The sequence below is a fragment of the Larimichthys crocea genome, chromosome XXIII (assembly GCF_000972845.2).
Source record: "Larimichthys crocea isolate SSNF chromosome XXIII, L_crocea_2.0, whole genome shotgun sequence".
NCBI lineage: Eukaryota > Metazoa > Chordata > Actinopteri > Sciaenidae > Larimichthys > Larimichthys crocea.
The window spans coordinates 8,705,262-8,827,157 of record NC_040033.1 but is presented as its reverse complement, the minus strand read 5'-3'; the positions used below and the strand labels follow the sequence as shown (position 1 = coordinate 8,827,157).

The 121,896-nt window shown below is 41.8% G+C and overlaps 4 protein-coding genes across 5 annotated transcripts; 3 read left to right on the top strand and 1 right to left on the bottom strand.

Moving 5' to 3' along the window:
* The first annotated feature begins 1,250 nt into the window (after window positions 1–1,250).
* On the top strand, window positions 1,251–6,235 carry tgif1 (TGFB-induced factor homeobox 1). The gene is made up of 3 exons (XM_010740876.3): window positions 1,251–1,677; window positions 3,522–3,751; window positions 4,537–6,235. The coding sequence occupies exons 1-3, from the start codon at window positions 1,662–1,664 to the stop codon at window positions 5,200–5,202; spliced, it is 912 nt and encodes a 303-aa protein (XP_010739178.1). The 5' UTR covers window positions 1,251–1,661; the 3' UTR covers window positions 5,203–6,235.
* A 1,916-nt stretch (window positions 6,236–8,151) lies between these two features.
* On the bottom strand, window positions 8,152–95,701 carry dlgap1b (discs, large (Drosophila) homolog-associated protein 1b). Of its 2 annotated transcripts, XM_027274127.1 has the most exons (12): window positions 95,387–95,697; window positions 64,193–64,278; window positions 49,020–50,158; window positions 46,762–46,976; window positions 42,107–42,284; window positions 39,784–40,039; window positions 16,993–17,378; window positions 16,815–16,894; window positions 12,908–13,323; window positions 11,578–11,669; window positions 10,632–10,784; window positions 8,152–10,098 (listed from the first exon to the last, which is right to left on the bottom strand). In XM_027274127.1, the coding sequence occupies exons 3-12, from the start codon at window positions 50,088–50,090 to the stop codon at window positions 9,883–9,885; spliced, it is 3,063 nt and encodes a 1,020-aa protein (XP_027129928.1). In that variant the 5' UTR covers window positions 50,091–50,158; window positions 64,193–64,278; window positions 95,387–95,697; the 3' UTR covers window positions 8,152–9,882. The 2 variants fall into 2 exon arrangements, with proteins under 2 accessions (XP_027129928.1, XP_010739179.2); XM_010740877.3 differs by lacking the exon at window positions 64,193–64,278 and having other exon boundaries at window positions 9,883–10,098; window positions 49,020–50,157; window positions 95,387–95,701.
* Window positions 95,702–108,983: 13,282 nt separating this feature from the next.
* LOC104926917 (uncharacterized) lies at window positions 108,984–112,974 on the top strand. The gene is made up of 8 exons (XM_010740878.3): window positions 108,984–109,041; window positions 109,153–109,267; window positions 109,357–109,501; window positions 109,794–109,907; window positions 110,076–110,220; window positions 112,258–112,406; window positions 112,528–112,661; window positions 112,758–112,974. Exons 2-8 carry the CDS (start codon window positions 109,162–109,164, stop codon window positions 112,904–112,906), a joined length of 942 nt encoding a protein of 313 aa, XP_010739180.2. The 5' UTR covers window positions 108,984–109,041; window positions 109,153–109,161; the 3' UTR covers window positions 112,907–112,974.
* Window positions 112,975–114,140: 1,166 nt separating this feature from the next.
* LOC109141416 (uncharacterized) lies at window positions 114,141–116,811 on the top strand. The gene is made up of 7 exons (XM_019271630.2): window positions 114,141–114,297; window positions 114,886–115,030; window positions 115,222–115,335; window positions 115,470–115,611; window positions 115,724–115,872; window positions 115,964–116,103; window positions 116,187–116,811. Exons 1-7 carry the CDS (start codon window positions 114,159–114,161, stop codon window positions 116,345–116,347), a joined length of 990 nt encoding a protein of 329 aa, XP_019127175.2. The 5' UTR covers window positions 114,141–114,158; the 3' UTR covers window positions 116,348–116,811.
* Window positions 116,812–121,896: the final 5,085 nt, after the last annotated feature.

Here is a 121,896-nt window from a genome sequence, read left to right as displayed (position 1 = left end):
GCAGCAGCAGCAGCAGGCTGTTGCATGCCTAACCTGCTCATATCTCTATTTTTAACACATTGACTGTTTCAGCATGTCCGCTTGTAACAGAGTCACACTACTTACTGACGATAACTGATTACTGAAGATAGAAACTATGTCAGAGAAGGCTGTTACAACTGCATCTGTAAAGCAAACATATAGTTTTAAAAAATATATTGAAATTATACACATTATTAACTAAAACTGTCTGTGGCGGGGTGGCTATTTCTAATTATTGTTCATCCATGTTTGAATTAGAAATAATCATCATATTATCATATCATATCATCATATCATATTACAACACAGGGCGTTCATGAGATATTTCAAAACAATTGACCAAATACTAATTAATTCTTCTAATGAGATGCTTCATTTGGACACCAGAGGGAGCTCGAGGATCTCGTAGTGTGCCAAGCGATGTTGCGTTCAAGGTGCAGCTCCACAAACGCGCACACGGTGGCGACATTTATCTTAGCGCGGTGAGAAATAAACGCCTGTCTGGAACAAATGCATGCAACAAAAAGAGAGAGAGAGAGAGACCATGCCACAGCAGCTGTCGCAAGGTTGTGCGCGGCATACAAATGAGGGCATTGATCGTATCCCTTCGCTTGGTACTGTTGTCTTTAGTAACCTCAACTGATGCACCAACCTCCAGCTGGAATAAGGGTTGTTTTTAACATCCCCCTTCTGGTTGTATATTAGAATGAACACGTCCTTATTTATCCCCTGCGAGAAATGCAACAGTATAAATTGCTGGTATTACCATAAACAAAAAAAACAAAAAAATCGCTCTTTTTGCACCATAATATGCAAAAAAAAAAAAATCAGGAGTATTAAAGAAGGCGCAGACAAAGGGAGATAAAACCACAAAATGCGATAAGGTGATGGATGAGCTGATTACTGAACACCACACACCACAAGGTGATAAAAATATAGCCTGTAGCAGTAATCTGATTTTTTTTTTTTTAAATCTTGGTTATTATTTATGTAACATGTTACCACGAGGTCCGCAGTGCTCTCCATGCAGCCTGCTGCCGCTGGTTGTTGTTGTTGTTGTTGTGGCTGCCCGCCTAAATGAGCGCCTCTCTGTGGATCATGATTTAATATAAATTACTGCTGCGTCTGTTTGGCTTTTAAAAAAAATTATTATCATTATTATTTTTTAAAAAATGGGGTCTGCAGCACTTAAAAGCTTAGAGAGACTGTATCCATGTCAGTGGAACAAGCCATGCTGATGTCAGAGATTTTTTTTTTCTCCTCTGCCCTCCATAGTGGGAGGATCTCTGTGCGTTGAGTCACGCAGCTGTCAAAGATAGCTGTCACCCAGTTTCAGGATCAAACACACAGTCAATGAGAAAAGGGCTTTTGAGCCGAAGGGACGCGAGAGATCTCAGGTAAAACCCCCCTCCTCCTTTTTACTTTAAGTCTAAAAAAAACAAGAGGACGACTAGAAAAAGAAAAACACACAGAAAGAAGAAGAAGAAGGAGAAGCGAGTTTTGATGAATAAGGATTTTCGCATATTCGGATACACGCTGTGGATATCTGGAGGAAAGAAGAAAAAACCCAGCGCACTGACACAAAGACTATTTTCTTCTGCGCTCGGCACGGGAACAAAAGTGTGCATTTTCGGACGGAGATGAAGACGAAAAAGGGTGAGTTAGATGTGTTTTTTTTTTTTGTTTTTTTACGAGCGAAAATGAGTTGAGACAGCGACACAGGAACGATTAACAGAGCCATTTCTCTCATATGCAAACCATGCAGTCTATTGTTTCCTTTCCAGACATGACAGGGGGCTTTTTCTGCCATGTGCTGGCGCGATGTCAAAAGTCGATAAAGCAAAATCTTTTATTTATTTATTTGTGATTTATTAGTGTTTTCTCTCGATGTGTTTTTATTCACGTTTTGACACAATAACACACACACACACGGCTGTTTGGGCCATGTGTGTTGTTTTTCTTGTCACGGTGCAATTATCAAACTTCAGAATAAAAAAAAGACTTTAATTGGACTTTACTTTTTTTTTGTTTTTAGCGCGAATGAACTCATTTTCATTTCTTTAATTTGTGTCGAAAGTTTGACCAAAAAAAAAAAAAAAAAAAGTGAGGATGCGAGTTTGAAAGTTGGCGACTATTGTTGAGTTCAAGACTTTCCAAGTGTTGCTTCCTACAAACGCTAAACACAGACACAGTGTATCTGCCTCAGACGGAAACACCTTTATTTATTTATTTGTATTTAATTGTATCGAAATCCCAAATGCAGGCTAATGTTCATCCTGACCTCATTGTGGGAAGTTGCTTGTTACATTCACGGACCTCGTGGTGCAGCGCACACACACACAATAGAAAACCCCGTTACAAGTTGTTTAAAGTCACCAAAAACTGCGTCTTCCTGCCTTTTAAAGCGTGTTTTCTCCCCACTGTGTCAAACTGTGATGTTACAGAGGGACTTGAGTTTATGTTGAAGTCGCCGTTTGCGTGTAGAAACTTTTGAATCGCATACAAAGAAGCACGCAGCCCTGGATTCTTTTGTTTAGTCTGGAGACGCTGATTTGCAACAGGTCTCCCCTCCCCCTTCCCCTCTCGCTCCAGCCTACGTAATTACCTCATCCTGTTGGCCGCTCACACTTGGGAACTTTCTTATTCCTTTCCCACTAGTTTGCTCCAGAGCAGACTTTGAGTTTTTTTTTTTGTGTGTGTGTGTGGATTAAATATCCTCTGGATTTCTGCATTTTTCTTTTAATGGCGTCTGGCTACATAGCATCATATGCAAGTTTCTTTATATGCATGACTCACTTGGAGCTCTTTTGAAATGTAACATGCTGGAAACTTCACTGAAACAGACCTGACTTCAACTAATAAAAAATCAAAGCTGGTTTCATTTCCCCTGGCTTAAACTTCTTCACATTCAAAGTAATTCAAAAATCCTGTTTGATCATGATTGACTTTGATTACACAAAAAAAAAACTAAATCCAAAAAATCTGTAATCTTTTGCAAACACACTTCAAAACAAAATCTCCCTTTCATACACTGATTGTCCCCGTGGTGCTTTACTTATCCAAAGCATGCAAGGTGTGCTCTGGGTCTCGGTGCTATAGACCTGGCTTGTGTTTGTCGAGGCAGGTTTTATAACTGCCACAGCATCAGACCAGCCTTTGTGACGTACACCCCTCCTCCTTCCCCTCCATCCCTCCCTTCCCTTCCCTTCCCTTCCATCCTCCTCCTCCTCCTCTTTCTGCTCCTCACACCCTCCTCCCTCCCTCCCTCCTTCCTTCCTTATATGAATCACATGGCTGAACTTGACAGCTCGCTTCTGACACATCAGCTGCCTCCCAGACAGCTTGCGCTTGGTTAAAAAAACGGCTGCGGCAGAGCGGGCTGGGAGACCGACAGCTGAGCGGCTGACACATAAGAGGATACATATTCTTCTTCTTTGTCTCATACATTCTCTCTCTTTTTCTTTTTTTTTTTCTCCTTCCCTCGCGCTCGCTTTGCGCAGGTTTGATGATGCTGTCAGGGAGCGAGACGGACGACGAGGACAGCGTGGATGCCCCCCTGGATTTGTCGTCCAGCACGGGGAGCAGCGGGAAAAGAAAACGGCGGGGGAATCTGCCCAAGGAGTCGGTTCAGATCCTCCGGGACTGGTTGTACGAACACCGTTACAACGCTTACCCCTCTGAACAGGAGAAAGCCCTCCTGTCAAAGCAGACTCAGCTCTCCACACTACAGGTACGGACACAGATATGACAGATAAGATTGGCGGCAAAAGCCCTTAAGAGTGTAAACACAGCACTGTAAAAAGTCAAGAGCGAGTAAGTGACAGCTTGGCTGAATCATTTCCTGTCTGGATGGCAAACAAAACATGACACACACACACACAAACAGTGAATTGAAGGTCATCCAAATCAGCCTGATGTTGCAACATTAAAAGCCTGAGACAACGTGAGTAAACTCACTCCCTCTGTGCTGTGGGCTTGGCTGAGGCACTCGGACAGGAATTTCCCTCCCTCCAGCCCCTTTCCATCCCAGCTGTCTGGGAACAATGCAGAGTCATTTACATGGTTAGAGCTGCGAGTCTCCCTGAGCCAGTTACGACTAGCCTGGAGGACAGAGGGGGAAAAAGAGGAGAGATGACTGTGATTACGGCTATGACAAAGGAGATTACTTTGTACTGAAAACTATTTTAAATACAGGATTAAGAAGTCCGCACTAGACTTCATATGTTTAGATAGTTAGACAATCTTTTAAAGTTAATCCTAGAAGTCTGTTTTTTTTTATTTCTGCAGTGTTTACAGGAAATGCTAATGGTGTGAAATCTATAGCCTGTGGTGTGAAAGATGGGTGGTGTTTACCCTTTCAGTTAGATTTCTCCATTGAAAACACAGGTGCAAACCTGCACCTGGGGGATAAACGTACCAGCAGATTTTCTTTTTTTAAATTGCAAGGCAGAACATAAGTGAGCCATGTGATACCGCTTTCTCACAGCATGGATTTCTGTTGTTGTTCCTCTCCAGGTGTGCAACTGGTTCATTAATGCGCGGCGGCGGCTTCTACCAGAGATGCTGAGGAAAGATGGCAAAGATCCCAACCAGTTCACCATATCCAGGAAAGGTAGCAAGGCTGGCGACAGCTTCTCTGACAGCTCCCAGTCCCCGAAACACAGCAGCCCCGCAGCAGGTACGGAGGAGAGCTACGACAAACGCGTCCTCCACCCCTCCAGCTTCGAACCCGCCATGCCCAGCGTCCTGAGGAAGGCGGCGTCTCCCTCCTCACCCTCTCCAACCTCCGTGTCCCCCTCTCCGGGGGGGCTCATGCCCACCCGCCCTTCTGTCATCTGTCACACCACTGTCACCACAGCAATGCAGGCCAGTCCGACAGCCGCCCACCCCTCTGTGCCAGGAATGAACTGCGACAGGGCGGCCGAGCTGTTGCAGTCCGCTCAGGCGCTGTTCAGGTGCCGGGATGAAGGGCCGGGCGGCCAGCCGCTCCCCACCACTACCACCATCCTCAGCAGCGCCGGCATGGAGGGCAACCTGAGCCCCCGCAGCGGGCTCTTCAACACCCCTCCCCCCACCCCTCCAGACCTCACACAAGACTTCAGCGGCTTCCAGCTCCTGGTGGATGTGGCCCTCAAACGGGCTGCAGAAATGGAGCTGCAAGCCAAACAGCTGGTCTCCTAAAGGGAGAAAGTGACAGGAGAAGAAGAAGAGGAGGAAGAGGAGGAGGAGGAGGAGAGGGAATGGAGACTGACTTTGTGTCTCGACTATGGGGACTCCTCTGAGTTAAGTGACTTGTCTGCACGCGACAGAGAACAAATCCACATGAAAGCCTGATCATTTCTATTTTTGGTATACCAATCAAATTGATGAGGATGTTTTTTTATGGAGAAAAAAAAACTGTATCGAGGTGCCTTGGCTGTAAGTTGTTTATTCATTTCACATACATGCGTATGTATCTACATGTGTATCTTATTTGCACACAGGGACCAAAAATGTTATCGGAGAAATGCTGCCTGTCTTATGTCTTTTTCCATTATACATGTATATCATTTTTAGAGAACGTAGAGGAGCTTAGAAACCAGCCCTCCTTCACAGACCAGTCACACGGATTGGTGGCATCCACACACGTTTTACTGTTTCTACATTTCAGATATCAGTTCATGATTGGTCTGCCTCATTTGTTTGCACACTAAAAGGCAGAAGAAGGTCATCTCAGTGTCTTAAACATACTTTGCTCTTGGCATCTATGACAAACTTATTCACTACTGTAGTATTGTTATGTGTTATCATGAGTATAAGTATAGTTTTGATTTTGTAATTTACTTTTAGCTATTTTAAAAGAAAAAACCTCTATCCTTTTTTTTTTTTTTTTACTCCTTCTTCCCCTTCCCGAGGGATATTTCAGATGACCAATGTAGCAGGTTCTTAGTCTGAGCCTTCATCCCATCACTCAGCGAAAAAAAAAACGACGGCCAGTGGACTGGAAAATTAAACACTACAGATGTCTTTTCTGCATTTTGCTGTTTTACAAACCTGACAAAGACAGCATTTATGAAATCACCAAAAAAAAAAAAGAAGCATTTTCATGTATAATAGGACCATGTGTATAGTTAATGTGACACGACGCCCAATGATGTGATTTCTTTTCATACTGTGCAATGTTTGTGGCAAATAGGGGTCACATGGGATTCAAATAAAGTTTTGTTTTTCTACATCTCAGATTTGATCGTTTTTCCCCTGCCGCGGATCAGTCAGATCACTTAAAACTAATGCGCATTTATACGGGCCCGTATTCTTGTAAATCCCACTGAACTTTGAAGATTACCGATTCATCCCTCAAGGATAAGGAGAGTGTATTGAGTCAGACTGTTCGGTAAATAAAAAAGGAGGGAGGACAGAAATAGTATAGCACTCGTGCCTTTCCACCAGGCTACCGTTAGGCATTCAGAAGACATTCCTGTGTGTGAGAGGTTTACAACAGCTCCTGCCAATTAGCATAATCCTGCATAAATTAACACCGGCATACAGCAGACGTCAACAGTTTCTTGCCAGCGGGGCTTTATGTGTGGCTGTGTCTCAATAGAATCAATGTAAGGCAGCTTATGAGTGAGTACGCTGGCTCGTTCAAGGCGAAGAGGACAGCTGTTCCCTTCTGGTCCTGCTAAAGCTTCTCTATTGGCCTCAATAGGATTTGTTGTCTATATTTGCTTAGACAACCACCCTTTTATTTATGACATGTTCTTTTCTGTCACAATCTATTTTACTAATTTGAGAGGAAAATCTTTGACGACGTTGTCTTTTGACTCCGGGAAAAAGTCAGTAGTGCACCAATCAGCAGTGGGTTTATCGTAGTAATCTGCTGGTTGTAAACAAATGTTACTGTATTTTGAGCTCTCCACTTTTTCCCCAGGTGTCGCCTGTCTAAAGTGACAGCTCTCGTGGTGGAGGCTGGCTCCAAACTTTGGGATTTAATCACTAATAAGGGTTTAAACAGACCTCCAGGAACACAGCAGGCAGTTGTAGCCCACCATGGTGGGCTTTCTTAAAGGCATACCCAGGGCTAGGCTTTATACAAAGACTACACCCACTTCCGCAAACCCCCCCCTTAGACCTCCCGTCCCCACACACTCCTGAACTCTGGCCACTGAGGTCAGCATGCCATGCCTCAGCATGACTGATGTGTGAATGACGAATCACCAGAAGCTGCATGTACAAGGAGTGACAGGTCTAAGCCAAGGCCAAAAGTGCTATCTAATTATGGGGACCCGCCCCTGCGGAAGGGAAATGCCCTAAAAAACACACCATGCTGGCCTTGTAATCTGTTTAATTATATTCCAATTGAGAACACATGTGGAGACAGAGAAAGAAATGAACACCACAAAATTATGGCAATGATATATTTTTTTAATGCTGATAAGAGCTCATACACGTGCCATAACATCAACAGTGTAATAACATTAATTACAAAATGTATATCTGCTTAATATGTTATTTGATTGAGGGGTTTTTTTTTAGTTTACATTTACATAGGGAAACATTCATTTATGTACAAATGTTTATCTGAATGTTTATCTCATAATATAACTACATCACAAGCTTCAGAATTGCTGGAGTGTCTTTTTGAGTTAAGCGATTAACCGCAGTCCAACATTCTGGTTTCTAACTCCCTGCTATATCAGGAGTGTTATATTGATATGTTAATATAATAAACATAAATAAGAAGTCAAGTCATTTGACAGACGATTCAATTCAAATACAAGTAAAAAATACTAAAATGAGCTTCATCTACATAAAATGGCAATAAGTTTGAACTATTGTTACTTTTATGCATCCTCTCTAAACTTCATATATGACCAACTAAAGGAAATACAAATCATACTGTACGGTTACTTCGTCAACTTCACTCAGTGAAAACTTCAGGTAGGGACAATTAGAGCAGAAATATATGCTTAACTAGAATTCTTCAATGGCACAAAACTTTGTCAGATGCTATTCTGTCATCAAAACAATTATGTGATGGCTAAACCGACTCAGGATTGTCTGCACATTCGAGCAGCTGACAGAAATACCTTGTTGTGTTGAAGGGCTGAGATGTTCATTAGGAACATCATTCAAAAGATGGCATGGACACTGTTCCTTTGTTTTACATCATGGCCTATCCTTGTGGCTGGGGTTATGTACAGTAAGTGACAATGCCATGGGTCACATACAGTCACAAGTCAGTCACTCACTCTCTCACACACAGACACACTTACACACACACACTTCTTCCCCTGAGACTGCTGTTGTGCTCGACTATCATATTAGAAATTAAGGCTGATCACTGAAAAAGAAAAAAGACACACACGCACAAAAAAAAAGAAAAAAAAGTGCCTGTAATGCAAAAGAACACAAATAAAACATAAACACAGTATAAGGGCCTTGTTGTCAGTGCATAATAATAATCACAATGTCAAGAAACAGTCATTGTTCTAATCAATAAATTAAACATGAATACAAAATATTACAAATTGGATATTTTTTTTTGTGTATGGCCTTCAAATAATTGCTTCATTTGGAGGCAGAGATAGTGCACGCACAGTGAGGAGAAAATAGTCCCTTTTCAGTCCTTTAGTCTCAATACTGTCAATAAACCTCTCTTGTCTAAAAATGACATAATAAAATATAGTACAACTACCAGTATTGTACCGAATATCAGATTTTTAGCACTGTCTTTAACACGGAAGAGTTTGAACGTAACGTGAGAAAGGATTAAATCTGTTTAGAAAAGACAAAAATATCAGTTACCTGGTGTCAGCATGCATGTCGTGTCATTATCTGGTATGTTCTTTATACAAACGTGGTTTGCTTAGTTTGAAATGACGAGATGGGTGGTTTGTTTACAGTTTGTTGATACTGCTACCTTAATCTTAAATTACAGCTAGGACCACTCAGACCTAGAAAAATAGGAAGCACTTTTGAAAGGAACATCTGAATCATAAGACACACACGCACACACACACACACACACACACACACACTCTTTCTCTCACTCATGCACAGGTTAGGTTTGTGACATTATTTCGAACTCTTTCAGTAAATTGCACTCTTTGCAGAACCCCCCAAAAACTCTGCTCTTTTCCTCACCTGGAGGAGCAAAAAAATCTCACCTCTTGACCTTCTTTTAACAGGGCCGGCCTCCTGCTTTGCTAGAGAGACCCATTTTCAGAGAGAGGATGACTTATGTCACTGACCTCAATCTAAGAATAAAAAATAAAAAAAAGAAAACGTCCCAGCTTGTGGTATTTTAAGAATTAGATCACGGGATTTTATACAAATATAAAAATAAAATCCAATATGAGTCAATAGGTCTGGTACGCATTTCATCTGAGCAGGTCAGATCAAATGTTGTGTGTGTGTTCGCGTGTGCATACACACACTCCACATGGACATGCATGCTCCTTCCCTATCTTCCTCTGATTCTCGGCACCTGAAACACATTAACGTGAAGCATCACTGCTGTGCTACACCTGGCTTACTTTGTAATATTAGGCCACTTCAAAAAAGGGGATTCATAAGACAGGTCTTTCAGGGTGAGGGACGGGTGGAGGTAAAGGAAGAAGAGGGACTGCTACATCAAAGCTGGAAGAAGGAAATGAGGAGGTGGGGGTGGGGTGGGTGTGGATCAATAAATAAATAAATAAATACTGTAAATATACATTTCTGGTTCAAACAACTTCCATCGTGACTGACTCCAAAATGATCTGGGAAGTCTGCAAAAAATGTGTTACACTAGCACCCAAGCTTCAGCATTCAGTGCTATTGTATGGATGGGACAGTGTTGAGGGCGTGTGTGTGTGTGGGTACATGTGTTTGCATGTCTCATAGTCTGGTCTGAGCCTCTGGGATATAGATCTCGATACTGTCTGCGCTCTCGGTGGCAGAGCTCTGTCGAACCGACGCGGCACGTTTGGCAGCTAGCAGGCGTTTGCGAGCCTCCAGACGCTGGCGCTCAGAGCTCTCCAGTGAGCGGTCCCTAGCCAGAGGAGGGTGGCCCTTCATGGGCTTCTTTGGCACGGGAGGGGGCATCCTTCTCTCCTGGACAGGAATGACAAATAGTCTTAATGACAGACCACTGAGTCCTCATGGCGAGCTGCAGCTAAACAAAAGTAAGGAGCAACACAACTACAGCCAGCTTTTGCGTAAAAAGGTTAGACGGAGCGGCGTGGCCGTTGTCGGCGTAATGTCAGCATGCAATTTTGAATGAGGTTATGGTTCACAGTGGCAGCCATTTGTGTGGGGTAAGAGAGCACGGTGTTGGCCTTTTGCATGAGGTAAAAAAGTGACCATTGGAGGTGGAGAGGCCCCAACGGTGCATGGCAGGTAGAGTAGCTTCTCAAAAGCAGCTCACTGTCAACAAGACAGAACAAAACACAAATACAAGTGGTGACGTCAAGGCAGGCAACATGACAGTACGCAACACATATCTTGCATGCTACAACAAAGAATCAGTAGCACTCACAAATTAAAGTATACAGTAACGACAGCAGATAACGTGCAGGTTAGTGAGTGCATTCCAAGTCCAAATTTGAGGTTAGATGAATTTATTTTTTTGCCATGTGTGTCTGCACCTGAATTTCTGGTGGGGTCAGAGGTTTCCAGTTGTTGGCTTTGAGCTGGTGGAGTTCATCAAACTTCAGGCTAATGTTCTCGATAGACAGCTGGAGCATGTCCCAGAAACCTGCCAGGTCCTGGGAGATGGGCCGTGGGTGTGCATTTGGGTTCTGATGCACAAAAAATCGCATACATACACACATGTTCACATGAACACACATAATACACAAATGCTTATTGTTCATACGCTTTATCCCATATTTTCCGGAAAGATATTTGCGCTATTCGGCGATTGCATTTTTAAGGGCAACTGCACAAATCACAGATTGGAATTTATAAATCAGACACCGTGCTTAAAATACCTAGCAGGACTGGGCTTGTATCCAAAATATGCCTTCCACTCCTTTATTACTCTTTGTTTTGAATCCACTGTGGTTAACCAAAAATAGTTCTCATCTTTCATTCAATATAAGCGATCCACTGCTACATAAACACTGTAAATATAGACATTTTTCAGCTCACATGCTACATAAACACTGTAAATATAGACATTTTTCAGCTCACATATAGTGTACTTAGGGTTATTCTTTCATTCAGAGGTAGGATTTCCTTATATTTATATAACGGGTAAATTATGCAACACACGTGCCTGTAATATTTGGACATGCAAATATAAAAATAAAAGTGAATATCTTCTTCAGTGCAGAAATATATATATATTAATATATTGATATCAGCATCTAAAAATGGCTGTTTGTCAGGCTTCAGTTTTCACACGGCAGGTTCTATTTTTCGTACGTGAAAGACAGTACGGGTGTGCAGATGCACACTCTACACTGGATGCATAGTAAATGAGCTCTGGTCTGGCCTGTCAGGGTGATTTGTGCAGGATGATGTCAGTGTTGGGGGGTGGGTGTTGGGGGTGGGGGTGGGAGAGCATGCAGAGGATGAGGTGACACATACCAGATTCTCCTCACACAGCTCCCGGAACTGCTGGAACTTCTGGGACATCAACAACTGGGCACTCCCCACTGCACTGCGGATCTTCCCCAGGACTGCAGAAAGACACAGACGCACATGCATGCACACACACACAGACACGCGCACACACACACACACACACACAGTTCACAATGCAATTACTCACAGAACCGCAATACTGCAGGCATGTTGCAGCGCTTAGAGAGAGACTGCATTTGTAATGCAACAAAAGAAGGATGCTCTAGAATCCTCTTTTATCTCTGCCTCCGAGGAACAGAAGTCGTTTATGAAAGTCAAATAATTACTGAAATTTCAGATATAAATAAACGCTCTCCAAAAATAGAAACAACAAAAATCCATCCTGACGGCACACAACAGACGATTTATTTGCCGTCATTCATCAATAAGGAAACTTAGAAATCAAGCATGTACTGTTTCTGTCTCTCATGATGCCTGTTTGGCAGACTGATATATGAGATAAACAAGGTCAAACTGCATAACCTGACTCCGATGGTCAGTCTTATTGACTCACATATCCCCCATGGAGAAGGACTGGCAGTGCATACATTAGTCTTCATGAAGAAAATGGGATCAGACACTGAGAGGGGCAGTAATGAATCTGCCCAAACAGATACAATATCTTCGACTCCTTCAGCACTCCTTCACACATGCATGTGTGTGTGTGTGTGTGTGTGTGTCTGTGTGCACATGGTAGCGTGGGATCTGGGAAAACATAACCTTGAGACAGCCTCCCTGTTCTGCACGTTCTGTGAGAGAATCTCTTGCCTGGAACCATAACAGCACACACTGGCTGAATAAGCAATGACATTTTCAGTAAGACGTGAAATCAGCTGTGCAGCAAGGACAGGTCTAACTGCACTGCTCAGTGCCTGAGGCTTGTTTGTTCAGTCTGGGATGTGCATGTGAGCGTACATGCTTAAAACATACTCAGACGTGTGTGTGCAGGCGTGCACTCCTGAGTCTGTGTATATGTGTGTTACGTCAATATCGAATAGTTGCCTTGGAGGAGCACAGAGAGAGAGAAGCCCCTTCACTGTGTTTGTGTGAGAGATCATTATACAGTGTGTCTAGAGGACAGATGTGTGTCTAGGGCCGGCAGCGGCCTATTGATAAGTATGCACGGTATGTCTGTGGAGGCCAGAGGGCCTGAGAACAAGCAGCTATTGTGGTCCAAAACCATGAATACCAGCACACTCCAAATAAGAGAGGAGAGGAGAGGAGAGGAGAGGAGGAAAAAGAGATCTAATATTAGTGTACAACAGACTTCCTTGTCTTATTCAACTGAACTCACTCTCTTCGGGCAGCTCATTCTCCATCTCATCCTGCCCCATCTGTCTACACCAGCCCTCCATACGCTCTGTCTCAGCCTGCAGCAACTTGAGGAACCAGCGGCCGTCACGGGGACACACAGACCGTCCGACACCATCCAGAGCCTCCACCTCAGGCTCGACCACGCTGTCCATCCACGGGTCTGGAGGAGGCAAGATCGAAGGGTCGAACCCCACGTCCCCGTAGTCGTCACCGGCACAGGCGTGGTAGTGGTTCCCCGAGCCCTGGATGCTGACGGTAGAAGAGGCGGCATCGCGGGAGTGCTGACGCGGCATGGTGGCGAAGTGACGCGGCGGCAGCTCCGGGGCTTCTGTGGGGCCGTCGAGGTCGGCCTGCACGGCCGTGGTTACACTGTTGGAGCGGGTCATCCTGCGGTAACTAGGAAAGGAAGCAGACAAGCTTTTAAAGATCTGATTTTATTTAATTGATTACTCATTTTATAGCTATACAACATTAGTGTCTCCCTTTTAGCAGTAATTACGATAATATTGTTTACACACAGTTCTTGGAGGTGCTCCCGGTATGAAAAAAATGAAATGATCACAGCAATCTCATCACTGATAGTGATGAATAGCTTTTGTATTGTGGAACGTCTTTTGTGTGTGTGTGTGTGTGTGTGTGTGTGTGTGTGTGTCTTCTGTCACCTGGCTCATTCAGAAGCAACATAGTGTGCAATCGTCTGTCACATCACAAGCTCTGCTCTGGAGCTGATGCACATACACAAACAGTACATGTTGGCACACACACACACACACACACACACACACCTGGGACCCTCCTCTACAGCTGGGTGTGCCATGTCGTATTTGGCTCAGAGGCTTTGTGCCGCTGTCAGGCAGCTTTTGCCAAGTCCTTCCACGCTATGTACGACAACACACACACACACACACACACACACACACACACACTCGTGCAAGGATTAAATCAACACACATGCTCACATTTGGCTATGTTCTATAGAGCAGCTCACCACTCCAGTAATGAATGGGACGCCAGAGGGACGCGGGTGTCTGGGGGTGGGAGGGGGGCGGGGGGGGGGCTAAATGTGCAGTGATTGGAGGAGCCTGCAGTTTAATCACTGCAAGATTACAACTCAAAGTAGCACATCTTTTATTAACGCATAGGAAAATGTAGGAGAGCGCTGCTCATCGAGCCACTTTGAAGAGGAGACAACACAAACAGGGGCGAACAAAGAGCAAACAAAGCAGAGTGGTACACATTTAAACCTCATGCAAACTTTTAAACCGAGCATGCCTTATATCTTACTGTTTGAGTCACAACTTTGCCAAGCCAGTGAAGAGACTGAACTGCTGCACAGTCCTCTCACACATGAAACCTCAGCATGACCTGATGATCACAGCATCCGTCACATCTTCCTCTGCACATCTCCAGACGCGTACGCCATCTCGACGCAACCCATTCATCTCTCTACCTCCCCCTTTTTTTCTGTCTCTCTCTCTCTCATTCATCTCTCCTCTTCCGTGAACAGCAAAAAAAAAAAAAGAGAGAGCAAGAACAAGGGAGTGGCTTTGGGTAAGATCAAACACAGAGCGTATTTGCTTTATGTGTGCGTACCGGCAGCCCCGCGAGTGTGAGTGTGTGTGAAGAGCAGTTAAAGAGTAACTCCTCCGAGCAGGTGTTCAGTTCTAATGACCTCAGCCTGCTTTCTATCAGCCTGCTAACAACTTCCTGCAGGGGCAGAGACGGGCAAGGCCAAACACAGCCCAGACAGAAAGACAGACATATCAATAGACAGGAGGGAAAAGAACAAGGAAGGGTATTTGAAGAGAAAAGTCAATGTGAAAGAGAGAGAGAGAGAGAGAGAGAGAGATAATAAAACATGAGGAAGGCATGCAGCAGAAAAAGGAGAAAGAAAGAAGGCATGTGGAAGGCTGCAACTGAGTCAGCCTTAGAAAACCTCTTTACCTCTTTGTTTATTTGTCAGAAATCTTAATAATTTTCCTCTCATCTGCAGAGAACATGGGTCAAACCGCAAACATGAGGAAATACTGAAGCATCTATAAACAAAGAGCAGCCTGATGTCTTATTTGGATATAAAGAGAAGCACCAGAACATAGTCGGATGACAGAAAACACGGCATTACGGAGCCACTCTTGCTATTACGATATCTAAACAAACCCGATTCAAAGGTTGTACATGCACCTGAGGCCTCTTGTTTGTTTGTCTTATGCGAGTAATGACAAGCCTCCAGTCGGTCGGGGACAAAAACAAAAAGACAGGGAGGTCTAGCTGTGCCTTAAGTTGACTTTTCAAGACGCTCGTGCATATGGTTTAGTCGCTAGGAGCAATGAGCAACACTCCACTTTCCCTGTGACTGCAAAGCCATCTGGTGACCACCAAACCCCAGACCCTAAAACTGGCTCGGCCCTAAAAGTCGGAATCCATCATTAATCCATCAAAGACCATTTGCATTTATTTATGATCAACTTTCCAAACGCGCTAAACACTTTAGGAGTTTACTTGTTTTTATCTTTGAGGGAATAAATATGATACTTGAACATAAATCTGTGTTGCAACGTTGAAGCACAAAAACAAGCCTGTGTACAGACAAGCATGTTGTTTGTCGTCTTCATCTTTTTTTTCCAGCTCTCTTCCACTCCCTCTCACTTAATCCTAGTTCAAACAGAAAGGTGAGGTTATGACCTGTGACAGCTGCATATAAACACACAGACTCTCTCTCTTTCACATACACTCACACACACACACACAAATAAGGTTTGAGCGCTTGGACGGGGGCCGTAGGAGTTTGGCACTCTCACTGTCTGGGAATCTAACGCAGGGGGCATGATGCCCAGACCTCCCAGGTACACACACACACACACACGCACATATGCTTGGACCAACACACACGCACAGTTGCATGCCAACAGGTAAACAATCAGACATGCACCAACAAAAATACCCCCCCATGTACTCTAAACATTAACCGGAGAAACGCACAGTGCTGTGCTGCCTTACATCCAAGACTCAGCCGACCAGAAGGTGTCTGGATGAGTTAATATTTGGCTTGGCAACTCAGGGAACTCAGAGCTTGGTCAGTCAGCTGAGACCTCTCCCCTTTCAGAAAGCCCCTCACATTCCCGGACACTGTGTAAGCGTGTGTGTGTGTGTTTTTAAAGTGCCGGACTCAGCCCTCGCTGTGACCTTTGATTAAAAGGTGATGTCTCTTTTGAATTCCAGAAGCATGCCATGGCTACAGCACAAAACCAGTATCGTTGCTGAATTTGTCAACTTCCTTCACCAAGCAGAAGGCCGCTGTTTTGACAGCGCTGACCGTAAGCAGACAAAGAAACCATAAATTCCTGCGTGTCCCATCAGAGGCCTCGATAAGCACGGGGCGCGATGTGACCTAATGAAACAGCATGAACGCCAGGCTGCTTCTCCTCAAACTGGGAACATGTTGCAGAATGAGAGGCTGTGGCTGACAGCACAGCAGTCTCTCAGAACTAAACAAACCCAATAAAACTCCCTCCCCTTTTTTTCTCCCTCCTTCCCTCCCACACATACACAAACACACGCAACAGCCTCAAAGTAGCCTGAATCACAATGACTGGAGCAACAGATGGCTGTCAACTCACCCCCTCTACCTTCCCAGCTCCCTGCACCACATCCTCTGGCCCAGCTGTCACTTGGGGCCCATGGTTGAGGGGGGCTCTGACGCCAACCTCCCCTGAACTGGGGACAGCTGCTGTGGGGAAGCCAGTGCAGGGGGGCAAAAGCTTGCGTTGCACACTACAAACCTCTCTCTGTTTCTACAAGTCCTCTTCCTGTTCATGCTATCTCTGCCTCATCAGACTTAATCCAGTTCCACCTCTACAACCTCCTCCTCTCTTTGTTTTCCCACTCACCATCGCTCATCCTCCACCTGAATTCCTATCGACTGGAATTTGGACTGCTCCTCTGTGGGCCCTCCTTCCTCTGGGTCCACCTAAGAGGAGGAGGAGGAGGAGGAGGAACTGTCAAACTGCGTGCCAGAGTTTTACTTTATAACTTTTACAAGTTCAAGTCCCGGGCTTATCCACAAACCTGGATCCCTATGGAGAGGCACTTGCGGAGCGCTTCCCTCTGCGCCTTGGTGTCTGCGGAGACGTGAGCGACAGCGGAGGTGGTGGCCGTGGCAGTGATGGTGATGGTGCTGTTGGTGACGTGCTGGCTGGCGGGGCCGTGCACCTGAGCGTTAGCCGCCTCTATGGCTGCCGTCAGGGCCTTCATGCTGTCGATGCTCTCCGTGGAGTTGGACAGGCCCGGCTGGGAGCTGATTCCCGTCCGTGGGCCGGAGCCCCCGTCCATGTAGGCATCCTGGGCGGATTCTGTGCTGCTCTGGGCCGTGATGGATATGAAAGGTTTGGACGGGGTGGTCCGTGGTGGGACAGGGGGAGGTGTCTTCTTGTAAGTGGTGATGCATGATGACACTGCAGAGGGAAGACAAATGAAAGAATGGATTTCAGTCTCTAAAATTGAAACTTCAAAGGGACACTACACAGCCTGTAAAACATTTTTAGATTTTCTTCTGTGGTTCTGGAGGGAGCTCAGGGAATTCTGAGAAAACAACCTGGATTGTGTCCTAGTGATGTCATCAGGGTTATCTCAGCTTGAGCTTGAGACTTGAAACAGAAAAGCAGCATAACAAACTGGAGGTGTGGGCTTTGAAAGATGTGGGAGGCAGGGCTGAGTTGCATTATGGGAAATGTAGTATAGTAGTGTTTCTGAAATTGTTACAATATCTCTGCCTCTGCTGAGCATACTTCTTTTTAATATCAATAGTTTCAAGACTTTATGGTTGGAATACACCTCTAATGATCTTTATTGAAAATGATGCAGTAGCAAATAATGACATTTCAGTGTAAAAGAAATGCAATAAGCAGACCTTTGTGAATGCACATATGAAAATATGCATGTTGTGCAGCAAAGAAAGTAAGACGAATAAAATGTTTAAAATATTGGAATAAAAAAAATAACACAAGTAGCACAAAAAAATATATAAAAAAAAAATTAACTGAGAGTAAAAGAAACTTCGCTGACAGGTGACACTGAGGTTACCTAAAGGTCTTAGGTGCCTCCGTTGAAGTCAAAGTGGACAGTAGATTAGGGCCAACTTTAACAAATCATGGCCTCCTCTAGTAATAGGATTAGTATGTCAGCCACTTGACCCACTGATCTAGATGGTTAAGCCCTGTGCGCACTTACTGTACACCGGGACAATTTGATGGTGCCGAAAATAGCCCTGCATGCTTGTGTTGCCTTGCTGTTGTTTGCACGCATAATCGCGCAGAGGTTAAATGATATTTATGATGCAGGAGAAAGCTCAGTGCACTCCAAAGGCTCTGTATTAAATCCAAGCAAATAGATATATTTTTTTAAAAAGCATCATAGTGCTGCTCAGTAACACTGTCCCTCTTTCTGTCGGTGCTCTCCCCTGCTCAGGTTACAGCTACAGGCTCTGCACAGACAATGGAGCCTCTCACACACACACTGTCTCAGAAGCCTGTGTATAGAAACATGCCAACAGACAATTAAGCATTGCCTGTCTAAAGAAAGACAAAAACAGCCACCACCTAACTACATTATGCCTTGGAATCTCCTTCCTGGCCTGGTGCTATCATCAAAACTAGGTCGCTCTCTCTCTCTCTCTCTCTCTCTCTGCTCTGTAGCAAAACTAGGACAGCGGGTTTCCTGGATCCCTTTAATCCCTACAAAAGACAAACATCCTACCGTGGCGAGATCATTGCTCTGTGTGCGGCAGACAACTGTTGCCAACCACACCCAGCACGAGCAGCCACGTCTAAAACTATTAGGGCCGGATGTTGTTTGCCTTGTGTTTTGCCATCTCACTTGACAGCTACAGAGAGGCCTTTAACATACTGGAGGTGAACAAGAGGGCTGACTTCATCCTACTCGGTTTGTCAGAGTCATCCGCCGCCTTCAAACCACACACTCCCTCCTGCCTCGCCAGCAGTGATTGGATGATCCCAGACGAGATTTTCAGTCAGGTTTTGACAAGCTGGAAAGTCCTCAGACGGGATGAATGCAGCCTTGAGATTAAATCACAGTTGCTAATAAGGCTGTCTTTGATGGCGGCGTGACAAACCACAAGAAAGACAAAATAAGATGACTTGCTGTATTTCCTTCTACAGCTAAATGTCATGTGCATTTCTTTTTGAGAGATACTGTAAATGCAGGACTCGCTGCCAAAGTCATCTCAGGCGGAATGGTCTGAGCGTGCAACAATATGCAGCACTGTCTCGACTTTTTACAGATGTCTAGGGAATATGATCGACATCCAGAGCTAATCTTCGGAAAGGTCACAGAGTACAGACCCATAAGAGAACAAAAAAAAAAAGTGCAGTGAACACACACATGCACTCACACAGAGGGAGAGGGCGAGGTCCTGCCCCTATCAGCCGTGGAGGTTCAAAGGATCGGATGTCAGCCCCTTTCAGAGCTTCTATCCCCTGAAGTCATCTAAAAGTCATGTCGGATGACTGTATATATGTGTGTGTGTGTGTGTGTGTGTGTGTGTGCTCCTCCCAGGCCCAGAGAAGGGTTAAAGAACAGAGGGTTTTCATCCGCTCAATAAAGCGCTGTATGAAACAGGAGACGACACGCTGTGTCCCACCTAGCTGTCACTGGGAAAGCCAGACGCGCAGGAGAGAATGACAGGGGGTTTTGAATGCCGAGACAGGTTAAGTAAACACACTCAGGAGTCGGAACATGCCCACGCACACGCAGGCATGGAGGCACACAAATAACATTGACACAACCCAGCTTAAGGTTTCAACCTCTCCACATCAAGGGGGACCACAGGCTTCCTGCCACTGATATGCTCTCCATGCACCAAGGAGCTGTTATCCACAGCGACTCTGCCCATGACTTTTGATGTCAGTGTGTGTAAAGATGTGTCATCATGCTTTTAGCTAAATAAATGGATTTAAGCTCCTATGTTTAAAATAGATATTTCAATTCTTGTGTGACAATAGTGAAGGGAAACGCATCTGACCCAAACAACTGTCCTGATAAGACAGAGGTCAAGTTTCCAGTTCCCACAGAAGTGATAAGAAAATAGTTTGATCCTCTTTGCAGCCATGAAAACTTTAGACAGCTACGCTGCCCTGGACCTCCCACGCACACAGACAGTCAAGGACAGAGTGAAGTAGGAATGTGACGCAGGATTCCATCAGACCCTTAAGGAGGAATGTGGAAAACTCTTTCCACCAAACACAGATAAACACTGTCGAACACACACACATACACATGTGACTTCATAATATCAGGTTAGTGGAGCTTTGATGACAGAAAAAGAAAGACATCAACCACACTTAATGGACGTGGAATAGTGGAATTTCATCTCCCTTCCCTCTCACAGAGGAAAGCGCAGACCGCTGCGAGCATTGTCATCCCAAAGAGGAGAGTTTGTGAATGACAAAACTCTAGTGGCTCTCTGCCAAATCCTTCTTTTGACAAATGCTTCAAAAGTCCCATGCCGACATGTTGGTGTGAATAGCAGTTCTTCTTGGCAGAGAGCTCCCCCCCCCCTCCCCTCCCCACCTCTGGGCTTGATAATATCAAAGAAAGCCCTCTTCCCTCCCCTGAGACAAAGCAAAGTCTCCATTCATTTTCTACAGCCTCCAGAACAAAAACAGACTCGCTAGCCACCTCGTTTTTTTTTGGGCTCTGCTGATCACTGTGTCCCATTTGTGTGTGTGCGTCTGCATAGGTGTATGCTGTTTCCTTTTATTTAATCATCGTGTTCATGTTGCTGGACAGATTGAAGGCAGGCAGCTGCCTTGTAATCTCCAATCTGTGTATCTGTTGATAGGCCACTTCAAAGAGCAGACGGTTTGGTTTTTAAAAAGGGCCAGCTAACAGGAACGGGCTCCCCCGCGCGGGGGCCAAGGGCAAATCCACCACCCAACCAAACAAATACAAAGGCCCCCGGAAAGGGGGCGGTCAGTATGGGGGGGAACATTGACAGCTGAGCCCAGCTGCACTGTGTTTGGGATGAGGGTCTGCCAGAGGGGAGAGGGCAGATAATAGTGAACGGAGAAGAGGAGCAAGAACAAGAATGAGGAGCAGGAGGAGGAGGAGGAGGAGGGTGAATCAGAGAGAGTTACTGCCTGGCTCAGTCTGCTCACTCTCTGTCCATTTGTCCGTCTCTCCCTCTGTCTCTCTTGGACGAACACACACGCACAGAGAACCAGCTGGAGTCCTTTGTGATAGCGTCACCATGGCGACGCACAACAACATGAAGTTTGCCGCCAGGCTGCGCCGTTTTTAACCAGCAGCGAGCGCAGGGGAGCTTCTGTTGGCCGTTTGTTTTACCTTTGACAGGGTACACTGCAGCTGCACTGACACTCTCCTAAACACGGGCCAACAAGGAAACAAGGCGAGGAATGATGGGCCGCGGCGAGCGTAACTTAACAATCAAATAAACAGCGGGATAATAACACGGGGAGAGCAAGCGGGCGCCACTGTGTTGCAAATGAATATCTAATAATGTTTCGAGCCCTGAAGCGCTGGCTTTGTGTGGCTCAATACTAAACTCTACCAACCAGTTTGTCTTGGATGCTTGTCAAAAACACTGTCACTGGGTCGTGAGATGACAATAACCTGAACGGTTCACACCATGTGACGTGACACTGCTTCTGTAAACAACAATGGAGTAATACAATGCACAGCAAAAGTGACTCAACACAGCCACCAGTAGGCTACTATGAGTTACTGTAAAAGGATTATAAAATCCTATGACAGCAGGTTTGTTGCTCATCAGCTAATACTGCAAAGACACAACAACAAACCTTTGCATGTACAAAAGTCCTCTGACAGCCCCGGCTCACCTGAAAGCCTCGTGTCAGTCTACGACTCTTAGCCAGCAGAGGTCAGAGGTCACCAGAGAGGGTTTCTGCTCTCCAGATGCCTGAACTCTCTCGGACACAATAGCTCACTGTGTGCGCCTGTGTGTGTGTGTGTGTGTGTGTGTGAGCAAGTAAGGAAGCAGGCAGTCTGTGAGTGCCTTTTAAAAGAAGTATATTTAGCATGTGTGAGTGCTTGTCGGGCAGGGAGTTTTCAGTGCAAATGGTACAAGAGTTGTAAACATCCTGCACTAAATGCATTTAAAATGTGTTTTTTTTTTTTTTTGCCTTGTGTCAAACATAAGCATGCATATCAGGATGAAACATTTGTTAAATATGCCTCCGGTGTCTCCGGACCAACAGTGCTATCAACAAAGCCGTGTGCTCAGTGTGGCCCCTTTTTTGACAGAAACCCGCGTCAACAGTGGGTCGCTGCTCTGGCAGGCTTGTGTCTCCTGAATGACTAGATAAGAGTGTGTTTACAACTGTCAGCCACCGCTAAATCTGGCAGGCAGCTGCTCCCTGTTAGGCAATAGATTCACTTCACTTAACCCACTTTCCTGTGCGTCAAGTTCAAATAGAAAGCATGGTTTACCTGCATACCTCTTTTATGGCCTGACGCTCCCCTTTGTGCTGTCAATCAGTGACAGGCAGGGAGAGACATGCTGAGAAACTAATTGGAGGCAGGGAAATAAAAAAAATTCGAAACAGTCTATAACATGTTTCAGTGAACACATGAGATTCTTTTACTTTGTGTTTTGAAGTTCACCCATGGGGAGGAAGTGACATCACTCTGGAAACATGCACCCGGTTCGTTATATCCCTCTGAAATCTCAAAATGACTAACATTTACTCACTAACAGCAGTGTAATTGTCAGTATCAACACTCTAAATAGCAGCTAGAAGACATTTGTTGCACTGTCTGGTATAATCATCCAGGATTTGGTATAAATAAGTAATCCCAAAGTTCCTCCCTGTACAGTGCCGAAGCATGTGAACTAATCTCTTAAAGACTTTGCTTACATGAAGGGGGTTTTCTCATTAGACCTGCCCTGTGACGGCTTCAGGCCGTTTCCATTGTTCCAAGCTTCTCCTTGGCAAGGATTTTATTCTGGCTAGTCGGCAACCACATGAAGAGACACATCAGTCTTTTGTTTCTGTCCAAAAGACCTGCCTGCGGGCGGTGGAAAGAGAGAGCGCAGTCGCTGAACATAAAGACGAGAAGGAGAGAGATAAAGAAGGAGTAATAGTGAGAAAGAAAAAAAAGGAGGAGAGGAAAGAGACGGAGGAGAAGTTTGGCTTGATGTTTCCTGTACATTCCAGCTGCTTCGTGGGGCATAAACCTGAGCATTAGGCCTAACACTAAAGCTAACACACCCACACATCTCACGCATGCTTTCACTGCGCTCATTTCCCACAGCATTGCTCACCGACCCACTGAGACTTTTAAGAGTAGACTGACTCGCTGTGCGCGGTGACACATCGCATGTGCCGGCAATGACAGCATGGGCAATTGCAACAAGTCGTGGCATACCCAAAAACAGAATCATGTAGCTGCGGGTGATCAGTTAGTCATGAAATGAAAATGGCTTTGTGCTCGCGTAGTGACTAGTTGTACATAAATTTAAAGAATATGCAACTTGTTAAAAGTCAAACACAGACCGGGTGACAGAAGGAGACAGGACAGAGTCTTCATGGTGGTATTTTGCGTTGCTAAGTGAATAATAGATCCCACTTTAGGCCAGTGTCTGCGGACCTAAAAATAGCTCAACGCAACACAACAATGTTGCCACCATGCTGTCTCCAAGTGCTAAACACAGCTCCCTGATAAAACACGACTGTCCACAAGACATGAAAGTGTGTGGAGTTACCGCCGAGTACAGGAAAACATAACCGCAAGCCCGGGGAGTAATGGACTCTGGGACAAAAACAGCAAACAGGCAGCCAGGCAGACAGCACCGAAAAGACAAGAGGCTGACACACATTCACAGGCAGGAATCAGCCTTTAACTGAGGGCTGAAACACAATGCCGATGTCATGTCATTACATGAAGGATCGCCGCTTTCTGCAGCTGCTATTTACATATAAATGCGGCAGAATGTGGTCAAAAGTTCACTTCTTCTTTCTCTGGTTTGCATGCAACAAGCTCTCTGGGGATCAACTCAAAGCAGCGAGAGAGAGAAAAAAAAAAAAAGTCATAACCTGATTCATAAAATGACTGGGCACGAAAAGTAACAGGAAAGCTGGCTGGCAGTTTTTACAAGCGCTTGAGTTTACTCTTCCAGGAATGCCGTGAAACATCAGCGTCGGCTGTTGTTTCACAGTTCTGGAGGGTTCTCATTTTTTTTTTCTCTCCTCGCATTCCTTCCCCCTTTCCCCCTGTTTGATGTTCTTTGTCCTGACCACTTGCACATGGAGGCGAAAGGAGACACTGGCGGCTTAATCCACCGCCAGAGGCATGCTAAAGCCATCTGGGCCCAAAACCAAACGTAAAGGCCTTCTGCGTCTCCTATATGAGAGGAGGAACGGGGCAGGCAGGCAGGCAGGCAGGCGGGGGAGGACGGATGGAGAGAGGGAGATGGAAAGTTAAGAGCGGGAGAGAGAGAGAGAGAGGAAAATGAGAGAAAAAAGAAGGGGGAGACAGAAAGGTAGGAGGTACAAGAGGGGCTAAGGGGGAGGTTTGGAACAAGAACCAGGCTACACTGACGCATACTGTCTTTTGTGGTTTCCAGTCCTGACCCTCTGACCCTATACATCCTGTTGAAGGGGTGGAGAGGGCGGAGGGAAAGACGAGATGGCAGCTGTAGGCACTGGCTGCATGTATGTGCATCTGTGTGTGTCCAAAGTCGCGACGCGGAGAGCATGTGCGTCAGGATGAATATGAATATCTGAGTGGATGCACAAAGTCTGTCTCTCAGGTGTGACTTTTCACACCCTTCTCTCTTCCTATGCGTTTACATCCACTCCCTGCAGCATCTCGTGGGGGGAGGAACAATGGCCTCTCCAACATTCCCACTCTCCTGCCGAGAGCACTCGTTTGTCTCCTGCATTCCTTTGCCCATTCATCTCTTTCTCTCCCTCCCCTCCTGGATAGAAAAAAAAAAACTCCTGCTACTCTTTACATGGAGGAGGGGTCTGAGTGTGCGTCTTAAAAACCTCTGAGTGGAATCATTCCCCCTTGAACACAGCCTCCCCCCCCTTTCCTCCCTGTTTTACTTGGTTAGTGAAGCAGCAAAGCTCAAAGAAAGGGAGGAGAAAGAGGAGATGCATTCTTTCTCTCCCTCTCGCTGTCTCTCAGTGTGTACCGGGGGTGAGTTGTGGCTTATTTTTAATGACTGGTTAAAAAAATAAAAAGAGGGAGGGGCTGGGTCTCTTCCCCGCCGGCCGCTTGCACACAGGCTCAGTCACTCAGACACACACACACACACACACACATATACATATTACTGTAGCCGAGTCTGGGACTTTCACAGAGAAGTCTTTAATTTGCACTGGGGCCTGGCCTCCCACACTGCACAGCCCAAACCACCCACTTACAGCCATGCACCATTCCTCGGAGTCCCTCCAACATATTCCCTCCCCTCAGTGAACAGTGAAAGCAACATGAACTCTCGACCACACAATTTAGCTGTCAAGCAAAGTCTCAAAACTTCAATATTCTGTCAAGAGAACAGAGCAAAAAAAGTATGTTTGCCTTTACGTTTTTTCCCCGCCTTTAAAAAAAAAAAAACCCCAATCTCCTCGGAGGAGATTTAACTCCTCCAGTGTTTTTCATTCACCCAGGGCTTTGAGCTTGCGGGCCCTGCCTTGCCCAGCTTTAGCATGCAGGAGCCATGAGGATCATCCACAGTCAACACTGAGGAAATCCTTTCGGGGCTTTGCTTTTCCTTTGCTCCTTCTGATGCCAAAACACAGGCAGGAAGAGCAAGAAGGGAGGAGTGGGACAGCCCCTACCTGACAGAGCAGCCCCCTGTCCACTTGATCAGACACGCCAAATGTGCCGTTTACATCGCAACATTTGTGGAAATAATCCTCAAAGTAAACTACCTATTCCGTCTCTTTTAGCAGCAAACCGCTGTGTCTGTTCTTGCTGCAGAGTGGGGGGACAGCAGGGGTCCACTGCCGCAGCCATTCTTTGTGTTTGCCGTAGCCCTGTCAACTCCTCCCCGCGCCCCTCTCTCATTTTTCCCCTCTCCTCTCTGTCTTGTTTCAAACCGAGAGCAGGAGGAGAGGAATGAATGACATTCTCTTGCTTGCTCTTCCTGTGTCAAAAGATATCCAAACGCCACTCTTCCTCCCTGAATGGCTATAATCAAAGCATTCCAGGCCATAACAAAGTGGGACCAATTAAGTCGTAAGTAAACCTAAACACCTAACAGCCAGTAACCGAGGCCACGAGCCAAGCAGATTTATCCTATTGACTTTAATTCTGCTTTAGAGCATGTCCAAACAGGAAATCAGTGTTGATTCATGTCACGGAAATACACAATAATTACACATGATTGATACTATGATACAGCAATTTCTGCACAAATATTCAGCAAGTGGCTACAGGTGCAGTTCATGTGCATAGGTTACGTAGGTTCACATTGAATCAGAGCGTCATGTTACGCATTATTCGGGGCCATATTCAACATCTACAAGTTGGTCCAGACTGCATACATTTTTAACTGGCAACATGCTCCAGAGCAGCTGAGGCTACGATGACATCTAGTGAAGGATTTCAGATTGCAAGCCAAGAATTTTTTCCCTTTTCCTCGCTTACATCTGGACCACAAGGACGTGATTTACATCAAGTCAAATCTGACACCGGACGCACTAAAATTAGATTATTTTAAGTGCAAGTCCAGCATGAAGTTGAAGGCTTTAACATATAACGACATGTTAAACTCTCAACTGCACAAGCTGGAATAACAGGTAGTAAAATCCACTGCTGCAAAGCTTTTGAACTACATTCATTTTGTCTGTATCTGCTCATCTGATGACTAACACCCTTAAGCTGACATTGAGCCTTATGAAAGAGATGCTGAGTGTTTTTTCCCCCTTGTGTCAGTGAAAGAGCGACAGTGCAAGTTCCCACTGGCTTGCATTCTCAGACAGTCGTGACAGGATGAAGTAATTACTGAGTGGTTGACACACCAGCATGGCGAGGATTTATCTCCTCCAGGAAGAGAGATAGCCAAATCACAGTTTACCCACATCGAGCTCCCAGTTCGGGCTTGATCCCACAGCTGCATATACGGGGAAAGCCACACACAGACACTTTGACAGTGTACGGTTCACATGCGTGCACGCACATGCTCTAAAAGATCGAGGTATCGCTGCAAAAAAACCACTTGTACTTCCACATTTATGCCGTGCATGCGTGTGTTAGTGTGTCACCGCATGCCTCGACCAAGCCCTTGTTTCCTGTCAAACACACCTACTTGCAGCATCAAAGCGTGTGGAATGACAGCATTACGCAGGTGTGTGTGAGGGAGAGAGCGCAACAGAGAGGATCGGAGAGACAGATGACACCAGAGTGCTGTTTAATTTACATCCTCTCTTTGAATAATAATTCCACCTTAGAGGACGGCAGCTTTGATCCGCTGACACACAGGTGTATTTCAGATGCAGTAGGTTGCTAAGGCAGGGCTTTATCCTGTCCCTGTAATTAACGCCAGAGCAGGAAATAGAGAACTATCCATGTGTGTCTGTGTGCCTGAAGAACTGACATGGCAGGAGGGATTGATGGAGCATTCCTGCACAACGTTCTCACTGTTTGATCTCCACATCTCCCAGGCACATATACATCAAGCAAAAAGCATGACTGTCAGCCATGAATCAGAGGTGCAGTATCTCACACGCTGATCATTCATTTTCTCTCTTTTTTTTCCCTCCGTCTCTCTCTGTCTGACTTTTAGAAACACACTGGAAAGCGTTGATAAGACACACTATGTAAAAAAGATTATGTCTGACAGCAATAAAACTTGTGAGGCGCCCCATTTCCTGAGACACACTGCTGTGGAAAAAGCATCAGAGGACAAGCTGGATTTTATTCTAAAAGTGGGCATGAAGCGCCCTCCAGTGGCAACGAACATGAATTATTATAATTCAATAACAAAACAGCAACTATTTTCAGAGCAGACTCAGAAATCTTTGTTTAATGTGTTACATTATCTCCTTTTAATTTAATATCAACATACGCTACATTCTTTTTGGGATGAACTGGTGACCTTCTTGCTATCTGGTCTTCTACTTTAGTCATTTGTTTTGCAGTCGTCACATTTACTGTCATTAAATTCTGTGAATATCATTTACATGTTTCCTTATTTTTCCTTGAAATAGAAGAAAAACAGATTTGTCTGGATATACAAAGTGTGTTTCGCTTTGATTTCTACTGTCCTTTTTCACTGGGAAGCATGCGATATTTCAGTAAGGTAAAAACAGAAACAGATTTTCTAAATATGGATAATGAATTGGCCTTTTGTCATACAAAACACTGAAGTGAGCCAGATACTTGGAAAAAGTTTTTGAGATTATATAAATAGGACAAAACTTTCAGCATGTTTTTCTTTGTTCTGTTCAAGTGATTTTTAAAACGTACACACTTTGGAAATAAGAAGCAGTTTACGTAATATTAAATGAGCCAAATGCAAACCTTTCTACAGAATACACATTTATTATTGCACCAGAAATTGGCTAGATATAAACAGCATCTGCGTCAAACTGGCACAAATATATAAATATATACAGACTTTTGGAAAGACTTCCATCTTTCCTCCTATTGTCTGTGAATTTCTGAATCATTTCTTAATAATCAGAGTGCTTCTTCCATCCAAATAGTTTTTTTTGTAAGTGGGAAATGAGACGCTGCTTAAAGAATGCTCAGATTTATCCACAATAGTAGCTTAACTAACTCATCCAGTATTTTCATTTTGCCTTTGTTTCTTACAAATACTTCAATATTACTGAATATCTGGGGTTTGTGTACATACGGAGAGAATTTTCTAACATAAGTAAAAACATGCAATGCGTTTGTAAGGAGCTGATAAGATGACAGTCTTCTCTCTGAGGCTCCGTAGTGCTTTATAGCTTAGCGCGCAACAGTTTTAATTAACAACCATATTTTCACCTGACCTCTTTATCTCAGTTCTTCTGTCTGTTCTGTATTTTGTGTGGATTACTATAAATCTGGAATTAACTTTCCCCCACAGCACAGAGGAATTAAGAGGCTGATGAAAGAGGCGAGTTGAAGTCAGTGAGTGAGAAAAACATGCAGGAAGTTTAGTGAAAGATATCAAATCCGAAAACAGATTCCGGAGCTAAAACTAAACAAAAGACTTTGCTATAGTAGATTTTAAGTTTAATTTTATCCAACTAACAGACTGAAGTTCTACTTGAGTTGGAGATATTATTGCTGTGTAACATCTGACCCTCATCATTCCTTTGTCGTTTTGTTTTCAGCACCTCTGTGCCAGCCAGACAGTATTTATGAGTCTGCCTGTCACCACATCTCTCTCCAATGTTCCTGTACATGTGGACACCTCATACCTTCACTAGACGACTGCAGCAAAAGTGTTTCCCTTGGCAAAACACTTAAATATGATAATTGCTTCTTAAAAAGACACCGTGAAAGACAGAGGGAGGCAGCTGAAGTCTTAGCGACTGTTAAAAGTGAGCGTTGTTGTGAAACTATGACCGGATAATTGACAGAGAAGAAGGGGAGGAGAGACTAATGGGAATGTGCTTTGGCGATACTGTCTTACTCAAATAAAGCCTCACTGAACTGAACTGAGTGAAACAGACAGAGACAATGAAAGTCATAAGAAGGAGGGGAATATTGCTCGCTATGACTTACACTGCTACTCCCTAGTGTGACAGGATACAACAAACCTGAGACAACTGGATATACAAAGTGCAAACCACAACGCTAAACTACTCCAAACTCATGGACTGCAACACAATTTTCAGCTTAGAGGGTGACCAGACAGACATTACGACCTACGTAGAACATGTATTTAACAGATTTCTGGATAGCACCAGCAGAAACTTGAGGTTTCTCGATAACCATTGGAGACTCCAGAATGTTAACACGTCTACAAGAAATAGTTCAGCACATAACGGCCAAGAAATCCACAACATTTTACACTTTTTTTGTACAAATAAAGTGGAAACGCTGTGTTCGTACACAAGATATAATGTGATAATGATTATAAATCAATATTATATATTATTATTATTATAAATTAAATTTTAGAGGTGCTGCAGAGTAGGTAGATCTTTTTACCTTTGGGCAGAACCAGGCTAGCAGCTACCAGTCTCAAGCTGCATATTTAATGATTAGATATGACAGCGTTATTGATTTTATCTACCTCGCTCCTAAATGTGGAACTATTCCTTTATCTGTTTTTTGTACAGCGTTTAAAACACAAATACAAACATGCCTGGTAACTTTGGGGCAACTCCTCGACCAGTTAATACAGATCAGACAAGGCAGAAGGTAAAATGTTATTAAAATGTCATTCCTTTTTGTGCTGAAATACTTTATTAAGTAATGATTCTGCGCTTCGAGATGGCCTTGCCAGCTGAGAACAGCCATTCCTGAGACCTTTTACTGCGCTATCGGTTTAAATTGCCAATACATTTAAACAGCTGGCACGTCAAAATATGGTTGCGTAACTGTGCCCTAGAGAAAACATTTTTTTTTAGCAAGAATTTTGAGCCAGTGCTGATGGGTTGGAACAATTTGTGAATGAAACTGAGGGAAACTAATGATCCCTCGGGGTAAAGTAGGTACAGCAAAAAGGAAATAATGGGATTCAGCTGGGAAACAAATGACTGCACAGTATGAGCGCAACACAGAATTTGAAATAAGCCGGAAAATATAATAAAAAGAGTAAAGGAAAGGACACAACTGCACAGTGTGCAAACTGTTTTAAATTGATTATTGATTGAAAGTGTACGATATTAGTCAGATGTATAAAATATGCTCCCCTAACTCACTCTTAAACTTGCCCTAAGCCTTATTTAACTCATATTTAGGATGGCATGTGTCTTTTACATGCATATGATAATCACACGTGACTGTGGCCTACTTGGACCACCAGTGACATGTGTGTACAGTATGGCATGTTCTGCTCAAGTGGCTCTTGGAGCCTCATCCGAGAATAAAAAGCGGGAAGCTGGTAGGTGAGCGGACGGGCAGCATAGCTGGCATCAGTGGCGAGCATGAAATGAAGTGAGACTCAGTGGAACACAGATGGTCGGTTGGACACGTGGGGGCCACAGACTGCTCGTCTGTCAGGCAGTAGGGTTTGAGAGGCCCTTCACCTACTCTAGCAGGCCTGGAACTGGTAAGTGGCACCAGTAATCTCTTTTCCCATAAAGCCCGTGGGGCTCAGCATCTTCCCAGCACCCCCCCACCCCGGCTCTCTGAATGTTCATTTTAACAAGCACAGAAGCCTGACATGAACCCATACGAACCCCCCAATTCCAGAGAGTCTGACCTAAATAACCGGACCCTGCAAGAGGCGTGTGTTGTGATGCGGCGCCAGGCCCTAGCTCTGTGTGATGCAGGCCACACCTGTCGTCCTCCCGTCAGAGATACGATACCAAAATAGAGCATGAGCTGGACGATGATCAGCATTTCCTGGCTACCATGAGTGGAGGGGAAAGCAAACAGCATGTAGGTTAATCTCAGCACGCTCACATGGGGTCCAGTTTGGAGGGAAGACAAGTTGCAGAGAGGCTCAAAGTTTATTTAACAGCAGTGACAAGAGGGGAAAACAGTTAAAAACGTAGTTTCTAATATTTTTATGAACTTAATTTAATGTGATTTACAAATAAATAAGAAATAAATGTGTTTTTTTGTCTTCCATTAACAATTTCTTTAATTTTTAAGGTTTAAAGGGCTTCTTTAAATTTTTTTATTCTTATTTAAATTTAACAACTTTAAAAGACACCTCGTCCATTTCTCATGTGAAGCATGAATAAGCAGAAAGACCAGGGATGGGCGCTGATTATTTCAGTGTCAAGCCACTCACAGTAAACACACTACTTCCGGTCGCTACTTTCAAAATAAAAGCCAGTGACGCACTTTGAATTTCAACCGCACAACCTGTCCTTTTGGGCACTTCACATGCTTTGTGCACACTGTTGTAAGCGTATAAATATAATTTTGCAATTACAAATGTGCTTGCAGTGTGTTCGACATAGTTTAATTTTGGTATCTTTATTTGTTGCACCCCGAACAATTTTGGCTTTTACTTTGAAGGCTATGCAAACTATATTCCTGCCTCCGACTCTCCTGCCGCAGCTCGCCATCGGTCATCATGCCCGGCAGAGAAACACAACAGCGGCTTTTACTCACAAAGGCGGATCCAGAAGTCACACATGCCGAGCAGCGCGCTGTAGACACACTGAAGCACCGTCATGAAAGATGCGAGTCCGCACAACACTGAGCCGAGCTGGGCTTGACCGGAGGAGTCCTCTCTGCCTCTTTTCCTTCTCCACTCTGACGATATTGGATCTTATGTCAGGATGTGGACGCGCCTTGATCCCCCCCCCCACCTACCCGCACAAACACTTAACAGCTCATGCAGCGCTGGGTGGGACAGTCCCGTTCACAGTCATGCAGAAAACTTCACAGAGATGCAGCCAACACTTCCCCTTCTGACTTTTAAAGTGCACCCAACCAAGCCGTCATGTAAAAAGTCTAATAATTAATAATGCACTTTAAGGTACTATGTTTCATGCTTCAGGTAGCACAAGGCTGTCTTGTTTCATTATGTACTGTATATATGAAAAGACAATAAAACCTGCTTTATTTGACTTGTGCATGCAGGTACTCCTATACTCGTAGGGGTCTTTTAATATTAAATTGTCATCAAATTAAAATCTATAATTTCTAAAAATATTTTTTTGGAATTTACAGTTCAACAGACAAACATAACCCTGAACCTTTTGATGGAAAATGGAAATAAATTAAAGTCACAAAGAGAGAGAGAGAACATGGTCTTATACATGTTCTCTTCAATATTTGGAGGTTGTAGCTTTAACCTGTAAGATTATATGAGACATATACATTGAATTTAGACTGTTATGTTATGTATGTGTTGCAGCAAAATACAAAAAAGGCACGGTCCAAATTCTCTGCACATGGTCCACCATTATTTTTTTTTTATCTTACAAAATTCTGGTCTTACTGCCAGGTATAAAATGATCCTAAATCCCTTTAAACTAATACAATACAATACAATATAGAAGATATTTAGTAAACAAAACATCAAAAGTAGCCTTAAATCCTTCACATATGTAGTGTAAACTCTTTTATAGGGCAAAACCCACAAGATCTCTTAATTTAAAGGGGAAAAAAAATCAACACATTGTCTGTAGTCAGGAGTGCTGTAAATGATAAATATTCTGGACCACATCATTTTTACATATTTAGTATATATTTTCTTTAATATGCTGTCCTTGTGTTTTGCAGTTGGGGTGATGCTATAAAACAACTTCAAGTTTATATTTTGGACGCTCTAACTGAGCCAAAAACAAAAATTAAACATACACTATAATATACTGATATATATATATTTGTATTTTTGTTTTTCTTTATAATAAATAAACACAGAAAGACAAAACAGATGTGATTCACTAACTCAGATAGTCTCATGACTGCCACCCTGTGGTCATTGTGTAGTTGATTAGGCACAGTACTTTTATATCCAGGAGAGGATTTAATGCAGGGTTACCCCTTGCTATTGTATATTTTTATTTTTTTACAGTGTGGGTAAGTGTTGTTACGATCTTCTTGTTACATAAATCAGACCAACTTAGATCTTCGTCTAATCCTTTTTATCTTGTGCTATAAAAATGAACAAATCATATTTATTCATACAGGCGTAGTTATCGTTTTCCTTCCTGACCTTGCTCATCACTCTATTATTAACAGACACAGGCAAGCAGATGGCCAAATCCACAGTCACTGACTGCAGCAGCATGCAGCACAGAAACACAGCTCACCTCAGTGTTCTCAGGACCGATACTTCTGTCAGAGCTAATGCTGCCACAGGGGGCTTTCACCTGTACTCCTCTTCAAACCCACCTTGAGAGGGGACCTTCTCAAACCACATGAGAACACACAGGAGGCCCCAAGGTGGCATTTTTCTTTGCTTTTCTAACATATGAGTCATGCTGACATATGAAAAACACATTACAGCCCAGCTCTTGGAAATTTGCGCGGGCCGGTGAAGGTGTGAGGCGAGATCTGGACAATCGCTCGGCTTGATCTTGATTCCACCAGACTTTAGCGGTCTGTATCCCTGCCACTTATATTTAGCACAATGGGAAATCCAAATATATTTATTCTCACAAGCTCTCCCTGAACAGAACTCTTGGAAAAGTGCCAGGGATGGCAGTGATTGTTGTTAATTGGGTCAAGCTGTCTGGTAGCTTCTCATCCACCCACTCACACAGCTACTGTGGGAAGAAAGAGCAGAGGTGCAGTGATGTGTTACACCGAGCCCCTGGGGGCAGTGTTGTACAGGCTTTATTTTAGCCTGTAGTACTGAGCTGTAGAGCTGGGAATACACAGGTGATCTCACCACAAGTCATTTTTTCCTCACTCGAACTGAGGGTCTAAGGACAGAGGGTGTCACTCCCTGTACGGATTGGAAAGCCCTCCGAGGCAAATGTACTTTGTGACTTTGGGCTATACAAATAAAATTTGATTTGATTTGAATTTGAAGTAAAGCAGTGATTTTGATTTCATAAGGTTACTGTTAATGACATACATGGCATACCACAAATAAAAGTGGCATCATTCCTCTCTAACACTAAGTTGTTCTGGGTGACAAGTCTGATTGAATAGGGATTTTCATAATATGTTGGATATATTAAACGGTCACACACAGCATTGTTACTCCTAGTCTTAGTCCCACCTATCTATCTGTTTTCTGTTTAACCTATGAACCCTCGATGACCCTCAGGTCTTCTCGCAGTGGCATTTTAATAATACCAAAAGTCAGAATGAAAACCCATGGTGAGGCATCATTTTCTCACTGTGGAACAGCCTCCCTAAAGACCTGAGGGCAGCAGACAATGTTCCTATTTTCAAGAGAAAACTGAAAACTTGGCTTTGACCTGAACTATATTTATACATTTTTCTGTTTATATAGATATATTCTAATAGGTTCCCTTATTTTCACTTTTATTTATGTGGTTAGTATTTATTTGTCTATTTACATATCTTAACCTTTAGTTTTAGCTATTTGTTTATCTTATTATGCTTTACTTTTATTCCATTTTATCAAACTATTTATACATTTTAATGAGTTTTATTATTTTACTATTACATATTTTAATGGGTTTATTTACTTTTTTGAAAGTATTTATTTCTAACCTGTCTCCAGTTTTTCCTCACTGCAAGACAATGATATGGCGCTTCCTCAGTCAGTGTTGTGCTTTTGTTCAAAATGGGGTGGAGGGTTATTGTGTGAAGCACTTGTTACAATGTTTTGTATGAGATCTGTTATAGAAATAAAATCTACATGATTGATTGTTGGATTATTGTACGTTCCCTCTTATCATCATTTATAACATTATTCAGATTAGGTTGCACTACAAACAACTTCTGAACATATATCCGTATATGCTAATCTGCATCTTTAATTGCATCTATATTTCATTTATCCATAAATTATCTTCAAGAAAGTGGCCAATCTAAGTTATTCAGTAATTCAGATAGCACACAATAAGAACAGATGAATACAGGAAGAGATGGTATTCCACTGAGTGTTTGACAAGACCATCAAAATGAGCCACAAGCATGCCTCAAACACTTACTTAAGGAATGCTTTATTGAGCATAACGCCTGTTTGGAAGTCGTTGGAAATTCAAAGCCATTAAATTAAACATTGTCCTGTAGCTTATTACAGCAGATGGGGAAGGAAAGCCACTCTTTTTAGCCAATCCTTCAGCACCTCTGAAAAATAGAAGCTGTGAAAATGAGGCCGGATAATTGACAGCAGGTCAGTGAGCCAAGGAAACCAAGGGTGAGAAAGAAAAGGAGAAACTGTGGCACATTTCCCAGATTTAAAAGTTATGTGTGTATACTCTTTCTAAATGAAGGTCAATTCGTCTTTTGGGTGAAACAACAGGTTGATTTACCCACACCTTCCTGACTTCTGCTGTGAAAAGGCAGGGGATCTAGCTGTCGTGCAAAGGAAGTGAAAGACAAAAGCGAAGTGAAGAGGTGATGAATATGATAACTGGAGACGACGCAGGGTGGAGGAGCCGGGGGCTTTAGAGGCCATAAAATCCTCACATTAACCGATTGCGATGGATTTTCCCAAGCTTTAGAAAAAGGATCTGCTCCAGATTTTGTTAAACCGATCTAAAGGAGCTGATGTCTAGTCCAATGTGTCTGTCCAGTGCAGTAATAATATGTGTGTGTGTGTGTGTGTGTGTACATGCCAGTTTGAGTGGGCACAGAGGCAGGCAGTAGCAGCCACTTGACGTTCAAAGAGAGAAGATCAAAGGACAGCCCCTTACTTCAGTCTCCTTCCTCAGGATTAAAAAGATCATCAATAATAATGGGCTGGAGCAGCGCAGTGGGCAAACAGGAGAGGAGCATGAACGGAGGCGGATAGGTCTCTCACCTGTGTGTGTGTGTGTGTGTGTGTGTCTGTGTGTGTGATTTTTGGCGGTTTGCTGCGGGGAGACAAGAGGGAGCAGAAACCATAAACGCGGGGCTGTTTTCCTGAACCATCCTTTTTGAAACATCATGCAATATTCACCACAACAACGTCTTCTCACTTCTCACTTTGGGCTCCCAACTGATTTCCTGTGAAATGTATGAAAGTGTACGTGCGTGTGTGTGTGTGTGTGTGTGTGTGTGTGTGTGTATGCGCGTGAAAGCATCAGCATGCACGCTTCTCCTGCATGGTGGAACAACAGGAAAAAAAAAATCCTGTGATTGCTTACTTGGCAGGAAGTTACCGTATCATCAGTTATGTGTAATCTATAAATGTGAGAATGTTTCAAACCTCTAGATAAGAGCCTTGTGTATTGTGTGTATGTGTGTGTGTGTGTGAGCACAAAGCCGGCATACAATGATGTTACAGCACATCTCCATTGTGCGTGCCGGTTATGCCACGCTGACATATGGGTCATGTGGGATGGGAGGTAACGTGTCACATCGTTGTGCAAGCTGCCAGTCAGTTCTTTTGACTATTACTGCACAGTCTAGACGTCCTTTTATGAATTTGTTCTAATCACACAACAGCATTATATTATATTCAATAGGCACTAATAAAATCAAAAGAGAAGCTACAATGTTTAAAATGTAAATCAAAAATAATGTTACCTAGTTAACAAACACAATGTTATGTTAACGAAATGCTATTAATGGCTGCTAATAGTGAGTGTAATTTGCTGATGAGCGCCAGTAGTAAGGGTTAAAACAACAACAACAACTGTACATGGTCAATACATATTCATGTTCAAAATCATTTTTTTTTACACTAGTGCTATGTTATGAAACACACTTCCATCACGCACATTGTTCACTGTCATGTATTTTTTGGATTCCTGGATTTAAACGTTTAGTTTTATGTTTATGTGCTTCTTTTGTTTTTGTCTTAGGACCATGTTGAAGTGTTTTCACCTTAAAATGATTTTTTGATAACGGCAGTCCATAAATAGATCATATGTGTGCTGGATGTAAATTAGATTTTTCAGATATGCAGAAGAGCACAGCCATATTAATTAGCCTGAATTTATAGCTTGCGTTAATTTGTGAGGGCGGCATAACTTTATGTCCACTGTCTCCTCCCCTTTAGCAAAAAGCTAAACCTAATTAGCTTAATCTCTGAAACCACCAAAAATCAGATTTCAAGATTTTTCAGGGGGTATTAATTAAGGTTTATGGGTGTTAATTAAAGGGTCCAAGTCCGCCTGCAATCCCGGTATTTCGAACATTGCCTGAACTGTGTGTAAATCTCAGTGTAAAAATGGTAATTAAATCAAACTCCCACATGACGAGACCGTGACGACGGTGCACGTGTTAAAGAAGGAGGAGAGTGAGACCTGGAAAGGTCGTCAGTGAGATCTTTTTCTATCCTCCTTCCAATCTCTTTCTCTTCCTCTCCTCTTCAATCACAGCCTTTTCCCCAGGAGGAGAAAAGGGAGAGGTAGCTAATTAATTACAGTGACTGACGACTCAGTGGTAAAGATCTAGGCGGAGGTGATGCATTGTGCGCTAGTGCAACTATGACAGTAATCTGAAGCAATCCCCAACCTTCACTACCCACCGCGGTGAACTGCTCTCCACAATGCCTCATAATATATCACTCGCGCCGAGTCCACCTGTCTCCTTTGTTTGAGCCTCAGTTGCAGCTGATTACGAGATACAGTAAGGTCGGCAGCAAATGAAGGTCAAGGGTCACAAGAAGTCGAAAGCCAATCAGGTAGAGCTATGCGAGACGGAGAGGATTGTTCTCAACTGGAAGCAGAGGCATGATGTCGGATTATCAACGACCACACGGCACTAATATCTCTTCTCTGTACTTCCGCACTGTCCATTCATCATATGACAAACTCAGGCGCCAAAAATGGATGTTCATTAAAATGGCAACAGCTGTGAGGCTACTGCTGCAGACATGTGTGCCACATAACACGTGCGTGCACATGCAGACACCTCGGATTTCTTACCTGAGAGCGGTTTAAAGGTGTTACTTCTACATTATCAACAAATGATTACAGATCGTGACAGTTGCAAGCGTGTGAGAGACACTACACACAGCTGGGAGTAAGAAAAATAGAGATTCTCTGGAGCACGTGTAGCGGCCGACTGGTGCGAAAACCAGAGTTAATCCCTACAACACTTCACCTGATAGATGGTCTTCATTATCTCTTCCTTCCTCAGGGGAAAGAGCTCTGAACGTCCCTCTCTTGATCTTTTCAGTCTCTTTTTATAGATCAATAACTTCCACCGCGCAGTGGAGCAATCAACTGAATTCTCTATTGTCCTTAATTGTGTCGTTACCTTGAATTGTCAATAGATGTGAAATAATAAAAATACCAGGACTTAACCTCGTATTTGATTCATTCCATTAACTGGTATAAGAAAAGATGGAGGCAGCAAATATTAAACAGCATTAAACTAATGTTTGTTCTGAGTCAATTTACAGCTCTTCGAATTGATTAAACTAGTTTTGCCAATTTTCCAGTTTGCAGTAAATGTGTTTAATTAGGTGACTGTAACCTTGTCGGCTGGGTTTTGTGGAAATGCTGCTCTTTTAATTGGCATAATTGAAAAGGAATGGAGGAGAAAGCCAGAGTGCGTCAGGCGGCGGTGACTCAACAATGTGCGATGTGTGGGAATGATGTTTGGATTTCGCAGTGGGGAAACATAGAAGCACCCAGTGCTGGATGCCAGCAACACTCAGCATCAATACTGCATGCAGTAATGCTGGAAAGCCAAGCGCTCCAGACCATGAGGCACACAAGAGGGCTAAAATAAGACCCAGCAGCCACTGAGCTTTACAGCTCGAATAAGCTCTTATGTGGGAAAAAAAAAAAAAAAAACAGTTCTGCATTCATCATATTGTATCTGAGAAGAAAACTGGGTCACATGGATAATAATGGAGAGAGTTCGGGTCTGCAAAGTGAAACTACTCCTCGGTCAGCTATCCAAAGGAACCCTTTCCTTTATGAAAAATAGTCAGTGCAAGACAGAATTACAAATTTGATTTGATGGCCCTTGATCCAATGTTCAATCTTTATACAAGGACAAATCTCACGCTGCAGTAACCGCAGCACCAATTCATGTTTTTGTTGTTGGTGACACATGTTGCATAACTTAGACTCAAAGCACATCTATAATACATACTTTCTATGCACACATATCAATTTATAATGTGCGTTAAATTATGTATGTCCACACATGTTCATGAGCACATGAGTCTGTGTGCGTTAAGTAACCGACCTGTGCTGCTCTGGATGGTTCTGACAGTGGTGGTGGTGCGCGGTGGTGAGTTGGTCCTCCTGTTTCCCACCGTGCCGCCTCCCTCCTCCTCTTCCTGCGAGCAGCCTTTCTCTATGGCACGCACGTAGCTGTGGCTCCGCATGCGGAAGCAGCCGGGCATCGGCAGGTCCAGGGCATCCACCGCCTGCGACTCCATCTCACTGAACACTGACTCACACACCGCCTCGATCTGCCCGTTCACCTCCACCTCGCTCACCTGCGGAGGAGGAGACACATGCGGACATACAGTACGCGCACGCAAACACCCGCAAAAAACGCACACGCAGACAGAAACAAGAAGGTTTGAGCCCAAGCAGAGGGAAAAAAATTTAAATGAGAAATAAAAATGCACAGGTGCACAGCAGCAGTGCAAAAGAAAGGAGAGAGGACAATATACTACAGAAGCAAAAGCCATCTCAATGTTACAGAGCTATTCCACTGATTAAAGCTTTACTAGGCAGAAATCTGAAGTACAAAAACACTTAAATCACAAATTGGGCGCTGCAATAGAAGACAGAGTTCCAGCATTATTATAATTTGAATATTTGCAGACAAATACAAAATAAAGACACTTCTCTTCTTCTCTTGGAGAAATAACAAATAACTGTGAAGTGCCTTTTAAAGAAGACTCTTACTCTTACTGAGAAAAGTTCTTTTTACATTAATAAAATGCAATCAATACGATTTTGCAGTGAACTATGATCTCAGACTAGGTGGTGCAATTTGATCGTCTTCGGCGTAGCATCACAAACTAGTCAAGCTCAGTATACTGTATTACATCCTAATCCAATTGCTGTGTGTTCGTACAGACTTTTACCTCCACACACTGCCTTGTGAAGCTCGAAGCCACGTATAACAATTTACATACACTTAAAAGAAAAAGAAATAAATATATATTAGAGAAAAAAAAATCAAAGAAGTTCCAAGGAGTGACGAGGGGGAGGAATCACTGCAGGATAAAACTTCAAAAAGGGGCCAGACAACAGAGTGAAACACTACACGTGTTGCTATTAAAGGTGAGAACTGTCAAAGAAGTGTCAAAGCTGGGACTACTGGGAGTTAAGGTGTGATTCGAGGAAATCTAACTACACTTGCATCATCAGCCAGTGCAACAGAGACTTGTGAGATGGGTGTGTGTTACAGATTGGGTTACGTGAGGGCAGACAACATGAAGCTCCATTCCATACCTTGAAGTCGCCCTTGTTTAGTTGGTCCAGATAAAAAAAAAGATGTATACGCAGGGAGAAAAACATAGGAATGGGATGTGGCTTTCTGAGTGTTTGTCAGTGTAATGAGTGTGATACTGTAGAGCTTGGAGTCAGAAGGGTTTGTGGACCTCGATTCTATCCACTGATGCTGAGCCTCTTTCTGTGTGTGCATCACTTCACACTTTATGCACATACGTGTCAAATATGAGAGTGAGTGAGTGAGACAGGGAGCCTAGCAGCACCTCTTTTATTCTTTGGCATTTCTGTTGAATGCCAGGTCCGGCATGTCATTCTCCTCTGGGCCTGCTCTGTGCCAGGACTTGAAGAAATGTCTCAAGGGCGTATCATTCAGCAGGCGAGGCAAACTGTTGCCCACGGGCTTTGGAAAGGGAGTACATATCTGTGTAACCCCAGGCAAAAAGGTAAGCTTAGCTTCTTCCCCTGTCACTTCAAATATGTTTAAGTATGAAGCTTTGCTCAAAATCCAACATGACTAATATTTTATTTTGCAGCGGCCGTGAGAATAACAGACCTCCGCTGTCGAGTGCTGGTGTGTGTTCAACAAACAATGAAATCAAATCAGGGCAATTGCCCAACATCATTCAAAAAACCAACGCCACTTTCAATTATTCATTCCATTTATATGGCTGCATGTTAATTTCCGTTTTTCATCTCTTACACAACAGATGCCAAATTGAAGAGAACATTTTTAGCCTGTCATTTTGCCTCACAAAGTATGCCGAGGCAGAAGGAGCATATTAGGGTAAAGGAGGGGAATGGAGGTGAAGGGGGGGGGGTTCTGTATGCCCTCCTGTTTAATTAGCCATTCTGAATACGCCTGTAATCATCTGAGCTCCAGAAAACAGCACGCAGACGTATACACTAATTGGGAGATTGGGGGCTTTCGTACTGTTCATACTTTGCCGGATGGTGACCTGATTGTTAATTCAGCGCCTTAAGACGACTACGGATGGGATTTCCTCCGCCCCTGCACAACCTTATTGTACATAGCAATGGAGGTACAGGGGGTGTAAGGACTGAAGGCAGAGAGGCATGGGCCCCTGAATGCCACTAACCTGGCTGATGGTGCTCATGGCTCTCATGTAGCTCTCGTTTCGCGAGCGGAATTTAGGCGAGGCCAGCAGCCCTGCCGGGTCCAAGCTGTCCAGACTCCTATTGATGGAAACCTCACTCACCGCCCGCAGATAGCTGTGACTCCGGATCTGTAGCTTGGGTGAGTGCTCTGTGGAAATCCTGCCACAAGAGGAAAAGGAAAGAGAGAGAGAAAATAAAGAGGAGGACAAAAAAAAACAGGTAAAAGAAAATTAGAAACAAAGCGAGATGGAGGCGGAAAAAGAGCAGGGGTAACAAAAGTGATGAAAAGAGAGTGAGAAGGTATTTGCAAAGCACTTGGCAGTGCGTATGAACCCAAAGATACGGATCAATCCACAATTGCTTCAGGTAGACACCCTTATCTAATCAACAAGCGCAGTAGTATTGCGAAACACTCGCAGTAAGCTTAGGTAGCCTGTCCTTGAAGCACCTTGTAAGCACTATCTAAAACACTTAACGTTGAGAACACTCACATACAGAAGTCAGAAGAGGAACTATGAGGTATGTTTAATCTAAAAACAGATATAACATAGAAACACAATCAGCACAAAAATACACACACACACGTGCACAAACACATCCCTGTCTCCAAGGAAGATGAATAGGTGTCTCATTAGCTCTCACCTGCCTCCAATCGGATCGCTCAGCATGCTTCACGCCTATGTGCGTGCATGCGTTTGGGTACATGTGAAAGTGTGTGTCTGTGTGTGTGTGTGTAGGTTACGCAGCAGTTGGATGCCAGCTAAACAATTCATTAATCAGGGGAAATAAAACCTAAAAAGCTGACTCGCTTTCTTCCTGATGAACATCGTGGCCTACTAAACCAACTCAGTGCACGGAGAGATATGAATACATCTCAGATTAGAAACTCTATTTCAATACCCCCCTTTATTTCACACTCTTGTGAGTACAACACATTTACACACACAATTCTTATGACTCTCTGCCTCCAGGTCAGGCCTTGCTTTAATTATGTATTTCCTCCTTAAAATAGAGCGCGGTTACCACAGCAAAGCAAACTAGATTACTCATTCTTGAATGGAAGAATAGAGGTAGGGGGGGAAAGGACAGTGGAGAGAAGCAGGCGAATGAAAGGCCAGATGAGCTATTGAAATGGGAATAAAAGGGATGATTTTGGAAGAACAGTTGCCAATTTTAAAAAAACACCTCCATGTAGCCACACTGTCTTCCAGGCTTTTTAATATTGAGCACAATCTATTGAAACTCCCGGTGGCTTGCCAGTTTGTTTTTACCAACACAGTTCATTCTTTTTTAATGTGAGGTTTCCCGTCAAGGTGTTCTGCAGTGACACTGTGCTTTTGATGCATATTTAAACCGGGGTTTCTCTGTGTGTGGGGTTGTCAGGCAAAAGCAGGATGCAGTTTGCTTTTAACAGATTCATGAATGTAGTTGTTAAGACACATGCTGCTTTCTTATGTCCTTCCTCTGACACTAGAACCTTAAGCTGGACATGAAAGTGGCCCAAAACTACTGATCTACCCCTCTCTGATATGGAGCTCCAGATGTGACACATGCTTATAATAAGCTGTCTGACAACCCAAAAAGGTAAACTGAATATTTTTTGGGGTTGTGAACTGTTGAAAGAAGAAGCACAAAGAATGAGACAACTTGGCTTTGGGAAAATTACAGTTGGAACACTTTAAAAGGTTTATTTAAATAAAGAAAGAAATAACACGCTTAGTTGAAGACCAAAATGGAAAAAATAAAGACAGTTATATATTTTTCTCATAACCTCTAAGCAGCTGATTAAATACATACAATTTAGCGGACAGGTTCACCATTTCTCAAGATAAACCAGTTCAGAATGTGCAGGCCTATTATTTTAAGACAGGCTTGACAAATTGTGAACCTCCCTAAATTATTTGACTATTCTTCAAGTCCTAAGTACATTTTAGTCTTAACTTTTTAGCTATTTTCTACTTTGCTCTGCAATATTTCCCATTTTCCTTACAGGATTTTCAATCTTCTTACTCTCATGGATCAACTGATCATAGAAAACACAAGGTGCATAATTCAGCCCAATAAAGAAAATCTACATACACATCCTAAACCCCAGAAATTAACATGAACTATCCTTATGAGATATCTGGAGACTGTGAATGATGCACAGAGGAATCAAAGGAAGAATCTACAAACACCATTATCCTTATTCACATCTGCTCTTGATTTCCCTGTGGGCCTGATTATAGGCAGAACCAGTGATGTCAATGGCAAACCTCGCCTGTAATCAGCACCACCTAAGGGGGGGAAGTTCAGCCTGTCCCAGGGTGTCCCTCTGTGGAACAAGTGACATTAATGAACACCTTCCTCTCTGACAGTCAGGAATCAGGGCTTGTGAAAGCTGTCTGTTGATTTCTGCTGCATTGTCAAGTGTTCTTGTAATCCCGAATCTGTTTTTTTACTCTCTTTTTCCACCATCATCTCATTTGTCCCCTTGTTTGCTTCACCTCATCTTTCCTGTCAGCCGGCTCACCCTGCTTCATCGTTTAAAGAGGCTTTCCGTGCCCAACTTCCCTATCCTCCATTTTCTTTCTACCTTCTCTTCTTTCCCCTCTTCTTAGTCACTGTCGGAACAAAAGCGTTCAGAGTGATGACTGGTTGGAAGGATGCAAGGACAGAAAAATGGGGATGTGATTACTGCAAACTATTATTCAGGATGTCTGTCCTGGCTGAGACATGAAAAAATAAACACGATAAAATCTAGGCCAGGAATAAATGAATTTGTGGCAAAAGAAAGAGTGACTGAAGGAAACAAGAAGAGCGTGTCGCTTTCTCCTGAGCTTCTCAGCTAAGAATAATCCCAGCCATTTAAAACCACGCTTCACGTGTACACTATATGTGTTAATAAGGAGGAAGGTTAGCAGAGTAAACAGATTCCACAACTTCTCAGGAGCAATTTATCACGAGTCAAGGACACAGTGGTCACAGGATGGGCTCTGAGACATATGGTAGAACAAAGCTGATTATTTAATCATTGTGGAGTGTAAGACTTGTGCCAGCTCCCAAAAGCACAGTGTGAAAACAAGACGTCAGCTGCTCCCGCCTCATTCTCTATCTCCATTGTGCAGCACTGCAGCTTGGTTTGTTCCACTGGGTTCCATCAGATGATGATGGCGTTCCCCGGGCCAAATTCAAGCCATTAGTGGGCCCCAAGCTGCGCCACTTGCACTTACATAAGGGTTTGTGTGTGTGCAAGTGTGTGTGTGTGCTTGTGTTTGAGCAACCAGTAACAGTGACTGAGCACCCACTGGTGCTCTTCTCATCTCTGTATATTACTCAGCTAATCAGTCACAGCCCCGTGCTGCCTCATATGAAGTCTTTTACAGTTTGAAGGCAGTTTAAATGAAAACATTTTCACTGGCTATGAGTTCATATTAAATTAAATGTCCTGTGTGACGGATTTACTAGCATCTAGTGGGGAAGTTGCAGGTTGCAAACCGACTCGCCTTACCTTCCCCTTTCGAGCTTGTAGGAGGAAACTATGGAGGTGGCAAAAAAACACGGACAAACACCATATCGAGAATATTTGATTGGTGATTATACACCAATAAAAACATGCTTCTGAATATAATGTTCCATTTGTGCTATGTTCTGACAATCCCCCGCTGGACCTTCAGGATAAAAATGGTAGAAGGACATATATGATACAACTTGTGTCTCTTCATAGTTTTAGTCATCACTTATGTTCGTTATGATGACATGTGGCAACATCATTACAATAAAGTCAGTCAAATAAATAAGACCCACATTATATAAAACCAAAATTTCCAATTTACTGTATTTTTATGGATTTCATTCTTCTAATTCTTGAATTTCCTTCAGAAAGATATTTGAAGTCCGAAAGAACTCCCGCTGAGCGTCTTCCCTCCTAACTTAAATGCTGTCAAAGTCAGAAATCATGATGGGCTCTAATATTGTTGAATACTTTATGAGCTCACGCCGTTTAAATATGCTGCTGAGCAGAGAATGCATTCCGCAACGAGAAACAACTTTATTCAAAATGATGAAAGCTCAGCTTTTAACCTCAGATCTTTCAAAAAGAAGGATTGCTCCGGGGGAAAGAAAAATATCGCTCACATGTTCTCGGGCCCACGATGAATTTCTTTAGAACATGGGATTTGTTTTTGAAGAGACTTCAGTACATGAACAGGCATTGTGTATTTTCAATTAAAGCTCAGCCTTTTCAATGTGTGTGTGTGTGTGATTGTAGAGATACAGAGGCCAGCTATGAAGATTGAAGTGTGTGTCTGAGAACAGGTAATTAAGCTGTGACCACTGAGAGTCAGGAACTGGCGCATAAGCCAGACTGCTGCCAGGCAGACGCTTGGGTAACACAGACTGCCTTCATCTCTCTCTGTTTGTCAACTTGTCTCTCGTTCTTTCCCTCCATCTCTCCCATCTGCTTCACTGAAACGGCACAGTATGCGAACACTTTGAACATTATGTTCAGAAGCATGTACTGTATACAGACATAACGTACAGGCAGGCGCTGTATGCAGTCCATACATGAACACATAAATACTGCAGCGGTTAGTCAATTAAGACAAGACGATAGATGGATGGAGTGTAAATGTAATATTTTACAACACACACTTACTTGAGCGTGGTCATCTCTGTGAGGGACGGCTGTGTGGCTTTCAGGTAGCTGGCTCGTCGTGCCTGGACCTTGGGCGAGGGTTTGGGGCTGCAGTCCGAGTCGCCACTGTCTTCTTCTGCCATGGCCTTGATGTAGCTGCCACTGCGCATCCGCCGGCACGGGATCTCATCATCCTTCCCCAGTGGAGAGAACCCGCTCCAGTCATCCTGAGGCACCTGTAGAGATGAGGTGAGATATAAGGTAAAGAGGGAGCGACCACAGGTCACCCTCCAGACATGACAGCTCATACAGATGCACTTGAACAAAAGCAAGGCTGCAACATTTCCCACCTGCGCCTGATATAAATACCTGTATCACACATGTCTCAATAGTGACATCAATGCAGGGTCTGCCTCGATCATACCATAAGCGTGCGCTGTCTGTCATGCGATGGCGATGCATACGGCATATCAAAACGCAGGGAATTATTTGCTTTGGCAAAACATTGTCGTATCCTGGCCTCTGTCTGCTCTCCTGACTTTTCAGACACTAATGAAGGTAAAAATAAAAAAAGGAGGTAATGCTATCTCCTAGCCCTAATCTAAAAGAGAGAGAGAGTCAAAGACATCAGACATGGGGAGAGAGGGGAAACAAAGGGGGTTTTGTTCAGCAAAAGCACTGCAGTCCCAACGTGAGTGGCTGTTAGGGCACTGGCTCTCTCTCTCTCTCTCTGTCTGAGATACAGAGCGAGGAAAAAAAGTGCACGAGAATCATTCAACAGACCGGCGCGTAGCTAGGAAACCAAGCTCACTTTGATGTCAGGGGCAACAACAGACTGTGGTGACATCTTGGAAAAGGCCGGGGTCTTGGAAGATGTCACAACAATTTATTGTTACAGAGAAAAAAAAACCCATAAATGAAGTCATGCTTTGTAATTCTATTACTCTTACAGTGGTGGTGCAGCACATTTCACCTGTGAATTTTGCACACAAGTGCATGTAGAGGTTAGGCATTCATTCAAGCGTGAGCATTAACCAACGGATGGCAGGATCTCACTGCAGTAGGTGATGCAAATAGCATGTGAACTTCTCGTTGTGGGGGTTCAAAAAAACACCTCAAAAAGACTAAGCAGTCAGGGCTGCTCTCTTTGAAAGCCCGTTTTCCACTTCCGTCTCTCTTTTCTAGAAAGAAAAAAAAGCGACGGCTCTTTCAGGCTGGGAGAAATGTTGCTGTACTGCGGCGACAATATCCCTCCCTGATCTGTTAAAATGCACGGCCACACAGAACTTCCCTCACTCTCACTTTCTGCCTTTTACTTTCTCATTCACGCCCTCCTACTTTGCCCTCACTTGCACTCTTTTGGTCCTTTTTCTACAATACACACACACACACACATATAAGCACAACCTCCCCTCTATTCTCCCTGCCTTGTCTCTCTATTTCTTTCATCTGGTTTATATTTGCAGCTCATCCGGGTGTGAGGAAATCTATGCAATCTGAAACACTTGTATCTGTTGCAAAACGGTGACTGAGCACCCACTGATGTGTCTGTGTGTGTGTGTGGATGCGTGTGTGTGTGTGTGTGTAACCACTTAGCTTTGGCTCCAGAGCATTTTTATCCTTTTGTTTCTTTGTCTGCACACCTCTGTCTCTCTGATCTCATAGTAGCATCCTACTCTCACTCCCAGAATAAGACATACACACTCGCACACACAACTACGCTATGACCAACACTAGTACACTCTCAGCAGCTGCATGCATGTGACAATTGTGGCTATTTATGCTTGTTTCTGGTCTGCCTTCCTGTGCTCGTATACGGTTAAAAAAAAAAGAAATGCTGATTCATGGTGATGGTGCACGAACCTGATCTGTTACGGATATAAATGGATATAAAAGCAGCTCACAGCATTATTTGTCTCGCTGAGTAAATGCGAACACGCTATCTACTGCTATGTGACTCTTGACATACTGTTCAGCAACAGAAGTAATGGCATAAATATGCCATTCACATGCTCACATATGAATATTTCCATGCACACTGAAACAAACGCGGAGGAGCAGATGACGTGATTGTTTATGATGATATGAGGTCAACCTAATTATTTGAGACGTGGGCACGTGAAACGATGTTGGGTTTGGTTCTGGGCCACTGCTTCTCCGGTCATCCATGCACATGCACAAACAAACACGTAGAAATACAGAAACATGCGGGAGAAGTTGGCACCGCAGGCTGCATGAAGCATGACATGCCAGAGGTGGCGCTGTTGTAACAGTCCTACCTGTAGGAAGTGGCAGGTGCGTCCCTGCTCGGCTTTCATTAGAGCTTTATCTAGGTTGACTGAGGCCTTCTGGTAGACCTCCCTTGCTCTGCTCACCGTCAGAGTAGATGACCACGAGCTCTTCTTCAGCTGCACTTGGCTATCCAGGGTGCCCACCAGCGGCATACCTCCACTGCCACTCCCGGAGCACGTCGAGCACTTCACATCGTTGTTGCTGCGTGACGTCTTGAGAGTGTGGGCGCTGATGGTGTTGTAGGACTCCATGAAGTACTGCGACTGGGATTTGTCCGGGTGGCGCCCCATGGTCATGACCCCAGAAGGCAGGCCTCCACTGCTGCCCCCGTGGTGATGGTGGTAGAGGCACACTTCCCGGTCGAGCATGTCGTCCGAGCTCCAGTAGCCTGAGATGGCAGTGCGCATCTTAGGCTCCGACTTGGATCGGTCTTTGCTCTTGCTGCGCTTACTGTGCTTCAGGGTACCAGAAGAGGAGGGTGGGTCATCAGGACTGGATTTACTGCCATTCATCCTCCCGCTCCCTCCTCCACCAGACCCCGAAGGCCCCTCCAGGGAGTGGGACTTGGTGAAAAGCTTCTGGACCGAGTGAACAAGGTGGCGGATTCGACCGGGGCTGTCACTGCGTTGGTGTTCCACTGCAGTGCGCTTGTACTGAAGTGTGTGGTAGCCTTCACGCCGTACAGGTGCCTGGCGTTCAAATTGCTCTAGCAGGTTAGAAGGGATGCGATTGTTGTTTCCACCCCCACCACCACTTCCCTTACCGCTCCCTGTCGGCCCTGTGTAAGGCACCAGAGCGCCACACTCGTCCTTCAGCTCATGGTGAGAGCTGTAATGTCTGCGAGGGAAGGTGCAGCTGGCCAGATCAGGGTAGGCACTGCACTCAGCCTGGAAGGAGTTCCGCTGTGTGTAGCACGGGTGGTCAGCAGGATGAGCCTCCCCAGGATTGAGGAAGTAGGACCGTCGGTCCGAGTGCCCCAGGGTCATAGAGTCATAAGAGGGGTCGCAGGTCACCGTGTGGTGGTGACTACGGCTGCTGGACAGGCCTTTCATTGTCATCGTGACTGGGTCGACGTGCACATCCAACTGCTGCCGCGGGAAGTTTCCACAGGCCCCAAAACTGGTTCTACCAAGACAACACAGCAAACAAACAAACAAGAAAACAGAGACAGAAAAGAGAATTATAAATAACTCATATTTGCATACACTCAAAGCTCAGTGTAATGTCTGCGTCTGCTTTAATTTGAAGAAGATGCTTTTTGGCACGCCTTCACAGACGAGAAAACTTGATGATGTTGACTAGATTTGGACCCGTTCTTTTATTTTTGTCCTTCAAAACTTCAGAAAAGGAAATCTCTATATATAGCAGCCACTTGGCATGTGGCCCCTGACATCCAAATCTGTCCTCCAGCTTCCTATTCCATTTCTGTTCACTCTGGTAGATTTCAGTAACAAAAATAAATAAATAAAAGATGACGGGGGATTGAGAAAACAGAGAGAAACAAAAAGAGGTTCAAATCTATTTCCAGCTCAAGTATGGGCTATATTTGTTCAAGGGTACTGTTAGAAGTAAAGCATCAGTGGGACTGTGGAGTGCAGAGATATGGGCAAACCCTCTGCAAAGAGTCTTAATGCCTCAAATGATTTAACACATCTGTTATTACTCAAAAAGTACATTCATTTCTGCTTTACAGTACACCTGCTTGTTGTGCACGCATGCACAACCCCCCCACCTCCATCCACGAACACAACAAATGCTCACAGACTCTAGTTTTTCTCTACAGGCAAACTAATTGGCCAGTAAAACCCAGCTGACAGCTTCTGGGCTGGTCGAGGCAAGCTGCAATAAACGACCTTTCCCTTACATGGCGACATGAAAACAATGGCATCCATCAGCGCCCTTAAACTGCCTTCCTTACTCATCTGGGGCTGTGGCTGGCTAGCCGCTGAACCCACACTGTTTTCCAATGGACTGGAGGTGAAGCTAACGAGACAATAATAAGAGCCCACGCAGCCTGGTGTAGCACTGTGACAGCGGTGTGGTCGAACCAGCGCGGGGAATTCATTACTGCGATTTATAATGCACTACCAAAGGCCACCGTGGTAAATAAAAAAATAAAAATAAAATAAAATAAATGAGTAAGGACGGAGGGGGGGGACATAAGAAGAGAAAATGAGGGAGACCGAGCAGTGGAATGAAATAACATAACTGGAGGACACCATGTACGGCACATGCAGGATGTATTTATGTGTATGAATATAGAGTGAGTCAGATTTATTATTTTCTTTGACGTGGCTGTAAACTGGTTGCTGGATGTATTGGGAAATTGGGGAAATAATTCATGCAATTTAAACCAGGGGCTCAAATCACTGTAGGAGAGAATTAAGCCAATATATTACTCTAGTATTGTTAAGTGTGAATTTTTTTCACACTTAACAGAGTAGAGAGTAGTCATTCCCCACAGCCATCTCACAAGCGAGTGACTTCACACAAAGCGCACACTACATACCACACAGACACGCACAGTGTCGCGCTTCTTGCAGGGCACTTAAAAAGTGGGCTGTGTCCAACTAAAAGGTATTCATTGCAGTTGACAGAGATCCCTTCTGTTGGCCGCCGAAGCACAGAATGTGACCTAAATAAAAAGACCCTCGCGGTGATCCACAACAGCGTGTTTGTGGCACAGCTGTCTGCAGCACTGCACTAAAGCTGAAAAGCTGAAGTTGGGTCATGCTGGCTTTCTGCCTGCTAGCCACACGCACACACACGCACACACACACGCTGACATACAAATACATAGTGTATCTGACAGGATGCATATCCGTGGTGAATTCTGATGCTGCTAGCCTGTGAAATACAGTTTATCAACAACAAGAAGAGGAACTGCTGGTTCTGGCCTGTCTGTCAGGTTCGGCCTACAGTGACATGAGAAAAGCTCATAGACAGCTGTGGTTATGTATTACGCTATATGTCCATCGTAGTAGCTGATTGACCCAGTTGTGTCTCTACCACTCTGGTCAACCAACCTCAATGTAGCACACCAATAACTGGACAGGCTGCACTACTCTACCTTCCTACATTACTCTACATTAACTCTAAAATAGTAATAATAATAAAAATAAACAATTGTTTTTTGGTTGTAGTTGGTCTTTGGTTACACCAAATATTCTATACGCTCTCCTCAGTGGACGTGGTCTCCTCGCCCCCCAATCTCCAAACCTCATTTGAAAGTGTTGTGGATCGATGAAAGCAAATGATTGTGTTGTGCCAGAAAGTTATAGTTCTTTGGTGAAGCCAGGCCAACGATTCAGCGCCGACAGCGAAGAGACATCCGTGCTCCTAGATATCGCAAGATTGCGTTGTTGCTGAAGTTAATTTTCTCCTGATTTATCAGAAGAAATGTGGCTTGTGAAAAACGAGTCCCGATATTTACTTCAGTGACCGTGGAGCTCATAATCATGTGCTCATGTTTACTTTTCCTATTAGAGTCAATAGGTAGTGAGAGATGCCTCTTCAGTGATGCGTCTCTTTTCTTAACCATCTCTGGTTAACGCTGTTGCATGCACACAGCATAATGCAGTTCACAATGATGACGGTGGCAGATTTCACATTTGAAATTCTTAGTAGTTCCTGAAAACAGAAAAAGCTTGACCTTGCCGAAATGAAAACTGTTAGCTATCGTGAAATATTCTCTTTAAAACACTTGTAAAGGGGGTCTCTTGGAAAGGCTGTGATTAGTTACAGTGGCTAAGCTGTGATTGGAGAACTGCTTGGTGGAATTTAGCACAAGGTCGACATGGCAGTTAGTCTCGAGTTACAACAGCAATACAACAATTTCAGGAACAATGGTGCTTAAAACATCCTTTTCCCAGAACACAAAACCAACAAATAAAAAAAATCATCAAGAATACCCAAACAACTTGCTTCCTTGACTTTGTGTGAACAAGCTACGCAAACAAAAAAACGCTGAGACTTCATTACATTTAAAGTGATTGTGTGCTGAACAGCAAGGTGTGCAAACAAAATGCAGGAGTAGATAAAAACAAGTCAGGCCATGAATGTTAATACCCATTAACACCTGCAGTGCATCAGCACAGCAGGTCACTCTGTTTAGATGCCATGCTTCTTTGGACTCAGATGAGATAAATGAAAAATAGATTATTTTTTTCTCCTCTCCTCTATCATCCAACACAGTGAACGCAGCTTCAAAGCGGTCAAATCCACTCTTAATTTTCTTTACGCACCCTAAGATCTGAGATACACCAAAGCAAATAAACGAAGGTGGTATGAAAATGCAAAGTAACATTGACTTACTGCATATCATCTTTGTAGGAAGTGGTGAAATCAATACGCCTCAGTGTGAGAAGACTGCTGGCAAAATGAAAGGCCGCTGTACAGACTGCAGTTAGTCTATCTTCCTCAATCGACATCAAACACTGGTTGCAAGAGCTTCTTTGAGGCCACGGGGCTACAAAAGGTCTCTCTCAAACCTGGCAAAGATTTCTCCAAAGGTTGAAAACATTACCAATTTCCGCTCCACAGGGGGGATAAAAAAAACACCTCACTGGAGCATCTCATGTATGGCAGAGGAAAAACGTGTACATCTCTTTACCTCGATTTTTCAGGTCGAGTGAAGTTTTTGCCTTGGATTCTGCAAACGTTTGCAGTCCCAGGCTACTGAAAGGTATTACTGTACAGACAGACTGATATGAGGGTGAAGATACAAACAAATGTGTACATTTCTCCATGGATTTTTTGTTAGGGAGATAAATAGAGGATGGCAAAAGGTCTATGCCCTTGTGATTATGTACTCACTTCAGGAATCTCCATGCTTTTTCCCCTCAATTCACTATCCATGCATACATGAACTGGGATGTCCATTCTCTCCTGTAGCCATAGAGATAGACTTATTTTTCTTTCTTTAATTTTAATTTATCTACCGCTGGGAATGAGCAGAATTCTGTTTTGCATACTCAAGTTATATTAAGTATATTAAGTTTAAGTATTATAATACTTAATTACTTAATTAAGGCTTAAAGTTGTCCATAATTAACGGTGTGGCTGCTTTGATTGACGGTTAGGTACCATTATAGATGGCTTATTTGAGCACCCAGGCTTCATTCAGCCTGTCTCAGGTCCACAGATGATGCAGGTTTGCAGATTTTTAGATTAGCAAGGAGGCGGAAAAGGCAATACTACCAATACAGTGGCGGCCAGAGCCACCACATTTTGTCAATGGGACACTCGTTCCTAATAGTGTGAGGTTATCTTTTAAAGGAGCTAAAACAAAGTTCAATTAATATCTACTTTAATGAGGTCATCTCTTAATTATTTCAAAACCTTGTCAAGTAAAACCCAAAAACCTACCTGCATGATGAGATATCACCAATGTGTTTTTTTTAAGTGACCTTTTAAAAAAAGCAACAAAAAAAACTATCTTGCTGCAGACACATAATACACACACAAGATATATTCATTTATTCTGTAGAGCCACTTTAACGGACCCACTGATAGCAACTTTCACAAAAGTCCCCCGTATTTATAAATGTTTAATTACATGAATATTCGACAGATTAATATCACACACACACACACAGGAAAGCTGCAGCTGGCAGAGAGGCAGTAACAGAGACAGAAAGGATGTTTTCATTGTGTTGGCAGAGAGGCAGTAACAGAGACAGAAAGGATGTTTTCATTGTGTGAACACTGCCTTTAAAAAAAAAAAAAATCCCCCAAAGAATGATGTCGTAGAACATTTTAAAGACAGCCTGGGGCTAAAAAGAACTGGTAATTTTTTTGTGTGTGTTTCTGGATTATATAAAAGTGTCTTTTAGGGATGTCAGGAGAGGCGGAGAAGCACTGACTTTAATGTCTTACTGTTAAAAATAACTCTTAAATGATAGATGACGGTCTCCCTTGACTGTCCTGTCTGGCTGAAGCGAGGCAGAATTTTGACAAAAAGACAAACTATTGTTTTTGCTTCATAAAGTGCATGTGTACAAAAACAATATCGGACATTATAAAAGTCCTGTCTGTGTTAGAGAGTGAACATGTCCCTCCTGAAACCATTTTATATTTCCATCAATTTCATATTTCTATTTTGGTTGTTTTAAAGTTTACATCATGGAAGATAAAAAGCCAGGCAGTATATCTTTACTGTATCGATAGATGACAGATTATGTAGCATGTTTCCATATTTATTTGTATGCAGGCTTTATTCAAAACACCCAGGAATGAAATAACTGCTTAGCATCACATCAAAACATGCAAAATACCCTGACAAACAAACATATTTACAACATATCTTGAAAACATTTCTTTTTTTTAACCAACCAAAAAAAAAATTAGACCTTTTTGTCAGATGCAGGTTCACCTGATGCCTAATAGGCATGTTTCTGCTGCATTATGAAAACACATGCCTTCATGGATGGATTGATGTTCCCGGTTTCCACAAGACAGCTCCTTTGTCACAACCAAACTAATTAGGCTGACTGTCAGGGCTCTCTCTGACAAATGGAGTGACTGTGTTGAGTTATAGCTCAGGACCCACCAAACACATTCTGGTGACAAATTCTTCCAGTGATGAAGTCTATTTGATCAAGGGAAACAAATTAACCAAGGCATTAAGTCTGAGAAAGTCTGGTTTTGTTTGTCTCTGACAGAGCTGTCACGAGGCTAACGCTACTTGTTTGCAGAACTTCAACAGAGAAAAGTGCACGGGCTTGCTGAAAATGCAGCAACGGAGGCAACCAAGCATGGGATTTGAAGGTCACTTTTAAGTTATGCCAGGAGGTTTTGAAAGTGCATTTCTCTGTACGGCTCAGGAAGAACATTTCTGAAAGCATAAACTACAAAAACTGTATGTGTCATACCTGATATGCTTATTTATTTTTAATGGTATCTGGTTTCATGGATATAATGGATTAAAAAAAATGCTGTCACTGGAATTTTACATGTGCATGATTTCAACGGATGCAGACGATGTAGAAACATGAGCTGCAATAATATATAAGAAAAGTTCTGACTGTGACTGTGCTGAAAAGCCTCCTTCCTATTTTCCATAAATGTACTCATTTATGAATCCCTTGATCTTAAAAAGGAAAAGATTGAACCGAGTGGATATGAAACTTGGCTTTGACTCATAACAAAAGGCCATGACTCCACTGAGATTGCTATTGTGTGGCTTAAGGTTGAATCCGTCATGGGCAAACAGTGGGAATCCAGGATAAAGAAGACAGCTGCTCTCTGTTCACATTAAAGGAGACCATTCACAGTTCTGCAGCCCTGCATGTGATCTCTCTCACAGGATTTTAACATTATTCCTCCCTTACCATGTACAACACTATGTGTTACAACTGAGAGAGGTGTCACTTTGTATTTGAAACTTGACATATCATTTGAATATGGGGAAAAATACTAATACTTGAAATACTAATTGTCATCCATTGTCACTGAAAATTCACAGTATATAAGGCAAACGTCATGAATTACCCTCAAGCAGCATCCCTAGCAGTAAGCTGATTGATTGAAACAAATTAAAGTCAGTTCAACTTTGCTCAAACTTGATTTCTTGAAAAGCTGACAGCACTTATGCCTCATGAAAAATGATGCTATATGAATGAAATCGCAATTTCTGACTTTTCAAATGATCTCCCTCATCAAAGTCTGAAAAACTGAAATTGGGAAATGACTAAATTGTTTCTGTCTCCTCTACAATTAGAAGCTAAAATATGTTTAATTAATGAAACTATGTTTAGAAGGTGAAGGTTTTCCATCAAATGTAAGGAAATGCAAACTATAGATATTCAGAAACCTAACCTGCAGTCTAGCATTAGAAAAACTGACTTACATATTGAGAGCTCATGTTGAAGATTTTTACAAGATGTGGATCTTTCTTCCATTTAATAAATGATCTGTATTCATGCATATGATTCAGACATAATGGTGCTTCCACAGTTAGCTTATATTATATTTATATCATAGCAAGAGGGAGAATAAGATGATGTACGGACTGCACACTTTTATTTCTTACTTATATATACACACTTTATTTCTTATATATATTCTCCATAATAACTTACTAATTTATATTTAATACCATGCTTTTTAAGTTTCTCTTTTTTATCAAGAATACTGTATTATTAAGGATGGGATGGAGGATTTTGTATTTTTTTTAAATAAACAAATAAATGAACAAATATATATATAAAAAGTTCAATAAAGCTATCCATAAAAAGCAGGCAAGGAAATTGGACAAGGGAGGACAGCGTCACCATGGAAACAAATGGATTTTCTGGTGGAAGACAATGTGTTTTCACCCCAGCTAATGAGAACTCATATGTACCAACCACTCTGAGATCATATGTGTGGACAGCAACAGGAGTAGCCATTCCTCCTGCTTTATATCTTTTTTATTATCATGTATCCGCAGGGCATGCAGGGAGATTGTGAAAAATCACCTAACCCCAGGCTTATCATCTGTTTCTTTTAAAGTAACACAAAAATATATAGTCAATATGATAATACAATAGTCATATCATCATTAACTAATAATAATAATAATAATAATAATAATAATAATAAACAGTTCCTGTCATTGAATAGCCTGTGCTTGAAAATGAAATAAATTATATGACATGGCATTAACAGACCACAAAATCTCAACTCAAACACCTATGGGAGATTTTGGAATTGACATGTTAAGGTGTCAGTATGCTCCTCTCTTGTCAGATGGTTGAACAGTATCTGAAATCCCCTCTTCCCTTTCTGATGTAAGAATTGCAGGGAGCTGCGTTTCGCAAAACTTTCCAAAACTGACCATTACACAATCACTTGCATCACTGTCCCCTTTAAAGAAAGATTTCCAGAAAGTGTGTGCTGTTATCGACCATTTCAGAAATGATCACATCTCATCCCTCTCTGTGACAGCAGGCTTTTCACTGCATCCCCACACATCAATTAACTGTTTTCAAGTATACACCAGCCTCTCTAGACAGTGCTCTCCACCACAATCATCAAAACAACAAATAAGGAAATATCTTTTTGGAAGAATCCCCCCCTCAAAACAGTCCAGAAATTTGTAGATGATGAATACTGAAGCTGTTTTGCCTCATTAACAAACCTGCCTTGTTTTTACATTTACATTTACATTTAGTAAGTAACATTTAGCTGACGCTTTTATCCAAAGCGACTTACAGGGAGCAATTTAGGGTTCAGTATCTTGCCCAAGGACACTTAAACATGCAGACTGGAGGGGAACCAACGATCATCTGATGCCACAGGTGCCTGCTTGTTCGATCTGGGCTACTGTTTTTACAACCAAACATTGGCTCTAGATAAGGCATTTTGCATTTTTCTTATGTTTTGAGGCCACTGTGAGTTCTTCTATATGCTAAAAACTGAAACCCCCCCTCAACTTTACAGTTAGATGCCGCTACATCCTCCACACTGGCCTTTTAATGTGTCAAGTATAACAAGCTCGCTTAAATGTTCATTGTTTTTCTCTATTGTTTCTGGTTTTGCACTGCAGTGACAAAAAAATATATATTTTAATCCTGGGTTGATGTGGTATGAAAATAAACTGCTTCTATTCTTTTGCTTAATATGCATTTTATCACGTTCCTCTTAAAGTGGGACACTGTAACATTCAAAAAGCTATTCTGAGTCATAGACGTCAGGTAAAAGGCATTTGTATATGTTTGGATATGCACATTTCCATCTGCACTCGCACAGAATAATAACCTTCGTGTTTATATTCTCTCTTTAGAGCTGTGAAATCTGGGGCGGCTAATCCTGGACTATGTAGAAGAGGCAAAGTGCTGTGATGGTGATAAGTAAATCGAATAGAGTCAATGCTGCATGTGTGTGTGTGCGTGTGTGTGTGTGTGCACCTCTGTGCAAGTTCTACATAACACACTGCAGCCTCATCTATCAGCCGCGGCCATGACCCACATGTGAAAAAGATGCTAATGCTGCTTATGTCAGTGTAAGGTTCGCAACTGTTTCCTCCTCGTGGCGTTTCTCCCGTGTTCGTGCACTTGTAGCTGATAATAAGAAGCTGCTGCTTCTTCATTATAGCTGCTGTTTCCAGTCACGCAGTTGCTTTACAAAAACGAACCATGTGTATATATCAACCTTCCTTACGTTAACTGCTGGTACAAGAACTGCGGTTGTGCGCATGCGCATGGATTGTACAGTATGCACAGTACAGTCACTTGCCACTGTCAGGCGGCATTAGTATCAAACCGCTGCCAGAGGCGTTCAGGGTGTCAGGTGATTTCAAGCAACTGATTCTACAGTTAATTACAGAGTTGACCTTAAGTGCACACGGCTAATGTGTTAATATGCTTTTAGCTGATGTAGTCTAGATACCTACTACAGTCTTTTGTTAATGTATTAAACTGACTGAGACAGTATGCTAAATAAAGATAAAGTCTTGTATTGACAAAGTGCCAGCGAAGGCCTAATACCAAACAATGGTTTGTGATTTGAATGTAATGCTGTAAAGAAACCCAGAAAATAATTAAGCTTGCTGGGGAAAAAAATAATAATGCAATCAAAGCAGATTTAGCCGACTGTTACTTTTGAGGAAACACTCGGGCTGATGAGCGACAGACGCCGTTTTTGATGAGATTACCTCGACTCCATCTCTAAGACTAATGTGAGGCTATCTGCTTAACTTCTGCGGGCAAAGGTCGCAGACAAGAAGAAAAAAAAACGACAAGAAGAAGCTGGATGATTTGTGCCTCTCCTTCACTGTGGATGGCATGTCACATCGAGGACACATCAACAGACGCCTGACAGATCTGGGAGTGAGATCCAACTGAGCAAGAAGGGTGGGGGGGGGGGGGGGGTGCGGGCCTAACCCGCTGTCTTCTCGCATGAATTCTGGTGGACGCAGATCCAATGCGACACACACATACACAGGGAAAGCAATCACAAATACAGATGCACACACACACACACACACACACACAGCAGCTAGGAGGCATAATTCCAGCTCTCCGTGCACACTGTGGAGATTTGAGCCTCGACCAAACATTCTGCCTGCACGGAGAACAGGTGTCAGACCAGGTGAGCGCTGTGCGCCGACAGTTAGCGGCTACCTCCCAGCTGACCTCGCATCAAAACCTGGCGACGCGGAGAGGGCATGAAAAATTCCTGACTAAATGGAATCAGCAAGGCTTATGTCATCAAAAAAAATTGACTCAATTATGTCCCCTGTCAACCCAGATTCAGCCGACGTCTATCAAAAGACACAAGGACTGAGGCTTTGCTGCTAAACTCAGACGACTGAGACGGTTTCCCTTCAGCAGGGTAATTCAGCGGCTGTTTTCTGTTCTCCAGAGCGAGTAGCTGTGGTCAACATGTTCTGCCAACATCTTTAATAAAGGAAAATGCATTGGAATGGAAAGGAGAAAATAAAAGAGAAGGACATTAAGAAAGAGAGAGACATGAGTGTGTCATTGAGTTGTTTTGTTCATGTCTCGTCAGTGAACTCTCCTTTGTTTATGATTCACTCTAGATGCCCAGACTTATGTGAGCAAATACAGACAGCAGAGAGTTTAAATAATCCGTTTAAGATATTATGTTATTTGTGCATCTAAGGTCAATAAAATTCCGTGTGCTTCACAAATTGTGGATTTTTCAAGGCAATTCCACTATTTGTTTCAATAATGTTCAGAGCGTTCTGTTCTCCTGTCTTAAAAGGTCAAACACTGATTGTGCGCAGAGAGAGAAAATTAAAAAGCAACACTTCTCAAACGGCGATATTATAGGCGGGTTTTCCTGATTGGATTCCAGAGTACACAGGTTGGGTAAAAGTTAGTCATATTTTCAAAGTGTTTAAAAGACTATGAAGTGATTGCTGATGCTAATTTCGGATATGTGTATCTACTATTCCGCTGACAGGGAAGAAACTAAGTGGGTTTGTCTCAAGTTCAAGGCTGAATATATATGCATTTTCATGGAAATAATAACTTATTCATGTTACCATGATCAGTGTGCTGAAAAGTACAGAAATTAAACACCTTTCCTTAAGTCGCCCCAGCACTGTTAAGTGTTTGAATTAGAAACAAAGCATTGGGGGGTGTAAAGGTGATTTACTCTCGAGTGTTTCATGAACGGCCAAATGAACTGTGAAATGTGCCGCTCATTGAGCAAGTTAAATTAGCTTCCCATTTGATAATTTGCTCAGGTACACACACACACACATAACAGCCTCCAACTCACTGGCGTACCGAGGTGACACACGTTGCGTTAAATAACATTTTGAATATTAGATGTTATCACAGGCAGCGCCTCGCAACGTGAACCGCGGTCAAGGAGTCTCATTTCAGAGACAAAGAGATATAATCTTGAATTAGTCTTTGAAAGGTAGAAAGAGAAAAAAAAGAAATTTAGTTTGCAAATGTGTTATTATGAATTAATGAACTGCGGAGGCTCATAGATAAGGAAGTGTTTCCCACTGCTCTATATTAAAATATATTAAGGTCTTAGTAATGGCTTAATCATAAAAACACTCTGAAACACTCAAACATTTATGGAGTTGCTGAAGGCATGGATGAATTAATAACTGTTTGTGATTACCATTGCTCAAATATCACGTTTACGGCTCTTCTGCGTGCTTTACGTTACGCAACACTGTCCGTCTTAGAAGAAGCATCACCTACTGCAACCTATTCATGCCAATGTGTATTCTCCATAAGCATCTTCTCTGGTTTCCTGCAGTGGAAAGAAATGAATCACACCTTGCCTCAAAGCTCCCCAGCTGAACAAATGTGTTATTTGCACGCTGACTACAGTAGATTAGCTCAGTCCAGGCAGTTTTTTTGTTAATCTGTGGATATGGATGACAAGCACCTTTGATTTCACTCGTTCAGTTTAGGGCGGCATTCCAGTCGCCTTTCCTTTGTCTCCTCTCGGTTACATCCCAAAGCACGCTCGCCTCTCTTCCCTCTCTACCTGACCTACAACCCTCCTCTTTGATTAGTCCTCTTCTATCTTTTCTCTCCCCAACCCCGGGTGTCCGTTCTGTTCTGCTGTGATTGCCAGTATCAGCGCCATGGCTCTCCTCTCGCTGGCCAAGATTTACCTCATCCGATGGGCCCTAAATACGCACACTCATTCGCTTCCTAATCTCCATAAACGCAGTTCGCAGAAAAACAGCTTGACGGTGGAAACTCAGAATGTTGTTTGCACAAGATAACATCAAGATTTCGGTGTTTGAAAAGAAACGTTAAATTGAAGATTGTGGCTGCACAGCGGGATTCCTGTGATACAGCCTCAGCTATCAACCTGTTTATCCAAGTGCCTGCCGAATCCCTCCATCCCTCGCAGACCTTCGCTGGGACACAGAACACAGTGGCTTAGAGTCTGTTTGTAAGCCACATTACTTCTTTTCAAATAGCCTTCGATGATGACACGAGTCAGTGCAATGATACGTTTTGAAATGGTAAGCTGTGCTCGCTGTAAATCCAGCTTTTTGGCAGTGACCCCAGGCCTTAGGGTTTAGGGCTGGCGCGTCTACAAGAACTGAGCCTGAAACGGGATCCCATGCGTGATTATGTATTAACCACTCATGGCGATGACGATGCAGTATTTCCATCACAACAACACAGATGCAGCTGCTAGAATTATTATGAACACAAACAACTCTGTACGTTGCATTAAAGCTCAGAATAAGTCGTGTCTTTGACATGTTTGATGAACGCAGAATGCTTAATACAAACCAGACACGTGACCATAAAAATCACAGCTTCAATATATTGTATTCCACCACTTAGATCAGATCATTTCTAATTACTAAATCAATAAAAAAGTAATAAATAAAATGGTTGCTTTAAAGGGGAATAGGTGTTGCATGTATAGGAGTTTACAAAGCAAATACTCTGTTGAATGTTGAAGTGCCAGGTGACATCTCAGTAATAATGTCTGTGCTCTAATTGCAGTAAAAACTTGGCAAACAGTGTGGTCAGCCTTTAGCCCAGTCTGTGCCTCTCATGTATTACATTTGAGTCACAGAGCAGATTTTCTGGAAAAATAAATACCCTAGGATGCTGTTTAACAGCACTTACAGCTGTTTGGAAGATATTTCCCGAATCCTTAAAGACTCTTCAACCATCTGGATGAAAACATTACATCCACTGCATTAAATAAAATCATTTGTCAAGTTCATTTCCTAATTCAGGTAACCAGAAATTATGTTTTTCTTGTTTCTGTAGACCACAAACAAAATATCGATGCTTTATTTGGTCTGAAAATCTCAAATATTCTAATGAAACATCAGCATATTACAATATTATTGGTAGAAATAGTGTTGCTCAACAGCCCTCTGGATCACTGAGTGTATATTTTACAGGCTCAGACGTACTTGTAATACATGGGAGGCACAAAACTGTAACATTCATTAACAGGATATATTATGCAGCATCCACCAGCAGTGAAAGTAGTAAAACGATGATTATGATGTCAGATTATGATGTTTTTGTTTGTGTCCTGTGACAAAAATAACTGAAAATCCTTTGCCCTCCCTCCTGTTTTCCGTCTGCACAACATCACTAGAGTGCTTTGACTTAACGCCTGGCACAGTAAACATGTTCAGCACTTTTACTCGCTATTAAGCACTTTTTCCACACTTTTTCAAACTGTTTATCTCGCCACAGCCATCTGCTCTGTCACCAGTCATGTTACACAAACATTTCATCCAGACAGCCTCTGAGAAACCTCCTTTTCATGTTGTCTGTTCGTCTCGTCTGGCAACTTTCCAACCCCTTTTTCCTGCCTTTCGCGACCCCGTCACTGCTCGGCGATTGTGTGTCTCTTTCTGTCTCATTCCTGCTGCCATCGATGGTAGGCTGTCAGCCTTGACAGATGTGTTTGCAGATGTGCACTAAAAGGTTATACAGTAGCTGGCTGGCACAGTGGGCTGCATTCAAAAGGTGAATTGTGAATGTGCAAGTGTGAAAATAATATTCAGACGAAGGCTGCCTTCAAATTTATATTATATATACGTCATATTCTTTAGGTGCTGCTTCACCTGAAACCCACTTTATAGGCGCCCGCTGACCTGTGCATCAATAAAGGTTACATCCAAAGCATCACTGAAGGCAGTATAATGATCCAGTGGCGAACGAGCATGCAGAGAAAGTGTAACTCACCTTTTTTTTATTGTCTCATCTTCGCCATTTTTTCTCTCCTGTGCTTAATTCCAGGTTCCTTATCCTCTGTGCGTGCACATATCTCCACCTTGAAGTGAATAAAAAAAGTCCCCGGTTGAGAATTCATCACAACATATCAAAACAGTCCTGTGGTGCCCTGGTGGCTAAATGTGCTGGTCCATGTGCCATGTGCTCATGCTGTGCTGTTGCTCCCTGCGCTTTTTCCAAGACTCACTTCAGTGTTGCAATTACTGTTGAAATGCTGGGAGGATGGTGGACAGCGCAATTCTTCTTTGAAAAAAAAGAAATATACAAACCCTTCCAGCTTTTAGAAGAAAATGGAAAACTCTGATCTTCAGTGACCAAAGAGGGTGGCTTAAAATATATTAAAATGGCTGTGTGCATAATCAGCTAAGACCAGTTTTGTTTGGATGTACAATCACAGCACCAACGTGTTGGTTTTAAGCCTAGACCCTGTCTTCTGGGAAGCAAAATCTCAGGGAAATGACATCAAAAGGAGGGAGGAGACATGCAGAATTCATTGCCGGCATGAAAAAAAGAAGAGATAAGGGGAGGAAATTCATTTTAAGCCTGTTTGAGGGTCTTTAAATTTACCGTGTTAAGTCCTTGAGGTGTTTTGAGGGAGGGTAAAACCAGTCTTTGTCTCAGGGCGTGTGACTCACTCTGCTTTACAATAAAGCAGATCACCAACACTCTGCTCCTGTTTCTTAAAGCAGCACACGGCAGTGGCCTGTCATGTTGCTGAGGATTTTTTTCCTCACATGAAAAAGGCTTACATAAGAAACATCCAGCTCTGAGACACATCTTATATAATTATCCCTTGTAGGAACCAGATTTATTATTGTCCTTTTGAGACTTTTAAACACGAGTTTTCTAGAAAGCATAATTTTTTTTTTCTTGATATCCCAGGAAGGTGATGAAGAGGATGTGGCAGGTAGTTCAATGTGGGGGCACGGAACAGATGGTGGTCTGTCCGACGCTCGCCAGGTGGGACTTGGTTGGGACAGGTTGCACACACTCACACACATACGCACAGGTCAGAGGGAGGGCACTGATACTCCAGGGGGGCTTCAGATCCTTTTCATATGACAAGGATGGAGGGAGGACCAGTAAAACCAAAGTTTTGCAACATAAAGTTCATGCAGAAAACTATCCACAGATTGTGGAAAATTACTGATACAAATATTCAGACATCCACCATGTTATTTAACATTTTGTGTACGTTCATTTTAAATTTTATGAATAAATTATCCTGTAATTTAAAAAAAAGAGTCCTGTCTCTAAAGTCTAGTGGTTTTATGTGGAGGAAGCTTTACTGTGTTGCCTCCCTGCTCTGATACAGAGGTCAGATCATTTTGAAACACATTATTAATGATTTACTGATAACATTGCAACTGTTAATTTAAAGTAATTGCACCGCTCATGGTAATGTTTGTTAGCCAGCAGTAACTTTAGTATCAGTAACTCAAAGTTACTGTGATTACTTCTGACATAAAAGCTAAAGCCGAACTTTTAACATGTAAGAATCTGAGATAGATTCAGTTTTCTGGCTGTTGTAGTTTTCATCATTTTTATCATTTGTGATGCTAAATTAGTTTTTATGAGTTATTAAAAGTTCTATCTGCAAGTCATCTGATCTAAAACACCCCAATAAAAATATCTTGTACCTCTATGGTGCCTGTTAGTTTGAAGAACAGAGATGTTCACTGCATGCCAATGACCAAATAGGATGTACAACATAGATCGCAGGTGGTATCTTATATATTTACAGAGTAAATTATCATTTGACCCCATGGCAGCCTTATATATTGTTCTGGAAATTGACAGCATTATAAATATGATAGTAAAGTGATATTAAATATTATCAAAACTTTCAAGTCTTCATATGAGCCGCTTCATAGTTAGTCCAAAATGACAACAACTTGGGTAAAAGATGTGATTTCACATCTCACGTGTCCTCTTCTCTTCTCAATCATGTGGCATCTGCAGGGTGGATTTTCAATTTCACACTCTGCTGGATTGCATAACACACACACACACACACACACACACACACACACTTTAACACAGGTACAAAAACAGAGATGAGGAGGGGGCACGCCTGTTAAAAATGGATCAACATATGTATTCATGAATGAGTAAACAACCAAGGGATGAACATAAATGAATACATGGGACACGCCGCTGGCATGCTAATACCGCTTTCAGGGAAACAACGCGACTGTTCTCAGGGGAAGGACTGTGTGCAGCATAGGCAAAGCACAACCAATGGCCTTGTTATAGCTATCCAGTCAGAGTCGGTGTTTAGATCAGGTCTTTATTATGGTGTAACGGCATGTGAAGACATGTAGCCTTCTATTTAATTCAGTCTTAGCAGGCTGGAGCAGCTTCTTGTGTCCAGATTTGACTCGGGGAAGTTCTTTCAAGTGTCCATCTCCAGTAAGCTTCCGGTAAGTCAACTGCAGCTCTCAGATTCACCTTATTCACTATCTGCACTCTGAATAATTCATGAGTGACCAATAAATACTGAAAAAAAAGAGGAAAAAAAAAGGTTCGTCAGAGGGGGAAATGACTCTGACCTTCCATGCAAAATAAGTGGAAGTCGGAGAGAGCGATGTGCAGTGAGAGATAGGTTTAAGAAAGACAGGGATGAAAAATGACAGAAACACAGAGGAAAGAATAAGAGGGAAATAAAATGAGAGCTGTACAGACGACAAATGAGAGAAAAATCCCCCCTCTCCATATGCTGGAGTGTGATACGGAAATAGGTCCCTCTGTATTCATGAATCTCTTAGAGCGCAATCAATGGGGTAAGCGATACATAAAAGATGAGGCCGAGTTTGACCTGTGTACCAAGGGGGAGGGAAAGTGTTCTGCAGAGCCAGGACTGGAGGAGATGGCGATTTAGACTCTGTCAGGGCATCCTTTGAAGATTTGGCAGATGAGGATGGGCTGTGGATCAGCCAGTGGCCCTGCTGCATTAACCCCCCAAGCCCCAGCTATGCTTGCACTGAGTCAGCAGCAGCAGCAGCAGCAGCAGCAGCACCAGCACCAGCGGCATGCATAATCTCTGCACGGGTGTAGCACAGATCCATTACACAGAGCCATTATTCAGACTTAAGCAGTGATTATCTCTATGCTTTATTACATTTTCACAGCGGCATGACTTCACACCAGTCGGCTATGGATCTGATGTTGATGCTTATTTTGGACAAAAGATGGAGTTTGTGAAGCAAGAGGCTTGTAACATTAACTCAGACAGCACAAAGACACACACACAGGCAAGAACCTTTATGAAGATGATCAAGATCAGTACAGATTGAAAGTCGCACTCATGCACATGCACACCCAGGCACAAACTGACTGTAAGCACACTGATAGTTTGAAGCATGCGGACAGTGGTGATAAATAGAGGTGAGTCACGTCAGAAAGAGGATTAGAGGAGCTGTGAAAAAGCAGAGAATTATTGACGGAAAAGAGGAGGATTTAGATTTGACTCTGCCAGTCCACAATGAGTCTCTGACCCCTCCCGTCTACCTTCTACATACACACACACACACACACACGAACACATAAAACCAGTGATGACTCAGGAAGTCTCAGGTCACTTTGGCCTGACATTGCTCAGGTAAACTATTAATCCAAGCTGTGGTCCACTCTGACCCAACTTTCTATTAGGCCTAATCCTATCACTGCAAACCCAGTCAGCTATGCACATACAGTAGCATCCCTAGAAAACCCGAGGACCAGACCAGCGTGATGCATAATGGATGAGGGAGTGCACGGACTCAAAGTCAGCCGTTAACTTGTAGAATCTAATGCATCCGCGGAAAAAACACACACTAATCTGATTCAAAACACTCCCAAAATCTCTGTGTGATTAAAATAATTCCAGATTTTGAATAAACCAGGATATAATATCTCAGTCGTACGCTTTTTCCTGCTCGTGAGGACAGAGTCAGAGGGTTAGGCACAACACTACTGTCCAGTCAGACGTTAAACTTCCTACATTGCATAAAAAAAACACCCGTTGTGTGCGTTTTTTAGGTTTTTTTTTTTTACAAGGGCACTGAGATGTGTACAGTATTTGCAATTGAAATGCAGGGCTTGATTCAGAGGCAAGTGGGGAGGATGACGGCACCCCACCTGGCACGTTAGACTTCCAAAGGGCACACTTAATGAATTCACAGTGCTGTAATGTGAGAACCACACACTGATGACAGGTAGTCATTTATTAAAAAGCAGGTGCTTCTATTTTATATATATATATTTACATATGGTATATACACATGCCTCTGTGGAGGCAACAAATGCAGTTTTGAGTTCATTTTAAGAAGGAGAGTTGCTGTTCTGAAAAATTCAGGGGATACTTGTGTGAAAAATTCCTATGAATGCACAAACTCTGAAGATCTCTATTATCAGACACAAACATCGTGAGAATAAAATGTTAAAGGACAGATCTTGGAAAGCAATTGGAGGTTAATCCTGAAGCTGGAGGCATCAAGCTCTACTTTCTTTGTCATATGTGACATGTTGGATCAGTTATTTCCCAGTAAATGAGCAGAAAGTTCCATTAACTCATTTCATTTCTGATCTGTGCTGATATATTATGAAATGTGATCATAAATAGATCTTAAATATGTAAGTCAGTATATTTCTGCATGTGGTTTTGTCTTTAAGTTTATGTTTCTTGCAACTATACAGACCCTATAAAACCTTCAATGATCTAAAGTCAGTACTTAAAAACAATGCTGTTGTGCAGGTTTCTGTTTTTTTTCCCAGCCGTATTCCTCATCAGACTCAGAGGTCTGAGGATGGAGGGTGCAGTGTGTTGCGCAGATTGTAAACCTCTATCTAATCTGTTTTTGCTCTATACTGTAAATACACTTGACTTGACCCGTGCCCTGAGAAACAATGGGCACAACAATAAAGAAAGAAAGCAACACAGTATGTAGGATTTCTTGCTGATGCTGATAGAACTCATAGGACCCACGTTGGACTCGCTTCACGAGCCGGCTAACCTTTGCAGAGAGCAGGAGAAGCATACTGAAGGTACAGAAAGAGATGTGATACCTTTTGTCACCGTCTTTCTATGCACATTTGTCTTTTTGACATCATTGTCAGTTTATATTAGAACAGGGTATGGCTTATATCCTATAATACATATGAACAGCAGCCAAGACAATCAGATATGAGCAGCAAATTTGGCACGGAGCATGAAGCCCCGTGGTGTGAATGTAGTGGAAGAGTGAAGGAGACATATGGCGCATTATGTCCGACTGTGTGAATGTTACTGAGTCTGGAAGTGAAATGAATACCAATATGATATCTATAGAATCATATTAAGAAGCCTAACAATTTGCTCGACGCTGTTCCTTACCTTTCAGCCTGACTCAATAGATGTTGACGGCTCAGATAAGCCCTCAGGCTGCCTGACTATCACTTTCTGCTTGCTTTCACTCACCCTCAGGGTATCTGTTGCCATTTTCAGTGTTAACTTATATTTTTTTGTGTAAGGAACTACAAACTCAAATCATACTGCAGCTGCACTGTTTTCCATTTTATGGGCTGCCAACTGGACAAGATGTTTTTACCCTATTTTTACAAGCCCACGTAAAGCTGCATGTATCCTAAGTGATTTAAGACCCTTAAACACCTGTAAAACATTAAACACTTGGGTAGACTGATGCAATTAAGTTTGTATTTCACTCAGGATGTGACAGTTGGCAAACTAGGTTAACTCGCTTGTCCGTGCTTGCTAACTTTAGTACCGATTCCCACCAGGTGTTAACTTTTTGTTCATATTATTTCAACATCTATGAGTCACTGACAGCTCCTGTACACTCAGTGTTGTGTTCGTCCTGAATTGTAGAGAGGAGAGGGCTCAACCTGCTGGTGCAGTCAGTCCAGTAATTCTGTTCAGTCTGGTCCAGAGTAACAGGGCAACATTCGAAAGTTCTCAAATCACAGATGGGACTAACAGCAAAAAGTAATTGCTAGCAATATCCCAGCTGTCCAACTCCCTGTGTGGATATTATTACTAGAAATCCATGTAAGTTGAAGAACACTAATGTATGGGGTGCGAACATGGCAGAAAAATAAGTGAAACTTGGTTAGCACATTAGAACAGAACACGTTTCTTTTTGTCAGTTCGACTTTGGACAGTGTTGAGTTGTATTGTACATGAGGCAGGTAATGTTCCACACAATATCCACCTCAATAATATTTCACTCCATGAGCTTTGTCAGCTTTGTCCTCTTTCAGCGTCGCATTGACAGTTGTGATTGGATTAAGACATTTAAAAAACAAAAAAAAGAAGCCAAATTGTTTTGTTTTTTTAGGAGGTTTAAAATGACAATGTGTTCGACCTTCCTCCCGTGAGAGACAGTTCTGGCAATGAGCGATTACCCACCTAGAAATGCCCATCTGTAGTCTGTCAGAGAGCCTATAATCAAATCCAATCATGTCAGCGACTAGACGACGCATATACACCTCCATAAACCACATATCATATCAACACATATATTCCCAGAGATGATGGGCTACGGTTTAATTACAAAGTGACAGTTTTCAAGTCAATACTAACCTGAACATCATTGCACCAAAAACGCTGCGCATTTCCACATATCAATTTCCGCGGAAAATACAGTACAGTCTAATAAATCGAATTCTACGGGGACGCTCGCCTTTAAGGTCTGAGCTTTAAGAGGTGGAAGCAGAAAATGCACTGTTAATAGACAGTCTTGTCACAGCTCCAGTCCATCTCCACTCTCCATTCATATCTGCCTCCCTTATCTTCTCTCTGCTGCTCCCTTTCTAAGCATACTGCTCCCACAACCTTTATTTGTGATCTTTTTTTTTTTTGCTCTCTTCCACTCTTTTGTTCTCTCTCATGCATAATCTGTGTTCTTTCCTGTCCTCACTTCTTTTCCCCCCCCGGAGACAATCTCTCTCTATCTTTTCCCGGCTCCTTCTCTCACTCCATCGCTCTCCACTGCTCAGTCAGAATAACAGCAGCGATCTATCAGAACATTTTCTGTAACCGGAGGGCAATTTTCTAGACCTGGCAGAGAATAAGCCATTTGCTATACTGTACCAAGACACTGCTGTAATAATAACACCAAGAAATCTGATTAACACAGTATAGCGTGTGTGTGCTGCAGCAGCAGAAGCAGCGGTGGTAAGGCAGCAACAGGCCGGGGGGCCAGTGATTTCATGCAAATTCACGGGATTGCCATGGGCTGTGAATGACTGACACAGGCCGAGGGGAAGTTTGCATGTAAATAGTGGTTTAAGAAAAAGAAAAAAAAAGGTGTGCTCAGTGATTAAGTGGACACACAAGCTAGGGAGTCCAATCAGACCAAATCAATGTGAACTAATCCTGTGCCAATTAAGAAACTGTGGTTCAACGCCCAGGACCTAATTCAATTTCTTTCGGGGTTCTTGCTGTGAAAAGATTGATTGAAAGTCATGGACAGGAGCCAGACAAATGAGAGAATGCAGTTATGAGAGATTTTTTTTTTCTTTTAACAGACACAGCTCTTGGCATTCAAGACTACATTGATTGTAGGTCGGACGTAAAGTGTTTCAATGCATTGGCCCTATAGCTCGATGCTGTACAGCACTTTGAAGAGATGATAAATGGGATCCGGCTGGGAAGAGGAAACGGGAAGGCTGATGATGAGTGAGACGCTGGTGTTGTTGATGAGTCTCCTTCTTCACCCTGATTAGCCTCTCTTTTTCATCTTTCCTTTTATCTCTCTGTGATAGCCTCCCCCCTTCACCCCTCTCTCGTTTTCAGTGTTATGATGACTAATGCTGCATCTTAAGAAATGTGTATTGTAGATGCACAAACATGTTCTCTGCTCCCGTCACACACACACACACACACACACACACACACCACCAAATAAACATCGGACATGATATTCCTGATGTAGACGAAAAGAACAAAGCTCAGGGCGGATGTTTTGCCCAGAGCAAAGAGTCAGACAGTGGAAGAGGAAGAGATGACAGTTGTGTGACTGAACAATTTTCTAAAACATTAGAACAATATTGCAAAATATGAACTCGTGCCTCTAACAATTTTGTGTGGTCAAAGGTAGCTGCTTGTATTTGTGAAATGAGATAACACAGCAACAGTTGGTTATAAGCAGAAAATGTACGTCTTCTCCAACAGGATAAGACAATATAAGATATGATAATCTGTTTTTTGGTCTCCCAGAGGAGGAATATGTAATATAATATTGGCTTCTAGCATTCAGAGCGAACATGACAAATGTAATCTTTATTCTTAAGGAAAAGAACCAAAGCCTGACATCTATCATTCCTGAGTCAAGATTCTGTGCTCAATATTTTTTTCTTATTACAATAACAAATTTAACAAATCCCATAGGAAATAAAAAAAGGAAAATAAAGGCATATATTGCTAACCTGTTTTAAAACATTTATTGCCACAACAGGCTGGAAAAGTCAGAAAGCACTGGAAAGTGATTAATTCATATTGACAATAGCAAACAAAACATATACACACATAGACAATCAGTGAATTTACAGTATAATAATGCGACTCTGCACCTCTCTAATGTTAAACTAGATATCTTTATATACAATGAGCATGAAATTATCCAGACACAATGATTTCAATGGATTTCCCGGTTTAAAAGTAAGAGACAAAGACCAATGAAAGCCCCGTTAGTGGTATGTTCATCACTCAGATACAGACTAGATTAATCACTGCCAATCATCTGTTTTACAGCCTACTTATCATGCGAGCGTCTCAAGCTGATGCTTTTGTAGCCCTGCCAGACCATGAAGTGCAAATTAATCGTGGGACGTCTTTGCCAGGCTGGGTTATCCACGGGAAGAACGGCGACACACCATCAAACAACGAAATGTGCTTCAGTGCCAGAAGCTGTTTATGTAACTGTGTCAAAGTTTTCTGTGCTGTATTTTTTCCCTTTTAACTCCAAACTTAAATTGAGACAGAGCAGTTATTTGGAAAACGCTAAATCCTTTGAATTGGTAAAACTGCCTGTGTAACTGCAACATCCTCTTGAGAAACATAATTCATTGATATTTTCTTAAATAGAAATGGCTTTAGGGTTGTAGAACTCATGGTTTTGGTGGTTTTGAATAAAAGAACAGAAAACCGTATATAAAACACATGTGGCGGACGAAGGAAGAAACAAGATGGGACTCAAACAGCAAATTTACCAATCTGAAGGAGGCAGATATCCCATTACTGAGCCAGTAAGTGTGCTAAGCCCTATCTACGGTGCGGGGCAGCAAGCAGAACCTCATCATAACACACACCGTTAAACCCTCGCATGGAGTGCAGAAGGGCAGAGAGGAAAGGAGAGAGAACAACCCTCATGTCATCCACAGCAAGAAAAGTGGGAGCGAATGAGAATCCAGACCACCGCTTGGATGAGTTACAGCTGAGAGACAGATGCATCGGGCAGCTCGGAGGACCACCGGAGGAACAAACAGATTCGGTAAAAGGAAAAGAGAGAACATGTTGGAGGCAAAATGAGGATTGTGTGGAATTCACAGGAGAGATGTAGACCAGATTTCTAGAGAGCCAGACTGTCTATAATCTTTAACAAAACTGAAAGTACACAAGGCAAGTGAAAGAGGATAATGATGTATCCGGGGAATATAACATGCAAGTAAGCGCTGCTTCGTTTTTGAATGTCATGAGACACGAAGGTGGGGAATTACCTGAATTAAAGCTCTCACGGTGCCCACCTACAATTTGTTTGGCTCAAGTACTCGGGTAGCATGTAATCACATTTCTCCGAGACAGCTTTCCCGTCACTGGCTGCAGTCTAATAAAGCAGAAAATGCCCCGGCGCTACACTCTTCTCGATAGACTCGGTGGTTGTGGAGTCTATCTTTCGCTCATCACACGGAATTAACCTTTACAGCTCAAACGGCCTTGAATAAGAGCAAAACAACAGTGCTATAAAACTGACAAGCATTCGGCATTTATACTGTCATCATAAATAAATCAGCATTATAAAAACACACAGGCCTTTTAGAGCTGACTTCAACGATGTCTTCATGCATTGTCTGGACAGCTGATATAGATTTTTTTTTCTTAAAACAATCAAGAAAGCCATTATTGATGTGCTTTTATTATTTCAGATATTGATTTTGTTTATTGACGACCTTTTTCCAACAATGGTCCAAACAATCAACTAAGATAACACAATGGCAGGTAAGCTATAATGATCGATTCAATTAATCTCACAAAGACAGGCTGCCAACCTGTCTCTCCTCCCTATATAGCAGTGACATGCATTATTGTAAGATGTGATGTAATACGTGACATACAATCACTACGTAACGGACTGTAATAGGTACAATTGGGCGAGACTGCAGTTAGGTAATTGGGTGACATTAAAATAGACCTTTTTTTTTATGACAGACATTTTGATTCGTCACACCAGGAGAAAGACGTGGAACAAATTAATCATTAAGTTAATGATGGCTCAATTCCGGGAAGTGTCCCACTAAGCTATGTCAGTGAACCAGCAATGAACTGGTTTTGACCTGTCATAGCAGGAAACTGCACAGGTTGATTAATGATGGCTGCATTCCACTTAGGGGAGCTCCTGCTATTGTGTGTGTTGGTTCGCTGTCACATTTAAGGGAACTGAGTTATCATTACTGCTATTAAGTCCACCTGCGTTTCCCCTGCTGTGACGAGTCAAAATGTCTGCTGTGCAACCAGTTCGTTATGACCCGAGGACCCGGGGGACTAGCTCACCTCTTTATTAACTTTCTTAATTACCCCAATTCTTCTCCTGCTAAATCGTACCCAAATATCTGCGGTGAAAAGAGAATTTTATCTCACCTCTGAAACATAATTTATGGAAATCTTTCGTTATACTGTGTAATACGTGCGATTCATTCAAATGTAGTTCGATACAATCTTGACCAGTCACATAAATGAGCCCAATCAGACCCAATAACCTGGCCGGTCGTCATAAAGAAGCCCAATTTATCGTTTTTTTATTGAGGAGACGGTGTCTTTGCTCCAACCGACATATGATATATATTCAGCCTCGTAGTAATGGGATCATTGTCGATCATGTGAATTAGAGGAGAGGAGGAGGTGATTCATTGGAGCACAGTCGAATACCAGTTGAATAAAAAGTAGGAGAATGTTATAGTCTGGCAACAGTGAACTCGACCTAATGCCAACTGAAGTTAAAGTTCAAATGAAAAGGTGAAGCAAAGGGAAAGACAAATCTTATCTTAAGTGTTCGGAATGAATTATTATGTAACCTTTAAAGACTTCTCACACATACGCTCCAGTGATTATTCCTTTTCGCTAACTGCAAAATCCATTATGTTTATGGACTTGCTTAATCGTCTCATAAAGACAATAATAATCAAATCATAATCATTCAGAAGAGTCAAATATGTGCAAATAGAGCGCAGCATCTCTGGCTCCTACAGAGCAAAGAGAAGTCGGTCGCTGAACTGTTTCATGATATGATATGATATGATATGATATGATATGATATGATATGATATGATATGATATGATATGATATGATATGATATGATATGATATGATATGAGCGAGGTGTAGATATGCGTCACAGACGATGGTCTCACGGATGAACACAAACAGAGTGAATGATTTGATTGTAGCACATCTGTCCAACAATTCTGCAGATTAATAAAACATGAGGGTCTCTTCTCTCGGTGATAAACTGTCATTATTATGCAACTTTATTTGCATAATTCTGCACTCCTCTGAACGCGTCCTTGTACAGTAGCTTTTTTGGCCTCAGGCGTCGTGTTCATGCTCCTGCTCCATAGCGCTCGTATATCTCGCTTCTTGCATTTCTTTCAACTCACTTGAACCTTATTGTTATTCTGCTCCAATGCACCATTGGACACTCGCCATCCCAGTTGCAACTGTGCCACACTTCCTTGAGTACACACAGATGATAGATCAGTGGACGACAAAGGGATGCTTACGCTTTGTTCATGAGAATAATGTTGTTCATTGTTTTGAGGTTTATTTTAGGCAAGAAAAATGTGCTTACTTCCTTTCTCGCTGAGACTAAGATAACAAAATTGATACCACCCTCAAGTCTCTGTAACTTTGTGAGCTGGGAGGTGATTAACTTAGCTTAGCAGACAGGAGGCAAGGAAAAACATCTAGTCTGACTGTCTCTAAAATCACGATACCAACACTTCTCCAGGTCACTAATTAACAAATTATATTAAATTTGTTTGATAATACACAGGTGGTGGTTTTTAGGCTGGTTTTGAGAGAGCCAGGCCAGCTGCTTCCACCTGCAATTGGTCGTGAGCTAAACTAAATGAATTGCCTCCCAGCTCTAATTCCACACTTAACGCACAGGCATGAGTGGTATTGATCATCTCATCTAACTCTCAGCAAATTTACCCAAATGTCAAATGATTCTCTTAATTATGTACTTAGATGTTGAGTTTAATCTTTTAATGAATTGAAATGCTCACATTTGTGTCTCTTTTAATCATCTTTCATTAAACACACTTCATTAAAAAGGTCCGGTGTGTGAGATTCAGAGTGCTCCATTTACAGGATGTGGCATAAATTGAATAAAATATGTAGAAATATGTTTTCATTTGTGTATAATCTCCTGAAAATGAGAATTGCTACATTTTTTAGCAGAGTCTGCCATGTTTCTACAATATCCCAAAACAAACTCACATTTTCCACACATATATCTCATCACCAAAGTCTCTCTTGCAATCAGCAACTACACCCCTAGATGCCACTAAATCCCACACACTGGTCTTTTAAGAAAAAACTAATTTGATCTCCTGTAATAGGTTCCTTTTATCCCGCTGTCTTCAAACTGTACGTCAGTTTACAGTGTTTGTTCTCATTGAGCCTCTGCACCTCCAAATTCTCTGTTTAATTCACGTACTGCAGGGTTGTGATGATACTACAGAGACTTCAGGAGACATGGGATGTGCTTGTGTAATTCTAATGTTTCACTCTTGCAGGGCCTCATTAGGCTAACACCACCACCGCCCCTCCCTTTTTGAAATTCACTGGAGCTATCGCTGTGTCGACAGCTCCTGAACTATTTGTTGCGTCTGACGATTTAACCGAATAAATAAAAGATGTTAGCATGAAAGGAACTATATAAACATTCATTTGCGTGCAGAGACGGAAACGCGGACCTGCAAAATAAACACTAACCCCCTCCATCTGTCTAACACTAGCGAGCTCTCCGAGACAATCCCACGAGGAGCATATAAAGTCATTAAATGTGTTTGTACAACACTATATGCTATCTCCCATTAACTTGTTACCTGGTGTGTAATCGCTCACAAGCGTCTGTGGGTTATACATTTAATGCAGCGTGGGATCGCACTTGCATGAGAAAGAAAAGCACGACTCTTTGGGAAGAGCTTGGCCCTCTTGAAAATGATTGTTGTTTATGAAGCTTATATGAGATACAAATATTTCTGTGATATAAAGACGAGGCAATAAGTCAAGTAGTGTTATATTATATGGGTTTCATACGCGAGTGCTTCCATGAATGCAAAACTGATGCCGACATGGTTAGAATCATAACTACCAGTGTGTGGGATGGGATGTAAACATTACATCACACATCATATGTAGAACATACGTGAGCTACCGAATCTATAGAGGCATCTCTTATGAAACTGTTTTTATGATCACGAGCCGTGCGTCCCCCCTCTGTGTCATCCTACATACCGGTGAGAGCACTCCTTGATCTCTACCCCAGCTAATCTGAAGTGAAGGTAGTCAGGCTATCAGTGGGGAATTTAAGGGGATTACACATGCTGAACAAAATAAGGCTTAGACGGAATACTACGCAACCCCGGTGCGCGCCCCACATGAACTCACTGCGCGTGCACCAGTGCACACACCTACATGCAATATAACTGTCATAATGTCCATGGAGGGTGGTTAATGTGTCTGTTTGAAAGGAAATGGAGGGATGATGGGATTGATGGCTGTTGTATAGTTTGACCTAATAAAACTGTAATTTAATATTAATTTAACTAAGTAAGTGACTTTGATGTCAAAGCTTTTACCAAACCCTCAGATATGACTGATGCAACTTTTAGTTTGCAAGTTCAAAACTGGAAACACGTTGTGTGTAGCGCTGCAACGATTAGTTATTGTTATTATAATTATATATAGTTCAGGTTAAGTAAAATATCCAATCACAAATGTGACAATTTGTTGCTTTTACTTTTTAGGTTTTGGACTGTTGTTCGGACAAAACAAGACCTTTGATGCCCTCACCCTGACCTCTTGAAAATTTTTCATTTTTAATTATATTCTGATGCTATATAAATTAAGAAAACAATAAACAGATTAATCAATCATGAAAAGAATTGTTAACTGCAGCTCTAGCTGTATGCACAATGACCCACTAGTGAAATTTCAAGATTGTATGTGAGCAGACCTGAAGTATCTTTTAATAATATCCCAGCACAGATAAGTTTGACTGTACTCAAATTCTGATGACTCAGTGTGCTACTCCTCTCTAGTATACTTCTCCTCTCTGCACATGCCCAGCTGTGCCAGAGGAGCTAAGAGAGAGTTAAGAGAGAGAGTCAAGAAGATGAGTCGAGTGTACGTTATAGTTGGCAGCAAGCGTGGTGGTTACATCATCGGCCGCGACCTACAATACGTGTCATCACCTGAGAGGGATCTGGTGCCGGAAGGCCAGCAGCCAATGGCACCACACTGACACTCCAACCCACCCACTACGACTGCCTCACATAACGGCACGTTGATCCAAAGCTGACCTGTGCGCCCACTCACATGCAAGCAGTGCCATAAATACACACAAACACACAGCCACGCAAGCATATGTGTACAGGATTACTATGAACACTGGCTTAATACACAGAAACACATGCAAACACTTACTTATACTTATGTAAAGTATTACAAATACATATTAATGCAGACTACATGTATTTAGACATGAACTTGTGCATACTTATACTAGACAAGGGAGTAAAATACTGTTTGTTCACAGTTCACATTTGAGGCAATCTTGCAAAATACAAAATAAAATTAGGCAGAAATTACACGAATAAGATATTCATCTACTGTTCTGAAGTAGTTAATCACCTCAGAGCTGAAAGACGTCACATAGCAGTATTAATGTTACCCTCAGAGGTAACTAGATTTTAGCTTTCCTGCCTCAAACAGTAACCCTCTTTCCTATACTCATACACAGCTGTCGGTTAATCATTTTTATTGACGTTTGCTTTGGGGCAATCAGAGGATGTTGACGCATCACTACAGTGTGGTCTAGTATGTATTGGGCCCCGTGTATAAATCAATAAAAACGCATTGATTGTGAGCTATCCTATTACTCCAGCTGTATTGCTGCAGGCAGTTTTCACAGGTCATTTTAAAAAAAGACGTTAGATATGGTTAATTTTTTTGATGACTGCAATGATCATGCTGTTAGCGTCTTAATCGTGCATTAAACATTTTAAGACACGAGTGCTGACATTTGTTTCGGTACGGATTCAACTGCTTTATTACATTTTTTTTTTTTTGTATATCTGGAGTATAAACTTATTAGAATGAATGTTTGGCAACAAGCAGAAGCTTAATTAGACGTCTAAACGCCTGGTGTAATTTTCGACAGGAATTTGCGCCAAGAATTTATTGTGTGGCTCGCGACCAAATGCAACATGTTTTTCATCAAACTGTGTAGTGATGATGCCTTAAAATTGTCTGGCATTTGAAAACACTAGAGACTCCAAAAGCCATGCCAGCATTTAAAGGGCGAGTACAGTCAAAATTTACTGAAAGACAAAGAGTTTAGGCTTGTAGGAAGTCCGCCGTTCGTCACAGCTTTAGAGTTCATTTCAAACTCAGCCGCACAGTGCTTCGAAACGTCATCTGAAATAATCCTTCCTATGACACGTTTTCCTCACTTTACCTAACATAAATGACTAATGGTTTAATGGTGTGCACGGAGCAGAATCACTTTGTTTTCATTTAAGTGACTGCGTAAATTGCAACAGTACAAGGTGTAATGACTCACGCCTCAGTACATTTTGTTTTTTTTCCCGCAACCTTCATATAAAGCAAATGAGCAAGAGAATTGCGTCTGCTTCATGACACCCCTCCCCACAAACACATACCTCCCCTCCTACACACCAAATCATTATGACAGTGACTGCTCATCCCGCCGGCTGCCTCCTCGTCAACGCTGGCCCAGATTCCATCAGATTATACAAATGACATCATCAAGTGTGTTTGTTTTAGTGCGTGTGCTTGCATTGCTGTATTTTGTCGTCCGTGTACCGTATGTGCATTTGTGTATACTTCCAAATCTCTCAAAACAACCCTAATATTATATAAAGCATCATCATGTAACAAACAAAGAAAATTGTACTTCACAAACCCTCGAACAGACGGGGGTCCGACTTGGTTTCATCATCACTAAATAAACACGCGGTGGCTTTAAAGACACGACTCGCGTGTCTGTCAACACAAGAGGTACATTCTGCGGGTCACTGAACTTTAACAGCCATATGCTTACATGCATCTCTAGTGATAAAAAAAGTCATCAAGAAGAGAGCGCTGACATGCAAAGAGTAATCCCAGAGTGCAGCAGCATACAGAGGTATCGTACCCCCCCTGCACAGGAAACATTTGATCAGGATTAATTCTCACGTTTTGGTGGGTTGCAGATAAGATATCAGCGCCTGTGTGGGATACAGTGCACTGAAGCATGGGCAATTCTGTTTGGCAACTGCATTATTTTAAAAAAACTGGAACTGAAGTCCAAAATCATGGCAAAGCGATCTGACAAATTATATTATATAAAGAACTGAGATATCTATTATTGAAATAAAGAAGAAAGGAGCTACATCCGAAACCTTTGCCTGCAAGCCTCTGAGTGGGCAGGCTGAGCGTTTGATTGACAGCCGAGCCAAACTTCTGCTGGCGTACAAGACGAGCATAAACAGTGATTTGAAAGCAGTGGTATTGAAGACATCATTTAGCCTGTAAACTGAAAGATCCTGACATTTACTGGCATACTCTAAGATGTGCAACAGCTAACAGGCCAATTAGCTTCGTAACCTGCAAAATTACGTTAGCGGCGTGCTTTTAAATTCTTGTTTAGTAGCTCATTCGGCAAGCAAAGGGGCAAGACGAGATCTCTGCCCATGCTTGTGCACATGAAGGAGCCAGAAAGCTAATATGGAGCGCAGTACAAAGTCTGTGGCTCTTTATATGTGTCATGTTGCAGTCTGCTGTCTGCCTGTATTAAAGAACAATGATGGTTTCAAAGCATTTCGCTGTCTGTGTAGACAAGACAGACAATCTGTATGCACAGATAAGAGAGTGGACGTTCTAATCAAAAAGACTAATTATATATATAAAACAAATTTCTCCCTTTTAAAAAGAAAGGTATAGATTCTTTCCCAAGAAGATTTACAAAGCATGTCTGTAAAAAAATCTATTTAGTTACAGTCGGACTTCACCGTTCTTGCTGCTGAAAGCTTCTGTAGGTGTCATGCAAACGCTACAATCAGAAGCACTCCAGAAAATGTATGATAATTATGGCCGATAAAGACCGTGAGAAAAGTATCTGTTGGTAACATGGCGTCAAGAAGATCTTTTTCTCACTTAGCTTATTGGAGCCTGAGAAACTGCCCTGGCTTGTCACAGCTATCCAAAGCTATTGGCTAGTGATGACCCTGACTAAGCCATTTTCTGCTGCCTGTGCACTCCCCTCTCTCACTCTGCCAAAACCGCCAAGGAGATTTGGGTGTCCTCACAGATGCCAGTATTTCATGCTTTCGACACGCAGGCTTTCGCTGTCTGTCTGCCTGCCTGGCAGTGTGGAAAGCATTTAGAGAGGAGAGAAGGGAAAAAAAAAAGAAAAGAAACAGCATCCTCTTCTCGACAACTTGCTAATTACACTACAAAGGCTTGCTGTCCGTAATGCATTAGATGCATCTCAATGCCGTTAATTGGTTCGCTTTCTGATCGCGTAAAATAGGTGCCTGTTTGCATTTTCCACTCGTTCCTCTAGTTGATGTGACAAACACGAAAACAAGACAAGAATTTCGCAGAAGGACACCAGAACTTTTTCAAGTATAATCCAGGCCAGATCCGTTTTATCCACACTGTGAAGTTCAATGAAATGCCTGTCTGAATGGAGACGGGGGGGAAGTTAGTGAGATGGAAATTTATATTCAATTACAGTGGGCTTGCATCAACTTCCCAGATCCTCTCAGCGTTGTCAGGTGGGTGCGCTTGTTTGATCTTTTACATCTTACCTCCATGCAACGCTGGACAGTGCCTACACAGGAGCTGGTGGTAAACATCACAATCGCTCAAACAGGCACCCTTTCTGAACCAAAACTGCCAGCCGAGATACGCTAGAGGTGAAAGGAGACAAGCATCCTTTCATGTAAAGGATTATGGAGCCATAGTGGAACATTTCAAACTGAGGCTTCAGAAACCATCTATATACTACTGGAAACATTACAATACAGTCTCTATTTTATCATTCTATTTTTGCACACATAAAGCAACGCCAAGAATCAAACAAACCTTTTTTATATGAAGGGCTTGTGTCAACTTACGAGCTGTCAAAGCCAGCTGTGGAAACAAACAGACACACTAACAGGTAATGCTAAATTAAGCCGGGCTCCTTTTGCAGGCTGCAAACTTTGTGTTTGCCTGAGCTTATCACAGAGACTTGCTCCTCAGATCTTTGCTGCGCTTCCACGTTCATTAATCTATAAACAGTCGTTGGCTTTTGAATGTGTGTGTGTGAGTGAGTGTGTGTGAGCGCGTCGGAACAGATGGAGGGTAGCGATACAGATAAAAGAGCATTGTGGTACGCATGAAGCATGGGGCGCTGTCCGTGGTGCTGAAGTCATCCACCAAGTTGCACTAACTTGCAGCTTAGAGGGTATTCATTCATCTTTCTCTGTCGCTCTCTCTCTCTCTGTCACACACACGCACACGCACACACACACACACACACACACACACACACACACACACACACACACACACACACACCATCGCTTAGTTTCAGCCAAAAACATATTTTGATCTCCCCGCAAATCTGCTGTCCTAAATTCAATCCAAAACCACTTTTATTATGTATATCTAGATTATCTATACTAAAAATGGCATGTCCCTGAAAAAGGCTCTCAGCGAGAATGCGGGCGTACGTGGGTGACCTGAAAAAAGTGTCGACCAATAACGTGACGGGAAGCCGGCTAATTCCAAAAGAGTCCCATAACTCAGCGCACAGGGCCAGACTGATGCCTGACCTCCAGCTGTCTGTCCATTTTGTGCTCAATTAGCAAAGAACTCTCTCTATCACACATGTGCAAAGATCTCTCGCGCTTGTGACCTTTTTCTTCCCCCGCTAATTAAATTACTAATAAATCCAGACACTAAATTCCTCTGTCACAAAAGAGTGGGTGTGGAGGTCAAGAGAGGAGAAGAGGCAAAATGAAGGCGACGTCAACGGAGGGGTCTGCTGATTCATTCCCCCCTCCTGGACTCCTCTGCAGGTGGAAAACGTTTTTAAGAAAAGCTGGTCTTGCGAAAGTGCAAGTTTCACACTTTGAGGTGACAATTATTTTAAAAAGTCAATCTCTGGCAAGGCAGGTCAGCAAAAACAAAGTGCCAGAAGGATTTCCGTTTTTCTTTTTAAAAGAACAACAGCGTTGTTCAGAGTCACGTTTGATTTACCCGACTGCATCTAGTTTAGATCTCTAATCATCTTTTTAGTTACCAAAAAATGACGTGATCAATTTTGCTTTCTTCCTGTGGGTGCCAAATGACAGTAGTGATCTACTGTACATAAAGCATGAACAACTTTTAACAACAATTACCCCAAATTGTGGTGATTTACTCACAGTGGACTGTTGCTTAGTTTGAGCTATTTTTGTCTGTATGGAAGTAGTTTTTTTCGAGCTGTGCAAAAATAAACAGAAAATGTTGTTTTGGCGAAACTAGAAGAATAAGCCTTAATATCTCTAACAATGCTAGCTGTGAGAAAAACAAAACTGAATGCAGGAGCATCATGGAGTGGATGATTCGCCATGAATAGGGTTCTGTCCATCCATGCAGGTTATTAAATTGAAAGGAAGGTTTTTCCCTCTCATCCCCTCTCTCTCTCTCTCCCTCCTACCTCTTCCATCCCTGCCACCTTGGCATCGGTCAAGTTTTGGCATGTTACCACAGTTTCGGCCCCTCCTTCCTCTGCCTCCGCTCTTCCCTTTTTCTCTCGGCAACCTGGTGATTTATGGCTGAACTTAAAAACGCCGCACATGGAGGCGCGTTTATTTTTTTTTTACGCCGCACTTCATTGACACGTTTTATGGACTGGTGTCGTGAAAACCATGAAAACAATGCTGATGACGGTCAGTTTGTTAGCTGGCTTTCTGTAATCCGTATAGACTTAATTTGACAAATGATTTGGTCTATAAACCAAGAGATAATCCAGGAATTAATGCAAACATGACATTTGGTTTAGTTCCATTTGAATTATTACTCAGAAAATGATGATTAGGGTGCCTTGAATCCAGCTATACTGAATGAGGACAGATGATATGGCAGATTGTGGTAAACAATGAAAGGATATTCGATATAAAACCACTGATAATATATCCAGGATGGCAAAAGGGCTACTAAAAAATAATCCTCATTATCCTCAATAATCATGTTGCTGTCAGAAGTAACCCTCCTCATGAACTAAGACTGCCATGAAGACAAAACAATGCCCAGCTATCATCAGTATACTTACTAAAATACCACATTTGGTCTTTATTTTTACTTGTTTCAGTACAAAAACAACCCTGAGCACCAGCACCGAGCATTCACTCATTCACACACTGACACACACACACATACAGTCACCATCTGTCATGCTGTAACCTCCCTAAGCTTGCTTTCCCTCTCCCGTCCTGCCGGGACACATGCTCACTAATGATTCCATAACTTTGTTACCACCTCATTATGGCAGTTAGTAAGCGCTATAGCTAGATTTACCACTTTGTAATGGACTAGCAGTGCAGACTCATCCGCTTGACAGCCGTATTGATTCACTGCACCGTGACGAAGAGACCGGTTAAGACTGCGTGGTAGCGATGCTGACCTCCACCTGCTCTCGAGCTACTGCCGTCATTATGTCCATCTGCCTCTTCCCCTACTACATCTGATCATATTGCAGTAACAGTTATGGCTTTGACATTTTAGTGAGTTATGTTGTAACTTAAATGAAATATTTCCGCCGACAATGAAAGGCCTGTCATGTACACATCCACAGCTTTTCGAGTTGACTCCCAGTACACTCTGACTTGATGTGTTTACACATACAGTACGGCTTTATAGTTTCACACCACCTGGGAAAAAAATATCACAGCAAAGTGACTTACCAGGGAACAAAAACAGAAATGAAAGCCAGGAGAGTAGCAGGGAATTTGTGCCATACTGGCTCCACAGCAGGATACTCTCAGATGTTACACCATGAGGAGATGCTGCCCAAGTTGCTCTGTGCAGTTATTATATAAAGGCAAATGTGCATTGTCTTTACACAATTTCAGGAGCTTACTGGAAGACCTGTGAAAGCAGCCTGTAATGGTTTCAGAGGAAGAAACGATCTCCTGTTGCCAAAGGGTTTCCTTTGAAAGCAGCCAGAAACATTTCAGCGTATGCAGCTGCTCTGCATGTTTATTTCAACCTACTGGGAAACCTCTTACGGGGGGGGAACGCCATCAAGGAGAAAAGAGCCAATGTGGAGCTGAGTAAGGATTGAACTACTCATGTTGGCTGTAGTGAAGCGGTAAGCTTCTAGAGGTGGAGATCCAACTGGATTAGTGAGAGACAGAGTGAGTATGTTGAAGTCGGGCAGGAGGAGGTTAACTAGCATTCAAACTAGCCCAGTGACCTTTTGGTTAGGAGATGACCAGTTGATCTTTGGAGCAGCTAATCCCTGGAAAAGCTGGTCTTGCTGACTGAACAATGGTCTCCTCCCCCACACAAACAGTCAACACTACTGCCGCACATACAGTACTATTCCTGTAGTTTGTGGGCTTTGTTTATGTGCTGCACAGAGCAGCCATAACCAATCTAGTAGCATCTTAGCGATCATACAGGGACAAATGTGTTGAATTATCACTTCAGTAGTTATATATTGGACATTGCATATTCCTCCTTTAGGAACACTGCGTTAGTCGTCTTCTACTTGTTCTCCTGCCCGCATTTCCTCCTCATTCATTGGCCCTTGTGCCTGATTTAGCCAGCGCCTTGGGCCTGCAGCAAGTGGCGGTGGTATAGAGGGCCATGTAAATGTCACCGTCTCAGAGGCTGTGCTCTGCAGAGCGTGAAATGAAATCTGGCAGAGTTTTAGGGCCCTGCCTTTCCTCACATGGGCATTCCACAGTACACGGGCCCTATATAAAACTCCAGCGTATGTTGTGATTGCATCTGGATACCACCTCCCCACCACCGCTACCTCTTTCTTTATCAATTATTTTAGGTGTCAGGTCAAAAAAGTGGCGCCGTCACTTCCACATGTTCCCAACAGGACTCATGATTATTAATTATTGCTGTCATGGGAAACTGGATAGCTTTGCTAATCCAAATTAATCCTATGGACCATGCAACCATAGCAAGATTACTGCATGTACTATATACACATATAACAGGACAAATACACTCTTTGTGTATATATAACTCACCACTCAAATGTAAATCACATTATTTATGTTCTTTAAAAGAATAGAGGCTGATACTCTCTCTCAACAGGAGGAGATAGAAGAGCTGCGAGCACTCTGCGCTGGCACAGAAGGACGATGAGTAGTTCAACATTTCGCTGCAGGAAAAGTTCCCTGTAGGGTTTCTTCTACTGGGAAGATTGGCAGTACGCTTGAGGGGCTCTCTCTCAATTAAAGTCAGGAACATGAGGGGGCTTTCAGTCAGTGTTGATGCCATTTTGGATCTAAAACAACTCAGTCAAACCTTCCTACTACCTCATGCAGGTCTTTATTATTGCCAGAGATTGGATCAAAGTGAGCGCATGTACCGAGCATGTAAGGCAAGAAAATCCTGCTCTGACATACAGACCACACAGGTCTTCCTTTAAACTATTACTTCCACTGAAGTGACAGAGTGCTGTCGGCATTTAGATGAGCTCAATAAAAACCCATTCAAAAGTGATGAGATCAATTAAAGGCTGTCATCACAAAATATCTACCATTTAAACTACCCATTGTCTAAATCACCCTCTCTTGCGTATCGCCTCTATTCATCTCTCAGCCGGGCACTTAAAGCCTACCACATGCGGACATTTACAAATAGGCTCTTCCATTCCATTTAGAGCTGTACCTTTCACAGCGTAGCTTGTGTAATGAGCTCTAAAATAAATCTCCTCGCTTTAAATAAACGGGAGCTGCGATCGTAAAGGCTTTCCTTGATGTCGGGTCACATGACAGCGTGGACCTCCCACGGAGACTCCGACAGGCACATGATATGCTGTGTATTCTGTGCTGAAGGAAAGCTACGGAATATTAAATTCATTTACGGGACACTAAATACGGAGTTATAGAATGACAGAGTTTCAATAAAAGAATATTATTAGCAAGAGTCGTATAAAACCCAGCCCCGTGGATCAGTAATGTGCACAAGCTTTGTGGAACCACACTTGCCTATGAGCTTTAAAATGGCCGAATGTAACTGTGATCACACAATCTCTAAATGTGTGACAGTGCCTGGCGACTCAGAGAGGAGTCAGTGTTGGGGAGATCTTCGTCATGCCCCTGATTCATCGTCAGCCTCCTTCTCCTGTCACAGGCGCTGAGAGGCAGCCAGACCACCTGCTACAGGGCACTGAACAGAGCTGTGGCATGGAGGGATGCTGGCAGGGTCAGGAGAAGCCCCCTCACTGCCCCCACTGAGCCAATCCTCACCAAACTGACAGTGCGACAAACAAGCTGCTTCACATTTCAGGGGAAAATATGATACGAGGAAAAATTTGATGTGAGTAAATACGAGAGCTGATACTATTTAAGGTCTGCATTTTTTCTGCGAGAGCCATTTAATGTATTTACATTCTCATATCATCTCTTCATATCATGTTCTTCATCGTCAGTGGCGGAGTCTGCCATTCAAATCGTTTGACTATGCACAAGAGATTCACCGGGATGCAGCGTGTAATCCAGCATTACTGATTGTAATTTTATCTAATTGATATCAGCCTGTTCATGTTTACTTTCATAACACTGTGTCAGAGCTGTATTATGTTGCTGCTAATGCAAATCCAACATTTTGCAGAGCTGCCGCTGCTTCACGTTAAAAAAGCATCCGGCTATTGAAACATGGGGTGGTAAACTTAATGCATTTCCCGCCGAGGTTAACACTGGCAATCAGTTTTAAATATTGCAGGATGAAATGAGAAAAGATAAACCAGCCACGGTGCCAGCCACAAATCTGGAATCTTTAAAGCACTTATTTCTAGTTTGTAACACTCAAGGTCACCTTATCCTACCCACTCTTTCCCAAATAATGAAGGAATTAGGGATGCCCAGACCAAAATTGATTGCTGGCGCACAGTTTCTTTGTTTACTAGCAGCTCTTGGCCTCGCAGACGCAGAGCGACAACATACAACAGGCACCCTTCCAGTCACGACGATGGCGTAGCTAACGGAAACAGGGTTTTATTCATCTGTCTTACTTTAATGGATCATAACATACCGGTATGGAATTAATCTGCAGGTGCTTTGGTTCAAGTCGGTCAATTTTTTGAGCCATAACAAAGACTAAGATGTGATTTCTGCTATACCAAAACAAATCACCAGTATCAGTCATGTATCTGCCGATATAGCTCATAGATATCGGAAATCTGAATCAGCGGCAAACAAACCTGATCCTAAGTAGGGGCTCTAAACCAATGAAGGCACATCTATGCTGCTTTTGAAGTCAGCTCAACTAAAAGGAGGAGTTCTCTTGCATCCGTTTCCTGATTTGCACAATCCCTCATCAGTCTCCGGGAGCAGTGAAAATGTCACAATAATTTGTTACTACAGGATGTGACACCTGCGCCGTGCGGAGGTTAAACAGGTTGACATGATTGTGGCCCATTCCTGTTCCAACGATCATCCCATCTCTCAGACTGCTGACGATCACAGCAAAAACATTATCCCCCCTATGAAATAATTTATGTAGACGCCTCAGGAATGAGACACCGTTTTTAAAATGTTGGGATGATAACGGAAGCTATTATCCTGTCTAGACAATGGCGACACTATAAAAGTCATGAGTGCCTATCTGTTCGATAACAAGCAATTTATGCTGTAAAAAGCTTTTCACGGATTATAAAAATGCCTATTACTTGGTCAAAAAGTAATACCAGAATATAAATGTGGTCTAAAATGAAGTCTTAAATTATTATATGGTAAAGGACATACACACACACACACACTACTCAGCATGACTTTACACTGTTCCATGGATACCATAATCTTTAGTGCCTCCTGCCAAAATACTAAGATCTTGTCAAAATCTTCTCCAAAGAGGCGTCGTCCCCTTATCTCCTCGCTGTCAGTCTAGTGGACTTTCCTAAAGCTTCATTCTGCATGCAAATGAGAGTCTCTGGCTTTACTGTGTACACATGCTAAAAGACTGTGGCACAAAGACATTAGCATCAATACTGCCACTGGCTTTTCAGATCTTTAGATTAGTGTATAAATGATGTTTGGAATTAAAAGGAGAAAACTCTGTTTAGGAGTATTCATGATGGTAGCATGTTGGGATTTTAGAGGCATGAGTGCTTTATAATTAAAAAACCATCGCTATTTGAACTGAAGAAATACGTCTCTGCAGAGTCTTCACAGACGTAACGAGGGGTTTCAGTTGAACATGTGACCTTTTTATGAGGTTAGAAGGTTAGACATATGAATGGAGGAACTACACTACATTTCACATGGGAACGTAGCACAGTCAGGTCATTCTGGGTCAATGTTTTGCTTGTCCTGGGTGGACGGTTTAGTTCACCAATTCCCCTGACTCCTGATCTCTAATACAGAATGCATTTCCAGCATTTATAGTGGTTCTGATTGCAGCTCGGAGTTATTTTAAGGCATTAAAAATAGCTTAAGCTCCAGATTTGAAGACTGAAATGATATTTACTATAAGATATCATTCATTGCTAAGAAGCTCTTGTATATGGGATTTTTATTTAATTCTGTTGTTCGCCAGGTCTCCAATTTCTGTCATCTATTTACATTTTAATTTATTTCTACTCACTATTAGTAATGTCTACTTCATGATCTTGAAATCTGTGGGGAAAAAAACTGGAATGCCAACAAAATAAAGAGACGTGGAGTGGTTCGGAAGAAGAATAGGCACCAGTCTATTCCACATATGGTAATTATCCAGAGCAGTACCCTACACACATATAACAATAATGAAAATAATGTTTTATTTTTACTGTTTCTCCCCATTTTCTCACTAATTGCCTTGCACATAATAACTGTATGCTTGTTAATCTTCAGCATTAATCAGAATAGCTCAGTCAGAATGAGATTAAGCGGCAATTTTCAGTGTTGTATGTATTAAATAACCACAGCAGGCTTTACAAACTAAAATATGCATTGCCATAATCCTCAAAAGTGAGAAAATAAACAGCGGATAATTGATTGGGCAATCAGAAGCAGGTTGCATGTGTTTATGCAGCCTACATTCATGCACACAGCCTACTACAGTCTATCTGTCTCCATGATGGGACACAGTGTCTATACTTATTAGATTGCAAGCAATCCGATACTCAAGCATGAGTCTGCGTATAATCCAGTGCGAGCCACCACACTATTAAACCACAAATCTGCTGCTCACAAACACATTACTGTTGCTATCAGTTCTGCAGATGACAAACACAAACACCACCATACTTCATTAAGACCATCCAGAGTGAGAGTTATCTCTCTTTTTCTCCCAGAGGAGGTATTTGTTTGTCCATATTTCTCAGTTCAGCCCCTCGCCATCTGCGGAGAATATCAGAATATACAGCTATCAATAAGAGTGTTTAAACAAGCCAGGCAGCTAGCAGAGAGTTTGTGTTCACATTGACAACAATGCCGGGATGTGTGCACTATCACCCGACACACACACACACACACACAAGTTCAGTAACACTTGAAAATTGCTTAGTATTCAGCAGCTGATTCCAGCACAGAAAGGGATATGCATCTGTACTTAGAGAGAGAGGGAGAGTGTGTACAGGCAGTCCTCCCCAGTGTCTGGCCAAAGGCCTCCCTGGTGGATTATGTTACCCAACAATGGCAGTGGCCTTTCACAGTCGGAGCATGCTCCAATAGCTGGAAGGCGTACAAACATGCCTCTCTTCCCCCCTTTTCCCTTTGCTCTCCCACCAGAATTGACATTGTCCCCTGGCAAATGCAGGTCTACAGTATGTCTTTATATTTACAAATGAGTGCCCCAGTTTCTGATGAAAGGCAAATGCAGGCTATCACACCGGATGCATTTCAACAGAGCTGCGGCATGAATGGCGTCACACATGGAACGGTACCCGCTGTGACGAGACAAAAAAAAAAAGGGTGAGACAGATAAGGCCGTTAGCACCTCCTCACGAATAAAAGAGGGACAAGACGGAAGGCTCACGGAGGGATGTCAGTGCGATAAGACGCACTGTGTTTTTATAATGTGCGCCGATGGAACACGCGTTATCAACACAGAGAGAAAGCCCCGAGGCGAAGACTGTAATGAGTCCTGCAGGCATGAAGCTGTAATGGTAAACAACAGACTTCATCAGACATTCAATAGCTGTGACTTAAATGCTGCCGCACACACAGAAATCCCTCGGCAGCACGCTGTATGTACAGCAAAGTGACATCATCAGTAAGTGCAATAGACTTTGCCTCATGCTTCAGTTGCAGCACAATATCAGTGTAATGGGTTTGACCTCTACCCCTGACACTCTACCACCTATATCTGTCAATTAAATAAATAAACGAACATGTTATGGCGACTGCTGACATTCAAGGGGGAGAAGGATTTTTTTTTAAAGTTATTAAATCAAATGGAGCAGAAAGTGATTTTTTTTTTTCTCTCCCAGCCTAAAACTCCTCAGAAGGAAGATCATCTCAGAGGAGCGGGATTAGTAAATTTATTTGAGCACTGAATGCTCATTCAGTGTGAGTAACAATCTGCCCGGGTACAGCGAGGCCTGTTTCTGTTATAAGCAGTGGCACACACACACACACACACACACCTCAGTCTTTGGCGAATACAAGCTTTTATAAAAGAAGTTCCTCTTGAACCCTCACAGTTTGAGTACAAAACCACACGGGTCTCCACTGAGGTAGCACACAGATACTTCTTCCTTGCTTTCTGAGAGAAGAAAGAGAAGAAATTAAATTGGACTGCTGACGGCTCCCGTATGACCAATCTCAGCAGCTAAGTGCGCTGGAGAGTGCACAGGCTAAGATTACAGGGCTAGTGCAGGACTGCTTGAAGAGTCCCCCTCAAGCCAAACTAGTAAGTCTTATTGGTACGAGAGAGAGAGAGAGAGAGAGAGAGAGAGAGATACCTTGGAAACAGGAGATGTCCTGCTGTCATAAGTGAACTGCTGAAAAAGTAACAAGACATACTGTAGTTAGACCGGACGGGCGGCTCTGCTCGGTAGAACAGTGCAGAGTAATTAAAATTCAAGAAAGGAAAGAACACCGCCTGGAACTACAGTACATCAGAGAATACAGCTATAGCTGACTCATCATTGCTGTCATCCACAACCATCATTACAACAGGATTGTCACTTCTTTTGGCCTTCCCTAATAAAACCTGAGGGGGGACAAGTTATGAATAACGGTCATCACTGTGTGTTGTAAAAAAAAAAAAAAAAAAAAAATCATCTTTTGCCATCATCATCCTTTATTTTTTTACTGTAAACTCTCGGGCTGTTAGAAAGCAATATTTGTGCCACTGGTAGTCTAAGCCTCCTTCTGTCCTTCAGGCTGCTCAAATCTGATGCTCCTTTTAATTCTCAGGGTTCCACGTCTTCGAAAGAACGAGCTCAAAACAAACACAAACAAGGGCCATTTGGGCCGTGTGCGTGCCATGACACATTTACATCGGGACAGCATTATCTGCATAATTAACACAGCAAAGCAGGGAGGCTTGCTTGATTATGGGAGAAGTGTGAAAAATATACAGCAGCCCTTATCTTCTCCACCCCCCCCACCCCACCCCCTCGAAAGCATCCTTAATATTCCACAGGCAGCTTGGGGGGAAAGCAAGCGGCTGAGGCGGTGTTTACAGGTATTTTGTAGCAGAGCAGATCTCATCGTGTTTTAACTAAAGTGGCACTGCTTAGTTCAACAACAGCGCGACACAGGCGGTGAGCAGGATAAGCCCTCTGCTAATTGACATTGTGTTCCAGAGACGGTCACAAAATAACCACAAATTGTGGCTGGAGGACGCTTCCCACAGCCAGATAGCGGTATTAAGACAAAAGGCTTGAGAGTTCAACAGAGTCTATCGTTATCTGACAGGCAAAGAAGAAAGGCAGCTAATGATCAGTCCATCCACAGTCGTATGAAGCCACTGCAGTCAGTCACACGAGCAAAATCCGGAGGGTCTCTAATGGGGGGAGGTGGAGTGTAGTGGCGGTGGGAACTGGGAAGGGAACGGGAAGATGGGAACAGACGCTGGGGGGCTCGTGTTTAACAAGGAAATGCATGCACGTTTTATGGTTTAAGGAAGTGACAAAAGGCACCGAAGGAAGATCAACAGATTGTGGGGGGGGGCTGTTAGCTGCTTCTTTGAGATAAGAGACTGTGCTGCCTTGCAGCGGCTTTCACTTGGAGTAGGCAAGAAAAAGAAGATAAAGAGAAGACGGTGGAAATGATTAAATATTGGACTTATTCTGAAGCATATTACCTCAAATCTGGAGTCAATATTCAGCCAATATTCTCATCACTGCATTATTTAAATGCTAAATTCATTCGGGGTAGACTTTGTTGACCTCATAGCCTTGATCCCTTCCTGTCGTCCTTGAATCTTGCCTCACATCAGCGGGAGTCAGAATAACAACAGCATTTTTTTCCTTCGATTGGCCCAATGCCCTCTCTTTCTCTCTCTCACACACACACACATAACAATAATTACAGAGTGTATTCTAATAGCATGTAATTTTCCATCTACACCAGGAGCCATTAACACAGCTTTATTCTGGTTAGACCAACTGGTTTACATCAGACAAGTGATCCATTCACGCCGCAGCTGGAGTTAGTCTGGAGGCTAATTTACAGATGTGATGTTGTTCGTTTATGCCGACTGATCCACGGGCTACTACTACTTGTGGCAGTGAGTGTTTTTAATGACTGGGATCACATTCAGTGTGGAGCAGTGGTGTCTAGTGCAGACCACATGCTTGCACTGAGCCAATTTCCAAGGAGACTGGGTGAACTAAAGAGGCTGAATGAACCCATAGAGCTGATTGACATGGCTATTTAAATGAGGCATGGTGGCCCCCAAGTAGCCATCAGTGGAGAGGGTATAATAAGAAAAAAGGATGTGGTCAGATTAACACCTCAAAGCCAAAGAGTGATATGATGGCACATGTTCTGATGGTCATTACTGTGCCCTGGCCCTACAAGTGGCTGCAGTCTGCTCGGATTTCTCCAGTTAAACAGCAAAATGAGGCAAAATATTGCATCTTATCCGCATATTAATATGCCAAAGACGCAATTGCATACGCGGTTATTCCGTCAAGGCGCACGGACAGGGTGATTGGATATTTTACCCTTGCCTCATTATCACTTTACGGCAAGTGGTATGGACAGGGTGTCACAAGACTGGGAAATTGCAGTGTAACAACTTTGCCAAAACGAATTACCTAATTCCTTTAAGTGTGCGTGTTTATGAGAAAGTTATGGAAATGTGCACAATCAATGCAGATTCATGCACAATCTGACAACATGACGCTCAAGGGCTGCACATTCAAGACAAAAAAAAAAAGTGGCATGTTTGGGATAAAACAGATGCGTCTGTTTTAAGTGATGACAAGTGCAAAACAAATTCACCCTGCAGAATGAATGAAACCGGGAGAAAAAAAAACAACAATTTGCGCATTTGCCCCCCTTACCTTGTCAACACAGGAGAGTGGTCGTCCGAGAATCGTCTCCAGAGTAAATCCTCTGTTTTTTTCTTTTTTAGCTGAAATTGCGTCTTTGCTTCGGTGAGATAACAAGTCAGGTTTGATCATATAGGACGTCACTTGGACGGTACGGTCCCACACACTGTAGTATCTTCCTGTGTCGCTCTGTCTGTGGGCTGCAGAGGCATCACTGAACGTATGAAACAGCGCTTCACATGAGCGGAGAGAGGGAAAGTCCGACATGGAGTCTGACTGCTGTCTGACTCTGGATCCTCCTGAAGTCATCCAAGTTCAACACTAAACACTGTGGAGACTGTAGCTACCACACTTTAAAATAAAAAATTAAAAAATATATATCTTTACCATTATAAGTGCTACTTCTGTTGTTGTGTATGAATTACAACAGGAAAATATGAATGAGGACTCCCCCCACCTGTGCTAACTACAGGGTTCCCACGGGTGCTTGAATTCCTTGAAAATGCTTGAATTTCAATTCAGTGTTTTCAAGGTTGTGAAAATGCTTGAAATTTGTGTGATGTCTATTTGTCACTGTTATTGCGCTATGGTAGTTACACAATACACCGCTCACAAGCTGAGAATACAAGCCAATTCACAATTAGTTAAAAATCAAAACAGTCAATCTACCACCATATGAAATAATGCTAATTAGACCCATATTATTATGCCATACAGTGGCACCGCTGCGCTTCCCATGACCATCATGGCAAACACAACTAGTAGGCTACCTATTTAAAGGTGCTGGAAAAATGAAAAAACTGGTGCTTGAAAAGTGCTTGAATTTGTTCATGAAAAAGGTGTGGGAACCCTGTAACTAGCGGCTAACAGCTACAGGCTAAAGGCTAATATCTATCGCTAGCTATAGCTACATGGTTCATAATTCAGCACTGAAATCAACAATAAAATAGTTTTTGTATACATAATGCTGTACAGGCTAAAAGATAATACTAGTAGTACTACTAGTATAGGCTATCACTAGCTGTATGTTGAGGTTAAAGGCTAATGGCTACAGGCTAAAGGCTAATATGTGGCTATCGCTATAGAACTAGCTACATTGTTCATAATTCAACTCTGAAATCAACAATAATAAAATAGTTTGTATTTGAAATGGAAAGTGGGAAAATAAACTGTAAAGTGAGGACCCCAAGGTGCATTTTAATTAATCAATAATTAACTTATACTAGTTAGAGTTTGAGGCTAATGGCTACAGGCTAAAGGCTAATATCTTGCTATGCTATTTATCGCTAGCTATAGCTACATGGTTCATAATTCAGCTCTGAAATCAACAATAAAATAGTTTTTGTATACATAATGCTGTACAGGTTAAAAGGCTAATATTTGGGTATATACACTATCACTAGCTGTATACACTAGGTAGCCAGAGGTTGAGGTTAAAGGCTAATGGCTACAGGCTAAAGGCTAATATGTGGCTATCGCTATAGAACTAGCTACATTGTTCATAATTCAACTCTGAAATCAACAATAATAAAATAGTTTGTATTTGAAATGGAAAGTGGGAAAATAAACTGTAAAGCGAGGACCCCAAGGTGCATTTTAATTAATCAATAATTAACTTATACTAGTTAGAGTTTGAGGCTAATGGCTACAGGCTAAAGGCTAATATCTTGCTATGCTATTTATCGCTAGCTATAGCTACATGGTTCATAATTCAGCTCTGAAATCAACAATAAAATAGTTTTTGTATACATAATGCTGTACAGGTTAAAAGGCTAATATTTGGGTATATACACTATCACTAGCTGTATACACTAGGTAGCCAGAGGTTGAGGTTAAAGGCTAATGGCTACAGGCTAAAGGCTAATATGTGGCTATCGCTATAGAACTAGCTACATTGTTCATAATTCAGCTCTTAAATCAACAATAAAATACTTTATGTATATATAATGGATACAAAATGGAAACTGGGAAAAATAACTGTAAAGTGAGGACCCCAACGTGCATTTAATTCATCAATAATTAACTTATACTAGTTAGAGTTTGAGGCTGATGGCTACAGGCTAAAGGCTAATATGTGGCTATCACTATAGAACTAGCTACGTTGTTAAGAATACAGCTCTGAAATCAACAATAAAATAGTTTGTATTTAAAATGGAAACTGGGAAAATAAACTCTAATGTGAGGATCCCAAAGGTGCATTTAATTCATCAATAATAACTTAACTAACTTATACTAGTTAGAGTTTGAGGCTAATGGCTACAAGCTAAAGGCTAATACTTGGGTATATACGCTATCACTAGCTGGCTACATGTTTCATAATTCAGATATAAAATATTGCAATGAGACCATATGTTTTTATCTGTGTATTTCTATAACAATATTCTACTGCTGAAACTGTATGGACACTGTAAGTGTAAAGTGAGGACCCACGGGTACATTTAATTTGTCAATAATTAACTAAAGGTTGAGGCTAAAGGCTAATCTTTGACTAGGTTATTCCCTACATATTTTCATAATTCATATCCTAAATCAATAATAAAGTATTGCAGGGACAACTGTCAGCTGGAGCCTTTAGTAGCCCCTTCTTTATTAGACACACACACACACATATATTATTCTGTCAACTGATGTTTCCAAGTTTCGTTTGTTTAACTCAAATTAAATATTTGTTTTCCCCAGTAGCCTAACCTTATTAAGCATTGTTTAATTTTATTAACTTTTGTCATCTGAATTTGTCTGCAGGTTAGGGCACATTTAATTAAATCATCCCTTCATCATCAAAGCTGTTGCAAAATAATACATATGATGGAACATTGTGGCCTTTGGGTTATTGAGCATAAATACAATTTTTGTGCTCACAGTCACACACATGCACAAATACAGAGGGACAGTTGTGCAACACAGTGCACACAGGCACATCACACAGACTTCTCACATCACTCTCTGTCTGTCTCTAGCAGTGATACTGATGAATGGCTGGAGGCTACTCTGCTGGGAGAGAGCAAGAACCAGCAAACCAGCCGTGCCTCTGCTCTGTGCCTGCCAGGCAGCCTAGATCTAATAACAAGGTTGCATACTTCAATGGCATAACCCTGGCAACAGAAGCAGCAGCAGCAAAAACGGAACTTGCTGGAGGCTACTGGCGTGTCTTAGTCTGGACTTTGCATGATCAGGATTATTTATGCATTTACAATAAAGGCAACATGGCTCAGATCTGGATGTGACACCGCATAAGAAAATGTCTGCATTGAGATATTATCAGGGGATTTACTGTAGCCTAAAGCCTTTTCATCAATCGGCAATCAACTATTTATCGGTGGCAGTCAGTCAATAGAGGCATTCCCTGAAAGTGTTGGTGAAATCAATATTCCCCCGGGACACAACACACAACCCAGAGAGAGAGTCGAGCAGAGGAATAATTAGTGGCTACTTGCACTGTATGCAAGTAACTGATCAACTATGTTGCCAGTAAAGCATTATGAATGAAGGTGACCAAATTAGTAAGTTTTCTCCTTTCACTTTAACTTTAATGTAATTATTTAATCTAGTGTGATTCCAGTGTGGTGGCTGATTTAAGGGAAAATTGTCCCAAGGTTAGCTGCAGTAAATCTTTCAGAACTGTCCTTAAACAACAACAAGCACAGCATGCATTAATGGAACTTGTGCTGGTGCAGTGAATCTCTCAGGAGACAAGTGTGATCTTATTTGCGTCACAGCATCTTGCAAGTACAATACACGCATGACGCAAGCCTACACATCAAAGTGTGTTAAAAAGCTTGGCTCTCTTAAAAATAACGTCCTGAGGCTGAGAAACAGAAAAACACAGATATGCTTGTTGAATTTAAAATCCCATGAACCTATGATCCCCGAGGCTTGTCAACAACACAAAAAATGTCTCACACACCACATATATCCATGAGAACAGCAGTGTTTGAACACATTTTACATATCAGATTAAATGTGAGTGATTGTGTGTGGCTGAATCCAGTCCATGTTTTATCTCTCTCTCTCTGGCTCAACATGCAACAGCCAGCTATTTATCAATAATTCATACCAAAGGAGGTAGTTACAAACATATGAAAGATGACACAGAGAGTGCAAAGTAACTGTTAGATGACTTAAATCATACTTTGACAGTTTTTCAGAGGCTCAGACTGCTCGGCTCTCTCTCAAAGAAGAAGCCTTTATACTGTATTTCTTGCTTATTATGGATATATCTACAACATCTACAAGTCAATGTCAGCGCATACACAATTTGCAATATGGTTTACATGCATTGCCTCTGTCAACAGGGTAATCATTTGGTTTATAATTACACTGCAATTTATTTGATTAAACAAATTTATGATGCTGACAGATGAAGCCCAGGCCCTATTAATGTGAATTATTAATCATTCTACATCATTAAAAATTCTGCTGATGCTGCCATAGCAATGACAGCCTCGATGGTGAAAAGCTTAATGAGTGTCTTTAAAAACAGTATGCTGCTTGTGGAGAAGATGAATGTTGCACGTAGCATGCCAGAGGAATTATAAACAGAATGTGAATTACATAACACCTCAAATAAAACCAAATTCATGTCTTCATCTGTGGCGGCATATTGATCGCAGCAGCGGTATGCTGCAGATGTCATCTACAGTTTCAGCTTCACCTTCCCATCTTTTCCCTAGACTGCCACTCACCCCTTCTTCTTCTTCTGCTGCTTCTCTCACAACAATTTCAGACTTGAGAGATTAGCAGATCTCAGCTACGAGGCGTGGCTGGATGAAATCAGTTTCACTGGGTTGGAGACAGTGAGCACGTTCCCACCCAGCATTTTTCGATCGATGCTCGTGAAACGGCCCAGAGGGACGTCTGCAAGCCTTTGATGTTCCCTTGAAGACTCTATCGCTTTTTGACTTGATTTAATTCAGGCCTCTTTGTCTTGAAGCAAATGAATTCGAGCCTGAAAAGTGACGCGTAAACATCAGCATGCATGTTTTTTAATGGAAAGAGCAGATGGTGTGAGCATGCTGGCCTTAAGTTAAGGAACATGTTGCATTTTCTAATTGCTCAATTAATGTTACACGTCTTTTAGCCTGAGAAAACCATAACTCATTACATGTGCTCATGCACAAATTTGATCCTTCTTAACCACAATATTCACATGAAAGAACCAAGCTAATGAGCAGAGCTTTAATAGCGAGTATTAACATATATGTTGTTTAGTGTATACTTTCTGCAGGCGTCCAAACACTAGTAGAAGTACCAAGAATAGAAATGTCATTGAAACTGAATAATCCTGACGAGGGGTGGGGTGGAATACACAACAAGTTTTTCCACGGGACCTTGAACAATAATAAATATAATAAAATATAAAATAATAAAAATAAATGTCATTTTTCTTTCAATGAAGACTCACTTTGTGTGTTTGTATATGGACAAATTCATTCATTTGTTAAGTCCATGTACACAGATATGCAAGAAGTAAATAGACACCTTCATTCAAATTCAAATTAAAGGTGTCTAGTATTTAGAGTATTTACTTCTTGCATGTCTGTGTATATGTGTATGTACCATTATTTCCCAGCTTTAAGAGGACCAAGGCAAGACACTGTCACAAGGATGAGCTCTGTAATCGTAACACAGTCCTCTATGAATTGAGTTCATTCAAATGCACTTAGTGGATTCGTAGCTGAATGACTAATGATTGAAGTCCCATGAATTACTTAGATATAGTCATCTGTGAACATGTAAGGTCCACTGTCCATTTTCTTTATAATAAAGTGTAACAATCTGTATTTTTAAGTAACGTGTAGACTGGAATGGAAAGAAGCAGCTCTGTTGGGTTTTGAAAATCTGACTCTTGGTCTTCCTGAACTGAACAGGCAGCACTTACATTTTCTATTTCCTACATTCACTCGGCTGCTCTCCTTCATCTACCCTTAGCCCTTCCGATTTCCCTCAATGGGACTTGTGCTTTTCACACATCCTTATACTTTACAAAAGAAATTCATAGCGAGGTAATAAATATTGAGCAGCACAAGCGAAAACGTTGAAGCAGCCGTCTGTCACTATAGTGCCTGAGCAAGATGGAACAAGATTTGTGGATTAAGGCAAAAGTCAGAATCCTGAATCAGCTGTAACGTAAGGAGCTATACATACACCAGTGATGTTAACATGCTCTATAGATCCTACAACTCTCCCTCAGTGAAAGATATTACTATATTATAAATAATTGATCAGTTGATCTACTGTAGAAAATGTCAAGTTCCTGGAGCCTAAAGTAATGTTTTTAAATTCTGTGTATAGGCAATTTCCTTCAAAATACAAATACAAATACAAAATACATTAAATATGTTGGAAAATAGTTGCTGAAAACGTGTGAAAAGACTTTGAACGACACTGAAATGTGAAGTTTTTTATCAGTTTTCAATCCAGGATGTTGTGGGCGGTCCTAAAGGGTGGCTTGATGACACGCTGAGGCCACCCTGAGTATATCTATATATATGAAAGTTTGTTGCAGATATATTTTCTGTTGACTAAAGGAATAGTTTGACATTTTGGGAAATTTGCTTATGTGCTTTCTTGCCCAAAGATTACATGAGAAGATCAATACCACTCACATATTCGCACGCCAAATATGAAGCTAAAGCCAGGAGCTTAATTTAGCATAAAAACTGGTAGCCTGACTCTCACTGGTTATGTGCTGGATGATAACAAACAATATGTGTTAATTAGAGAGCTTTAGAGGTAGGCAGATCTTCTTATCTTTAGAGAGAGAGCCAGCCTAGCTTTTTCCCCCTGCTTCCAGTTTTTATGCTAATCCAAGCTGACAGGCTCCTGGCTGTAGCTTTAGATTTAACTTACAGGTCTGACAATGGTATCTAACTCTCAAACAGAAAGCAATATAAATACTGTAGCTCCCAAAAAGTCTATTCTTGTAATTTTCTGTGCATAGAGTAGGATGCATATTGTCATGCGTTTATTATAATAGATGATGTATGATTATAAGTGACAATAAACTGAACTGAACTTGAACTAGCTGTCTAGTATTCGGCTCTGATTCACTATGACGGGACACACAACTGCGGATGAACACGTAGCTGCTGCAGGAATTAAAGCGTTGACCCTCCAGTTATGGGGTACACTTGGGGATGGTCACTAACAATGTGCAGCCTTGACACAGCATGTTTTTTACATCACGGGGGAGGGGGTTTGAATTTCTGCGTGAGAACTCCCACCCGTTGGAAAGAGCTGTTTATATTGGCACTACAGCATTGTGTTGTTACTTTCTGCCACTGTGTTGTCATTCTGTAGCTGCCATGTCCTTTTGGTAGAGACAGGCAGGAGCAATTCCTGCTTGAACTGTTCACTGACAGATAGAAGGTGCTGAGAGAACCAAACAGTGACTACATTATCTTTGCTTCACTGCACTGCTTTCTCTTCGCTCTTCTTGCTCTTTGCCCTCTCGCTCTAACACTCTCTTTTCTTCTTCTCTTAGTCTGACTTTCCTTTTCTCTGGACCCTTAATTTACTATTCCCCAACTGAAGTGACAGGTGTCAGAAGGGCTCCATTGATATTGACTAAAGACTGTCACCTTGGAAAAGAGTCAAGCCGTGTCACATTGAACGTGACATATCTCTACTCTCCAAACTAGTCCAGAAAAAAAAAAAAGCAGAAATGGGAGTCATTACAATTTTACTGCAAGTGCAGCTCTTAAAATATATACGCTTCAAATTGAGGGTAAAATGTTTAGAGTTTATAATAAAGCAATAAATTAATTCAGTTATGAGGGGCTGTCAAATTGTTGTAGCTGCCATCCAGTGTCAATTACTTTCAATCGAGCCGAATAAATTAAAGAAATATATTCACTAGAAAACACTGTGGAATTGTTAAAAAAGGTCTTTACTGACACTGGCTTCAGTAGACCATAATGCATTGCAGTCACATGATGTGTTTTAAAGGGCATTGAGTCTTTTCATATTTTCATCATTGTTATTATTATTGCTCCTCACAGCAACCAGATGCAATAAATTTCTGGTGGGTGTCACAAAGGATATTGGGCAATGTGGCAAAAACTGTAGTAGACATGGCATGGTTATTACAACACGTCATTACGAAACACACAAATTGATGACACAGTATAGGAACCACCTGAGAATTAAAACATTTTTTTAAAAAGGTATAGGAAAAAAAATGTCTTTGTAAGAAACAAAAACCACACAAACCATCCCTGGAATCAAGCAATTCCACATTTGAGACTCTCCAACAATGCCACTAAACCACCGTGTATTGTGCTGCTGGGTTTTATAGCTCTGACACGACTGGATTCAGAGATGAAAGAGCGGGGGGTGGGGTGGGGGGTGGGGGTAGGGGGGTATGAAAGTAAATCATGGAGGATGGAAAAGAAAGGAAAGCTGGTGAATGAGAGACATGCTGCTGCGGGCAGGCGTGCTGTTAAATGTTAGTTTGCTGAAGGAAAGCTTTGCGGGTAGGTTGTCAAGGATGTATCATCTCGCTATACCCACCAACAACAGTTACAGTATGCGTACCTTAATGAGGTACATCCTCTTATAAATAGTATAATTAATCATTTCACAGAGCAGAGGGGGCCGAGCTACTGTAAGGCACACCGAGTCTCTCGACGTCAGTCTCTCTGCAGCCACTGCTTGTCATACGCTCGTCATATTTGTGAGGCCGCCATTTTGTCTCCTGCATATTAAACATCCAATTTACCTCCATTTAACTTTTTGTTTGGTTCAATTTTGCATCATTTGTAGTGCAGGCTGGGTAATTTGAGGAGATACAGTTTGTGCTCTCCATACCAAGCTGGACATGACGGATGATGCCGTGACTGAGTTTAGGATCGACAACATGCGAAAACAAAGAGTGGAGCTGCATGACAGGAATGGGATTTTAAAATCAGCTGGAATATCGTGTACATGAACAAATGTGGACAGTACTGCATACATGAAGAATGGCGACAAATGAAAGGAAATAGTAATATTGTAAGTGTTACATCAAGATACCAGAACAGCTTCAATGCCGTTTGGCAGAGATTCTCTGAAAATCTATTCAAGTTATTCTTCTGAAAGATATTCAGTCATATGTTGTTTTGATGATGGTGGTGGAAAGCAATCATGTAATGCCAGTGGTTTTCATTCGTATCTTCTAGGTTCTGACCCCTCGACATAAAGCAATGTGTACTGCTATATAATACATTTACTTGTCGTGAATAGATCAACTGAAGATATTTCTTAGTTAGGCTGAACCATATACTGATTTTAAATGCTAAGGTGAGATTTAAGAGGGTCTATTAGCAGAAATTAAATATTCATGAGTGTGTTTTCATTCGTGTACAATCACCTGAACATGTTGAACTGCCATGTTTCTACAGTAGCAGAGAAGTGACAAATCAAACTGGCTCTAGATGGAACTCTTTATGTTTAAAACATGGCCACCACAGTTTCTTTTTCCACACTTGAGGATGAGAAGATTGGTTATTCACTTAGTTACAATCTGCAATCTACAGTAATGGCCACTTAATCCTACAATCCACATAGTACAACTGAGCCTGATAGATATGTCACTAATTCAACCAAAGTGTTGGAAAATTTTTAAAAAAGCTGTTCTGATGATCGAGCTGAGTGAAAAGACAGGGGATCACCCAAGTGATTAAAATACATTCTGACAGGGACTTGAATGTCTTTACCAAATTTCATGGCAATCTAGGAAACAGTTATATAACAGAGATATTTTAGTCTGAACCAACAGATTGACCAGTTATCATTTCCATCCTTAAAGCCAAGCTGCTAGCATGGCTGGTAAAAAGTAGACTAGAAGAAATCCTAAAAAACTATTTATGGGAACCACTGGTCCAAATTCTCCCATTGGTGGTCAGTTGGGTTGTGTCTTGGTGACTGTGAAGGCAATAATGCTTTGCGTAGAAGCGTCCTTTACTTTATCATCTTTCTGTAAAGTGTTTTTTATTTCTTCACACAAACAAGAACCAGTCTTCAAGTAAATAAGTAAATAAATGTCAAAGGCTTTTCAACTAAATAAAGAAATATTCCATAGTACCAAGTTTGCCACGAGACCATCAAAACACCACAAAAAAGCTTTTCATAAAACATATTTCAAGGAGTAATCAACTATTTTGTTACAGCAGTGAGTCTGAGCAGGAGTGCTGATAGCAATTCAAGGTCTAGTTGACAAGATGTGAATTCAGGCCTACAAATCCCCTAAACCTGATTTAGTCCAACATCGCCTGGCTTGTCTGAAGGGTCCTGTGATCCCACACCTCCAGCCTTCACACTCCACTAGCAGCACTTCACGGCAGCTTGAGTGACAGGAAAGTAGCAGCACTGAGAAAGGTTGTACAGTCCATACTGTACACATCTTGAGTTATAAAAAAATAGAGGGGAAAAAATCCTATGTGTTGTGTCCAAACTCGATGTTCAGCAATAATACAGCACAGCAGTAGACAGCGGTGGTTACTAGGATCCTTCAGAGGAATGAAAATATTATTTTGACAGCCTCTTATAGACCAAAGTAGTTTCATATGTGGAGATTTATCTCTTCTGATGGCTTGTCTGAGGCAAAGAGGTGGGGATACGAGGGAGTAGGATTGGATATGAATCCTGCGAAACTTCCATCAAAGCTGAAAATGTGGTGTACTGCTGGAAGTGACTTATTTTTATTTTCTTAACAAACCTCATTGCTGTGGTGTAAATTGCTATTTAATGTTCAGTAATGCTTTAAGAAGAACGTTTTTGCAGCTTAAAATCGACTTTTAAGTTGAGAAATGAATATGCGATATCCTTAAATGTTGTATTCTGCACAATGAACAGTTTTAATACTCCCATTATAATGTCTAAATTATAGTTGTGGGACTCTGTACAGAACACTGTAATTGTTGATTGCTTTTAGAGGTTAATATCATCAACTCTCACCTTTGTTGTCCTTTGCCATCCTCATTTGTAATCTAGTTGGCACAGCCACCACTATTGGTCACGGCAGTTTAATTGTGACATTAGGAGGCGACTTGGTTCTAGAGGGATCCACAAATGTCGTTCATAAATACAGCGTGAAAGTCACATAGCCTGGGCTGTGAGGAGATAAACTGCACTCCAAATACACAGAGCTTGTTAGTCATGGTCCCTAATTACCAAACGGTTCATGTTGGAACGTCCCAATTGTCCAATCTAGTCTGCACAGAAGTAATGCCAGGGAAGCTGTTGGCATAAATAACTGAATTTAAAATCTTTTCATTTTGTTTTTCTTCTTTGATTTATCAAGATTTTCATCCTTCAACTGTTTTCTGTTTATCCACATCTCTGTCACCTTCTTTTCTCGACGGCATCCTTACAAAAGAAAGATGACAGTGTTTCAACATTTAACGGTCTTTGGATGTAATCGCTATGTGATGCAGAAAGCCTATGAGGACTCACTGCTACCAAGACCTACATGAGTCATAAAGTGAATCATAATTTATTACCAAAGTGACAGTGATCCTTTATAATACCCATCATGCACATATCTCTCATAATGTACGTGATCAAAGATGGCGGGCGTGTAATTGGATATGATTTCATTCATTATATGATGAGCAGCCGACAAATTAGGCCTTGTCCTCTGCCAACAGTACGGGTCACAGCAATCAGTCAGTCAACTTGAAAGAGTTGTCCAGACACAATGTGGGATTATGACATTAAAATAAAGGGGTGACACAACAGCTAATGTTAAGTGCTCTCTTGATAAATTTAGCCCCGTACACTGGAAGGAGCTTGTTGACTCAGTGGTCGTGAAGATCGTCTAGTGCTCATAAGAGCTTTCATTTTCGCCCACATGTATCAGATGTTATGACTCAACTCGAGTATATAATGTGTGGCTTTTTTAATGTTTAAGTGAGTGCATACCTGTGTATATGACTGCGTATTCTTGCATAAGAGTCCATAAAACCTTTAATGCAAGCACTCCCAACGGACCTCTACATTAATTATTACAGAGCTTCAAGTACAATTCACCACAAGGAAACATCTGGTACTGGATTAAGAAACTGGCAGGGGAGTCGAGTCCTGGGTCGAGTGCTCCCTTTAGAAAAGGTTGAGCCGCAGCAGTTACGACCTGCCTAACAGTTTTTATCGGACTTATGTGGGTGCTATTATTTTGTCCCACCGTCAGTTAAAATTCATGCAATACATAATGTATATATTATGTGTGCTATTAACATATTGTGCATCATGTGATATTAAAACTCTCCGTTTAAGAGAAGAGAAGATCAAACCACAGTGTATAAAAGCACTCCTTTGACAACCGTGTGGAGCATTAGCATCAACATTTAAAATATAAAACATATGTACAACAATAATTTGTATATTGCAGTATTCACCACAAACACTTCAGCTGCAGCAGCCTGCCCTTCTGCTATGTAGCCAAAATGTTTCACATACACTACACTAAACTTTTTAAATGTTATGAGTGCACCATGCGAGCACCCACAGTACACTGCATTTCGCCATAATTGACAGTGTAAACGCAATTATGTTCTCAAAATAGCATGTATAAGTATGGAAGTGCAAACTGAGACACAGCACTGGAGGGAGAGGGTGAGGCGATAGGGTTGCAATCAGCAACTTCATTACTATATGGTACAAAATCCTACACACTAGTCCTAATATTACTACTAATATTATTATGACTGTTATTCAGAATGTCCTACATTATATAGATTAGAATTACTGACGCATTAATGTGTAAAGGTGGGACTAATACGATATAATTATAGAATAGCTTAACCAATACATCATCATTTATTTGTTGATTATGTTTTGTAATAATCTAAATCTGCAAACTAGCGACTGAAGTTATCAAATGAGTGAGTTTATACCACACAGCCGCACTATCATGCAATAGTGCCACTGTGTGGTAGAGAGCTGCACACACAAGACTTACAGTGACTTCACGAGACACGACAAGTGGAATACACACGGCATAAATCAGCACAAAATCAACAAGGTTTCACTACAGCTTTTTAATGTAAACATAGACCAGCTTAGAGCTTTAAAATACTGTCAGTACTATAACAACACATTAATATGTACATCATTTTCTGAAAAACAAAAAATATAACAAGTAAAATAATGCTTTTACTGTTAAGGTAAAAGAAAATACAACTTACACATTAACTAAAGTAATGACTTCCAGGTCAGCCAATGCCGTATCTCGTTATTCATTCTTGATTTAATTTGATGCTGCAGTCATTAAACAGCGATCAGATTAAATCACATCAGTGAAATAGATTTGCAGAGAGTCGTGGCCTGGTTGAGCTGAACTCCTGCCATCCTCACACCCAGACCATTAGCTCTGACTAAATGGCAAGTTTTGGTTACAGCCAACAGCCTCGAGGCTTAGGAGCTATCCGGGTCACCATGCAGGTTCCTTGTTTCTAAAATCTCACACCCTGTCCTGACTTTCTTTTACTCTTTAGCCCGCTTTTAACGACTGAATTGCAGATTGTTTATGACAGGGGAAGATAACAGATGCTTAGTGCAGGTCTATAAAAAGGGATGACACAATATATAGTATATCATGCCATGGCAGGTTATTGGTAGAGGTGGTGTCATTCCCTGCAGCACACCAGCAGATACTGGACTACTTTTGTGGCAGAACCACATTTGAAAAGGTGGGTTTGATTATGAATTCAGATTTTGTACGTATCGAGAAAATAAACAGACATTTTTGTTCTTTTTGTCTAAAGTGAAAGTTAAATCCTCTTGTGGACTTTTACCCTCAGATCATCATCATGGTAACCCACAGCCCAGCCCGCGTCGTGCTCATGTTTGCTGGATTGTTTACCTTTTTAGCCGCGTTCACATTGAACTCCCTATCAAGATTTGGCGTTAGATCAGGTGAATATTTGTCAGATGAATCAAATCTGTTGAAAGTGTTGTAAAGTATGTCATGGAATAAATAACAAAGTGTGCTCATCTCAATACAGGTATTTTCAAGCAGAGCACGGAGGAGGTGATAATCAAGTATAAAACGCCCATAACGCCTGCTCAGTGGGCTCTGTTTGTCTGGGATTTCATGTATATTTGGGTTTTTGCCATGTTTGTATACTTTTTAACGGGACTCTGTCGAAGGTAGGCTTCTGCACCATTTGCCGTATCTTCATTCATAAGATGATAATGCTTAATAGCCGCACCCCACTGCATAACTGTGTCTATTCCTTAATTCTTTTATCACATCCTCTTACGTTATTGCATGCAAGCAAATCACTCCACCTTGTCCTGAGGCAATTTAGTCTTCCTCTGTGCAGTCATTTTCTCTTTACATGTTGCCAAATGCTCTGACTCCGTATGATTATTTCCCCACAGGCACAATTTGTTTGCTGTTGTGTATTTTCTCTGACAATATTATCCTTGCTCCCTGCAGGAATGCTTATGACTGGATGTACACCACACCTGCGGTGCTCCCCTATGGATTTCATGTCTCTGTTATCATGAATATTGGCTTGAACATTGCATGGTTGTTTCTGTTTGACAGAGAGTAAGTGTGTGTGTGTTTAAGTTAGTAAAAAACATGTTTAAGAGCTGTGTTTTATGCCGTCACTCCTGGCAGTTTAAACGTCTGCTTTTCTGTTTTATGCCGTCACTCCTGGCAGTTTAAACGTCTGCTTTTCTGTGTGTATGTGTGTGTGTGTGTGTGTGTGTGTAGGTTGTTGCTGCCAGGGCTGATAACGACAACCTTAATGACGCTCACGGATTACATGATCCTATATTTCTGCTATCATGGACTGAAGATCTACGGGGCCTGGTTGAACAAATTTCGCAACACAGACCTCTGGCTTATCAGAATATTGGTAAAACTGGCATTTTTCTTTCTTCGTGTCTCAACTTTGCCTCGTGTGAAAAGGGAAGGAAGTCTTTGATTTACAGGCGGCCTATGTAAAAAGCTTATAAAAACTGTAATAAAGTCACAAATTCAACAAACAAAGGTGCTCTTTGGACTGAAGGGCCGCACACATGAAAAAAGGTACGCTGCAGTAGCTTCAGTATAGATTAAAAAGACGTTTTCATTTGAACTGTGACACCTACGCAGTACTAGATGTTTTAACAGTGGCCTTCATCAGGGTACAGTTTAACCTTTACTGTACTTGAACACTGACTGCCTTTCATTTCCTCACATGCCAAACATGCGATTCTTATTCTCAGTGCCTTGGACAACATATTCATATATTGCAAGCATAAAAAAAAAGTGTTATGTATCTTCAGCTGTGCTAAAATGTTCCAAAAAAATAGGGAGTAGCATTTAATCTCCAATGACACCTAATGACACTCTTCAAGATTGTTTAAAGTTAGACGTACGTGTAATAAACCTTGCAACGTCCTCAAAAATGTATAGCAAACGTTCCAAATTCATGAAACTATAAACACAAAATAAACTGATTTTGCTGTGCGTTGATTGCAATGAATGGATCAAAAAGATGCTGAAATAACTACATCATGATGGGAATTCATTAAAAGTCAGAATTCATACTTTGTCAGGTCTTTCCAGAAGCAAGAAAGCAACTTTTAAAATGTTTGTTTTTTTGAATAGCATTCAGATCGATCAGGATTATGCTTAGTTCACACTAAAAAATACAACTGATAGCTGGAAGATACATATGTCCAGCACTTACCAGGCAATCCAACTTCCTTGCTTACTTTTCTCCAAGCAATTGTATTTTTTGTCCGGTTTCTGTATAAATAATATGTAGTACGATCACAGCTGCAGACAGGTTGAGAGGCAAAGAGTGAAGATAAAACTTCAACTTTTTAATCCCAAAAGACCACTTCCCTCTGCACATTCTGTCAATAATGTTCATTTTTGGAATGTTTAAACATTCATGAACTTGGCTCTTTTTTTTCCGGCTATGTCTCGCACCTTACATCTCACCTATTCCTTAAGATAAATTATCTGAAAAATGCATCGGCTCAAAGCTGAAAAAGTGTTGTTTAATGGGTAACGCCATCGATTTCACACTTCAAAGTCTGTTTTGTTGTGTGATGTCACTTAAGGCAACACAGGTCGGGGCTGGAGACTAAAAGTTTGAAAGTAAAATATAAAAAATGTTGAAAGAAAGAAGTGAGCTTACTGCACGCCTGTAGCCCACTACTCATACACAACAAAACATAACCAGGCTACCAGCACCAGGCCCTCACTAGTTAATTGTTTTTTTATTTATATTTGTACAGAAATATTACTACTACTAAGCTATTTCCTTTTTTTGTGCAGTGTCACAACTGCTGCCTTGAGTCTCTGTTGGTTGCCTGGCAAATAGTAAAAAAAACATGTGACATTTTTATACTTTCACTGAAAAAGTCAAACTATTCCTTTAAAAAGACATTTTATCAGTAGCATTCCATTTGTTACGTCCCGCTGCACACTGCTGACACACTATAAGTTAAAACAAGCCAGCTACTGGTCCACAAAACTGCCGGCTGCTCCATCGCCCACATCCAAACAGTAATTCCTGCCAAAATGCCCAGTCCTACCGGCTGTGTAAGGTCCGTGCACAACAGCGACTGTGGTCTATGATTAGAAGCAGCCGAGGTCGTAGCAAAAACCTTGAGATTGGTTTCCAGTCCGTCCTTACTTTGCACTTGACATGAAAGAAGAAGTGATAGATAAGGACATGCGACAGACCGCCATCCCGAAAGGAGAATCTGTCAAATGTTCTGTGCAGGATTACTGACTGCTGCCCTTGAGGCTGCCCATAGCTTTATATAGTCTGTTTGTAGTGCTGAAGCAACTAGTTGACTGACAGAAAAATAATAGATGACTAAAATAATAGCTGCTTGCATTAAATAATCAATCTTATAATGATATTCAAGCTTCTTTCATTGTGTTGAATCAGGTGCAAAACGGAACAGCTATATATACAACATGGGGGACTCTCTTCACTCTACTGAACCTGACGATATACATACAGTATGAGACAGATGTGACTAAATGTGACTATGCAATGCTGTCACTGCTGCTGATTCTGATGAAGCTGTTGGTCTGGTGAGTCTGACTCCCTGCTGTGCTCTGTCATTCAGCCGCTGGTGTTATATCTTCCCCGGAGGGACGATGCTTGCAACAAAAGGAACCTCAATCTTCTGTGTTTGTCACCATTTGCCCCCAGGTTTCTGTTGGAGAACTTCTACCTTGATGAGCATGTGCGTTACATTGTGACCATCTACCCTGTGGTGATCCTGTGGTTCTCAGGCTCTCTGAGCAATTCTGACTCCCCTCAAAGTAGAAGTTATATCTTTGCAGGTACTGTTTGAGACCAAACACCCGTTTTCAGTCCTTTTTCAGTCTCGGACTCTTAATGGATTCATATTAATATTTCATTTTCTCCTCCCTCTTCAGCTGTTATCCTGGCTATTTCCTGCGCCATGTTTGTGGCCCGCATTGCTCTGGTCACATGGAAGCATTACAAACGGCCGCTTTACAATAACAAAGGGCCCAACATGTCACCAATAGAAATAGCCCTGACTCAAAGAAGACTCTTTCTATGAATATTAGCTCAGACTTTTACTCCTCGGCATATTTTAGTTTGTTTTGTTCAGCAGCATTTTTCTGGATGGTAATCTCAGTCAGTCAGTTGATTTAAATACGAATTAATGTGTAAATACTGTAAAATTAAAACAATTGTCCCTTGAACAATGAATTGACTGTTTGTTTCAATAAAAGTTTTTTTTTTTTAATCATTGTGTTTTTCACAGTCAACATTACACTAAACAAATGATGAGGTAAAGGACCAGTGTTTTAGATTTACTGGCATCTAACACTGTAGTTGCTGAACGCAACCCTGTCACATCACACTCTCCTTTCTACTGTAGTACAACAGAGAAACAATGCTGGCTGCCAAATACACTGAAAATACAAAAAGGTCTTAGAGCCAGCAGACTACTGTAGAAAGATGGTGGAACAACATGGCACCCACAGTGTCTGTAGATATAAAAGGTTCATTCTAAAGTAACAAAAACTTATTTTCAGGCGATTATACACAAATGAAAACACAGTTATGTGTATTATATTCCATTTCTACCAAATTCTGTAAATAGAAGCCCTGAAATCTTACACACTAAAAAAAAGAGGAGTAATTTTAACAACAATAAAGCCAAATACAAGCAAAATACGTATGTTTCAACATGGAAATAAGATAACAAAACATATACAATATTAAGGTTGAAATAAGTAATGAATGTGGGAGAAAACTGAAAAAATAACCATTTAAAATGAACCTTTAAACTTTACACAACCTGCATTTCTATGCATAAAAGTTACATAAGAAAGAAAGTACTTATTCAGGGCAGAAAATAAAAAGTATTTTTTAGTTTTTTTCTCAACCAAAAGTACAAAATCAAAAGATATTCAGTCTGTAATCATATAAAACAAGGAAAAGCAGCAAATCTATTGGAGACGTTACCATCTTCGCTTGATAAATGGCTTAGACTATTAATTGGTTATCAGTTAATTATTTGCATGTTGATCGATGAATCAATAAATCACATAAACTTCTCCCTATGATAAATAGCTCTGTGTACCAAATGAAAAACAAGGTGTCCTAATGTTAGCATCTCTCTCTCTCTCTCTCTCTCTCTCTCTCTATCTTTTGGGATGTTATAATAACACAGAGATTACAGGTCTAATAAAAGTGATATCATAAAATCATACAGTACATGCAACAGCCCAAAGTCCATAATATTGCTTGTGGTGTCAAATAGCCTGTCGTGCCTCACAGTCTTCGGAGCTGTGGTCGACACTATGGAGAGGTTCCAGATGTCTTCCCTCTTAGGGAAAAACAGGGAACATGTAGTGATACACGTTGGGAGCGTTTGCCTGGCTGTCATTAGTCAGCTGATCTCAGACATATTCTTTACTCTGGATGGCTGCAAGCCCAACGGTGAGTGACTCCATAACTACTGAATATTTCAATCATGTAATCATAATTAAGGGGTATTCAAAGCTTGAAATGTGGAGAGATTTGGAGTTTTAATATGAAGCTCACTGTGCTTTCACTGTGGGAATGCTCTAAATAGGGCCTAACTGCGCACTTGTTATTGGAAGACTTTGCCCTGAGAATCATTTGATGCCATTTTTACAAGCTAAGTGTGTGCTTAAACAAACTAGGTTGTATAAGCACACACACACACCTCATAATACTGACTGATGGTAGCATCAAATATGATGTTTTATTGCATTGTTTTTAGGAAAGTGTATATTAGATGTGGACAAATCAACACACTGATTACACACTGCAACTTCAATACGTCACTGTATGGAATTTACTTTCTTTTCATGCATCCTAATTTTCTCATGCATCCTGACTGAATAACTGCAGACATAAAAAAAAAAAAAAACATTTGAAGGAACATGACAGTTCGATGCGGATGTAAAACATACGCCGCGTGTATTTAAAAAGTCAAAATTACCTTGTGAAATCTGAATATTTGCCATTTTTAAAACTCAAATTTCTTTTCTTGGCATTCAGCTCTGTTTCAGGCCTCATACAGAAATGTGTCCGAGACCTTCGCCCTGGAGGTGACTATGGACTGGTGGTCAAGATATTACTGGATTATAATTGACTTCTGGTCTTTGGCTTGGCTCCTGTACGCAGTGTTCAGCCTTTGTAAAAGGTAGCATGGACGATGTCTTTTACGCTTTATTAAAAAGTCAGAATAAAGTGTGGTTAACCAGAGCTTCTGTGGTAAAATCCTTAAGATTTTGGGTTTAATGTATAAATGTATAAAATATTTATATAAATTATCAAGTATTTTAACTTTACAGCGCTGTATCACAGTTAAGACTGTTCTTCTTCCATCTATAGAAATGTCCTCGGTCCAGAGTCCTGCAATCCAGAAATCCACCCTCCATTATTTTATGTACTGTGGACCATGATTAACATGGCAAGAGTATGCAGCATGATTGTGTGGGACAGACAGTAGGTTGTGTCAATGCACACACACACACACACACACACACACACACACACACACACACAGCTACAGCAATGTTTACACTCACAAAAAATATACACGTGTGCTCAAGCAATCAAAACTGCTGTTGTTTCTACAGTGATATATCCGGCGGCGTCACACTCACTTGGATTATGCCCGTCCTCAGCTTCTACATGCTCTACATGTCCTACTCCAACCTCAACAAGCACAAAGCCTGGCTAGCCATCAACCCTAGAGTGTTTTCCGTGACACGTTACCTGGTGAGGCCAAAATATAACTGTAGTCACATTTTATTTGCATTCTGTGATAGGTCAAGAATGAAAAACGTGTTCAGTTCCCGTAGGTTTTATTGCTATCTTTATATGTCAACAGACCCAGAATGGCTTGGCAGCATTTGCCTGGTGGACTCTCTTAAATGCTTTGGTGGATCTCGGCATAGTCTTCAAGTACAAAGCAGGTGTTCCAGACCCGCTGATCAGCATCGTGGTCCTCATCTTAGTAGCCATCTGTGCTTTAACCTGGTAAGGACAAAACTACTGGACTAATATTTAACTTAACCTTTAAGTTTATAAAGGTTTTGTTTTAAAGAAATGAAAATGTTGCTTCCCTCAGGTTCTTCCTACAGACCTTTCCCCTAAACAAATACTTGCGCCACACATACAGTGTTTACGCCACTCTCATTCTGGGCCTGGGTGCAATGTTCACCAGAAGCTATCGCGTCAATGACCTGGCTGCAAACACAGTCTACAGTGGTAAGATATCATCTTAGAGTGAAGACGCACATCAAATGTGTGTATTCATTGTGGGAGTTTAACCCGTCCTCTCTTATCTTAAGGCTTCCTCATGCTCCTGATGACCATTATGAGCTTGGCCCATTTGATCTTTGACTGTTTTCGCACGGAGAAGCCTCTCGCCACAGATTTCTATCTGACATCTGAGGGCTGCAACACAGTGTGCCAACCTGAAGGCAACAGCAAACACAAACTTCAGAAGTGACGACATCCAGAAAGCTTTCTGCAAAATATGACAATCAAACAACGAAGCAATTAGATAAAACAACTTCTGTGCAACAGTGATAATTTGCTGAACAATATGTGCGCACTTTACATTTATCACCAAAAGGTGGAAGCATATACTCACTTCAGACTGAGAATGTGAACTAGCAAACAGAGCTCTGTTGTACCAGAAGATGGCACAGTGGTGCAAGCTTATATAGGGAAAATCTCTGTATATTGAACATGTGATTTAACACCAAATTTTATTAATGCAAATCCAGTGTGGCTCTTACTGTTTTTGGGGTTTTGAATCCAAAGTTAATCTGTCTTTGTAAGAAAAAACATAAAATCCTCATGCACACTTTAACTTGTCATTTAAGCTGAACCAGGTGAGCTTACGGGAAAGACGTGTTTTTACCCACAATGATGAAAATTTACAGATTCATTAAAAAAACAAAACCCTCTATACTCTCCTCTCTGTGTCTCTCAGTGTGTCTGTGACGAGGTGCCCCAGAGATAATCACACATGCTCAAGTTTATAAGTGCCCTCTTTCTTGATGCGGCTTAAAGGATGGAATATCAAACATGCCCGTTGGCTGTGAGGAAGAGCAGCACGACCTTTGATGAGAACGCCGGGCTGAATAGAACTGAACGTCAGATGAAAGCAGCAGGGTGGAAAAAAAAGACAATAGAGCTACAATGAGTGCGGACGGACATGCTGACCACACAGCTGAGCAAATTGGCCTCCATCTGTGCCATGGTTTTGTTCAGTGGGACAAAAAAAAAAAGATATTGAATGCAACATTTTCCCCCCCCAAATATTCACATTGTTTCTGAGTAAGATGTTGAAACAGAGAATCGTTGATTGGCTTGCCTTTTCGTTGCTGCTGATGAAGAGTTATTTTGGTGTTTACAGACATATCCCATTGCATAAGTGCCCTCTGTTGTGGGTGGATGTCTGTGACCCTGATCATAAACTCACGGTGGCAATTTATTTGACTGCCTCATTTGGAGAAAATCCTGCACAATGTTATTATCTCTCCAGCTTCATTATGCAGAACTGATTCGCTTTCAGGGTCGGTGCCAAAAGAGGCAGAGTTACAGCGCACAGGAGTGGAAAATCACTAATTACAAATCACATTGTTGTGCATATTATTGAGTAAGTAATTCTGCTCCCAGAAACGTCGATTTGGATAAAATATTACACGCTGCTGTGTTTGGAAATGTGGGAATTATACAGAGCTCCTGCGGTCAAGATTTTTTGTTTGATGGTTGAACGTCTTTGCCTTCATGAGTAAATTTGTTAGAAAGTTTTGTTTTAAGAAACGATGTTAGTCAAATAATTGATTGATTCATCGTCAGAGTTAATATAATAACTACTTTAATATAATAAATATTATATATTTTCTTGTTTCGGCAGATAGTAAACTTAATATCTCTGGGTCTTTGATAACAGGTTACTTGTTCAAGTCATTTTTAAGCAGAAATACAAATATTTCAACTGTAGATTTTGGAGGTTTTTCAGATAATTAGCTGTCAGTTGTGACATTAGGTGTAAAAGATTTGGGCAGCATTACAGTACTAAATGGAGAAAAGGATGAATTGGAAGCACGCACTAGACAGTCCAAACACAACAATGGCTCTTCTGTGAAGACTAATAACTGCTATTAAGGGTAAAGTTCAAGTATTTTTTCTGCACTTCCAGTAGTAAGTAACTTGTTTCTGAATAGAATATTATTTTTTGTACCCCTAACAACATAATGCATTAGCTTAGTTTAAAAAAAAAAGCACAATGCAGTAGTCCAAAAACTCTGCAAGAGCAGAAAATTAGATTCTCACCATATCATTTATCAACCAGTATCAGATTAAACAGGTCCAATCAAATTTCATTTAGAACTTAATTTGAACTATTCTCTTCCTGGCAAAGCAGTTTTTTATAAACACCAACAAGTTCTCAAAGTAATTTAAAGATGACAAGTGATAATGTGCATGGAAGGTGGCCGCAAAGTTAAATTACTTCATGGCTGTGGCTCTGCACATATTGCACCGTGGTGTTATCACATTTTTCCTCCAGAGAACTGAGGCCAAATCCTCCCCGGAGTAAAACACTGAGGGGAAAAGGCAGACGTGAAGGAGGAAATGGAGGTGTTTCACTGTCTGGCGGGATTGTAATTGTTTCTATATTCTCCAAAGACTTTTTTTCCCGCCCCATAAGAGAAATAACCTAGATATGCAAATGGGCATTCCTAATTAATTTAATTCATATAATTATGCCGAGAAAAGAGATTGGGTTGAAAAAGAAGTCTTACCTAGTGCCAAGTTGTCCTCCCACTCAAGCCTCCTCACTCTGCAGGGTACAGCTAAATTAGCTTGGAATATATTGAAGCATGCTTGGCTACACGGATGAGCATCAATTATCTCTGACATTTTAATGAGTGGTCTTCAACCTTTTGGAATCAACAAACAGTGCGTTGGTGGTCACGATCAATAGAAATAGATTCAAATGTAGTGACTAAATCCACTGATGTGCACAACTAGATGGTTCCTTAATGTAGCATACAGCTTTATTCCGGCCTTTATGTTGGAGCAAATTTCACTGTACGCTTCTACGAGAGATGGTTTAAACCTTGCGCTTGATCGGCTGCACAGTGTTTGTTCGAACCAGCTGAAATAATTACAAATTACAAAAACTTGTAAAACCTTTATTTGGGAATTCTAAAGCAACACCAAGACATTTGTGATCAGATTCTTTGTTTTTCTTTATTACATTTTCTGAGAAAGGTGGCTGTTTCTTGGAATATGTTCTTTGGAATAAGGAGGGGATTTCAGATACATTACTAGAAAATTATTTCAAAATGTCGTCTAAGTCTGCAGGATTCGTTTAGAAAAGGACAAAAAAAAAACAAAGATTAAAGTATTTTGAAAATCGCCACCAGAAACAATGAAAAATTGAAACATCTTTGGTTTATATGACTTGTTTTTTATGAAAGTAATAAATTAACTCAATCTACTCACTCAAGAAGTTTCAATTTAAAACTATAACCTGTAAACTTGACAAATAACAAAACAAATGTTTTTCATCACTAAAAATGGCATTTCATGAGTTTGTTGTGTCTGTTATGTGTCAGTTAGATAATAAATGTGCTAATTTCTCAGCAGCCTTATGGCTTCTTCTCCCAGTAGGTACTACATCTTAGCCCATTAGACAGAAAGAAAGACTGTGAGGAACGAGTTTTGAATACATGCATTTCTGTTTGTATTCAAACTGTTTAAGATGGAGTGAGCGTTACAGAAAAGAAAAAGAAAAAGCTGGGAGGACGACGACAGCATGTAGTGGGATCACGTGGTGGCTTTTGCTGGAAGCAAACAAACTTCAACAACCATCAGTACTGCAACTGTGGCACAGTGATGCCAATTAGCATAAGACAATTAGAATATATGTAAATGCTTTGAATTAATTAATCCCATGACGCAGTTACACTAATTAGCTGGTAATCCCTGACTCCTATTGCTCCATATTTAAGACAAACCCACTCAGTCCAGATAGGGGGACAGTAGACACCAAAGAGTGAGATCTGTTGGATAATTATGACTTTAAATTGATGATTTTTTTTTTTTAAAACTAGATGTGACTAATTAGTGGTGGTGCTTTCCTGTCTGTGCGAAACCAACAAGGAACTTGTTGATGTTAATCAAAAGATATAGATTTTAATTTACAGTTGTAATTTAATTATTGAGAACATGGCTCTCTGGTGGTCTGTAAATGTCTTTAAAAAGACAGAAACATAACTCAGTGCTGTATGTTTGGAAGAGCTGAACAGCTGTCTATGCCTACAGATGTTTTTCGTTTCTGCATCAACTGCTTGTTACTTTACTGACTTACTTGTTTGCACGGAGTTTGTCGATCCTGCATTGTCTGACTGTCTTCTTATGTGTCAACACAAATGAACAAAGCTTGTTTCATACACCCAGGGATTTATGAGAGGCCTGTCAACAAGACGCCTGCAGGAAGAAAAAAAAAAGAAGCTAGCTTGTGCTGTTTAATGAAAAGAGGATTCTGAGGGTGCAGCTGAGCTTCGTACTCGATTCTCAAATATTCACAGAATGCCAAAATACAAGGACTTCTCATGTACAACTCAAATAAGCATTTTTTGCGTGTGACTGTTTAATCAGCATCACTTTGACTTGATTTCATCGAGAAAACAACAAACTGACCTAAGATTGATAATAACATGGAAGCTGCTTCTGTGAATGTTATCGTGTTTGTCGGGCATAAAGTCTGTGATCAAAGTTATAGAGTCTGGCAACTGCACGGTAATGACAAAACTCAAGAATGTCCAGCAAATAACCTTCCATAAAAATCACAGTTTGACATTGTTACACACACAGATTCAACAAACCAGATATAAAGTGATAATTGGTGACTTAGCTGATGTTTACTTTCTGACAGAGCATGGCTCGCTGTTTCTGCCTGCCTGAGACGGTATCAATCCTCTTATCTAACTCTCTGCAATAAAGTAAACACTCATATGTCTTAATTTCTTTAATTATAACTTATAATTATATAAAAATAAAAAGATAAAGTATACGTAGTTGAATCAATATTGCAGTCAACCAGTACATATTGCTGTGCAACTTGCTTGCAGCATCAACCACAAAAAAGGCACTCAGTGTTTCAGATGTAACTATAATTAACAGTAAGGAAACACTTCTGCTTTCTGCCGAAATATTTCTCACACCTGTGGCTAAACGAGAAGTGTGAGGAGAAAATGTGAGATTCCATTCAGAAACCATTATTGCAGGGAAATAATTATCAAAATGGGCCACGAGAACAATCCAAATCCAATAAAATGTAATAATATTACCCTCTGCGATGGAGCGACCCTGTGTACAACCTCTCAGAAAACAATGACAATAACCTCAAGGGAAAACATGCTCCAAATCAATTCAGCCAATAACACTTATTACACAATATTCTAGCATTCATATTCACATCTAGACACTTTGAAAACAGCGTAAAAGCGTCGCATACAGGAAAAGAAAAAAAAAATTTTTTGTGTACAAATAATGTTAGCAGAAAGTTAACATCCAGCACAATGTGTAGGCCACAAACAGATCCAGCAGCATGTTTAAACATCAGTTAACATCAACTATATTATTATAACCAGCTAATAACACCTACTTACCTTGTAAAGCAGCAGCACTGAACTTCACTTCTGGCCTGAAGTGCATCCTGAAGGCCGTCCATCCATTTTCTGTAAAATCGTTATCAGAAGCCATGGGCAAGATGTTCAGTTCATCACGTAGAGATAAACAAGCATTTATAAACATCACATTCACACCTACGGGGCAATTCAGAGTCACAAATACACCTTTTTGCACAGCAGCCATTTTGACATGAAATAGTCAGGTCAGGTGTTTCCAATGATGCTAATTAAGGTTCTGTTCTATTTATTGCAGCAGAAACTTCCCAGCGAGCAGCAGCGCCCTGACCTGAATGGAACACAACCTTAATTACTATCATTGGTCGCACCTGTGTTTACCCTACAA

What these genes read in the sequence shown, in the direction of transcription:
- tgif1 (XM_010740876.3), top strand. An exon ending in CTCAGCTCTCCACACTACAG is followed by an intron (nt 3,752 to 4,536) that starts GTACGGACACAG and finishes GTTCCTCTCCAG; the next exon opens with GTGTGCAACTGGTTCATTAA.
- dlgap1b (XM_010740877.3), bottom strand. Translation starts at nt 50,090, where the DNA reads ATGACAATGAAAGGCCTGTCCAGCAGCCGTAGTCACCACCACACGGTG. An exon ending in GCCTCTCCATAGGGATCCAG is followed by an intron (nt 16,895 to 16,992) that starts GTTTGTGGATAA and finishes TCCTCCTCTTAG; the next exon opens with GTGGACCCAGAGGAAGGAGG. An exon ending in GAATGAGCTGCCCGAAGAGA is followed by an intron (nt 11,670 to 12,907) that starts GTGAGTTCAGTT and finishes GTCTTTCTGCAG; the next exon opens with TCCTGGGGAAGATCCGCAGT.
- LOC104926917 (XM_010740878.3), top strand. Translation starts at nt 109,162, where the DNA reads ATGGTAACCCACAGCCCAGCCCGCGTCGTGCTCATGTTTGCTGGATTG. An exon ending in AAGATTTGGCGTTAGATCAG is followed by an intron (nt 109,268 to 109,356) that starts GTGAATATTTGT and finishes ATCTCAATACAG; the next exon opens with GTATTTTCAAGCAGAGCACG. An exon ending in TTAACGGGACTCTGTCGAAG is followed by an intron (nt 109,502 to 109,793) that starts GTAGGCTTCTGC and finishes TGCTCCCTGCAG; the next exon opens with GAATGCTTATGACTGGATGT.
- LOC109141416 (XM_019271630.2), top strand. Translation starts at nt 114,159, where the DNA reads ATGGAGAGGTTCCAGATGTCTTCCCTCTTAGGGAAAAACAGGGAACAT. An exon ending in GGATGGCTGCAAGCCCAACG is followed by an intron (nt 114,298 to 114,885) that starts GTGAGTGACTCC and finishes CTTGGCATTCAG; the next exon opens with CTCTGTTTCAGGCCTCATAC. An exon ending in GTGTTCAGCCTTTGTAAAAG is followed by an intron (nt 115,031 to 115,221) that starts GTAGCATGGACG and finishes TTCCATCTATAG; the next exon opens with AAATGTCCTCGGTCCAGAGT.